This window comes from Trifolium pratense, linkage group LG7, assembly GCF_020283565.1.
Source record: "Trifolium pratense cultivar HEN17-A07 linkage group LG7, ARS_RC_1.1, whole genome shotgun sequence".
In the NCBI taxonomy this organism is placed as follows: domain Eukaryota; kingdom Viridiplantae; phylum Streptophyta; class Magnoliopsida; order Fabales; family Fabaceae; genus Trifolium; species Trifolium pratense.
In genome coordinates, this window is record NC_060065.1 from 51,349,852 (window position 1) to 51,474,597 (window position 124,746).

Genomic DNA, 124,746 nt, shown 5'->3' on the forward strand with positions numbered 1-124,746 from the left:
GATATTAAATACACTCGTATAATATATCATGAATGTGTTTTCAACCCTGCATTTCCTTACTTTACTCTCTGTGATATTGGATACATCAATATGGTATCTTAGAAAAAGAAAACTTGCATTAATCAAAATAAAAGTAGAAAAAAGCATGTATTGGTTTACGTTTATCAGCGGATAATAAATCTGTTTGTTATAGATTTTTTTAAAATACCGTAGATTTTTATAGTGTTAAATAATTTTGTGTAAAAAAATTTTACATAAAATATTATTTTAGGTATTTGATCATTTTAATGAAACTTTTTTTGGATATAAAAATTTCGAAAAATCATTTAATTTTGAAGCTATTTCAAATAAATTTTCATAAAAATCATTTTTGAAATACAACTTTTTTTAAAAATTGTGATTTTGACTATGTTTTGATCTTCAATAATGTGTGTATATGTTATAAAATGTCAAAATTAGTGTTTAAATTTAGAAAAAACAAATATAAAAAAACTTGTAATATATTTTGAAAAACGGTTTTAGAAAATCTATTTTCAAAAATAAAATAAAAATCTATTTTTTTAAATCTAAAACAAACAGGCTCTATGTATTGGATTTAGTACAAATCTATTAAACAATGGATTCATTTGCTTATAGTACTTAATTTTTTTTTCGTGCGCCTTAAATAAGTTTTGTCACGAGTGGGGCGCATGACATGTTGTGTTAAGGCGAATTTTGTGATTCTGGGTTCCACGCTTGAGGCGCATATAGTAATGTACTTTCTTCATTCGCGGGGTGCATGGTTCAGCACAGAGAAGCTCAAGATCTCCTCCCCACTAGCATCCACCATATTTTTCTCTTCCTCCTGCTCATCCACCTTAAGTTTAGGCACAATCTTTGGCACGACCTCAGGCTCAAGTAGAACGCGCTATTCAAGTTCATGTTGTCGTGCCCTTTCTCTTTCCCGCCGTGAAGACACGGTGGCGGATGGACCCCTATTTCCTCTAACACACTTCAAAGCAGCTCCATTACGGGGAAAACAAACATCATAACAATTTCACAACAAATATCAAAACACCATCAAAACAATTTCAACAACTTAAAAAAATTCATCATCAGTCAGATCCGTTACTTAGGTAACAAACCCAGTTCACTAGTTAAGTAGCATATTATACCAGTATGAAACAAAATGATAAAGAATAAATCAATTCATAGCAAATATGTACTAACCTCTTGTTTAATGTTGGTTTTGAGTAGATTTCAACCACAAATGACGGTTCAAACGTTGGATTTGAAGTTGGTTTTGCTGCGATTTGGGGCTTTGGAACTCGGTTTAGATAAATTGAAGTATTTTTGAAAACTAATAGAACGGGGGAGGGAAGGTGGAAGGGTGCGTCGGAATATTTAGGGGGTATCAAAAGAAGTTTTCTTCGTACTATTCACTAAAGTGAACTACTGGCCTTGTTAATAGTTTCAGAGAACTCATTGGGCTTCTCCAAGATACTGGGCTTAGTTCCAATGTTTCCAAAGTATTGTCATATAAGGATTTTCGACTAAAAAATGCTTTATTAAAAAAACACCTCCCCTCCTCATACGCGGTAAAAAGTAGAAGAAAATAAATTCATCTTTTTTTACCTCATCCACTCTTTTGGGTTTCATGTTTTATTTTATTTTTGTTTTTTTGTTAAGTAGCCTAACGGCAAGAATTCTTTCTACCTTTAAAATAAATATATAAAGTGATAGGGGTTGAACTTTAATCTTTATATATATAATGTGATATATTATTATCAATTGAGTTAAAATCCCATTCAAATGCATAATTAGAGGGTGGCTCAGGTGGGCTAAGAAACACCCCCATCCACCCACAAAAAAAATGTATTTTATAGGTGATTAATTGTTTTTTTTCTTCTTATTCATTGTTCTAGTTTTCTTACTACCCCTTTGTGTATTTAGTTCTTCCTCTTTATGTATTTTATTTTTTCTCTTATTATTTTTTGTTGTTTGATTTGATAACTGAATTTATATATAAAAATAGTGTTGGAGCATGGACTTTTGTTTGCAATTATACATAGAGTATGTAGCTTAATTTTTTGATGATCAACTTATGCTTATTAGAACATAAATTTATATATATATAGATCTTCGTATTTAATTTATATAGAGAGAATTCTATTGTCACCACTGCTCACGTGTACAAAATAACATTTATTTTCAAATAGAGAAATGTTACGATTGAAACACACAACTAAACAGAATGGGTAATTATAATTTATAAGATAAATAGGCCATATTGTTTTCTTAAAAGTACATATCATTTGGTAACCGCATAAATGTTGATATGTAGATATCTGAGTTCAAATCTAAAGCTCTCCTATTTTTTAGGTTCAAAGCAAGTCCAGCCGCTAAATTACTTTAAAAAGAAACTTCATTTCTTTAAATTCCTCCTCCGTTTGTTTTACGAGCGAATATGCTTATAAGTAATTGTTTTACGGGTCATAATCAGTAAAGTCCCGTATTTGGTGGAAAACATGCTAGTCATGGCATATAAATGGTTAGGATGTATTTATATGCACCGTCAGTGTAAAATTATCTTACACATGCATCCAATAATATACTGACACATGGTGACAACTCAGACTCCTTCCGATCATTTTGTTCAGTTTACAGACTCAGTAGGTGGTCTTCGAAAACCACGCTCTTTTATGCAGCTCATATGACTTGTTGTTGTGTGGGTTGTGTGGACCGAAACAACCACAGGTTGTTCAGAGGCTCAGCAAACTCCGTGCATCATATGTTGGACAAGTTCAAGACTTTCTCATATAGGTGGTTGAAAGAGACGGGTAGTACTTTAGCTTTAAGCTGTCATAGTTGGTGGTCCAGTCCTATGCTTTGTTTAGGCCTTGTATAGTTTTTTATTTGTTTTTGTATTTTGACTCTTTTGTAACATTACTTAGTCTTTCTTGGCGCCTCTTGTGCTGAGAAGACTTATATATATATATATATATATGGGGGCTGCTAATTTAGACCCAGTTGGGTCTAAATTAGCAAGGTGCACCTTTTGAGTTGGACAAAAATATCCATTTTTTTAATTTTTGAAACAATAAAGCAAAAGGGGCACTTCTGTAATTTTCCTCTATTTCACACGCACCCCCATTTCTTTTCCCACCCCCAGGACACGTGGCAAGCTGTAAGCCACAAAAAACAGGCGCGTGCAACACACGCGCGGGGGGAGTGAGAATTTTTTTTGCATTGCATGGGACACGTGTCACTTCCTGGTGGCTCGCCTATTTTTTTCCATTTTATACTTTAAACTCGATTATTTCGTCGTAAATTAATTTTTTATTTTTTAATTTTTATACCAAAATTCATAATTTTTTTTTCTCTACAAATAGAGACTTGGTTTGTTTGATTTGGACACCGAAAAAAAAACACAATTTTTCACTACTTTAAACTCGATTATTTCGTCGTAAATTAATTTTTTATTTTTTATTTTTTATACCAAAATTCATAATTTTTTTTTCTCTTCAAATAGAGACTTGGTTCGTTTGATTTGGACACAGAAACAAAAAACTCAATTTTTCACTACCTTAATCTTATCAAATAACTAATAATCAACTTACAGAAACCATTTTACCAGCAAAATGGTTTCAGTTTACAACTCTCTGAAACCATTCTACCAGATAAATGGTTTCAGAAGCAAACACAATTAAATAATTACTCACTGAAACCATTCTACCAGTAAAATGGTTTCAGAATACAACTATGTGCAACCATTCTACAAGGTAAATGGTTTCAGAAGCAAATAACTAATAATCTACTTACTGAAACCATTCTACCAGCAAAATGGTTTCAGATTACAACTCTCTGAAACCATTTATGGTTTCAGAAGCAAACACAATTAATAAATTACTCACTGAAACCATTCTACCAGTAAAATGGTTTCAGAATACAACTATGTGCAACCATTCTACAAGCTAAATGGTTTCAGAAGCAAATAACTAATAATCAACTTACTGAAACCATTCTACCAGCAAAATGGTTTCAGATTACAACTCTCTGAAACCATTGTACCAGATAAATGGTTTCAGAAGCAAACATTAGTTTTTAATTATCGTTTTATAAAATATACCAAAAGTTTTAGTTTCAGGTCTCCAAAAATTTCATAAAATATACCAAAAGTTCCAGAATATTATCTACTATTTTCCTGGTATAATGGTTTCAGTGGGTTGGTTGAGTTTAGAACACACACGTAACGTATTTAGTAAACAATAAAATGAGATTAAGGTAGTGAAAAATTGCGTTTTTTTTTTTCGGTGTCCAAATCGAACGAACCAAATCTCTATTTGTAGGAAAAAAAAAATTATGAATTTTGGTATAAAAAATAAAAAAAAAAAAATTAATTTACGACGAAATAATCGAGTTTAAAGTAGTGAAAAATTGCGTTTTTTTTTTCGGTGTCCAAATCAAACAAACCAAGTCTCTATTTGTAGAGAAAAAAAAATTATGAATTTTGGTATAAAAATTAAAAAATAAAAAATTAATTTACGACGAAATAATCGAGTTTAAAGCATAAAATGGAAAAAATCAGGCAGACCCAGTCATATGCCGACACGTGGCTGCCTTTTTCAAAAGTAAAATTTTCTCTCTCCAGCTTATAATCTAGTGTGGCGCAGACAGGATGGTAGGATGATCTGGGCTGTCTGATCAATCAGACAGCCTTAATGAGATCACATTTTGGCTGTCTGATGGAAATCAACGGTCTGTAACCATGATCCGTCCGTACGCGCGCGACACTGGATCCACGTCTATTAATTTTTAAGAAGGTGGGGGCGCGTGTCATTATTTTTTTTTTATGTAAAATTACAGAAATGCCCCTGTTGCTCTATTCTTTCAAAAATTAAAAGAATGGTATTTTGGTCCAATTGAAAAGGTGCACCTTGCTAACTTAGACCTAACTAGGGTCTAAGTTAGAAAACCCCTATATATATATATATATATATATATATATCATTTTGGCTTGTCCAAAAAAAAATATATATACTAACACATCATGTATGATATTTAAAAACACATGATATGTCACATTCATTAAATGATGTGGCAACACATCATTGGATGAATGTGTAAAGAATCTTTACACCGACGATGCCCAACAATTAAACTCTTTTATTAATAGCTTTTGTCGTAAACACTGGCATTTTCCTTGTTTTATATGCTAAATAATACATAATACTATTCCTCAAATATGTTGGGATTGATTGCAATGTAAGTCCCACATTGCTAATGAAGAAAAAGAAGGAGGTTAAAAAATAGCTATTGAAAGTCTCACATCGCTTAGAATTGTGAAGCAAGGAGGAAATCAAAGCTATATAATGGACCTAAGTTCTTTGTTTATAATTGCACCAGTCAGTATCACTTTAAGCTTATATCTGACTTTTTTGTTTTTCTCTTGTACTCTTGTATTAGAGGGTTGAGAGATGTAGTTAGGTATTTGCTTTGGAGAGTGTGGGTGTATTGGGGGCCAAGGGAAGGTTGAGGGTAGTCTATGTGTTATAACAATTTTCACATAGTGTTTATTCTCTGGTTGTCGGTTTTGACAACGACCGTGGTTTTTTCTCCGGTTTTGGAGTTTCCACGTTATATTCTTGTGTTGTTGATTGCGTTTCTTTTATTTTCTCTATGCCGATTTTTCCCAACAAAATATACCTTAATTAATCACTGTTTTCTTTCTATCCACAATCTTTCTCACTTTCTTTCTTTTTTTAATCATATTTCTCACTTTCTTCTCGCAATGATACACATTTTTAATGTCATTAAATTCAAAAGCTTTGTCCCAAAACCAGACAAAAATTCATAAACAAAGATATCTCTAATTACCAAACTCTGTACTTATATAATAACAAACCAAAAGTTTGTACTAAATTTAAATAGAAAATAACAAGCAAAAAGGTTCTTAGCCCTTAGGACTTCACAAGATACTAATCAAATACGAGCATTAACATCTAAGTAATCAAATACAAACATTAACATCTAAGTAATCGGTAGTCTATGATTAAGTGTCAAGTTATGATTGCATATATATATATTCCAAGAGCAATTGATGTTCGAACCATTATACTTATACCTTATTATGGGCTAGTACGTAATGATTATAATGACAAACCTTAAGGTATTAAGTACATAAACAAACTTCTAAATTGATATTCTATTATTAATAATTTACTACATTATAAAAATTGTTGTTCGACGATAACTATGTCTTACCAATGTCATTGTGCCAATGACAACTTGACACATAGATAGCATATGTTTTTGGTTACACCCTGTGCTAAGCTACACTTGATTAAATAATCGGAGCAGTTGATTATTGATTTTGATTACTAGTTGATTATTGATTAATTATATTAATATAATCCCTTGACAACCTCCACCCTGCATAGGTCAAAATGAGATAATCTTTTCTTTGGCAATTCCTAATTGTAATTAGCTGGAAGAGAACAATGGTGCTCCATAAATGGCCCAGTTCTTATGTTTGAGAGTGTCAGCCACTTAATTTTTATATGGGTCTTGCTAACATGTATCTTAAAGTACATGGTAAGGATCCCAAAAGTAGAATAGTTATATTGAAAAGAGAAAAAAAATTGACTTTTGAAAATTTGAATGCACGATTTTTTAGAATAATATTTTTATATTAAGTTTCTTATCATGTGCCCTTAGTGCACATTTTAGCATTTGCCTTTATATATCCTTTTCTTTTTTTTATGTAAATTAGGTATTCTTTACGTACAATTACAAAGATTAATTTTTCGAGTCTTATGAAATTCAAATGGGCTGTAAAACCTTTCTAAAAAATTTAATACTATTGTACGTTTAAATTAAAAATTAAAATCAAAACTTGATTAAATCAGAAAAGATTCGCGCTAAACACTCTTGAGTCACCTAATTTTTATATTACTAATCATAAATATTTCAATAACAAAGTATACGCCGAAATGTGAAGTAGATGGATAATTTTATATATTAATAATTTGTGATACATTAACATATGATGATATAACATAGATAGCATTTACCCCATTATATATATATATAATAATGTCAAGTTCTTGGTAAACACGGAATCTCTTGTTTTATTTTTCATTATGCGCCATGTTTTGAGCACTTTCATCCAATCCATAAACGAGTTGACTTGATTATTTTTTTTGTTCTGTTCCCACTATTGGGATGACTTTGCCTTTAGATTGAATTGAAAAGCATGAAAAAATTGTAGGATGTGACCTCCATCAAATATTTGATTCAAATTCCACTTTGTTTTCCCTTTTGTTGCCCTTCTAAGTTAAAGTCAATTTACATTGAACTCTTCTTCCCTAGGAACATAAGTATATCCATATATGTATAGTCATGAGAAATCTTATACTATAAGTCTATAATGATATAACGATCGACAAAAGAAGAGAGTTGAATAACTCAACTGATTTAAACTAACGAGTAAAAAGATCAGAGTTTAAATTCTGATGAAGAAGAAAAATACTAACCTTAGTTGTTTTAGAAAAAGATTGATAATAAAGGATATCAAAACGAGTCTTGTAATTCCTCGTATGGTAAAAGACTATAATTCTGAAAGGTATTTAATATGTTGTACCGTGAGTTCAAATCTTACTCCACTTCTTTGTATTTTGTCTTTCGTCAGTTTCATTTTTAATCAAATGAGTGATAAAAAAAATTATGGAAGGTATATGTTCAACGCGGTGGTATAGTATGCAATATAGTCCTTCGTTTGATTTAGAGTAGGTGTGATGTAGAAATCATTGAGGTTAATTTCAAGAAGTTTTGAGATTTATTTCTGAATGAGTGTGTACTACTGTGTACCATCTTCAGTCAATTATTTAGTTATTTTTATTTTTTGTACAAAAGAGGGCCAAAGTCGGAAGAAAAGAAAACTAAAGAACTAAGCAAATACTTTTAGACATGCAAATTAAGGAATCTAAAGAGATGATGTAGTTAATTAGTCAATCAGCACAACAATTATCTTTACTTTAAGTATGACGAACTTGAACACATCAATCTGAAACCAAACGATTGTACATGTGATCCACTAAAGTTTGTGATATCAATTGTCTGTAAACAAAATTCATTTAAAAATAAATTTATTTTAAAACAAATAAAAATAAAAGGCTTTAATGCAGTTTTGATCCCCCTATTTTGAAAAACCTGAACTTTTGATTCCTCTATTTTAAAACTCAGCACTTTTGATCCCCCTATTTTAGTTTTTTGTTAGTTTTAGTCCCCCACCTCAATTTGGTCAAACTTTTGCTAATGTGTCATGCTCACTGATGACGTGGCATTGTACATGTGGACAACTTGCTATGATGATGTCAGAAAAATTGGTGACATACAATATTTGACCTATAGAGATGCATGTTTTGCAATGGGATTCCTTAAAGATGATCGTGTTTACATCACTGCAATCAAAGAAGCAAAAGATTGGGGCTCGGGACACTATCTAAGAAAATTGTTTGTCCACATGTACAATGTCACGTCATCAGTGAGCATGACACATAAGCAAAAGTTTGACCAAATTGAGGTGGGGGACCAAAACTAACAAAAAACTAAAATAGGGGGATCAAAAGTGCTGAGTTTTAAAATATGGGATCAAAAGTTCAGGTTTTTCAAAATAGGGGGATCAAAACTGCATTAAAGCCAAAATAAAAATATGACATAATATTAAATTTTATTTAAGATGATCATAATATATCGGTATCCAATTAAACTCCGACGACATTAATTGTTCACCTAAAAAAAATCATTGGTGCGGCATCAAATGGAGCCGTCTTCACATATAGCACTATTCACATGTGAAAATTAATATCTCAACTCTAGATATTTATGTGAGCCCACTGTGTAGGAACTTGTGCCACGTGCCCAAGAAATGAAAATAATTAAGTTTGGTTTCCAGGAACTTGGTCCTTCATATTTCTCCTTTCAGGAACAATATTTTGTTTTATAGGAATCGCTATCAACGTTTGTTGTTCTTGACTGTGATCACTTTTATGAGTTATTCTTTTGAAACGAATTTAAATGATTAAATCCACATCACAGAGAGTAGTATATGTAAGAATAAGAATTCCACTAATAACATATACTCCAGATATATATATTTTATGTTAGCAAAGTCGAATATCTAAATTAAACAATATAAAATAAGTTGGTTTAAGTTAGATATTGATCATTAGGCATGTTTGGTTCGAGGTAGATGGAGGGGAGGGGAGGTGAATGAGTAATCTTGACAAAAAAATATTTTTTTTATTAAATTATTTTCTTAAAAAAAATGTTTTTTATTCTTGAAAAAAAAATTATATTAGTAAAGGGAATATTTGATTTTGTTTTTAAATTTTGTTTTTTTTCAGTGATTTAATAAATATTATTTACGGTTAATTTATACGTTAATTTCTTCTTCTTTTTAGCCAATCCTCTAATTTTTAAGTTGGTTTATACTGCTAATAGTGATTGACGTTGAACTTGGTAAGAAGACCTCAGTTCGATCCCCACAACTATGATCAAAGGAGGCTGAAATAATTTGATGACAGAACTGACCTACCCAAAAAAAAGGAAAGGAATTTGGTAATTCAAAATTCTACCTTAAATCAAGTAAAATATTACCAAAAATTATTTATATTAAAAATCGAGTTCAATTTTTTAATTACGGCTCATTTTATGAACAACTTATTAATCATTTGAGCTAATTTTAGGTCGTGCTTCAAGTAGTAATTTTGGGTTGATTAATTTTTTTTAATGACGAATTATTATATTAATTATTATGTTAATTTTTTACACCTGACTCGAATCATATACCTTCAACTTCTATAACTTTTATCTCAACCGTTTCAAGTAGTATTTTTGGGTTGGCTAATCATGTGTTTATCAATTCATGTGAAGAAGACTTTGACAAAAACGACAAAGTCTAAGAACAAAATGATGAAAGTTTAAGGTGGACCACCGACACGTGGCCATTTTCACCGACTTTGTTGTGCAAAAATAATGTTATGGTGTTGACTTTGATGTTTATCACATCGGAAAGTTGTTTTAATGTTTGAATTTGAAATCCTTAGCATTGTTACACCGAAAGTGAAAGTGAGAGGAAGCAAACGTGGATATTTTGCTTAACACAAACTTAATTCCACTTTTTCAATTGGTTCATTAGTCTTTGTTTACTCACCCATATGTTGTCTCTTACATTACCCGGTACGAATGAGTTGAATTATTTGTGGAGGTTGGATTTGATAGTAAAGAGTTAACTTATATACCGCAAGAGAGTGTACGGTACTCTGATTGTTTCAACCATACAAAATCAGTTTATAAGGTGTGACTAACTCTATTTTATAAATATATATTCAGATTATCTCGTCACTAATGTGTAACTTCTTAACAATCACAATATTTATATGTGATGACAGTCAATTATATGATATTTTTAGTAGTAATTTAGGATAATTTTAATAGTAATGAGTTACTTATTGTTTTCAATTTGTGAATTGAATTATTACTCATGAAATTAGATCGGTGAATTACTCATTGTTTTATATGAGACATTATTTACCTCATGACCAGAATTCTTAATAACAAATAAAAAAATAATAAACAAAAAAACGATTGTATAAATTTCACATGAATTCACTTATTAAATCTAACTTTACCACCGGTTTAATGCAAAATTTACAAAACATTGAGTATATTTCTTTGTTTCATTCATTCCGCGGTTTGGCCACCAAGGCATGTTGATTAGGAAGAACGCATTAAATAGGAGTACCCTGGTGGTGCAGTCATTGACAGTGATACTAAAAACTAGAGAAAATATCTATTTAGTCAAATGATCATGCCACCAATCCCTGCACAACACATCATGATATACAAGCAACAAAACAGTTAAATAACTGTTTTCCTTCCAACCTACTCACAAATGGAGCCATGTAATTGCGACATGTGTAAAGAGTACAGACAAATAACATGTATGTCTCTCTCAAAGTCAGTGACCGAAATGTTATCATAGACGGTTGCGGATCAAACAAAGGTGTAAAAGATATAGAAATGGATTAACGTATTTAGATTATGTGAAGTCTCTCAATCATGGTTTGTTGATCGTTGGATCTTGATCATACACTTAAAAATTTAAAGATTGGAACTTTACATTTTATAAAATTAAAAGTATAGAAATGGATTAACGTATTTAGATTATGTGAAGGCCCATTGTATTTTTTGATGTTTTTTCGTAAGAAATAGTTTGACCTTTTTAATTAAAAAATTATAAGTATAATACATTATGCATTTTAATCTAAAAGAACATAAATAATTAAACTTTTTTTTTGGACGGAAACATAAATAATTAAACTTAGTAATACAATATAATTTTTTGTCTTTAATACAGTATTTTTTTTTGGCCTTTAATACAATATAAATTTAAATATTAAATAATTATATATAAATTAAATTAAATCTAATTTTAAATACATATGTGTAAGCCTAATTTGGTAATTATACATCCAAACTCAATTTTGACTCAAACTATCCAAACAACATGAAACGTTAAGAATCACTTTTACATTGATGTATCCAAACATAAATCAATTTTCTTCAACTCACTTTTAATCAAAATCAATTCTATCAAACTCATGGTTAGAAACAAAATTTGATTTATTTATTTGAAATAAAAAAAAGAAAGGGATTGGTTTTGAAGCAAAGACAAAACCGTGTAGGTCCCATTCAGCCAGCCATTGATGAAACTTCTACACATTTTCTCCATCTTTGCTTCTTCATTCAGAAAAACCAAAAATAATAAAAAATTAAGACTTAACTTTTTAACTTTAAATCCTTTCCCTTTCAACTTCCTCATATATAAATCACTCTCTCAACACATTTTCATTTCTCACAAACAAAATCTCCCTGGCTTTCACCACACAATCAAAATTCTCAGCTCACAAATTCACACTGCAATTTTCAATCATCATCAAAGAATAGCATTGAAAATCCATTGGATTCTTATTCCGCTCGCTCTCTCCCTTTTGATTTTCTTCTTTTCATTTCAATTACATACAAACTTTTTTCTGAAATGGGTAGCTTTTTAAATTTAAGTGCTTATAATCTGATTCTGCTTTTTATTTGATTCAGATTTTAAGCTTTTTACAACAACCCAGAAGCAAAAATTTGATCTTTCTTTTATAATTTGATCAAATCTTCATCTGGGTCTTTAAATTGCTTCATCTTGATTTGAATACTTGAATCTCTCTTTTTTACATATACCCATTTCAAAAAAATCACTTTTTTTGTGCTTTTTTTCTTTGTTTTGTGCTTGAGAGAGCGAGCGGAGAAAGTAATGGCTGCAGCTAAGAACAGTGGAAAATTCAATAAAGATTTTGGTGATGAAACTCACAACAATCGTAACAAGGTTATACAAATTGGTGAAAGCCAAGTTAATTGGGAGATTGAAAAAGGAAAAAGTGTTGAATCAAGCTCTTCTCAAAGGTATCATTGGAAGCCCGTTTTTGATGAAGCTTCTATTTCACATAATAGACCTTTCAAGAAAAGTAAAAGCCCTGAACGTGAAAATCAAAATCAAAATCAATTTTCACCTTTTTCTGTTCCTTCTTCAGCTTCTTCTTCTTCTTCTTCTTCTTCATCTTCAAGACTTGTTTTTCCTTTTGCTTTTGATAATACTTCACAACAATTTGGTCCCAACAACAATTTACCTTTTTACCCTTATCCACCACCTACACAAAACCAAAACCAAAACCAGCAACAAATGATATCTTTTGGGTCACAATCACAACAACAACAACAGAACAATATTGTTTCATATCCACCAATTTTGTCTCAACAACAACAGCAGCAACATCATCAACAACTTCTTCAATATTGGAGTGATGCATTGAATCTAAGTCCAAGAGGAAGAATGTTGATGATGATGAACAATAACAATAGGTACTTGGGGCAATATGGTAATAATAATGGACCAATGTTTAGGCCTCAAGTTCAACCTATAAGTACTACAAAACTCTATAGAGGAGTTAGACAAAGACATTGGGGAAAATGGGTAGCTGAAATTCGTCTACCTCGAAATAGAACTCGTCTTTGGTTAGGGACATTTGATACCGCCGAAGATGCTGCTTTAGCCTATGATCGCGAGGCGTTCAAGTTAAGAGGAGAAAATGCAAGGCTCAATTTTCCTGAACTTTTTCTCAACAAAGATAAAGATAAAGATAAAGAAAAAGAAAAAGAAAAATCAGCACCTTCATCACCACCTCCAACATCAACAAATGCAGATTCATCTGTTACTTCTTCGACAAGTAACACCGTGACAAAGCAGCCTGAGCCTCCACCGATGCAGACACTTCCAATAGAAGAGTCTAATGAGAATGACTCCGGAATTGGATCAAGTGAAGCTACGGTGAGCGAAGGTGGAGAAGGCGTTTCGCAGTCACAAGAATTGGTTTGGAGTGAAATGTCAGCATGGTTTAATGCTATTCCGGCGGCTTGGGGTCCAGGCAGTCCTGTTTGGGATGATAATCTTTTTTCACAGTCACAAAATCCTTTTTCCAATCTTAACCAACATGAAGAATTCAATGATTTTGATCCTCAGATAGGGTCAGGTTCTTCTTCCATTAGGCCTTTCTTTTGGAATCATGATCAAACTTGAGTTTTCTTTTGTCCTTGATCAATTGTTGCTGATATTTTTACCAGACAACTTTTGAATCTTTGGATAATTTTCTTGACCATATTTGAAGTAATGGATTCATTTCCTTCAATTAGGCTCAATGCATTTTTGAGCCTTTTAGCTTCAAGGTCATACACCTTATAGTCTTGCCTTTTACTTAACCCTTTTGATTTATTTAGTTGGTATGTTAGTATAGGTAGCTTACTTAGCATGACTAGGGAAGAAGGAAACTTTTTTGTGATTTCCTTCCTTCTTGGTTCCATCTGTTATGAGCTATGTTTTTGAGCTTCAAGGATGGATTTATATATGTATTATTATTGTTGTATTACATAATTTGCAGTTTGTTCATTGTGAAGTTTGTTTGTGCATAATGCTTGATGCATCATTTTCTAGTTTGTGTAGTTGTTGAATTAAATATATTGACTCACAGCATATGTTATGGCATATTACTATCAGTCTTTGATTATGTTTCTACCTTTACATTTTGAGTTTAATTGTTGTGCACTGTCGGTGTAAAGATTCTTTACACATACATCCAATGATGCGTTGCCACATCATTTAATGAATGTAACACATCATGTGTTTTTAAATACCATACATGATGTGTCAGTATATTATTGGATGCATGTGTAAAATAACTTTACACTGACGGTGCATATAAATTAAATTCTTACATTTTTCATTGTTTTGTGCAATTAACATGTTTTGTCCAACCAAAGCGTTTTATAAATAAAATAAGAAAAGAAAATGAGATATTTATATAGCTTCTAATATAAGTCAAATGTTTAAATAGCGTAGCTATTCAGGGTTTTTTTGAGTTTAACGTTTATAATAAGTTGATCCTTTTCGTAATTACTAAATCAGTCATTTAACTTTAAAATAGATCACACCGTTATCCTTTTATTGATTATTAGTTACTGAGATGTTTATGTTGCCGTTATCATTCAACAATTATTATTGCTATCGGAAACATTTGATATTTTTTTTTTATAAGCATCGGAAACATTTGATTACTACCAGCAACTGCAAGAATGATGTTGCTAATACTCCTTTACAAAGCACCCACATCAAGTTTAATGAATGATCTACATTTTAAATTTTGTTCACAACCTTCAAGATACATATAGTTTCTCCCGGCTAAAGTCCATAAAAGTATTTTTCTAACGGCTATGTAAGCTTACAATGTCATGTTACTCAATAAATGACCACATGAGTATTTTTATACGAATGATCATTAAAAAAATAATATTGCAATGCGTTAAAAAGTTAAAAGGACTAGTTTAAAACTTAGAAAACTAAAAGGATCAATTTGTTACAAACGTTAAACTTAAAATACTCCTAATTATAACGTATGTGATACCATATATATTGTCTCTATCTCTTCTACTTTTTATCTTTTACATTTTACACATATTTCAAAAATAAATATGAATTACATTTGACAACAAATTTTTATCATACCAATATTTTTTTTCTTTAATTATAATAGTGACCAAAAATAATACTTTGATAAAAAAAATTACATAGATTAACTTTTAGCTCGCCTAATTTTCTCTTCCTCTTGGTTACAAACAAGATATAAGGACAAAAATTAACACAGCATTTCCGGTTTCCGCATTAACTAGAGCAACTAATTTTTTATGTTTAAATAATAATTAATTAAAGTGGGTTATATAGGTGGGCCCAATCACCGGCCCATGAGATTAAACAAACATTTCTTACTTGTGACGGCACGACAATGATAAGTTTTAACAACATTATTAATGATTTTAATCATGCTATCAAACATGATTCCAATGGTAAGCATGTTGAATGAAACATTAAAAAAATTGGTCACAAAATATCTGATAGAAGATGCTATGCTACCTAGTGACGTCCATAGTTAAGCTTTTTTCTTATGGTTTGTATAATCTATAAACCAAACCCTATCTTCCAATGTCACTTTGATGCAAGAGGCTACCATCATCAATCATTTTTCATTTAAAAGCCAAAGCAAATACGAAATTTGCATTGTACTATTCTTCTTTCAACCCATATCTTAAGTTTGTGATAAGAAAACGTTTTTTGTACCTTATACATTAATTAATCGAAGTACAATTTTTATGTAATAATATTGTTTTAATTTATTTTTTTCCATAGGTTTCTTTCGATTCAAGTAATCTTATTTGAGACATCGACACTAAATGTTTTTTTTCTCTTTTTTCTCTTTATTCAAGTAAATCTTATTTAACACTAATTATTTTAATTCAAGTAACCTCTTTTCTCTTTTTAATAAATTTGAGAGTTAGCTTATTTATGTGGTGAGTAAAAGATGCAAACATAGTTGGAGTGTCTTCATTTTTCTTGTTAGACTATCTCCTTATGCCTTTTAAAAAAAAGTAGAGTGTCCAAAATTTAAATATTGATTCTTGTGTATTATATATATATTGAAGTAGCAAAGTTTTTCACAAGAAAAAGGGGGATTGAATTGTGAACCTATTAAAATTTACCTTTTAAAAATGTAACTCAACAGAAAACGTTAGAATGATCTCAGAAGAATCTGGTTAGCAGTAAAACAAATTCAAAGTGAATTGTGTGCTTAGTGATTGCTCAAAATAAAAGATAAGGAAAGTGAGAATCAACACACAACAATTATACTGGTTCACCTCGAATAGTGTGGGTTACGTCCATTTCTCACGCTCCGTGAGTATCCACTATAATCTTGAGATACTAGTAATCTCAAATTAAAAACCTTCTTGATCTAAACCAAGATCAATAACCTTAAGCCCTACAAGCTTAATATCTACATCAGTCCTACAGACTAAAGGTGTCACTCAATCAATAGTTACGTATTGACTTGAGCCAATCTTTCTTTTACAAAGAGTTGTTCGGATCACAAGCTTACAAATAAAACTCAATCAAGTTGAGAAGCTTAAGACAGATGCACTTAGTTCACTCAATAGTATACTGATCCAAGTATGTGATTTAGAGAGCTAGGAGTGAGAGTAGAAGAGTTTGATGACTTGTACGAAAAAGACAAGTGTAGATATTGATAGTTGTATTAGAAACTCTTAAATCTTCAAAGCACCAAAGTATGCTATTTATAGATGTTGTATGCTCTGAGTTTCGTGGTCTACAAGTAAGTTGAAGTGGAGCCAAAGACTAGCCGTTAGTCTTTTAAAATTCCGATCAAATATTAATCAAATAATATTTGATGAGAGAGAAGATGCTTTCATAAGAATGTTCTCAAAATGATGACGTCATGAAGAGCGTGAGTTTGAGCATCTCAAAGCTGTATGAACTTGTTCTCTACGAACAAACACTATAGAAGCCTTGTAGGATAAAAAACAACACCTGGATATAGCTGGATCGAATTTTTAAAGAATATGCAGAAAGTTTGCTTGATTCTCGAACGTTCTCAGATCGTTCTCCATAAATTTACTGATACTTGACCTAGATCAAATAGAGAGGTGTGCTTTGCTTGTTTTGTTGCGTGGGCCTCAAGGCATCCATGAAGATCAGAAAAGATGATAGCTGGTCTTCTTATCCTTTTACTATTCAAGTGTACTTGAGAAAGTACAATTTATAGCTTATTTGTTGAATCAAGGACATAATAGAATATATTGATGAGTCCTTTTGGTACCATTTTCAAAGTTGTTGTCTAAATCTTATTGGTCCATAATATGTCTTCAAATAATTTCTGATGAGAGCGTGTGAGCTTGAGAAATAAATTGTCAAGACAAGTTCATGTTTATTCCTTAAACATGACCAAATATGAACCTTTCTTTTTGCTATCATTTAATCCTTGTCTTAAATGACTTATATCCTGTAGAGATTCTCTTCAATAAAGTCCTTTGCAAAAGTGCTTATTTGTCTCTTGTTCAGATGGTATCAATTAAGTGCTTATTGTTGAGATATAAACTTGCACGTGAAAAAAGTGCAGACTGGAGAATGTTCTCTGATCATTCTTATAAACTTGCAGTTTTCAACAATTTCAAGTAGAGTGATATATAATGAATGAGCTTTTATTCCTGTCTATATTGATCACTCAAGAGCACTTGTTAGATCACAAAAAGATCAGAATTCACTTAAAATATAATTAAGATGTTTATTATCTTTAAAATATCAAATTAGGATTTTGCCTCAATATATATGGGTCCGGTTACTGTGCATAAGCCAAAGCTTATGCACCGTCCATAAGCTACAGTAAACTGCTGAATACACCCCCATGTCCTTGCTTCATACACCCCCACTTTGTACCAATAGACAAAATCTTTCCGACAAAACATCTCCACTCCAACTCCGTCGTCGCTTCCAACTCCGCCGTTTGCGTTCGTACCAATTCTAAGGTCGATTTGATTTCGTTGTTTTGATTTCGTTCCTTCCTTGTTGAATTTATGAAGATTTGCTTAAGAAAATTGATGATATTGGTTAATTCTTGTTTGTTCTAGTTTCTGCTGCAAGCCTCACATAACGAGAATAAGAACTTTTGATTTTGAAAGCGGTGAGAGTAACTCAACAGGATCATCGAAGCTTTGGAAGTTACGTGATCCAAAATTAAGAAGTAACAGTGACGGAAAAGGTTCGTGTTTTTGAATCTAACTCTCGATACTCACTCATCATCACCGTCGCCAACAACAACGTCGCCGGAATCATCCTCACAATGGTAAAACCAAAAGAGGTTCGAGATATTTTCTTCCTCTAATTTCTTCTGTATTCAAGTATTTGCAGTGTGTTTTGATTTTGGGAATTAGGTTTGGAAAGGGTTTTTGCTGTTGTTGTTGTTCTTGAGGCTTTGGTTTTTGAAAATGATACTTGAAACCATTTCACTAGACTAATGGTTTCAGTGTAAAACATATTGAAACCATTGGTTAAGTAAATGGTTTCAATTTGTAATGATGTATTTATATCATATGGTGCTAGTGCTTCTTTTGGGCCTGATATATATAAGTGAAGCATATATAATAATTAAGATCCATTGGTTTTGGCATCAAATTAGTCCTTGTGTGATTAAGCATATTGAAACACGGTCAATAAGACGAAAACCAAAATAATCAATGCAATACTAGTTCAAAACAAAATATAAAATCATTCACTTTTTTATCAGAAGTGAATTTAGATACAAGGTTTTGATTGATAGTCACTGCATTGTACATGATTTGAACAAGTAATCCTTCACTTAGCTCACCAGCTAGTCCAACCGCAGTTTCAACATTTTCCTTTTCAGCGATAACCACCTCGCAGTCAAACAATCGATTGTTTATATCTTTTATTTCTGCTAAAAGATTCTGATTTTCCTGCTGAGTTAACAATGTGACAGTAAGATTAGTGTGAAACCATTCTTTGTTCCCGGAAATTGTTTAATGCGATGATTTTGACTTGTTCTTGTAACTGGTTTTTAGTTTCTAGGAGGCCTGTTTTGATTTGTAAATTGTAGTGTAAGTGCAAGGTCTATATTTTGCTCTATGGAGTCTTTGTATAAGTGTTGTTCTACTATTTTTGATGTTTAATGCGATGATTTTGGCTTGTTCTTGTAACTGGTTTTTAGTTTTTAGGAGGTCTGTTTTGATTTGTAAATTGTAGTGTAAGTGCAAGGTCTATATTTTGCTCTATGGAATCTTTGTATAAGTGTTGTTCTGCTATTTTTCAGTTTTGGTCTTCTGTGATATTGTGTTTTAGGCACTAAGGAATGAACCTTGTTTTTTTCCCCTTGCACTACCTCAGGTCATTTGGCAAGAAGCAGTCTGTAATGTTTCCATTGAACTTGTATGCCTTAATTAATAATTCTTTAGTACTATATTAGAGAAATGCATTGCAATAGCATTATTCTTGGTAAATAGTGTAAATACTTGATATGAAACCATTACTCTTGGTAAATGGTTTCAGTGTATAACTTGCTGAAACCATAAAATCATACTTATGGTTTCAATGTTTGTACTAAATGGTTGTACTAAATGGTTTCCTAATTATATTTTGGGAATTAGGTTTGATTATTTTGGAATTGTGGATTATTACTCATATGTACCATTGGATTATCCTGACTTTTTACAGATACCTGGTCTTGTAAACGTGGATTTTTGCTGATGTAAAAGCTGTGATGAAAGACTCTGGAACTGCAATGCTTGGAGTAGGTGTTTCCTCCGGTAAAAACCGTGCAGAAGAAGCTGCAGAACAAGCTACTTTGGCACCTTTAATAGGATCATCTATTCAGTCAGCTACAGAGATAATGTATAATATTACTGGAGGAAAAGACATAACTCTTCAGGAAGTGAACAGAGTATCTCAGGTATTTCATTTTATCAGCACTTGTTGAAAGAGCATATTTATAATTCATTTTGCACTAAGGTTCTGTTTGGATAACTTAATTGAACTTATTTACTAGTATAAGCACTTGTGAAGTTGTTTGAGAGAGCTTACGGAAACAACTTATAACATGGTCATAAAATATTTTCATAAAAACAGCTTGTAGCTTATACATAAGCACTTACATGATAAGTGCTTAATTAAGTTATTTATCCAAACAGGGTCTGAGTTTATATTGTGCATCTGTGTAAAATATATGTATCCTTTATCTAAAACGGGTAATCTTTACAGGTTGTGACAAGTTTAGTCGATCCTTCTGCCAATATTATATTTGGAGTTGTCGTTGATGATCGCTACAATGGTGAGATTCACTTGACTATCATTGCAACTGGCTTCTCACAGTCCTTCCAAAAGATGCTACTAACAGATCCAAGGGCTGCAAAGCTTCTTGACAGAATACCTGGGGGCCAAGAAAGCAATCAAACATCTACTCCCCTTAAAGCCTCAAACTTTTCATCAACAGTTGCATCTAAAGCACCCCCACGAAAACTCTTCTTTTAGCTTCTCGGTTCTTTTGAACCTTTTCATAGTAGTTTTGTATCTGTAAAAAATTTTAAGCTTGATTTAGGCATCAATCTGGTTATGGTCTTGTCCCTCGATTATTGAGAATGATTTTACAAACTCAAAAAAAAATTAGTTATTGGCTTGACTCTGTGATTCACAATGTCAGTGTAACGTTTGTAACATTTTTGTTAAAGGAATGAGGATGTATATAAGTTACTTTGCGTTGAGAAAGAAGTTTCTACTGGGGTGCAGGAGTGACATAACTAAACACTCATATTACTTGTAGTTTGGATAAAGATGAGCACTCATATTAACTGAATATTATTAGCCCATGATGGATTTGTACACTGAAACCATTACTCTTGTTAAATGGTTTCAGTAAGTTATACACTGAAATCATTATGCTTGATAAATGGTTTCAGTAAGTTATACACTGAAACCATTAGTCTTGTTAAATGGTTTTAGTTACATATACACTTTTGATAAAAGGTTCAGGAACTTCCATTAGTTGAAACCTACTTAAGGATGGTCTTCGAATCAACCCATTTGAAGGACGTGCATTTGAATTCAACACATCACCTCTCTTCCGAGGTTTGAGGTTCATGGGTTGATTCGAAGACAATTCTCCTCTCTTCGAATCTAATACCTTAATTGTATATACTTGCTTGATAGTCTTCTATGAGAAACCAAAATACTTGTCTAATGGTTTTGTAATAGAACATTATTATTGTTAAATGATTTTAAATAAAGATTATACACTGAAACCATTACTATTGTTAAATGGTTTCAACATGTTATACACTGAAACCATTAGTCTTGTTAAATGGTTTCAGTGTTGTGAACCCATTAATATTGACTATGAGAGTAAAATAGATTTTTCAAATCCTTAATATTGGCATTTATAAGTGAATGTAATAGAACATTATTATTGTTAAATGATTTTAAATAAAGATTATACACTGAAACCATTACTATTGTTAAATGGTTTCATCATGTTATACACCGAAAACATTAGTCTTGTTAAATGGTTTCAGTGTTGTTAACCCATTAATATTGATTATGAGGGTAACAAAAAAAATATATTGATGACAAACATTCTCCTCCTCCCTCCTTTAATAATTTTCTTTCAAACAAAATACGAAATTCCCCTATATCTTTCCTCTCATCTCTCAAAGTCACTCCCATTTTTTTCATCTTAAGTCTTAACTATAAAAAAAACCTAAATCTTTTTACCTTTCACACCAAAAGATAATTCATAAAGAATTAGACAAGTAAAAGAAACATGACACTAATTCTCGCAATTTTTGACTTGAAAAATTATACATTGCTTAGTCCATATCAATAGTAGTAGTTACTAGTATATTTATAATCCATTGACTAATGTTATACACTGAAACCATTAGTCTTATTAAATGGTTTCAATATGTTATACACTGAAACCATTAGTCTTGTTAAATGGTTTCAGTGTTGTGAACCCATTAATATTGACTATGAGAGTAAAATAGATTTTTTAAATCTTGAATATTCAAACCATTATTCACAACCTATAGTACACACTTATTCACAAATGCATTTCCATTTTCGCCTTAAACTATAGAACAAATGTGATCAATAACCAAGCACTACCATCACCCCTATCTTATTGAACCAGTATGATCTATACAGTTTGACTTGAGCTGAAGAAGAAAAACCAAGACTCTTCAACCGAACCTGCAATTTAACATGGGAGATGACCAAATTAGTAACTTATTAGCAACATAAAATAACATCCTTACTAGTTAGCTCATCATTTGTTCAAAAATTCCAGTCTGCTTCCAGTCTATTGTTTTATCTGCATCACCCTGCAATTATTGAATGCTTCAGTGAAAATAACTTGAGTGACAATCCTAACAAGCTGCATGATTAATTGAGCAAAACTGTTTGTGCAAGGGTTTCTATTCTAACAAGACATTCACAATTACATGTTGCTTACCCCTAATTAGTTCCTATTCAATGAAGGTAAAAAATAATCATACATGACTTGAGCAGAAAAAATAATTAGACAACAACAAAAAGCGTTGAGTGAAATATAACTTAAGCAGAAAAACTAATCTGGTAAAACAACAATGCATGCATACATGACTCTTACATTTCCCTGAACACACCATGTAATTCAATTTCAATAAGGGACAAAAGCTATAAAGACTTACAGGACCACCAAAAGCTGTGAAGCCAGCAAGCTGCAACTCATCCAGTATACCATCCCCACCAATCACATAAACCTGAACATTGAGTAGTAACATTAGCTAGTAATTTAGTTGGTAACATAAAAAATGAAACAAGTGGAGGCAATGGAGTAAGCAAAGCAAGAAAGAACCTTGTTTTGGGTAGGGAAATTGTTGACCTTCAAGTACATAGCAGCTGCAAAAGACGACGAGAATATCTCATCCTGTAAGTAAAAGAAAAAAGATAACTAGTAAGGAAATTCTTCCCTTATCAATGTTATTAATTACTAATATTACCAATTTATAACATTATCAGCACCATTCAGTCCAAACCTGTAGCATTAAGTAACATAAATATCAAATGCACTGAAACCATTACACTTCTAACAAAATAAATCACAATGTAACACAACCAAACATCAAATTGTGTATTAAATCTGAATATTAAAACAAATTATCCAAACAACTGACACATTGTTATGTCCTACTTCTTTCCATTGGGCAGTCATCAAATTGGAATGAAAAAGATGTACTAAATCAGATCAAGCATGTTTCTATGGCCAAATTCTGCATTAATAGAACATACATTGTTCACTACTAACTCATAAGCTTATCAAATGAAACCATATACAAATCAGGAAACCAAAAAACCATATAATTTACTCCCTTTATCTATTCCAAAAACTGCAATCATTTCACATACAGCTACTAGGAAGATTACAATTCATTAAACTAAAATATCAAATACATTCATATAATAATGCTATTGAAAGTGCTGCATTCCATTTATTAAACTTTAGATATTACAAGCAAAAACAAACATAACCCAACTGTATAAAGATAAAGTTGTGCTGTGTTTAAGAAGAAAACTTAGTTTTAGTTGAAACTGGTTCTGAACCATTGCACATACACGAACCGGTTTAAAATAATGTTCTAGTTGATCAATTGATCAAACCTGAACCACAAAGTGGGTTGGTTTTTTTGGTCCAGTTAACCATGCACAAACCAACACATTAGATTCCATTGATTCAAAACCAAGTAGTGTCATATTGCAGGAAATGTGGAAAGGCAAGAAACCAAACCCAATTCCTTGGATGCATGATGAAAATAAGATATTATCAGCAAGAGGTCCTAAGTAAAAACTAACCCAAGAATTTTTACATCAATCAACCAACCCAAGATTTACATATTCAACTACTCAATAAACTACATTTCTTATGGTCAAGCATCATGTTAAACAAAGGATGTACAAAAAAAGTAGACACTGATGTAATAATGTTTTTGAAGGTTTGTTTCAGAATCATCATGGTGAGTGATTCTGACTTCTCAGGATCTTATGGTATTGCTAAGATCTTATTTCAAAGAAAATCCAATGTTTTTTCACCATCATTCAGGAGATAGATCTAAATAGTAAACTAGGAAAGAATAAACATTATCAAAATAAAGAGAAAATATAACATTGAAACCATAAGTATGGTTTTATGGTTTCAGCAATTATTCAATTCCTAAATTATTCAATTCAACATAATCTTCTTCTGTCAATGTGAAATCAATGGTGATGAATGATGAAATCAAAATTCAATTTAGTTTAACCTAATTCTCAAAATCAGAATCAAAATCAATGGTGATGAATGATGAAACCTAATTCTCAAATCAAAACAACATCCAGTTCAGACAAAATCAAAATGAATATCAAAATCAGAAGAAGCTTACTCTAGTACTACAATGAACAGACGATGGAGAGAATGGAGAAGATGACGGAGAAGAAACTTTGAAACGGAGAAGACGATGGAGAAGAAGCTTTGAAACGGCGACGGAGAAGAAGCTTACTCTAGTACTACAATGAACAGACGATGGAGAGAACGGAGAAGACGACGGAGAAGAAGCTTTGAAACGGAGAAGACGATGGAGAAGAAGCTTTGAAACGGCGACGGCGTAGACGAGCGATTTCGCAGCTGTGTGATCTGAGTGTGATCGTGTGTGACAAGGCTCACAGTGTCACACATTCAGATCGTAACACGTGGCAAAACAATTCCATGATCAAATGGCTATAATTGACTTATGTACTGTGCATAAAAATACCCTTATGCATATTAACTTTTGCCAATATATATATATATATATATATATATATATATATGTAGAAAAGTGTAACATCTTGTGACATCAATTTTTGGATAATTGGAGAAGTATAATTCAATAATAATGTAGAAAATTGTAACATCTTGTGACATCAATTTTTGGATAATTGGAGAAACATAATTCTTTATTATTTATTATGAGATTGATATAATATAAAAAAAAATAGAGATGAGAATGATATAATATAATATAAGGAAGTGACGTGGAAACAAAAAAAATAGATATGAAAATGATATAATATAAGGAAGTGATGTGGCATTATTGTGTGATTTAATTGGATGTAAGTGGGTGATGTGGATTAGGGTTAAGATGGATAGTAGGAGAACTATCTAGGAATTATATATATATATATATATATATATATATATATATATATATATATATATATATATATATATATATAATACAATATTTATACCAACTGAATTAAACTCATGTGGGCACATTTTTTTTTGTTGGTCAAGATGTGGGCACACTTTATTCACTTTAAATGATTTAAATATATACTTATTTTTGCAAATTAAAATCTAGACCATAATTGAAGACAACTTTTTTTTGAAGGAATAATTGAAGACAACTAAAAAAATAACTATCAATCTTGATCAGATATTTTCATGTACTAATAATTCACCCTTTTTTTTAAAGCTAAAATCAGAGTGTAAAAAAGTTGTAATGTTTCACATGTTTTCATTCTCTTTAATTCCTAATGAACAATTTATGTTCATTTTATTTGTAATTTAATCCTATGTATCATGTTAATCCTATGTTAGTCCATATTATGTTCAAATATGTCAACATTTTATCCATTATAGACTAAAAAAAGGCAGAATTTTTTGTGGGGAAAAAACATGTAATTTTTTATATGAACGAAAATTAAAATTTACCAATTTTATAAGAATGAAAAAATATTTAACTCAAATTAAAACAAATGGCCCTTAATATAATGAGAAATACAAAAAGTCCCATATATGAATTGGGCTTGCTCCAGTTTTAGATGCATTCACCTCAAAATAAATGGGCTTTCACCTTATCCAACGATGCAAATATCCTACCATTGACCTCTATTATGTGGGATTGATATTTCCAGTAGTAAAAATACACAGTTTACATCAAGATAGTCTAATATATTTTAATTCAAATGACATGTGTCATGTTTTTATTTGGTGTGCCCAATTTTGATGTGTTGTAGTTGTGCCTAGAGAAGAGTTTCTCTAATAATTGAGATATAAAACTATGTGCATTTTTGTGGTGCTGGCTCCTAACAGCCTTAAAAAATGAAGTCCATATTAATAAAGTAATGAGAGGCGGAAAGCCAGTCTCCCGGAACCTTAGTCTGAGCATCTTGTTATCATATCTTCGAGACTTGCTGGTCTGCTCTGTTAGGAGAACAAGTCCTCCCCCAGCTCAACAACAAAAACAAACAGAGGAGCCAACGGGGGAGCAAAAAGGAATCTCAGTTATTCGGGACAGAATTTAACACAGTAATTGTTAATGCAATTATTCATATCAGTTGTTAATGTAAAAAGTGGTCAACGAAAGTTGATGAATTTGGTTTAATATTTAATCCAGATACTTTCACTTTTGTTGACCCCTTTTTGCTTATATTTTGGGACGGAGGGAATATTTATTTTACTACGACATTATGAGATTAATTTAACTTTTTTTGTTTGTTTGGGTTTTTTTTTTTTTAAAGTTTACACACGATTCTATATTTCTTTTTTATTTTATAAGAACACGATTCTATATTTCTACTTATATATTAAGAGAGGCACTTTATTTATTTTTTTTGTAATTTATACAGGGCCTACTTCTTTCTTTTTTTGTGATTTATACAAGAACTATATTTACATATATTAATACGGGATTTTATTTTATTTTTTGACGAATACAGGATCCTATTTTGTTTTCTGTTATAATTCATATATTAATACGGAATCTATTTTTTTGTTTTTTACAAATATGGGATCCTATTTTGTTTTATGTTATAGTTTTTCATTCTTTTTATTTAAGAATTATGAAAATTTTAATATTAAAATATTATCTTTTGTAGTCTCATTTTACTTTTACCCCTGCTTGGTACGGGTCCGGATACTAGTAAATAGTAAAGCGTATAATAGAAAAAATAACATTAAATATTTCATTAATAACGTAAAGCGACTATAACTTTATATTAATATTTTTTCTCGCCTTGTAATTTGGTAAGGAGGATGAAGCATTAAATAGCCTTGTAATTTGGTAAGGAGGATGAAGCATTAAATAGCATTTTCCTTTTACTAAACAGAATCTAAATATTCACTTCAATTTGCCTTCATATGAACATTTAGGAAATGAGCTAGGTGCTTCATTTGTTTTATACCTTTGTTTTTTTATTTTCCTTTTGCCATCAAAACTCCTTCACACACACACAAAAACACACTTCACCCTGCTTTCAAGATGGAAAACATCCAACACAGTAATGTAGAAGTGAAAGGACTAAAGCTGCATGTAGCTGAGATTGGAACTGGTATATCAAAAACCTTATATCATATTTTTTTTTTTCTTGATTGATTCATTAATCCAAAGTATTATAACACTATTTTTGTTTGCTCAGGTGATAAGGTAGTGGTTTTCTTACATGGATTCCCAGAAATATGGTATACATGGAGACACCAAATGATTGCTGTTGCAAATGCTGGTTACCGTGCTATTGCCTTTGATTTTAGAGGCTATGGACTTTCTGATCATCCAGCAGAACCAGAGAAAGCAAATTTAATGGACCTTGTTCATGAAGTCAAGGATCTTTTAGATTCACTAGGTATCAGCAAGGTAAGAATCAATATGTTCTATACAATAAAATTATATTTTGTACAATTTTAGGTTCAACTGGCCAATCGCGATATTGTTAGGTTAGATACCTTCGCCCAAATTTATATTTGGACTTGCAGTTGTGTGTGTGAGTTTCATTGGTGTTATTCACTTCGTCTAAGATAAAATAAAATTAAAAATGAAGGCTTGTGGTAGAGATTCTCTCCTGGGACATCTTATCCACCCATTTCTCATCCACCATTTCGTTTGAGTCACGATACTCTCCATTACTATAGTTTTAAATAGTTTTATAATATAGTATATTAAATAATTGGATCTACTAAATATTAGTATATTATTGCATTAATTATTATTCTCAAAATTTTAGTAATTGCAAAAATGAAGAGTATCTTGATTCATTTCGTTTAGCACATAAAATTTGTAATTATTAAAAAATAATCAAAGGTAGATATTACATTGGATGTAGGGGAGACAATTTGTTTCCCTTGAAGTGGCTCATTATGATGGAGAGAAAATGAAATATTAACTAGAAATTATGCATTTTTTGAAGTAAGTTTTTTGAAGACTCAGTATCCGGGCCTAATGACCGACTAATCCAACCCGAGGGACACAATCTTAGTGTCCACTAGCAAGTGGCCCATTTCAAGCCATAACTTTTTTGTTATGTATTGAGTATTGACTGATCTAACATAGAAATTGACATCGAAAGGATTCAAACTTATCTTGAGAGGAGCACATTTTCACAAATAATGAAAACCATTCTCTTGTATTTTTATTGTTTCTAAAAAATGCAGACAATTATTCATTTCGATAGTCTATTATCTTTTTATCAGAAAATAATATTAACAAAAATTTTAGAAAATATTTTCACAAACTAAACATGAGTTTTGTTGAGTTGAAAGTTTGTGTAATAGAAGGAAAAAAGTTTGAGGAAAGGATAGAGAACAATTAAGGTAAAAAACAAGTCTAATAGTTTTTGGTTGTGCAATTTCAATTGCTTTCTGTCTATCAGGCTTTCCTTATTGGTAAGGACTTTGGTGCCCTCCCAGCATATCTTGTAGCTGCTGTCTATCCTGAAAAAGTAGCTTCAGTCATTACTTTAGGTATTCCTTTCATGCTTCCTGGTCCTTCTGTTGTCCAGAACCATCTTCTTCCAAAAGGCTTCTACATTACTAGGTGGCAGGTGCAAATCCTCTGCCATAATCATTTTTAACTTTCTCTACACTCCTTCTGAACTTAAATATAAACAAAAAATACATGTATCTGGTTCACGTTTGAACCAGATACATGTACTTATTTTTGCTTATATTTAAGTTCGGAGTAGTCTATGACAATATTGAACGATTGTGTATTCACTAATTCAGGAACCTGGGAGGGCAGAAGCAGATTTTGGCCGATTTGATGTTAAGTCGGTTATAAGGAACATTTATATTCTGTTTTCGAAAAGTGAGATTCCAGTAGCAGGTGATGATCAAGAAATCATGGACTTGTTTAATCCATCTACTCCTCTCCCATCATGGTTCTCTGAGGAAGACTTGACAGTTTATGCATCACTATATGAAAAATCTGGCTTCAGATTTGCATTGCAGGTTCCATACAGGTAATCAAAAACTCACAATTCAACTTATATATTTAATAATAGTAATTGGAATATTCAATATTCGTACATTGCATTATGTTGGTGTTAGTGGAACTGAACTCGAATCACTTAGTTTGATCCATCAAATTACTAATAAAAGAGAAACTCGAATATATATATTTGTAATTTTGATTTCGATACATTTAGAGAGTGTAGAGATACCACCTCACACATTTATAGAGCAAAATGAATGTTTCCTCGTTCTCGTTTCCTTGTTTTTTGTATTAAGTCTATTTTTTCCAATGCCCTAAAGTAGAAATTGTCTCTAACCATACATGTATCATTTTAGAAAACATTGTTTATGATCCAAACAGGTCTGTGACAGTGGAAAGTGGTCTAACTGATCCTAAAATCAATGTTCCTGCACTACTGATAATGGGTGAGGAAGACTATTTCTTCAAGTTTCCTGGCATGGAAGACTACATCAGAAGTGGAGTGGTGAAAAATTTTGTGCCAGACTTGGAAACTATATATATTCCAGAAGGAAGCCATTTTGTTCATGAACAATTCCCAGAAAAAGTGAACAAGATCATCATTGAGTTCCTTGACAAACAAACTATCTGATTCTGATTGTGATTGTGATTGTGATAATGGAGTCTAAGAGTCTTATGCTTAATGTTGTACTTCTTCGGTTCTTAATTACTTGTCGCTTATCGATTTTGTAGAAAAATAATGTTTCTATTTCCTTGTCAATTTTAAAGTTCAATGTAACATTTATTAGTATTTTGTCAATAATGTCCGTAAGTATTTATTGCAGATAAAAAAAAAATGAAATGAGACAATAAATGATTAAGGGTATTATACGGAAAAGAGAAATAATAATGTTATAAAAGTAACAAAATTTATTGATCAACATGTATAAAAAGTAAAATAGCAACAAATAAATAGGAACGGACATTCAAATAAGTAATTTGAGCAAGAACTCAGTATGATTTTATTCTACAATGGCAAATATTAGTATAATTAATATTCCTTTGTATGTGAGGATTGTTCGGGTGAACCAGAGTTCGATTTCTGGTGGAAACAATTCTTGGTCAGACTTTTCTAACCTCGCGACCGAACTCTAGGTTACCAGAATCCCCTTCCTCGGAGACTAAAAGTATCATTTTTATTTTTCAGAGACTAAAATCAAAATTCTTTTAGACAAAAACCTTAATTAACCTTTTTTAAGCACATTATTAAATATACTTTATCCAAACATGCCTTAATCTCTCACCATTGACCTTTGTTTACAAAACAGCATCTAAATATTCACCTCAATTTGTCTTCATCTGAAAATTTAGGAAATGAGGTAGGTGCTTCATTTGTTTTATACTTTTGTTTATTATTCTCCTTTTGCAATCATAAGTTCATAACTCTCTCACAAACACACTTCACCCTGCATCCAAGATGGAGAACATCAAACACAGTCATGTAGAAGTGAAGGGACTAAAGCTCCATGTAGCTGAGATTGGAACTGGTATATTCAACACCCTCATCATATCAGAAACATTCTTAATTGATTCATTTCCAAAGTTTGACAATACTTTTGTTTGTGTATTTATGCAGGTGAAAAGACAGTTCTTTTCTTACATGGATTTCCAGAAATATGGTATACATGGAGATATCAATTGATTGCTGTTGCAAATGCCGGTTACCGCGCTATTGCCTATGATTCTAGAGGCTATGGACTTTCTGATCATCCAGCTGAACCAGAAAAAGCTACTTCATTGGACCTTGTTCATGAAGTCAAAGATCTTTTAGATTCATTAGGCATCAGCAAGGTAAGGATCATTTTATGAATTTTCCACCCGACTCATTTTGCGATAATTTTTACTGATGTGGCATCTTTCAATAGCGCTTATTCGGCCACACTTGATACCAATTAATATTCAGTGTGGCCAAATAAGCGATGCTACGTTATTAGTAGAAAAAAAAATTGAGATGAAAGGATAAAGAATAAGAACCTTTTGATTAAGATGAAAAACTTATCTAATAGTTTATGGATGTGCAATTTCAATTGCTTTTATCAGGTTTTCCTTATTGGTAAGGACTCTGGTGCCATCGTAGCAAATCTTGTACCTGTTGTCTATCCAGAAACAGTAGCTTCTCTCATTACTTTAGGCATTCCTTTCATGAATCCTGGTCCTTCTGCTATCCAAAACGATCTTCTCCCAAAAGGCTTCTACATTACTAGGTGGCAGGTGCAAATTCTATTCCAATCATTTTTATTTTTCTCGATACTTCTTCTGGACTTAAATATGAGCAAAAAAGTACATGTACTGAGTAAGTTCGGTCTGCATTTGAACCAGATACATGTACTTTTTTGCTTATATTTAGGTTTGGAATAGCTTATGACAAAGATGAACTATTGAGTATATTAATTCAGGAACCTGGGAGAGCAGAAGCAGATTTTGGCCGCTTTGATGTTAAGTCGGTTATAAGGAACATCTATATTCTCTTTTCGAAAAGTGAGGTGCCAGTAGCAAATGATGATCAAGAAATCATGGACTTGTTTAATCCTTCTACTCCCCTTCCACCATGGTTCTCTGAGGAAGACTTGACAGTTTATGCATCACTCTATGAAAAATCTGGCTTCAGATTTGCATTGCAGGTTCCATACAGGTAATCAAAATCTTACAATTCAATATTCACACATTCGTACATTATGTAACATTCGTACATTATGTAACGTAAATTTGAGTGGAACTGAACTCTTGTTACTTAAACAAAGCATCTGGTTTGAACCTTGTGAATAGAGAAACATAGTTGGACTTGGAGACTCCATCGAAAGTGGTTAGCCAGATTCCTCGCCAAACATTAGTCATCCTCGCAGATGTATTTGTAATTTCGATACATTTAAGTACTATAGTCATAGTGGCACGACCTCACGCATTTAGTGACCAAAATGACTGTTTACTAGTTGCGTAACTTTAGGGTGCATAGTTGTATCAATTTATAAAACATTGTTTATGATCCACGCAGATCTCTCACAGTGGAAAGTGGCCTAATCGATCCTAAAGTCAATGTTCCCGCACTGCTGATCATGGGCGAGGAAGACTATTGCTTCAAGTTTCCTGGCATGGAAGACTACATCAGAAGTGGGGTGGTGAAAAACTTTGTGCCAAACTTGGAAACTATATATATTCCAGAAGGAAGCCATTTTGTTCATGAACAATTCCCAGAGAAAGTGAACAAGCTCATCATTGAATTCCTTGACAAACAAACTATCTGAATGACAGATAATTCCCTTGTGCTTGTGTGGTTTGAGTGTGATTTCTATTCTGTGCATTGTACCTCCCATTCCAATAAGTGATTTGAGCAAGAACTCTGTAGGATTTTATTCTACAATCATAAACATTTTCTACAATGAGATTCCTTTTAATTTGGCAAATATTAGTTAATATTCTGTTGTAGGCGAGGACCACACTATCTTTCTCCTAATCACTTTACTCCGTAACTATCTGGATCCAATCATCGAACCAATCTTATATCTAACGGTCCACAATGAGATAAAAAGGATTACAATCATAATTTGAGGACTTTTTGAAGAATGAAATTTGATGATCTATCTATAAAAAACTCAATAATCATTGTTACAACAGAAACCATTGCCCAGTTTCTTTCTAATTTAATTTCTGCTGCAGTTTACTTTCACAAGTTTCAAAGAGAAATGCTAATAATACACACTTTTGAACAATAACTGGTGCTTAAAGTTAAAGTAAAATAAAGACACCTAGATTTCATCCCTAAGATAATTGCACAGTGAAATGGTTGCATTGAAAACTAACTAAAACAAACAAAAGTCTTAACTCATAGCTAATAAACTGCCAAATCAGTATACCGCGTTTGAATTGATGAGTTTACTTATAAAGTCATGTGGATGTAATTCATTCTATAGTCTATACATTTGTCAAACAAGTATATACTTTAGCATTTTTTAGCAACCACTCATTCCCTTATCATAACATTTATTAAACCTCACACATGTAACATCTTATATTTAATATTCAATAAACACAATTTGGCAACACTTTCTCTTTCAATCTCAGTCCTTTCCAAATGCCTCAACTTAAGCTACTTTTCATTCTTCTTCACACTGTAAACATAATTATATGTTGTGTTTCCACTACTGAATTTGTCTATAATACAAACTTCAACTCAACAAATATTAGCCTATATGGAAATGCAACCATTCAAAATTCCATTCTCACTCTCCTTAATGATACTTCCACTTCCTTCTCAATAGCTCGTGCTTTTTACCCTCACAAAGTACCTACAAAACCCCCAAACTCTTCCACACTTCTCCCCTTTGTTACTTCCTTCATTTTCGCGGTTTCTCCTACCAAACACTTTATCCCAGGACATGGCTTTGCCTTCATATTCACATCTTCAAGAGATCTAAATGGAACAACATCAACCGAGTATATCGGTTTACTCAATTTCAACAATGATGGTAACTCTAACAACCATGTTTTTGCAGTTGAATTTGATATTGTTAAAAACGAACAATTCAACGATACAAATGATAATCATGTTGGTATTGATGTAAACTCGCTTACATCTTTAACTTCACATGAGGCTGGCTACTGGGGTGGAAAATATGGCAATGAATTTAAGGTGCTGAAGATGAAAAGTGGAGAAAACTATCAAGTATGGATTGAGTTTAACCATTCTCGTCTAAACGTTACAATGGCTCGGGCAGGGCGAAAGAGGCCTCATGTGCCTCTTATCAGTATGAATCTTAACCTTTCTGGGGTTCTTATGGATGAAACTTATGTTGGATTCTGTGCAGCCAATGGGGTGAAAAAAGATAGTGTTAAGATTCTTGCTTGGAGCTATAGTAATAAGAATTTTTCAATTGGTGATGCTTTAGTTACACACAACTTGGCTTCATTTGTCCCTCAAAAAGGATGGTTTTCTGGAGGAAATGCTATAGCTGTAGAAATAACTAGTGTTGTGTGTGTATTAATTATCATTGGTTGTGCTGCGTTATTCATTCTCTATAGGGGAAATAAAGAAGAAGAGATTGAAGATTGGGAAATAGAGTATTGGCCACATAGGATTAGTTTCCAAGAGATTCATGCAGCAACAGGAGGGTTCTCTGAAGAGAATGTGGTTTATGTAACAGGGAACAAAAGTGTACATAAAGGGATGTTGCAAGGAGTTGAAGTCGCGGTCAAGAGAATCCCTCACCAAAGAGAAGGGATGAGAGAGTTTTTGGCTGAGGTTTCAAGCATAGGAAGATTGAAACACAGAAATTTAGTAGGATTTCGAGGTTGGTGCAAAGAAGACAAAGAAAACTTGATTCTAGTGTATGATTTCATGAACAATGGAAGTTTAGACAAATGGATATTTGAGTGCGAAGAAGGAAAGATGCTAACATGGGAAGAGAGGGTTAAAGTTTTGAAAAATGTAGCCGTGGGGATTCTATACATGCATGAAGATTGGGAAGTTACGGTCTTGCATAGGGACATCAAAGCAAGCAATGTTCTACTTGACAAGGACATGAATGCTAGATTGGGGGATTTTGGTTTGGCTCTTATGCATGAGCATCATGGAGAAGTGGCTAGTACAACAAAAATACTAGGGACATTAGGATACATTGCTCCGGAAGTGATTCAAATAGGAAGAGCGTCGACTATGTCTGATGTGTTTGGCTTTGGAATATTGGTCTTGGAAGTAATTTGCGGACGAAGACCTATTGAAGAACATAAGCCAGGGCTAATCGAATGGGTGGAGTCTCTAATGGTGCTCGATCAATTGCACAATGCTATTGATGAAAGGTTAAAGAAAAAAGGAGGATACCCTATTGAGGAAGCTGAGAGACTGCTACATTTGGGTTTGTTGTGTTCAAATTCAGACCCTAGTGTTAGACCAACAATGAGACAGATTGTGAAAATGTTGGAGGGAGATGTTGACATCATCGAATCTGATGAAGAAAATATGGAAACAAGTTTGCTTAGAAGAATAAAATCAGCTGCAATGTGGCCTAGAACTGAAAGTGGACTTCAAAACAAAGATCACCCTACTTTTGAAGAAGTTCTAATGTTCCGTTATAATTCTAAGTCGTCTACAAGTGGCTCAAGTTCCATTCCGCAAGGACCACAATCAGATTCAGATATCATTCGAGATGGTCAGTAATGTTGTAGATTTTAATTTATCCATAATGTCACACTAAGTGAAGAATATTCGAGGTCTTAAGCTCATTTGGAGTTGGTTTGTGTACATCACAAAAGCATGCAAGTTGCACTATCCCCTGAGTTAATTGATTTCTGCTATAAGTTTTTGACATATTTCATAAAATTTTGTATATTTAAAAGGCCAAAATTCTGTGCAAAATTGTATAATGTCATCAGAAGATGTATACTTTTGTAAACACCACTTTGATGCATTGATATATTTGTATGTGTCCATATGTTTGATTCTAAAGGAAAATATTTTTGAAATGACAATGGTAATTCAAATATGATGCATTTTGCAAGAGTTTAGATTAAAAAGTTTTGCGGTCTCCACTCTCCACAACATCATTGCAACCGCATTGGATGCATTTTCCAGCATTTTGTTGCAACAACCAGAGTTTAAAACAATGCTTATAAATGCTTATGTATAAGTTTTTCTATAACAAAAGATACAATCAAATCAAATTGTTTTCATATAATCTATAAACCGTTTTATAAGCTATCTAGGAGAGCTGATGGAAATAAGCTAAAAACAGCTTATGGACATGTCATAAGTTGGAGCACAAAATCTGTAACAGTAACAACTCGACTATTTCTTTCCCAATTTAAACCCTAAATTTCACAATTTCTAATTAAAAGAGATTGTGCATGGTAGTTCTAGAGCACAATTTATTGAAGGAAATTTGCAGCAATGGATTGAGTTTAATATGGGGAATACGAGTGGCACAAAAGCTTGATTTGGATTGGAGAAATAAGTAACACCACTATGATGACCAACTGATTTATGATTTATCCTGTTGACCCTAAGTTAAAGAGTTATGACCCGTTTGAATTTGACTTATTAAACTTATGAAAATAGGTTATACAAATAAATAATATTTTGTGTTAATTCATAATTTTCACCGACAAAAATTGTATTTTATAGTTATTTTATCATAAAGAGAAAAAAATTAACATAGTGGAGAAAGTACAATTTTATAATTATTAATATTTTTATTTATATATTATTCAAAATTATAAAAAGTTGATATTTAAAAAATATTTATCGAGACAAATCCAACATTTTATATCTTAATATTTGTCTTTATATATTAATAAAAAAATATAATTAAAATAGGTTATTTAAATAGTGCATATAATCAAATGTGACACTTAAATATTTAATTTTATTTTATAGAATTAATTAGTTGAATTGAAGACCAAGAAATTGTCAAATGCTTTGACAACAGCTGAGTGGTCAAAAATTAATTAATTAAAACCAAAGAAAAATTAATTAAAAGTCAACACATTACAATAAATAGGTTCCTTGTGCTTCTCACCTCAGTGAAGTTTCAAACCAAAGAAGAAGAAAAAACTTGACAAAGAATTGTTGTTTAATGGTGATCCACACTCCAAACTCTTTCTTTTTCTTTGTCATCTTAGTTTTAGTTTCTTCAAGTAAGTCTCTCTAACATTATGATGTTAGTCAGTAAACTATAAACTCTTTTTTTTTTTTTTTTTTTTTGACAAAACTATAAACTCTTTTAGCATCGACATTTCATATAGAAAACATGTTTCAATATTTGTTACCGACATAACCATGAGACATATAATTACATTCAATTGTTTGGTGTTAATATGTCCATGTCAATGTTGTATCTGGTGTACGTGTCTGCATTCATACATAGACCTATTAATGATAAATCTATTTTAATTAGTAGTTTTTTCTTTTTTACCACCTTCAATTTTTGCTAATTAATTTAATTTGTTGATTTACAGTGCAATTGATCATAGCAGAAGTTGACCAAGCTCAGAAATTGTGAATGATGACAATGACATTCTTTTTGATGATCACTATGATGACCCACCACTTACAAAAGATCGAATATGCTCAAAAATTGCAGGTAGATGTGGTCTTGATATCCCTAATTGTCTTGCACATTGTAAGAAATTCCACAAAAATGTATTTGCTGGAAATTGTGCTAACTTCAACCTATGCACATGTTATTTCAAAGGAGATTATGCTACTTGACCAAAAAAAGAAAAAAAGAAATATTAAAATTATTAGGTCGGACGTCATGACTGAGGTTCGAATCTCTATCTCTACACCTTACATATGTGTGAGTTGTTAATTGTTTGTCATTTCGTAGAGAGAAAAAAAAAGAAGTGGCTACATAAAATTAATGGTTACCGGTGGACGTTATGCTCGATGCTCAATGGTCATTACATAGAACTAGAAGTAACAAAATGGTGGCTACATAAATACTACCTATAAAGTCTTAAGCTGCCAAATTAGAATAACTATGAAGTCATGTCTAAGTACTTAATTTTTCATTGTTTCAAACACCAACGAAAACCACTCATTCCATACTCCTAGCATCTATTAATACAGTTCAATCATGTAACATATACAGTACTACTCAATCATATTAAATAAAACTCAATTTGGCAACATTCTTTAGTTTCTTCCAATGTCTCAACTTAAGCAACTTCTCATTCTTTTTCACACCATAACCATAATTATATGTTGCGTGTCCACTACTGAATTTGTCTATAATACAAACTTCAACTCAACAAATATTAGCCTATTTGGAAATGCAACCATTCAAAATTCCATTCTCACTCTCACTAATGGCACTTATTTCTCTATAGGTCGTGCTTTTTACCCTCAAAAAGTACTAACCAAACCACTCAACTCTTCCACACATCTCCCCTTTGCTACTTCCTTCATTTTCTCAGTTGCCCCCATCAAAAAAGTTCTCCCAGGACATGGCTTTGCCTTCATATTCACACCTTCAAGAGGTGTAAATGGCACAACATCAGCTCAGTATACCGGTCTCTTCAATTACACCAATGAAGGTAATCCTAACAACCATGTTCTTGGAGTTGAATTCGATATAGTTCAAAACCAAGAAGAATTCAATGATATAAATGACAACCATGTTGGTGTTGACATAAACTCACTTAGATCCTTAAGTTCTCATGATGCTGGCTTCTGGGGTGGAAAAGAAGACAATGAATTTAAGGTGTTGAAGATAAAAAGTGGAGAAAATTATCAAGTATGGATTGAATTTATTCATTCCCGGCTAAACGTTACAATGGCTCGGGCAGGACAAAGGAGGCCTCGTGTTCCTCTCATCAGTATAAATGTTAACCTTTCTGGGGTCCTTATGGATGAAACATATGTTGGATTCTGTGCAGCCACCGGGCGATTAATAGACAGTACTAAGATTCTTGCATGGAGCTTTAGTAATACAAATTTTTCAATTGGTGATGCTTTAGTGACTGACAACTTGCCTTCATTTGTTCCTCGCGTAAGGGATGGTTTTCTGGAGCGAAGGCGATAGCTGTAGGAGTCACCAGTGTTGTCTGTCTCTTAATCATCGGTTGTGGTTGTGTAGTGTTTTTTATTCTCTATAGGAGAAACAAGGCAGCGGAAGAAACTGAAGAGTGGGAACTAGAGTACTGGCCACATAGAATTAATTTCGAGGAGATTCATGCAGCAACAAGAGGGTTCTCTGAAGAGAATGTGGTTGTTGTAGGAGGGAACAAAAGTGTATATAAAGGTGTTTTGCAAGGATTTGAAGTTGCGGTCAAGAGAATCACTCAAGAAAGAGAAGGGATGCAAGAGTTTTTGGTAGAGGTTTCAAGCCTAGGAAGATTGAAACACAAAAATTTAGTAGGACTTATAGGTTGGTGCAAAAAAGAGAAGGGAAACTTGATTCTAGTTTATGACTTCATGAATAATGGAAGTTTAGACAAATGGATTTTTGAGTGTGAAGACGGAAAGATGCTCACATGGAAAGAAAGGATTCAAGTTTTGAAAAATGTATCCACGGGGATTCAATACCTGCACGAAGGTTGGGAAGTTAAGGTCTTGCATAGGGATATTAAAGCAACTAATGTTCTACTTGACAAGGACATGAATGCTAGATTGGGTGATTTTGGATTGGCTCTTATGCATGAGCATCAAGTTGATAAGTGCTAAAAAGTAGCAAATTTTCACATATATTTTAAGCACTTATTGACTTATTTTATAAAGTTATTTCAAGTAAAAACCCCAACTATTGTAAATATTAGTCTTTATGAGTAAATTAGTATTTTAGCTATTTTAACTCATTTTTCCTCACTTTTATAGATTTTGTGAATTTATTGAGTACTTGGAGACTAAGCAAGTTTATGATTGGACAGGAAAAATAAAGAGGCAACTTTTGTCCTTTGTTTAAACACACAAGAAGATTTTCTATTGGACCAAAATTAGCAAAGTACAGCACCGTTTCTTTTGACTCTTCACTAACTAAGTTATCTTGGTTAGAGCAGTATCACATGTAGTCTGAAAAGCATGATCAAACCGCCTTCCTTCTGCAAGTAGCTTACCATCCATAGTTACTTTTCAAGCCTATTTGAGCATTGCATCACCCATTGTGAAATTAATTCAATTCATTCCAAAACTCTCACACAACACGCCCAAACTAAAGAAACAGGGAGGACTGAAGCACGGAAGAAACAAGAGCAAGGCAAAGGTGGGATGCACGCCAACCGTTCGAGAAATCGACACCGGTGTTGTTATTTCATTTCTTTTCTTCTCACTTGTGTAAAGCTACCATGGTAATGAGTAGCTAAAGACACTTTTGTTGGGATTAGGTGTAAATTACTCTATTAGTATGTATTTCTATTGATCATGGTTTTATATATGGTTTTAGTTGTCTCTCAATATTGATGTTATCTTTGTTTTTATTGTTTTAATCTTTGATTTGAATTGTTATAGACATATACCTTTTGAATCTAAGAACTAGGATAATATCTATTGAACTCTAAATTCTAGAAATAGATTTAGGTTTAATATTCACTTAGAGTATCGAATCTTAATGCTATTGTATTGATTGACGATCCGAGACATCGGAGGTTAATAGATGCAATAGATATCTCGGCGTTATCTGAACACAGAAACGTTCGACGAGCTATACGTGATAATATTGATAGATGACTAAAACCTGTGTAACTGATTAGGGGAATATGCATGAATGAGTAATTGAAATCTAATCCCAACAATTTAATCTCTCTGTCAAATTAATCATCTTTACTACTTTCATGTATTCGCAACTTTCGTAATCAACCAATCTTTGAAATCCTTTACTTGAAATTATATTAATCGTTGAACGGCATCGATATCGCATCAGTCCCTGTGGAGACGATAAAAACATACTTACTTTTGTATTTTAACAAAATGGCGCCGTTGCCGGGGACTGGCGTTTAGATATTGGAGCATTTCAACAATTTGTATTCTTTTAAGTATTTGTATATATTTGTTTATATTGTATAGTTTTTCTTGCACTAATCCTTCTTTGTTAGACAAAGAAAGTTGTTTTTCTTGTTTGTTGAATCCTTTTTCAGATTCCCCATTAAAAGTTAAACCATGACTGATCGTGGTTATTATAACTTCTATACTCCGGGTGAGTATGAATCATATCAACAGTTTCCTCCTTATAGTTATGGGCAAACTTCAGAGGCTAGATTGGAGGAGACCATGATTAAATTCATGGAAATGCAGCAGCAACAAAACCAACAGTGGCAACAAATGAATGAACAAATGCAACAGATGCAAGACCAACACCGACAATATATGAAAAACAGTCTTGCACGGGCCAAAAATTTGGAAAATCAGCTTGTTCAGTTGGCTAAACTGTTAGCCAATAACAATAATCAAGGAGGAACATTTCAAACCAACACACAAACCACTCCTGACGAGAAAGATAATATTCTAAATGAGGAAAGTGAAGAGAGTGTGGAAGGTGTTGAAAACAATGAGGAGGAAAGAATGTTCGAAGGATGTGGTGTAAAGAAAATAGTGAAAGAAATAGATACACCGCATGAAGTTGAACTTCCTCAAGAATTGCCATGTACGGAGGAAGCTAACACTGTTGATAAGGAACAAGTGATGATGGTTGCGGAGGAAAATGAAGGATTATTTAGCAAGGAAGAATCATGTGAACAAAAGAAGGAGATGGAAAACAAGGCGAAGGTTGATAGAGTCATAGATGAAATTTGTGCCTTGTTTAATAAAAAAGAATTAGGGAGGATATGGACTCCGCAACATTTATATCTAAAATTCATGGAGTTCCTCCCTAACCGAAGGAAAAAGACGGATGATGTGCTTTCCGTCTCATTTTGGCCACCCTAACCAAAAAGGCGTCAAGCTAGTGACGTTAAAGAAGCGCTTGTTGGGAGGCAACCCAATTTTCTATCCTTACTATTTAATTCTGCAATTTATCATTTTAGAATATTTAGGCATGTTTTGAAAGGTTGCTAATGAGTCAAAACTGAACCATTTTATCAAATGAAAACATTCTGCAATTTCTGCCTGTTTTTCTGTGGAATTCGCTGAGCGAATCTTTTCTCGCTAAGCGAATTGTTCAAGATCATTTTTTTTTTTGTTACGATAAAACACTCTCATGCTTTGTTCATTAAAATTCCCAACCTCTCATCCCACAAATCTCTCTCTCTCTATGCGTTTTCAACCTCTGAACCCACACAACTCAAAGAAATTCTTCACTTTTCCATCATTCAAATCACTATAGCACACAAATTAATCACTTAATTTCTTTGGCACTCAAGTTTCAAAATTGAAAAGGGTCAATTTTTCCACATTCATTTTTGAATCAAGAAGAGGTACGAAATTTCTGTCTCAATCTTCCTTTAATTTTGAGTTTACAGGATCTCCTTTTCTGTTTCTAATGTTCAATTTTGCAAATTTCTTTGTTGAGTAGAAAAGGAATGAAATTTAGGGTATTGGATGTGAATTAGGGATTTATGAGACAATCACTAGATTCAAATAACCATAACAGTGAGTTGGTACTTATGAGTAATTAGGGGTTGTAGAATAGTGTTGAGTTAATCTCTCTTTGAATTAGAACTTCATGGATTTAATGTTGATTGAATTCGAATCAATTATGTGGAACATAATGATTTTGTTGATAAATTTGATTTTACTTGGTTCTGGACCTTCTTGTGCATTTTACTGTGATTTGATACTTGACTATCATGTTGGTGGCTATGAGCATGTTTCTATTGTTGGGATTGAAAAAGTCTTAAATCTTTGTGCATTCATAAGAATACTCTCATGCTTAAGATGTTGAATTGTTTTTAGTTCCAGTTCTGTTCAGTTACAATTGTTTCAGATATGACACTTAGAGAAAAACTCAAGAAGCTGCACAAATGGCATGGCCTATGGAAAGGCCATTTTACTCAGAGGAGGTGAGAAGCTGCTGTTGGTACTAAGGAAGTGAAGAAGATCCAGACAACTGACAAGAGAAAGATAGACCGAGAAAGCTCTCCAAAACTCTGTGAAGTTTATTTTAAATAGCTTTCGGTTAAATTTATGCTTTATCTTAATTTATATTTCTCTTGTGGTCTGAACAACATGTTGATGGTTGATTGAAAAAATGGTTCAAAATTTTGATTTTTGAATATCATGTGCATATGAATTGAAATGTCTAGGTTTGTGATTAATCAAATTCAAATGCATGATTAGAATAATTTTTCAATTGCTTTAGTTGAGGTCAAATATTTGTGATTATCTTTGAATGTTAGGATGAATTTGAACCAAGTAGCTTTATTCAATTTGATTTCATTTTGTTAAAATACAAAAGTAAGTATGTTTTTATCGTCTCCACAGGGACTGATGCGATATCGATGCCGTTCAACGATTAATATAATTTCAAGTAAAGGATTTCAAAGATTGGTTGATTACGAAAGTTGCGAATACATGAAAGTAGTAAAGATGATTAATTTGACAGAGAGATTAAATTGTTGGGATTAGATTTCAATTACTCATTCATGCATATTCCCCTAATCAGTTACACAGGTTTTAGTCATCTATCAATATTATCACGTATAGCTCGTCGAACGTTTCTGTGTTCAGATAACGCCGAGATATCTATTGCATCTATTAACCTCCGATGTCTCGGATCGTCAATCAATACAATAGCATTAAGATTCGATACTCTAAGTGAATATTAAACCTAAATCTATTTCTAGAATTTAGAGTTCAATAGATATTATCCTAGTTCTTAGATTCAAAAGGTATATGTCTATAACAATTCAAATCAAAGATTAAAACAATAAAAACAAAGATAACATCAATATTGAGAGACAACTAAAACCATATATAAAACCATGATCAATAGAAATACATACTAATAGAGTAATTTACACCTAATCCCAACAAAAGTGTCTTTAGCTACTCATTACCATGGTAGCTTTACACAAGTGAGAAGAAAAGAAATGAAATAACAACACCGGTGTCGATTTCTCGAACGGTTGGCGTGCATCCCACCTTTGCCTTGCTCTTGTTTCTTCCGTGCTTCAGTCCTCCCTGTTTCTTTAGTTTGGGCGTGTTGTGTGAGAGTTTTGGAATGAATTGAATTAATTTCACAATGGGTGATGCAATGCTTAAATAGGCTTGAAAAGTAACTATGGATGGTAAGCTACTTGCAGAAGGAAGGCGGTTTGATCATGCTTTTCAGACTACATGTGATACTGCTCTAACCAAGATAACTTAGTTAGTGAAGAGTCAAAAGAAACGGTGCTGTACTTTGCTAATTTTGGTCCAATAGAAAATCTTCTTGTGTGTTTAAACAAAGGACAAAAGTTGCCTCTTTATTTTTCCTGTCCAATCATAAACTTGCTTAGTCTCCAAGTACTCAATAAATTCACAAAATCTATAAAAGTGAGGGAAAATGAGTTAAAATAGCTAAAATACTAATTTACTCATAAAGACTAATATTTACAATAGTTGGGGTTTTTACTTGAAATAACTTTATAAAATAAGTCAATAAGTGCTTAAAATATATGTGAAAATTTGCTACTTTTTAGCACTTATCACATGGACAAGTCGCTAGCACAACGAAAGTACTAGGAACATTAGGATACATTGCTCCGGAAGTGATTCGGACAGGAAGAGCATCGACTATGTCTGATGTGTTTGGTTTTGGAATATTGGTGTTGGAAGTAATTTGCGGGCGAAGACCCATTGAAGAAGATAAACCAGGACTAATTGAATGGGTGGAATCCCAAATGGTGCTTGGCCAATTGCACAATGCTGTTGATGAAAGGTTGAAAGCTAAAGGAGGATACCCTATTGAAGAAGCAGAGAGATTGCTTCACTTAGGTTTATTGTGTTCAAATTCAGACCCTAGTGTTAGACCAATAATGAGGCAGGTTGTGAAAATGTTGGAGGGAGAAATGTACAACACTGAATCTGATGAAGAAAATATGGAGAAAGGTTTACTTGGAAGAATAAAATCAGCTGCAATGTGGACTAGAACTGAAAGTGGACTTCGATACAAAAATCACCCTACTTTTGAAGATATTAAAATGTTTAGTTATCACTCTGAGAGAACTACAAGTGGCTCAAGTTCCATTCCACAAGGATCACAATCAGAATCAGATTCAGATATCATTCGGGAAGGCTGGCAATGTTGTAGATTTTAGGTTATTCATTATGTTGCACTGAGTGAAGAATATTCGAGGTCTTAGCTTATTTTGAGTTGGTTTGTGTAAACTACCAAACCATATGGAAGTTGATTGATTTCTACTATAAGTTTGACATATTTCATAAAATGTTGTATATTTTTAAGGACAAAATTCTGTGCAAAATTGCATGAGGTCGTTATAGGATGTATGAAATGACAATGATAATGATAATTCAAATGTGAAGCATCTTGTTAGAGGAAATTAGGATGTTCTGCTATAGTTTTGATAAAACTAAGTTTATATGCATGCTTTGTAGTTCAAGCAATCTAAAACATCGTTACAGCATTAGTATTGAACATCATGTCAAAATAAAAGCCTTGTGAATTTCCACTCATTGTGAATTTCTGCATAATATTCACACCAGCAAAAAATTTCACTTGTAAAACCCATATGCCTAGCCTAAGCATTAAGAAAGGACTTAGGTTCTATTTGGACAAATAGTTTAGTGAAGCACTTGTAACATAAGCGCCTATAATTTAAAATTGCGGTCTGCAGCAATTGCAGCCCAAGTTTAAAGAATTTTGTGGTCTCCACAACAGTATCGCAATGGCAATTTAAACCGCATGAACCTCATTTTCCAGCATTTTGCCGAAATATAAAGGTTAGCACCACAAACGCCATTTAATACAATGTATTAGCTTACAAGTGCTTATTTATAAGCTATTTTTATGGAAAAAGATAAAATAAAGTCAATTGTTTTCATATAGGCAGTTTAATAAACTAAAAACAGCTTATGGACGACATTGCTGTACGTTGTTTTCATAAGTTCTCTCTATCAGTCTCACAAGTACGTATCAAAATAGTTAAATAGACCCTTAGTCAATCAATTTGTCACGTTGAAGCAATATTTTTTGTACCTTCTATATTGAACTGGCACTATATCAGATTTTCTCTTGGCAATTTCAGCGAATGCAGCTTCTGACATCTCAAAATGTTCATATGGAGAATTACACCATCCACCATAATCAGCTGAAAATCCATAATTCGGTGCACAAAAATCAGTAACAGTAACAACTACAGAAGGACTTCCAATCAAACACCATAAGATATGATCAACACATCTAATCTCATAGCTAGCCCCACAAGTACTACCTCTATTGAACAAAATGGTGCTTAATCCTGTACTATATTTTCCATAATCAACCTTGTGAATGTCTCCATAACAACAAGCTCCTCCTATAATCAATACTCAACTAACCACATTTTCAAAACTCAAAAGTGATTATATAGACGAACTTATGTTAAGATTAGAGAAAGAGAAATTAATACCTCTTATGAGAGAACTATCTTTATCTTTGATGTATGTTGCAGTTGCAGATTTCCATACTTCATCTTTGTAAGAAGCAACCTTGCATGCCAGTAGTAAAATCAGTTAGAGAAATGAAGATTGTAAAACACCCACCCATGTTAGACAAAAAGAAGAGTTTTTTCTTTGAATGGAAACAATAACACTAAAACAATGGAAAAACACAGCTATAAATGATGTTTATTCTATGAAGCAGGGACTCCGACACGGACGTCTGACATGACACGGACACGTCGATAATAGTGTTTATGCCAGTAATTTGGTCAACCATTGATATGGTTAAGGCATGACTCCAAGCTAATGGACAATCCATTATTTATTTTTTTCTTTTTCTAACATACAAGGTAATCTTCCTGCAAGGACAAATCAAAAATAGAAACAAACCATTACAAAACTGATACATTAAAAATCTAATACAAAACTTTCAATTCATTCAAGAAACAAACAAAAAACTGATACATTAAAAATCCAATACAAAACTTTCAGTTCATTCAAGAAACAAACCATTCAAAAACTAATAAAAAAATCTAATACAAGACTTTCAATTATTCAAAATCGTAAAATCTTGAAAATCAATAATATATTGAAAATACAAACTTTAAAACTCTAAACTCTAAAAACCTAGATCATGCCCAAGGCAGGAATCGAACCCAAAACCTAGATTAAGTTAAAAGAGACCGGTATCATCTCATACTTTAAGATAATTTTTTTTATTAATTTTAGAGAAAGAGAATGTCACAACAAATTAATGGTCACCTGTGGACCATATACTAGAGGCTCAATGGTCATTAATTAGATAGAAGTAATAGAAGGATTGCTACAAGCAAATCTAAAAACTCTTCTTAAGCTGCCAAATTAGAATATCGTATTTGAATTTATGGCTTGATCGACCTATAAAGTCATGTATACGTACTTCACTCTTCATTTTTCAAACAAGAAAACCTCAAAAATCTTTAGCATTTTTTACCAACCACTCATTCCAATATCCTTCTAGAAACTAACACTCATGTAACATACTATTCAATCTTATACTCAATATTCAATCTTATATTCAACATTGCATAAAACTCAATTTGGCAATAATTTCTATTTCATTCTTAATGTCTTTCCCAATGCTTCAACTTAAGCAACTTCTCATTCTTCTCCACACTGTAACCATAATTATATGTTGTGTTTCCACTACTGAATTTGTCTATAATACAAACTTCAACTCAACAAACATTGTGATATATGGAAATGCAACCATTCAAAATTCCATTCTCACTCTCACTAATGGCACTTATTTCTCTATAGGCCGTGCTTTTTACCCTAAAAAAGTATCAACCAAATCACCCAACTCTTCCACTCTTCTCCCCTTTGCTACTTCCTTCATTTTCTCAGTTGCCCCCATCAAAAAAGTTCTCCCAGGACATGGCTTTGCCTTCATATTCACACCTTCAAGAGGTCTAAATGGAACAATATCAAACGAATATATCGGTCTCTTCAATTTGACCAATGAAGGCAATCTTAACAACCATGTTTTTGGAGTTGAATTCGATATAGTTAGAAACGAAGAATTCAACGATACAAATGGTAATCATATTGGTATCGACGTAAACTCGCTAAAATCCTTATCTTCACATGAGGCTGGCTACTGGAGTGGAAAATATGACAATGAGTTTAAGGTGTTGAACATTAAAAGTGGTGAAAATTATCAAGTTTGGATTGAATTTATGCACTCTAAGATAAACGTTACTATGGCTCCGGCAGGACAAAATAGGCCTCAAGTTCCTCTCATCAGTATGAATGTTAACCTTACTGGGGTTCTTGTGGATGAAACATACGTTGGATTCAGTGCAGCCACAGGGCAAATAGTAGACAGTAGTAAGATTCTTGCTTGGAGCTTTAGTAATACAAATTTTTCAATAGGTGATGCTTTAGTGACACACAACTTGCCGACATTTATTCCTCATAAGGGATGGTTTTCTAGAGCAAAAGCTTTACTTTTAGTGGCCACCGGTGTTGTTTTTGTCTTAATAATCATCTGTTGCAGTAGTATAGTTGTTTTCATTCTATATAGGGGGGGAAAGGGAGAGGAAGAAATTGAAGCGTGGGAACTAGAGTATTGGCCACATAGAATTGGTTTCCAAGAGATTCATGCAGCAACAAGAGGATTCTCTGAAGAGAATGTGGTTGCTATAGGAGGGAACAAAAGTGTGTATAAAGGGATTTTGCAAGGAGTTGAAGTCGCGGTTAAGAGAATCCCTCAAGAAAGCAAAGGAATGAGAGAGTTTTTGGCAGAGGTTTCAAGCCTAGGAAGATTGAAACATAGAAGTTTAGTAGGATTTAGAGGTTGGTGCAAAGGAGAGAATGGAAACTTGATTCTCGTTTATGACTTCATGAATAATGGCAGTTTAGACAAATGGATCTTTGAGTGTGAAGAAGGAAAGATGATGGCATGGGAAGAGAGGATTCAAGTTTTGAAAAATGTAGCCGCAGGGATTCAATACCTGCACGAAGGTTGGGAAGTTAAGGTCTTGCATAGGGACATCAAAGCAAGCAATGTTCTACTTGACAAGGACATGAATGCCAGATTGGGGGATTTTGGATTGGCTCTTATGCATGAGCATCATGGACAAGTGGCTAGTACAACGAAAGTACTAGGGACATTAGGATACATTGCTCCAGAAGTTATTCGGACAGGAAGAGCGTCGACTATGTCTGATGTGTTTGGTTTTGGAATATTGGTGTTGGAAGTAATTTGCGGGCGAAGACCTATTGAAGAAAATAAACCAGGACTAGTTGAATGGGTGGAGTCCCTAATGGTTGTTGGACAATTGCACAATGCTATTGATGAAAGGTTGAAGGCTAAAGGAGGATACCCTGCTGAGGAAGCTGAGAGATTACTTCATTTGGGTTTGTTGTGTTCAAATTCAAACCCTAGTGTTAGACCAATAATGAGGCAGGTTGTGAAAATGTTGGAGGGAGAAATGTATAACACTGAATCTGATGAAGAAAATATGGAGAAAGGTTTACTTCGAAGAATAAAATCAGCTGCAATGTGGACTAGAACTGAAAGTGGACTTCGATACAAAAATCACCCTACTTTTGAAGATATTAAAATGTTTAGTTATAACTCTGAGAGAACTACAAGTAGCTCAAGTTCCATTCCACAAGGATCATAATCAGAATCGGATTCAGATATCATTCAGGAAGGCTGGCAATGTTGTAGATTTTAGGTTATTCATTATGTTGCACTGAGTGAAGAATATTCGAGGTCTTAGCTTATTATGAGTTGGATTGTGTAAACTACCAAACCATGGAAGTTAATTGTTTTCTACTTTAAGTTTTATATATTTCATAAAATGTTGTATATTTTTAAGGACAAAATTCTGTTCAAAATTGCATGAGGTCGTTATAGGATGTATGAAATGACAATGATAATGATAATTCAAATGTGAAGCATCTTGTTACAGGAAATTAGGATGTTCTGCTATAGTTTTGATAAAACTAAGTTTATATGCATACTTTGTAGTTCAAGCAATCTAAAACATCATTACAGCATTAGTATTGAACATCATGTCAAAATAAAGAAGTCTTAGGTTCTGTTTGGACAAATAGTTTAGTTAAGCACTTATAAGCGCTTATAATTTTAAATTGCAGTCTTCAGCAGCAATTGCATCCCTAGTTTAAAGAATTGTGTGGTCTCCCCAACGGTATCGTAGTGGCAAGTTAAACCACATCAACCTCATTTTCCAGCATTTTGTCGCAATATAAAAGGTTTTGCACCACAACCGCAACTTAATACATTGTATTAGCATATAAGTGCTTATTTATAAGCAATTTTTATAAGCAAAGATAAAATCAATTTAATTGTTTTCTTCATATAGGCTGTTTTATACGCTATCCATGAGAGCTTATAGAACTAAACTAAAAACAACTTATGGGCATATCGTAAGTTGTTTCTATAAGTTCTATTGAGCAGTCTCACAAATACTTTATATCAGTAGATAAACTCAAATTAAACAATCCAAACAGACCCTTAGTCAATCAATTTGATAAATTCTAATAACCTTGTTTAATTGGCCATCATGCTCCTCTTGATGCTACTGGAAGTGCTGAAGTTTCTGATGATCTCCAACATACGTCTAAGAAGTTTTGTTCATCCTCCTTATGAAATTGTCGGTACTTCTGTAACACCCCAATTTTCGTTAGTTATTTTCGTTAGTGATTTTGAACGATAAACGGTGAAGATATATATGTTGACAATTCTAGCAAGTGTACTAGTTGTATCAAATAGTAAAATTATCGAACACAAGGATTGTGATTAACCGATAACAACGCAAATTGAACAATTACTTATGTAAATATTAAAGACATAATTGGGGTGGTTTTGCTTTGTCAACCATGATTCATACAAAATTAAGCTTTAAATTGAAAATTTTACAAGTAAAAAGTAGGTCGGACCTTGATAACTCATTCATCCCTTAGTAAATTGGTAATCAAATTAATAACTCCATTTGTGTTATGATGGATTTACTACACGATGATGAATCTCAATCTATTGAATCTTCATCCTCTCCATTATTCATGGATCCCTAACTTCTTAGAATGATATATGGTTAATGGAGGCATTAATAAAGAGAGTTAATCAATTATTGCACAAACAATGTTAGTTCTAATTCCACTCCTATTCTCATAGTGATTTAAAATAGATTTTGTATTAATGTATGAATAGAAATATAGGTTCTCGTTTAAATAAAAAATAATCCTTGTATAAGTAAAATATAGATTCCATAAAAACTACCAAAAAGTTAAAACAAAATATAGAGCTAGAACCCATTCTTCACACCATTGTTAGAGTTTCCACAATCAAGATCAAGCACTTTGAAGAAAGGATGATTGATCTTTTTAACAACATTTATCCATGGAATCTTGCATGAAGATGATGGAATTTTCTCTGAATTCACCATGTAAATTGTTCATGTAATCTCTATTTAGTTGAATGAATTCATTTATCTTGAGTTATACAATGAATCCTTGAATGTAATGCAACAATCAACGAAAATTCATTTATTCATACTACAAGCTCTCTCTCCTCTTTGGAGTGGGCTACAATGACTTCTTGATACAAATAATTGCACACTAAAAATCAACTACCTAGACATACAAATACAAAGTACAAACCACTATATATATATAGCCTTATACACTCAACAGCTATCTTTCTCAATATATATACTAGGGAGAGAAAATATAACACACAATTCCACGTATAAATTGATTTTGGATGTCCATTTGTCGACTTACATTACACACGACTAAATCAACTTTAAATAATCTTTATTGCTGATTTCACCGTTGATTTGATATCTGACGATCAAAATCACTGACTTGATTTTGCCTTATCTTAGTAAAAAAGATGCTTATATTATCTACTTATATACTCCCTTTGGGAGTGAGTTTATTTAGTTAAGGAGAGAAATTTAAGCGAGAAGTATAAGTTGATTTTGGAGACCAATTAGATGGAATAACATCTTTAGCAGTAAGCCCTCTCCCAGTGGATGTACTTAGTCTAACAGAAAAAGGTCCTTTCAAAGGTCCTGCAATAATACACCAATTTGCACCCCATAGATGATTCATTTGTAGCCACTCACTTGACCCAGCCTGCATGTAAATTACCAAAAATATCCAAACACAATTAAAAAATAATAATTTTATTTTTAAAATTTGCATATAATTAAAAGGTTGATATTCTGATTCTGACCCACCTAACAAATATTATATGGAAGAAATTAATGTGTAACATAATTTTAGTTATAAGGTCCCATATGATCACATGCTAAGATTCATGAAAAGGAATTCAAACCATCAAGAAGAATATTGATTACCAATAGGCACCATTATATGAGGATAACATAACACTCTGGATTATATAGCATATGAGATAGATAAAAAGGATATTTGAAAAAGTGGGCACTGCACGTGATAACTAGAGACATAATCCACAACATTTGGAATTGTACACACTGGCCATGGCCATATGCTATAGTGTACTTTGTTAATATACAATAATTGACACTAAAAAAGTAAATGACCACGATGCTTTAGTGCACGTTTAGGCAATTCCTTATTCTTTTAGCCATAAAAAAGAAAATCTTACTTTGGTATAGTATATCATATCAAAAATCTTTTTCAGTGGCATCTATTTTCAGTGGCAGATCCGAAACCCTGACTATTTTTCGGACACCACATGTGAATGTATTTGTTTATTAGAACAAAATTTTAATTAATTATGATTGATTGATAATATTGGGAGGAGTTTAGATTTTTTTTAGGAATAAACATATGGTGAAAAATTATATGTAAATAATTAATTAATATCAACAAATTAAGAGAACAAAGGTGCATACTTCTTGTATGTGCATGGAGCCTATGTCACCATCTCCATCTTCAAACTCAACTAAAAGTGACAACCAATATGGTGTGGAGCCTTCATTAACTTGGAAAGCAATATTTTTGCCAGTGTATACACATGTTGTTCTGCAAAATACAATCATAAAGAACACAAAGGTGTTAGTAATAAAAATTCCCTTCCTTTTAAATCCACTTACTGAGCTAATGAGTAGCTTTAAGCTTTTAACATGCATGCCTTTTCATAAATTTATTTAATCCAAAGAAACTTTCAAGTAAAATAAAATACCTAAAGGGATTCTCTACAGACAACAAAACAAAACATTCAGGCAGTCATCATGTTTGACGCATGCATGTTGACCGCGTGAATGCAGGTTTTTCTTACGGCGCCATGAAATCTTTGTTACTAGTTAGTAAGAATTTAATTTGATATCATATGATGAGAATGTACCTTCGGTAAACAATTGGGATTTCACCTTTATTTCTAAGTTGACCATTCACGCCTTTAACAGCCATGTGACCAAAAGCAGCACCACTAAGGTCGAAGTGTGTTCTATCAGACGGGCAGCCAGGACATTCGTCCGTTATTATAACTGTCACTGCCCGCTTCGAGCATATGCTATGGTCCAAACACTTCACCTTATAACACTCCCCACACCCTTCTCCCTTCTTATACAACACTGGCCCCACTGCCCCTACTCTTGCCTTTAACGGCTTCACATCCACCAAACTACCATACCCACACGCCCCTCCTTAACAAAGCACAAATAATCATAAAACAAAATAAATTAACAACAATTAATAATGATGTTTCTGTTACATTATTTAGGCTCTGTTCGATAAATATAGCTGATAAATCGATAAATGAGCAGATGTCAAATAAATTTATAGTTGAAAAAGTAAAATAAGTTAACTGGTATCATATAAATTTTACGATTTAAATAACTAATAAATATGTAAGGCATTAAAAGAAATATTTTTAACTAATATTTAATATTTTTCCAATAAGATACCAAGAATGAAATTGAGAGCGAAAAAATTATACACTATATTTTTCAAATATTTGAAATTGTAGCTTGTAAAAAAAAAAACAAAGGCTATAAACTAGTAAAAAAGTTATAAGTTTGTGAATTATTTTTTATTAAATAGATCTTATTTGATTTTTTTTTTAAGACATGTCTTATTTGATCTTGTCAACTTATAAGACTACAAGTTTCTGTTTTTTATCCATTAAATATAATATTACAACACAATATATGGTGTATATAAATTACAGTAATCTACTATAAGCTCTAAATAAGTATTTCCTTCATCCGAAAATATAAGTAAAAGTTTGTCAACAAAAATGAATGTATTTAGTATAAATTTTTAACCAAATATATACATATAGTTTCTTTAACTCATATTTGCTTATATTTTAGGAATATATAAATAAAAAGTCATCATGAATTAGTTTAGTTGATAAGAACATTGTTATATGTAAAGGGTGGAGAGTGGAGACGGAGAGTTTGAACTCCACACAGTCGACAATCCACTTATTTAAGGGTGAAATTCTGATCACTAAACTACTCGAAAAAATGGAAAAAATAAAACATAATTTAAAGTCATATAACTCTAGCTACTGCCTCTACTATTGTTTAGAAGTTGTTACCTGTGCTACCGTCTCCTTCAGCTTCACCATACCAAGTAGCAGTTCCAGGGTACCAATGTGTATCAAGGTGGACACTATGCTGACTCAGTCCCTGCACAAGTATAAAGCTGCAGAGGCTTGAAAAAAACAAGGCGGAGACACGGTGGTGCTTCATTTTGAGTGAACACAAAATTAAACAACACGCCGCCGTAAATGTCAGCTCCGGCTTCCGGCAGAAAGCAGTTGGAATGGAAATGAAAAAACGGTTAATTGTGTCACCGACACTTTGCAGAGGTGGGAATTTTGGTTATGAGACCGTTAAAGGATTTTTGGTTATTTTATAGGCTAAAATTGCAATGCAAGAGGGTCCACTCCAACGAATATGTTTTTGACCTTATTATCCATTTTTAGGAGTATATTTACGTAAGGTGCCACTACGTTGGGTCCCACTGGCGGTTGAGGCGTTAATTCGCATGTGCGCTACGCAAATGTGTTTTTGTGTGAATAGTTATGCAGAACACATATGCAACAGAAAAATGGTTTTGTTCTTATTACAAAAAATAAAATTAAAGATTTTTTTTTTTCTCTTTTCATTTGATACCGTCAACCGTTGTTATAGTGTATGTTTGGTATTACGGTGACTATGTCAGAATTACAGTGATTCAACGTAATTTTATAGAAGCTATTAAGTGTAATTTTTGAAAAATTACGATAGGTTCCGATATATAATATGATACCAAGCATAGACATAGTTTTTGAGGAGACGGAAATGGTCAAACAAAACGAGGCAATAATGCTTTCATAAATATCTTGACAATTTTTGCAATTTTATATAGTGATAAATTTCAGTCATCTATTTAAGATTGATTCGTTCATACCATGCATGTTTTCAAAAAATAGTGCTAAACGATCTTTCTTGTTGTTCAATATCGGACGATTGATTGAAATTAAATAGAATGGCACGCGGTAATTACATGCAATCTTATATTATGACCGGTATGTGTAATGTAACTAATTAAAAATCACATAAACTTATCCATAAATCTTAGCTGACAGAAATATCAAAATTGTTAGGTTGCACACAATACTTTGTGTGTGAGTTTTCAAGGCCACTTAGGAAAATATTGTGACTTGAGTGGATAGATTGGATTGTATCTTGGCTTATTTGCTTGGAGAGATTGTGAATAATTTCTTTTAATTTCATTATTAAATATTAAGAATAAATAATTTGGTGCATTATTGGTTTTTTAGTCAATATGTGCATTATTGGTTTTATTGAATAAAATTAGACAAAAGCCAATTAGCCAATCAATGACGATAACAAAACATGCAGATTCTTTAAAAAAATGTCAATTAGGCAATACTAATTAGATGCTAATATTTTTTTTGACAACTTAATACGTACGGTCCACTATTTTTATTGTTCAAATTGCTAGAGTACTTATAATCGTGGATGCCATGTCTCTCTAGTTGAGAAATTTGGGAGCAGGTTTGAGAATGAATATAAGACCATTAATTAACTATGTAATGAATAATAATTGTGGTAATTTGTTTTTAGTTTATTTAATGTATCCATAATAGTGGACCGATAATTACAGTCACTTCCCATAATTTATGTTGCTTCTGTAAGTGTAGGTTAATTATTATGGTATATGTAATTATGATAAAGATTATGTTAATACGTGTCATTAGGGCACATGATAAGATTCTAAAAAAATAAAATTACATTTAATGTTAGAATAAAATTTAATGTTTAAGAAGTTAAATGCACAAGTTTCAATATTTGTTTATATTTTTATTTCCTTAACATGTGTTATTGGTGCACATGTTAATATTTTCCTAATCGATAATTAAGTGTAGTAGTAGTAGTTAAGATCATTGATATAAACTGTGGTAACAGTGTAACACACCTGCTTGTAACTAATATTGGGAGGAAGGAATTCATTTTTCTTGATTCGTGAAGGTAAAGCAATGGAAGAGGGAGTTCTGTTCGTTGGCACTAACCCAAAAATGATTGTGTTTGGATTTTTTTTGGGTATCTTTGAAATTTTTTAAGTAATTTATTCAACAATGAAGCTATGAGCTTGTGAAATAAAATATAAGTTGTTGATGAAATAACAGATACCAAATATATCTCTTTTAGTCATTCGAACTTATAACTTAATTATAAGCTTATAAATTAGTCTATGGATCATTTTAACATGTGTTCTAAGGATTTAATGACACATGATAAGATATCTAAATATAAAAAAAAAAAATTAGCATTTAATAAGTTTGAAAATTTAATGCTTAAAACATTAGTAGTAGTTTTTTTGTCTTGCTAAGAATAAAGTAGGCCTCACCATCACATTAATTGTGTTTATTATGCATCCTACTAAAGTGTGTAGCATTCATTCATTTCACATACTCCTAGTAAAGTGTATCACTCTTATTATGAAAATCATTTCGAAATCTAAGGTTATTAAAAAAAGTAATAATTGTTGTCCTGGGAGCTTGCACCAAGAGATTACAAACAGACTCCTGATACATCAACAAGAAAACTCTACCGAATATGAGATTTTCAATTCAACAAAGTAATTGTGGTTTTTTCTTTTTTGGTAGAAGTAATTGTGGTTTTATTGTGTTTTAGATATGAGATTTTCAGTTGACCAAAAAAAAAGAAAAAGATACTGAGGTTTTCAAATAATCTTTGTCGAATAATATGTTGAATAGATATCATACTCAGACAAACTTTTTTTATACACAAAAGTCATAAATTCACTTGCTTAAAAAGTTTAACTCTTACATTTATACGAATATATTATGGATCATGTTAAACAGTGCACTCAGTATACTTGTTAAACATATAAAAAATAGAAATAAAACATAAAGTTAATATTGATAAAAAATAACTTTTTACACTTTCAATGCATTGATTGCACGAGTTTCAAGACAAAATTTTCTTATTTATGTGTTTAACTAGTGCACCGGGTACATTATTTAACATTTTCCATATATTATTGGTTAAAATAAAAATATTTTGAAAGAATGCTCTCACAATTAATGTTTTTATACCATTTCATATGAGATTTTTGTCTTTCTAACACCAGAAGTTGTGGATATTATGAAAAGTTCAAACGATCACACATAATGATATGGTATCCCTAGATCAATGGAGTAGTTTTTCTAAATGATTAGTTTTGTCATACGAATTACGAATAGGTTTATGGATACTGTTTAGCATGACTCATATCTTAAATATATAATATATATATTTATTTTAAAAATTGTTTCTATAATAAATGAACAACAAAAGAACAATTTTTCTTTTGGAAGATACGAAAAACAAATCTTAGGTGGGTTTTATTTCTTTTGGTGACAAATCTTAAAACAATTTTTTGTGATTAATTTATCTAAAATCGGCAATTCTGGAAGCTAGTGCCGACTATACTACTAGCATACTCTTGCAGACATGTGCGAGATGTACGACGGCATCGGACCTCAAAATTTTGAGGTTTATAATATTACTTATATATTATTTATACCTATAAAATATCATATGTACACTAAAAGATTAATTTTTAGGCTCTAAAATAATATAGTATGAGTATCAATAGATTAGTTATCTATACTCGTAAATATAATTCTAGTCCATTTTAATCTTTGCATAAAATTTAATCTTAGATTAGGATGTTCCTTTTTTATGTTATATACTAAGATAATTATTTTGTATTTCTTGTTCCATTTAATTTAATGCAATTGGTTTAATATTGATAATTTATATGTTTATAAGAATAAGGATGATTTTTTTTATATATTATATGAAATTTAAATCGATAATTCTTTTTAAAAAATTATATTTTTTTATTAAGGGACCATTTTTATATTTTGCATAAAGTCTCCTAAAACTCGGAGATGTACCTGCTAGCAGACTAAGCAGGGTGATATTATTATGAAAAATGATCAAATATTAAACAAGTGATATAGATAGGACTTAATGAAAATAATATATACCATTGGCGGATCTATAATATCGTTATATTCTATTAATTTATTTGTTTTTTTTTTTACAATAGTAATTTATTTGTTTTGTTTGCTTAATTATTTATGATAGATGTTATGTATGTCTTAAAGACACGTGATAAATAACTTAATATAAAAATATTTTTTTAAAAGTTGTGTATTTAACTTTCCATATGTCAAATTGTTGTAGGATAGAAATTTGAAATCGGAGACCTCTCCTCATCTAGTTCTTTCATTACGCCAAGAAGAAGCAGAAAGAAGCTTGGAAGAGATATGGTCAATCTTTATCTTATGGGCAAGACTGCTAAAAAAATGCTCTTTAAAATCAAGGAAGAACGAATACGGAAACTAATGGGAAAGTCGAAATAGGAGAGCACTCATCACCATAAGAGGGAGGTCATTCAAAACCCACAGACTCCATTCCAGAACCGGTGAAAGTTCTCCATGCCAATCCCCTAGCTAACGTAAGGGGAAATCACATAATTTTCAATATAATAGTTGTACTTTTAAGTTTCTTAAAATGTATATTCTCTACACCCTATAAATACAATAACTTGTACCGACGTGTTTAAAAGTATGATGTTGAATTGATTATTGAACAATCTCAAACATATGCATTATGAAATTGCATAGATAATTTTTTATAAAATATATTTGTAACATGTTACTAAACTTTTGAGGTTAAATATATTTCAAATCCACTGTGAGAGAGTTTTCATTGACTCCCTGTATACGTCATAATCTTCATCCATGATGACTTAGATGGTATTTTAGAGAATGTTATTAAATAACGTTGAAATATCATCATCAAAGTTGCTGTGGTGTAGTGGTTATCACGTTAGTCTTACACACTAAAGGTCTCCAGTTCGATCCTGGGCAGCAACAAAACATTCAATTTGTTTGCATTTTTTCGTTGCGGTTCTTCTCAGGTAATTGTTTTTGCGGCGCTTCATCTTGCAATTAGTCATTCACTCAAAATCTTTTTTTCTTTGTGTGTGGTCACTACTAGTCTGAATTGTGACAGTTAATTAGTGAGAATCTTTGCATTAAAAATACATTTTAATTTTACATTATATTGATTCACAAGAGAACAATATATTGTCATATTTTATATGGTGAGTAGTCCAATGAGGTTCAGTCTAATGGAATATAAGCTAGATTTTTATAATTTGGTGAGTTATGGTTAGAATTTTGATAAAGAGATGTATCCATGTTTAATGTTGGTTAGAATTTTAACAAAGAGATGTATCCATGTTTAATGTATGATATGTTAACGAAACTGTAAATTACTGTTATAGTTTCACTAGGTTCAAAGCTAAATATAGAAAAGTCACAAGGAAATTTTACTATGGCGGTGATGGTGTATACAACTGTTTTCTCTAGCGATCGAAGAAGCAGTTCTAAATAAAATTTCTCAACATTCAATGTTGAACTTCTTTAACATTTTAGAGAAAAATACCACATGTTATTGGTGGAGCTTCTTTATGGCCGAAATAGGCCATCCATTGCATCATTTTTTATTTTTTTTATAGATGAAATCGTGAAACTATCCATATTTATTTAACTTAAAAAGTATTAAATTATATTATTGACACTTAAATTAATTTTAGATGTTAGTTTGTTCTATTAAAAAAAAGTTATTCTATTGTAGTTTTAAGTCATAAGTGTTAGACACTTTAATCATTTAGTCCATGAAAAAAAAAAGACACTTTAATCATTTTAAGTCATTTTGATTAGGGATGGCAATGAGTGTCCATGGATGCAGGTTTGATACTACCCAAACTCACACCCATATATTTGGGAGCCACCCAAATCCAAACTCAAATGTTGTTCGGGTGGGAAAATGAAACACGCACCTGCTGGGTTCGGGTTTTTTCATCCAAACCCGAAACCCGTAACAAGAACATGCATAATTGATTATCTGTTCAAATCCGACCCGAACTATATTTGATAAAATGCAAAATGTAGCATAATTTGGTAATATAGTTTGTAAATTTCTAAATAGTTTTTTTTTTACTAAACAATTCATCAAATGCTATCATCACTACGGCATGCACAAGTACAACATTTAAAAACTTAAAATGGAGCAAAATATATAGGAATAAATAGGTAATTTAATATATAAACGGGTGGGTGAATGAGTTTTGGGTGTGACTTTAATATTACTCAAACCCACACCCATATATTCGGGTGCCACCCGAACCCAAACTCAAATCCATCAACTCGGATTTCGCCCGTTGACTTAGGTTTGAGTTCGGATTCGGATGGGTCTATCGGGTTTGGGTTTTCCTGTCATCCCTAATTTTGGCCCGGTAAGTTACTATTATTATATTTTTTAGTCCTTTATAAATATTATAAACTTTAGTAACAAGTTACAACATAGACTTAAGAGATCAAAATTAAATAAAATAAAAAAAACTTGAAAACTAAAGTGTTTAATATTTGTAACTTAAGAGACAAAAATAAAATGAATTTTTTTTTAAGAGACTATAGTGAAAATTAAAAATAATTTAAAAGACTGCAAATATAATTTAGCTATTAAAAATTAAAACACATTCCATAAATTTTAAAATATTATGGTTTCATTTTCTTTTAAGCAATATTATGGTTTCATAACGTATCACATATATATGATAAATCTTTTGAAACTCCACCACCTTCTGATTGAAAAAAAAAAAAAAAGGTTCGCATCATTATAAAAAAAAAAAGAAAAAAAGACTTAAGAAAAATGAAAAAGAGAACGTGGAAAAGAGTTAGTTTTACTCAATTTGCCAAGTTTTGAAGCTTAGTAAAAACAAAGAAAATGGTTGGTGAAGAAGATACCTTTCAACGTCAGGAAAGGGATGTGTTAGTTGCCTTTCACGTCTTTGCTTCACAAAAACCCTTTACCTGACTTGTTAAACAAATTCACATGTTTCTATAAAAATAAAAAATAAAAAAATAAAAAATCACATTTAGTCAAAAAAAAATCACATGTTTCCAGTGACAAATCTTTAATTGTTATTTCTAATAAAATAATATTGGTTTCATTTCAATATTAATAAAAAAAAATATAAGAAAAAATGGAACAACTTTTTTAGTATTAATATTTGGTTCTCAGGAAAGAAAGTCCGATAATCTATAGTTCCTTGAGAGGTATGTAAAATCTGACAATTTTATTTTAAAATTTTACTTATATCACCGTCGAACTCTTAATTATCAAAAATTATATTCCCCTAAAAATAAAGGTTATACAAAAAACAAAATAAAATAAAAATCCATCTATTATGTTACGCTTGTTACGCCATTAGTTTTGAAGTGAAGCCATATCTTAGTCATTCAAAAAAAATGTCAGATTAAATTTTATTTCTTAGAACAATAAAAGAAAATTTTAGTCTCTAAGAAGAAACAAATAGAGACAATCTATCTCATCTCAAATTTAATTTCTTTGTGTATACTTTTTTAGCCAACGATGATTTGAGTTACAAAAAATACCACCACAAACCTGTAATGTTAGTTGAGTCCTTATATGCTCTATTAAAGTTGAGCTAACCTCAATCCCCTCAATGATGCTTCTAGCCTATCCTATGTAATTGACCATTTACATTGACATTTAGAGATCTTTTATATTGTTGAGACCATATTATCTCTTGTTAATTATTGGCAGAAATTAAGAGCACAATTATCGGTTGTGCCTTAACCTGCCAAAGAGCGGGTGTTGTCGGTGCATATCGATAATTGATATTTTTTCAGCGTTTTTAAACTTATAACGCTTCTCTATTTCAGAACGTTTCTTATGTGCCACATGTGCACATGTGATTTTTCTTTTTTCCTTCTACCAATTAAATCCTTGGTTTTTAAATTCAATGAGACCCATTTGAGAGTTTTTAGTGAGTTCTATGGATATTTAATAATTGTGGTTGAGTTGTTTAAATAATTGAAAAGTGTAAAATAATATAAAGAATTACTCTTTCCGTTCCAAAATATAAGTCACTTTGGTCAAATTACACAAATTAAGAAATGTAATTAATGTTGTATAGAAAAGAGAAATTATGAGTTAGTTTACAAAATTGTCTTTCATTAATGGTATAGGAAAGATAAATTGAAGAATTGAAAGTAGATAGAGTAATAAATAGTTAAGGGTATAATAGGAAAAATAACATTAAATACTTCATTGGTAAATGGTAATATAAAGTGACTTATAATTTGATACAAATTTTTTTCACTAAGTGACTTACATTTTGGTATGGAGGGAGTAAATCATACTCACTTAAAGAAGTCAAATGGGTTCAATGAATGTTGATGCTCTAAGGCCTTGTTTGCTTTGTGAAAACACCTTCTACTACTGTATTTCCATTTTCTTAAATTTGTGTTAATTATGTACTTACTAACAAAAAGATAATATACCCTTGAAGTCAATAACTATGTGTGTTTTTTTAAAACCAATAAAAATACCAAAAAGATGTTTTTGTTATTTTCATAAATGCATACTTTCGAGCTAGTATTTCATCTTATTTCCATCATAATTGCTCTTTTCAAGAGTCTTATATACTCTTATTAACAAGTTAAAATAAATACATTTAAGAAATGAAAATAGAAAATGTTTCTACAAACTAATTGGGGCCTAAATTGTTTGTTTTATTATTATTAATTAGGAACTATATTGTTCCTTTTATGGGGGGAACTAATTTTTTTTCTTTCTTTCTATTTCGCTTCCAATGATCACATCTTGTAGTTTTCCTTACACACACATAGAGATGTCGCCTTGAAGAGCTTTAAAGTACGTGTTGAGGTTCGTTGTCGAGCTTCTCAACGTGTGTGGATCTGAGTCTGACTCAACACGGATGGTGTCTCATTGCGCGGTGTGGCTGAATGTGGGGGTGTCTTTTGCGATTCTAGTGGAGTTTGGAAAGGATATCTTACTAAAAATGTTGGGAGTATTAGTGCATGTATGGCAAAGCTTTGAGGTATGTACAAATATTTGTGTTTAGCTCGAAAATAAGGTTTCATGAACATTGAGCTGCATGTTGGATTCTTTGGTGGTGGTGTGAAGCCTTGGTGGAGAGGTTGGTGGTGCTCATGGCCGAGTTTTTAGTAGTAAAATTCGTTGTTTATTTCACATAGATTGGAACGTCGAGTGTTTTATGTTTACTATGAAACGAACAAAGTTGATGATGTTATAGCTTCTTTCGAATGTTTGATTCAAAGTTTTTCCTTTTTTGATGAGCCTCCGACTGGTTTAAAGCAGTTTTATTTAGATGATGTCAAGAGAATCTCCGACCCATATGTGATATTTTTGTAATTTTCTTTCTTAGAGTACCTGGTCCCCTCTTATAATGGAAAAAGGAAGAAAACTAAAATGAATTTGTCCCTAGGATGGATCTAAAAACTTCAATTAATGGTGCAAAATCAAATACTATAAATGGTTATATAAATTAATAACGGTTTTCAAATACCGTTAACTATTTATTTTAGTTTGATTTATTGCACATGTAATCAACTGATATATTGCAATTAGCAACGAATTTTTTATTTTGTTTTCTAAATGAATATAATTTATATGCACCGTCGGTGTAAAGTTATTTTACACATGCGTCCAATAATATACCGACACATCATGTATGGTAATTAAAAACACATGATGTGTCACATTCATTAAATGATGTGGCAACACGTCATTGGATGTATGTGTAAAAAAAATTTACATCGACGGTGTACAACAATTAAACTCTTTCTAAATATTGTCATTTCACATAGCCTTTCAAATATAATGATACCAAAAAAGAAATGTATATTTTTTACCAACAAAAAAAAAAGAATTTGGTGGCGGAGAACTTCGATCACTATCTTGCGGGCTTTTGAAACTTCATTCAAGGTTCATCTAATATTTTGCTCGTTGAACTGTATGATATCTACAAGATCATCTTGCTTGCCAAATACAATGGTACTGAAGAACTTGTCTGTTACTCTAACTCTTTATACCCTGTTAATCTCCTCAAAGGTTTCGAGTGGGCGAGTCAAATATCATATTCATGTTGTGTTGACCCAAGACATAAATGAACTACTATCCCAAACCAATATTTCTCTTTATCATACACTTAAAGAGGAGAATAAATATGCAGATTTATTCGCTAAACTTTAACCCTCCATAAATGCCGACCTCTTAACTCATATTTCTCCTTCGGAAGATGTTTGTGGGCTTCTTCAAAAAGATGCAATGGAAACCTTATTTCTTTGTTAATAGTTTTCTATTTTTAGTTTGTTTATTCTTTCTTCCTTAAAAAAAAAAACCAAATATATATTTTTTATATATGATTTTTTCCAAAAAAAAAAAAGAAAAAAAGAAATACTAATAAACGTAAGGAAAACACAAGAGGAATATACACACAAAAATTCGAATCTACTCCTACCTATATCCTTATCCTAATAACTACCTAATTAATAATCACCGTTGATAATAAATAATCAAGGGTCACCAATTAATTCACATACTCCTCACGCATTGTTCACCATTCAGAAATAAAACACTGCAACAAATTAAAATTACTCACAATTTCAAAACACTCAAAATTTCTGAATCACTTTCTTTTTTCTCTCGCTCGCAAACACTTTTTTCTCATATCTTCCAATTTTCCATCTTAATTTTCCCTCACTTTCTCGGTTTTACAAACCCTAGCGCTTTTCTTCCTTACCGGCGACACATGGAGATGTCAATGGAAGATTTGCGCTCGTTTCAAATCCTTTCAATGATTCTTTCCGCCTTTTTCCGTTTCGCTCGATCTCCTCGAATACCGAAGAATTCTATACAAATTACGCCTACAAAACCTAATTTCATGCTTGCTTGTTAAGGTTTCTTCTTCAAATTTCTATTTATAGCTTTTCGTTTAATTTTCCCCCTTTTATGCTCGAAATTGAAAAAAAGTATTAGGATTGTTGAATCGTGATTTATTGCATTTGCCAAGTATTTGATGTTAGTGTGAATTTGTTTATCCATATTTTCGTGTATGGTATGCTTCTAAGGTTTGAAATTGGTGTATGATATATTTCTAGGGTTTGAAATCGTGATCTGGAAATAGGTTAGGAGATTATTGTTTTTAGAATTTCAGAGAAAAATCTTGTTCTATTTGATATTTTGGGGGAAAAATCGTGATTTTGAAGTTTGTGTGGTGTTGAATTTTGCATTTGGTATTTTTGGGGAAAAATTCAAAATGGGTGGAAAGTTGGAATTGGGGCATCCGAATGTTGGTGCTTGCTGCAATCCAAGAGAGAAAGGAGCGAGGATTATACTTCGACACATTAGAGCTCAAGGGCATCCCTACATTGAGTTACGCGAAAATGGAAAAAAATTCATATATTTCTGCGTTTTATGTCTTGCTCGATGCTACAGTGATAGTGTTGTGTTTGAACACTTGAATGGGAAGCTTCATAGGAAGAGACTGGCTTCTGCTAGAAGTACTATGATGAAGCCAAATCCATGGCCTTTCAGTGACGGTCTTATATTCTTTGATGCTTTGGCTGAAAATGATAAAGTACAGGAAACTGCAACTGCTGACCAAAATAGATTGTTGAAGCTAATTGAAAGTGGCGATGATAATAATAGTCGTGCTATTGTGCCGTTTGGTGAAGAGGCGCAGTCAAATGTTGAACCAATTGCGACGGATGATACACAGGCTGATGGTTCTATGTTGGTGATTCCATGTTTGAAGATTGCATCTGAAACTGTTGATGTAAAAGTTAAGAAAGTTGGCTGGGGAAAGATTTCTGCCAGGTTTGCTGAGAAGTATGGCTCCTCAAATGGGAAAGAAATTAGAAGGATTTGGTGTGAATGGTTGGGTAAAGAGAATAGTCAACAAGATGACATCGAGGTTCAAGAGCATGACTTTGCTGTTGTAATTTTCCCTTATAGTTATGATTTGGGTCGGGACAAAGTTCTCGAGGATACTAAGTCATTACTGCCATCTGGCTCCATGGTAGAACTGGAAAATGAGAGGGAATGTGGTCGAAAGAGAAAAGCACCATCGTCTGACATTGAAGATGATTGTGAATTTATCCGCAATCAATACATTGCATCTGCAGAAGAGTCCTCGCCTTTGAGGAATACCCCCACAACATCAACACTTGATCGATCTAACAGTCCACCTCTTCACACCAAGGTTGTTTCAAACAGGGCTACGAGGAAGGCAATCAGACGCCGAGAGCGCTTAGCAGCAGAGAAAGTATGTAACATCTGTCAACTAAACATGATTCCTGGTAAAGATGTAGCAACATTTTTTAATTTGAAGACTGGAAGAATAGCTTGCTGCAGTCGCAATCCAACTGGGGTACAATTATATCATTATGCTCTGATCTTGTTTTACTATATTTATTTGCAATTAGTAATAAAGCAAGCATGTGTATAAACATGAGATATTGAAAGTTGAAACTGCATTTTATTCACAATAAATGTATTCAAAACTTTGGAGAAGGGTTACATTCATTTTTCAATTATCAAAACAGAAAACTTATATTTCATCTATATGTAGGCTTTTCATGTGTTTCATACGGCCTGCGTCATACACTGGATACTCTTGTGTGAATATGAAATAATCACAAATCGTTTAGTTAATCAAAATGCTAGTCAAGAAGGGAAGAAAAAGATTGTAACAGGTTCTGGTAAAGAAGACAGGGACATAAAACATGTTTTCTGTCCAGAGTGTCAAGGTGCCGGTCTGGTCAGTGCAGATCAACTGGAGCATCCAAAATTCTGTTCACTATCCCAGGTTTGTTCATTACATGGAGAATCCTTTCTTAATCATTCATCTTATATAATCTCCATTCCCTTTTGGTTTTCTTTGAGCATTTATATCTTAATTTTAGGTGAATATTGCCTTGTGTTTAAAAAAAGTTTATTTGGAATAAATAATCTTTGTGCAGATGTTCAGATTGAAATTAAAGATAATTCTACAGCGCAAAGAATGGATCAAGAGTTCTGAAGATACGCCGAATTGCTCGATTGGATTTCACTTCCCTTCGGATTCTGAAGCAATAGCTGAGGTCTTTTACATTTCTACAATTGATTTTCATCTAAACTTAATGATGAGTTTTTGATCTTTTAACATACATTGTGATGGTTTTGGTTACAGGAAAAAGTGGAGCCAATAAAAATGTTGCAGTTCTATCGTGCTGATGGTGAATAAGAATTGTCCGAGTGTTACACAGCCTGTAGACTGCTGTATATCTGATTACATATGTTGGCTTTGCATTTTAACATCTGTGTAGTGTTTTAGGTAAATGTAGATTGAAAAAGACGAGTTATATAACCTCGCAGACAGTCTCAATATTTAACAATGTGTGGCCATGTTCTTATGGCATATGTGTACATGGTAAAGGAATATCAAATACTAGTATTGTTCTAGGGTTGCATTCTTGCTCCCTCACTTCTTATTTCTGCTCTATTTATTTCCCAATTATGTAGTTAATCATTGTTATCCTTATTCACACGTATGGATTCAATAGTAGAGTTTTTTTTTTTTTTGGTTTATAATAGTAGAGTTTTACATCTCATAGTTATCTCGATAGATTTCGATGGTTAAGACTCTGATGAGCGCTGAACCTTGTATGTCTAATAATGACGAGTTATGTATCTTCTCATAGTACCGTGGATGCGAACTTTCTACAAAAAGTCCATCCACCCATTATTTTACTCCTATCTCATTCCCTATGGACATAAAATTTCCTATTTGCACGAGTTTCTCACACAGGTCATGTTATCATTCAATGGTATATGGTATTGAGGTTAATGGTTACGTGAAATCTTTAATTCTAGCTTCTTTTTGTACTTTACGATTTATCTCTTGCATTGAAGATAAAAACTGAACACAATACATTTTGTTAACTAATAGGCTTTAGTGGTTAATGAAGCAAAAAGTCACATGGTGATTGAAAGTGGAGAGAGTTAATAGAGTTATTAGAGATAAACAGTGTTAAGGTGGTAGGGAGGTATCCGTCACATTTAGAGAAAAATGAGGTTGATGTTTCCTTAAAATCATGATCCTATTAGTAAGATCATTTTAATGAGTTTTTATATGGCTAAATCTTACAAATAAAAATTTAAATTCTTTCAAAAAATTATATTTTCTCATCCAAACACACTTTTAAGAGACTTTCTTCACCTTTAGTGATTTAACTATCATTCACCTGATCTGCTCAATTTAAAATATAAAATTATGTAACTTCCCTTTGTCATCCTTCTCCATTTACCAGATTTTGCTTTTAAAAATACTATGTTGATATTTTGCAAAGAAAAAAAAATAGTGTTGATGAGGGACGACGAAAGTGTTTGGAAGACTATAGATTGGAGATATGGTTAGAAGACAAAGCTGATGGCGGCGACAATCTCGAAGGTGTTCTGGGATTTTCTGCAAACACTGAAATGCCCAAATCAGTGGAAGTATGAGTGAATTTTTTTTCGTGACAAGACGAGAGTGGTAGAAATGAACAATGTCAATGCGTACCTTGTTAAGCAAAGAAATAACAATAACTAAGTCAATAAAATTGTACTTAATATTTTCTTTTTGTAATTAAAAGATATCTCCACACGCAACTACGAATATTAGTCCTCTCAAGATACAGAGATCCGTTAACAAATGTTTTCTCATACGCACTTATCAGGAATCAAACCTTAAACAAATAATTAAGAGACTCAAATATCCACCATTTATGCCAATGTGATGATCCTTAATCTTAATTTCAATCAAACTACAAATGACAGAGCCGGCAAGACTGAATATTTTTACAAGTGAATACATTGAGTTGTGAACATATGAGAGCTGCCAAGGAAACATGTGCCGGCCTGCAATATGAACATAATTAAGATTAGCTGGACAAAATCCCAGTTCTCTAATTAATCCAAAGCTTCATTATATAAACAACAATTCACTTGACATTTCCAAAAATTAAGGTGATTGACACGGTATAATTGCACAATAATTAAAATGGCATATTATTATTATTGGCACCAAATGAAAAAGTTGATATGCTTTTTAATGTTTGTATCTATGATTGCTCTTGTACAGACTTCATTGACACAAGGAAGGAAACTTTGTGACACAAAAGAGAGACTTGGTACTCTTGCATTGATGCTTCCAAAAGGCTTTGTGCCACCTTCAGGACCAAGTCCTAACATAGACATACATACCTGAAATTGCATTCAACTGCATGTCTATGTCCATTTTTCTTTCTTTTTTCAAGAAATAATTAGAATTTTGCCTTTTAAAATGAATAAGTGGATGTGTCAGGTTTCGACTTCAATCCTTACATATTACATGCAATGCAATGTCCTTGAGTTATGTTGTGTTTCTATTGTTGGCTTTTACACTTTTTGTTACATTTTATTTTGAAACTGTGAGACAAATTTCTTGTGTATTATCATCAAAAAGAAAAGGAAAAAAAAAACAAGAAGAAGAAGAAGATGAATCACTATTACAAATTAAATTTAGACATTCCAAAATACCATTTCATCGATCAAATAGTTTGAGCAGTAATATTCGAATCAATTGAGAGTACGCAAGTTCAATTCTCTCATGAACAAAATAACACGCAACATCTCTCAAAATTAGTTCAACTCTCGTGGTTTCGAACTATTTTTGACTTGAGGTAATTGCTCTAAATCTTTTAGAATTGAGTATTGGGCTTAACTCATTCTTACAAAATCGGCTTGTAAGGTGAGGGTTGCCTCTAGTTTATAAACACTTATTCAGGTCATCTCGCAATCGATGTGAGACTTCTTAATACACCTCATCACACCCATCACTATTGGGCTTGGTGCGTGGATATAAAAGATAGGTGGTCCGATAGCGAAAACCTGATAACATGTGGGCCAACGAATCGTGGAGAGGCTCTAATATCATCTTAGAAATGGGTGATGGACCTGACTCATCCTTACAAAACCGGCTTGTAAGGTGAGAATTGCCTCTAGTTTATAAACACTTATTCAGGTCATCTCGCAACCGATGAGGTCTTCTTAACAAAATCCTCTCCAACTCATCGGAAAATATTTTTTAGTAGTGTATTTTTGTCTGAATGAGCAATGTGGAGGAAGCACAATCACCGTATATTGTACTGTACAAATACAATTCTAACATGTTTTTGGGCCTCCAGCCCAGGTCTTCATCCCAAAAAAAAAACAGGAATATTTTTCTCCAATAAAAAAACAGAGAAAAATAAAATAAAATAAAGCATGTACTATATGAACTATGAAATGCAAATGAAAATCTTTCAGGTTTGATTCTTCTTGCTTGAAACATTGAACAAGAAAAAATGATGTTAATTCGCTCAATAAACAAAACCTTAAACACATATTCTGTTCCTAGGTTTCTTCAAATGTACACAACAAAAACCTCAATTGGTTTCTCAGCATTAGAAAATCGCATATTGAAGAATGGTGACCCTAGAACTTCAATGACTCCTATTCTGAACCAATGGGTTGAACAAGGTAAAGAAGTTACTCGACCTGTACTTCATCGTATCATCACTCGTCTCGCTAATTATCGTCGTTTTTCACATGCCCTTCAGGTAAAATCTTCAAAGTTTCAATCTTTATTGTGTTTTTAGTGAAATTGATTTAGAGCATGTAATCAATGTAGCTGTTTTGGATTGATGTTCATTTTGTTGGGAAATTATGTACAAAGGTCTTGTTTGGATAAATAACTTAATTTGCAGGTTATAGTATAAACACTTATGATATATAAGCGCTTATTATAAGCTATTTTTGCAATAAAAGATAATATAAAGTCAAATTGTTTTCATATGAGTTATAAATAAGTTGTTTTTAAAAACTATTCTAGAAAGCTTATGGAAATAAGCTGAAAATAGCTTATGAACATGTCATAAGTTGTTTTAGTAAGTTATACCAAATAGTCTTACAGGTGTTTATGTCAGTAGATAAGCTCAAATAAGTCAATCCAAACAAGCCCAAAAAAATCTCATTATATACTTAGAGCATTAGACTTCCAACTCCTTTAACCTTTAGCTCAAACTAGTTGAGCTACGCACCCCCTTGTGTGTTTAGTTGGTTGGTTTAGAATAACTCTTTCTCTGTATATAAGCTCCATTTCAAATTATTATTTATGTTTGGTTGAAGGGTTTTGGAGGATTTTAGAGGGGAGGGTTTTTGGAAGGCTAAGTCTATATTTTGGTTTTGATATTTTGAAAATATTGAAAGGATAACATAATATATGATCATTGATCATATAACATTTCAATCCAACTTAATTGATTTTTAGGCTTAAATGCACTTTTTGGCTCAGGGACAGAAAGAAAGGTAGAGAAAGAGATAAACTCACTAATTTGCTCAAATAACTTGTTAATTATTGCTTGAATACCAAAACATTAGGTGATGACCGATGAGCTCTATATATTCTACTCTTGTAGGGCTTTACATTACAAAGTAGAAAGATCTAGAGACATTTAATGCTAGTACTTGATCATAAGAAATATCTAGAGATAGTAAGGATACTCTATCCTTGAATGTGTGTGTTTGAAGGTTGCTTGCTATTCATTCATATGCAGATACTAATTTGATTGTGAAATCATAGTCAAGGACTGTATATGTCATTTCCATCGTTTAACCACTAATTTTAATCATGCTATATCTTCCATGGACTATTTACTTTTGATTGAATCATTTGCAAATTACTCTTTTAGGTATCAGAATGGATGAGCAATAACAGTAAAAATGATTTATCTCCCGGAGACATTGCTAAACGGCTCAACCTGATATCTAAAGTTCATGGTCTAGAACAAGCACAGAAATTTTTCAAAGGCATCCCTGAAGCTAAAATTGGATTCAAGATCTATGCTGCTCTTTTAAACTGTTATGCAGAACATAAATCTTTGGAGGAAGCAGAGGTCACCATGGAGAAAATTAAGAAGTTGCGTCCCGTGGACATGACAGTTTGTTATAATATGATGTTAAAACTATATGCTCAGAAAGGTAAACATGAAAAATTAGATAGGTTGATGCAAGAAATGCAAGAGAAGGACATTTGCAACGGCGCTACGTATACCATTAGGTTGAATGCTTATGTAAATTCTAGAGACATAGAAGGGATGGAGAAGCTACTAATGCAAATGGAAGCCGATCCTGTGGCAACTGTGGACTGGTATACATATGCTACAGCTGCAAATGGTTATATGAAAGTCGGCAATGTTGAGAAGGCCTCGGAAATGATGAAGAAATCGGAAAATTCAGTTAATGATCGGGCGAGAAAGACTGCGTATGAATCTCTTCTAACCATGCATGCTGCAATTGGAAACAAGGACGAGGTTTATCGACTCTGGAATAGGTGTAAAAATCTTAGAAATTCTTTCAACTCAAGTTACTTATGTATGCTAAGCTCATTAGTGAAACTCGATGACGTTGAAGGCGCGGAGAAGATTTTGCAAGAATGGGAATCTGGAAATCCAAGATTCGACATCAGAATTCCAAATATGATGATCACTGCTTACTGTAAATGGGGTCTGTTCGATAAGGCTGAGGCGTATATCAAGAGACTTTTAGATGATGGCAAGGAATTAGACGGAAGTACATGGGACCGTTTATCGTCTGCGTATCACACAGATAATGCTATGGAAAAAGCAGTTGAAACATTGAAGAAAGCGACGTTGGGAATTCGACGAGGTTGGAAGCCTAACCACGTGACTTTCGGAGCTTGTATCAAGTATCTGAAAGAAAAATTAGATGTGGAACAAGCTCTTGAGATTCTGAAATTATTTAAAGAAAATGGTCATATCTCAGCAACTACCTATGATAGACTAGTAAGTTATGTTCATGGTGAAATAGCTGATGCAGAAGCCATGGATCTTATCAAACAAAATTTCATGATTGAAAAGGTTCAACTTGATGATGAAGAAAATTAAATGTTTCAATGTAAAAGATATTTGCAAATGATGTGTTCAATTATTTTCAACTTTTGCCTTGGCTGTTAACTCTAGTTATTTGTTTTCCTCCTGTTTTAGAGACTTTGTTGCACCTTTCATTGTTATGTCTCTGATTTATTTGGCATCCTAATTTATTCACTCTCTTTTTTTCTAAAACAAGATGATCAATGTCACTAAAAATTATTGATAAAAAGAAGAAAAAACAACAAAATAAAATCATGGAGAACCAAAATCCATGTAAAAGAAAGACTTGATTAGGTTTTTTTGTCACTTATTTTAAATTTCATTTTATCAATATTTAGTGGAGGGAATAGGATAGAACGTCCCAGCATATGTTCTAGTTAGGTCTGACCAGACAGACTTTGTTTAAATAGATAGAGTTAGAGGCATTTTATAACCATATTTAGTTAAAAATGTCAACTTATATTATAGGCTACTATAAAAACCTATTAAATCTATCAACTTAAATATATATATAAATAAAGGTTTTTCTATCATTTACAAATTAAGTTCAAAATAGTAAATTTGTACAAGGAAGCCCATATAAATAATTATTATTATATTAAATTTTATACTTTGTAAATTCCCACATCCGAGAGAGTAAAAAATATTTATTTCTTACAGTACAAACTTGAATCTAAACTATCTTACTTTGATAGAATAGTAATGTAGTATCGTGCCAAATCGATCTTAGATGAACCACACCCAGGCAGGCACCGACAACCACAATGGTACAAAGAAATGTAGAAAAACGAAAATGAAAGCTTAAGAAACATAGAAAAAGCCAGAAAGAGGGATCCACTTGCTCATCAGATATTGGTTGAAATATCATAATCAAAAGTGGGGCTTACAAGTTGGAAAAAAGAATGCAAGCAAGCAATATACTACGTTAATAAATTCAAAATTGAGTAAGGATAGGCACAACAACCTATCCAATCCAAGTATCCACGTGGAAATTAATGCTATAATAATCCACAATTTATTTTGCTTGTAACTTGTGATCAACAACCTTATAAACAGAAGTTTGAAAAGGATGTCTTCACAACTTGTACACGCATTTGAACAAGTTGCTTAACAAGTTGTTAAAGAACTAAAAAGAAATTATTAAAATATAACTTTTGTATAGAAAAGATTTTTTTTTTATATATTTGATTTTTGAATGTATCATAAGAATACATATTAGCATTTTCTTTAAACAAAAGCTTCCTAATATCAGGGGCGATTCCACTGTCCAGCAAGCCTCTCTCAAAATTTTTGGTATTTTTAAGAATTAGTTTATAACAAATCAGAAATTTTTATGGATTAGTTCAAGGTAAAACTGATTTTTTGTTCAAAACTGAGATTTTTCAACGCAAAACTGAAATTTTTGTTCAAAACTTAGATTTTGCCTAAACCTTATAAATTGTTAGGCTATGCCACTGCCTAAAATACTGCTAGTGCAAAATGCTCAGTCACGCGCCAAGTAACACTCGTGCGGATGCTCAGTCACGCGCCAAGTAACACTTGCGCGGATACGATGCCACGTCTCCCTTATCATCTTTGTGGTGAGTGATGTAGGCTTTCAGAAGTTTTGTGATGGTCATAAGTTTAGGGGATGTCACTATTTAGGGAAACAAACAAAATTAGTCATCATAATTCCTCTCCACTCCCTCCACCTAACAACTCCCAAACAAACACTAAATGACCACGTTGGAATTTTACTTTATATGAATGAGTTTATAACAAGCTCAATGCCAAACATGAATTATACAATTGCAAACTAATAATGCAAACATGTATAGTTTAGTTTATAACAATCTGAAATCCAAAGTAAAACAGATGCAAATTTATTCAAACATCCATTTCAAATTACTCAAAGAGAGAAAGACTGGTAGTTATACCAACCTATCTCAGCAGTACCAAATATGCAACTTCTCTGATGATATATATGATACATCTAATCTAACTAAACCGGCATTCGGCATACAGCTTGTTCTATTCTATACAGGAATGTATTGCACAACAAATATGGAATAGCATTCAAAATAAGAGAAGACACAAAACTGTGCAACAAAAGAGGAAGAAACAGATTCTACCGAGCGACCTATCTGCTCGCATCAAATGCCTTCTCATCCTTGGATTACTAATTCCTGTAAGATTATACGAATTTGGGTATGTATATATGTTTGTCACTTGGTTACCAAAGATCCTTGCATATATCATCTCACCAAAGACACCATAAGTTGTATCCAATGGATTGGTCATTAAACCACTTGTGTTAAGCATTGGTGAAGTGTATCGTTGAGTATGGTTAAGATAATGAGGATGATAAACCTGAGAAGTATGTTGTGAAACAGATGCAGCATCAAGTGATCTTGGTAATGGACGAAGCGGTCTCGGTGGTATCACACTCCTTACTTGTTGAGCATTGCCTTTGGAAGGCGGTGTAGTTTGGCCGCGGCCATAGAGCGGAACAAGAGATGACTTTGAAATTTCTGATTTGCATACTGGACATTGTGGCTTCTCCTTTCGCTTATCTTCATTTTCGTCATTGAAATTAAGCCATTTGTAAATGCAGGGCCAGCAGTAGAGATGACCGCAAAGAGTGACAACCGGATCTTGCACACACTCAAGACATATGTTGCAGTCAAAGCCGCTAGAGCCTGAAATTGCTTCAGCACTCGCACATTTCCATATTTCCTGAGATGGTTTATCTTCCAAGGACTCAATTCGGTCCACACCCTCCTCAAAATACTGATTGAAGGCCATTTCCTTTTGTCTTACAATGTGTTCTTTGACTGTTAGTACCTGAATCTGAAAAGAAAAAGAGTAATGCAAAAATCATAAGTGACTAAAATCTAATTCATCCAACATTGTTGAAGTTTCATTAATATAATAAAATCTAAAAAAGTTTTACTAAAACCAGTCTAAAACTTAACAACCAAGAACTTCCTTGTAACTGTAAAATTACATTCAGATCAAGAAATTCATGTTACTTATAAATCTTAAACACCAAAACAAGACAATTAAAGTGATTGAGATAAACTAGAACCTTCTAGCAGTTTACATTAAGTGATTGAGAGAGCACAACAAATTTTGGTAGGTGAAATGTAGGTGAACAGCAACAGCTGGCTCAACTAACCAAATTTATAGTTGTTTTTAGCATAAATTAAATAGTACATGTAATGTGCTTCATATGTGCTACATTTTCTTCAAAATATACAAGTAATTTCACTTCTCATAGATAAGGGTCACCCACCAACAAAAATATCTAATCTCTTCATAGCAATTAGAAAATAAAGTACAGTTTTGAGCTCTTAAAAAAATATAAAACTAAGGATTTAAGATAATCTATGACATTTAAATAGAACACAATGAAAAATTATGTTTTGTATTCATTAATTCCACATTCACATGCCGTGCCATGGCCCTACCTACCTAACACTAACAGTTTCTTTATCATAATCAAGTAGGAAAGTAACAAAAGTAGATATAGCAAATTCCATATTATATTAATAACACACCAATAATTAAACTACATGTGAGAAATCACAAGAGAAATAAGTAAAAAAAAGTCACAATCATGCTAATTCTATCAGATAAGCTTAAAAAACAGTAAAACAATTTCAAACATTAAAACCATTGACTAAAACAATCTATGGGAATTTTTTATATGAATCTCAAAGTTAATCAAATCTCTCTCTCTCTCTAGATCACATGAGAGAGAGAGAGAGAGATAGAACAAGATTGATCATGTTGGCCTATACTGAAAATCAGACCAAAGTGTTTTTATAAGCTATTTCTCCAAAATAGCTTATAAAAACACTTTATACAAAACAAGCTAAATTTGTTTCAATTTTTGCTATAGAAATAGCTTATACATAAGTGCTTATCAATAAGCAACAAATTCAACACAAAATTGACCTATACTGAAATACAGACCAAAATGCAACCCAATGAAACAATTAAGCACCAAATCCAAAGGAACAAAAAAAACCCAGAAATTTTCAAGTTAAAAAATTTAATTTTGCAACTGAAATTCCATAATTTTGATTAAAACCTGGTCAAAAATCTAATTAGAAAAAAAAATAAAAAAGGGATTTTTTTTTTTTTCCTTTTAGACAAATAGTGAATACTAGGTTTAATTTTGGACATAAACCTCGGAAAACAAACCATGATTGAAAGAATCTGAGTTGCATAACATAGGATCGAAGGTTTTTGGTAGCAAAAAGTAAAGTAACAAATTAACCCATGATAGTGACAGTAAAAGAGAAATAGAGAGAAGGGTATTTTAGTACTTACAGAGATGAGAAATGGTGGCGTGTGTTGAAGGAAGAAGAGATAAGAGAGGTTTGTGAAAAATGAAAAAACGTTGGCAAAGGAACGGAATGAATGAAAGGAAGAAGATGAAGAGAATATATAAGAGAGAGAGAGAGAGAGGAGTCAAAAGAGTGTTGTTTTTTGTTTCTATTGAGTTTCCACTGTTTTATTTTTTTTTATTTTAAATTATATTTTAAGTGTTAATTTATAATTTTATTTGTCTTTTGTGATTAATGAAAATTTTTTATGATGAAGATTTGATTTGTTAAAGATTAAAATTATGCTTATATTTAATTATTGATTAGATAAAGAAGTAAGATAAGATCAAAAATTAAATAATTGGTTAAATTAGACAATCGGTACTTAATTTATTTATTAGTTTTATATTAATCATTTAATTAATTAACGTTATAAATTAATCTCCTAATTTTAATTTTGTTTATCATATTGGTTTTTTTCGTTAGTTTCTTTTCAAAATAAAATTAACTTTATTTTCTGTTTTCTGTTATATGTACGCTTAAATATTTTATTTATGATTAATATTGTTAGGTGCTAATGAATATGATTAAAAGTTTAAACATTTTTTTTCAGGCCGAGGATAAATATACTATCAACTTGTTAAAAAAGGAGTGTCTGAATGTAGAAAATAGTTATTGACAGATTTTTCTTTTCAATATATTACATATTTCAGTGTGTTACGTGGTCACTTTAGTGACTATGTTAATAAAGTTAACGTTTATTGAGAAAAACTAACAGAAAAAACCAATATAACAAACATAATTAAAGTTAAGAGATTAATTTATAATGTTAATTAGTTAAAAGACTAGCGTGAAACTAATAAATGAATTAATAAACTAATTCTTCAATTTAGTCTAAAGAATTTAAATGAAAGATATGTAATTGAAGATAACAAATTGTTGTTATGGTAAAAGGATTTGTTTACTTTTTTTTTATAAAGTCAAAGATTTGTTTACTTTTTAAGTAAGTCAAAATAATAATTTCTTTTAAAGTAAGTCAAAATAATATATTAGTAGTATAAAATAAAATAATTTTGCGACAAAAATAAAAATCATTCAACCATAAAAAGTGTCAAAAATGAATTAATAATACCATAAGTAAAAAATAAAAAAAGATTCGGTCAAAATAATATAATCAAAAAGGAGATATCTTAATTAAGATTGTCAAGGAATTATGTCATCTCAAAAGATAAATGTGCATTTTTTTTGAACTGTAAAAATAAATAACTTCTTATCAAGATAAATGCGGGTGTGTTTTTACTTTTTACCCTTTAGATGGTCCAAACGCAAGTTGGTCAAATCAGATGTAGACATGACTAAATTTATTTATAGCATAGTCTCCGCATGAGTCAACATGTATATTCCTTTAATCGAATACCCTTTGTCAGGATCAAGTAATTTTCAATCCCAATTATTCGCCAAAACGTCTTGCAATTAATGCATAATTTGAATCATTAATATTTTTAGTTTTCTTTCATGAAAAATTATAAAAAATTAATATTGTGAAAATATTCATTGAGACAAATCACACAAGATCTTATTTGTTAATATTTATTTTTATACGTTAGTAAAAAAATAAGGTCAAAATAAATGACAACAGCCAACAGAGACAATTCTTTTGGAACGGAGGAATATATATATATATCAAAGAACAACCCTATTTCACATTCTCTTCGTCCAACACATGAACACTCCTACGCCACCTCCACCCTACTAACTAAAAAAGCCTTCTAAATTTATCACAAAAATGATCCACTCCAACCATAGATCCAACCAAAAACTTGATATATAGCCCCATTCACATTATTATCAACTTCATTCGTAACCTCAAAAAAAAAAAAAACTTCATTCGTAATATATTAAATGAATATGTATGACTGTATGAGACTCGGGCTATTTTAAAGATCTAACCATTAAAATCGATTTACTTTTTAAAAAAAAAATCTAAACAATGGCGGTTTATATATTAAATACTAAATAAAAAGAAATCTAAAAAACTCTGTATTTAGTCCTATAATCGACTAATTCTAGGGGATTAATTTCACCGCTCATTTGCAGGAGTCCCATTTAAAGTCGAAGTTTTTTGCTCTGTATGAACTAACCTGTTGAAATTGGCACTAGATGGAAACAAACATAAGACTTTGAGAGGAACACACTTCAATGTCCCAAATCAATACCACTAGATCAACTCAAGTGATTTCATTTTGAAATGGCCAATATTAGTTCAGAATTTGCTCGATTAATATTTCCTTTGTCTGAAATTAAACTCGGGACCTTCAACTCCTTTTAACCCTTTTAAGCTATCAACCATAAAAAATTATGTACTATTTTAAATTCTTGTATTTCACGCCAACTTTAAAAACGACAATACTTTATGTTTTTTGTCAAATAATATAATTGTTAGAAATTCATCTTTTAAAGTGAATAAATGAAACATCATATTTATGGAGAACGACAATACTAACATAATATTATCATCTTTGTCAAAATAAAAATATTATCATCAAGATTAATATTCATATGTTTAAAGTTTGTAAAAATATTTAATATGCTGATACACAAATTTAAGATCAATTCATATGTTTCTTGCGTGTGTTTTACAAGGAGTCTCACATAATTTAAACATGTTTAATAATTACATCAATGCATGGCATTGATTTGGAGTAACTTTTTTAAGGTTCTTTTTTACCAAACAAATCCAAGCTTCCTCTTGGTTTGTTGTTGTCATTAAATTTTTTCTCGATATATATATATATATATCTGTAACCAAAAAAAATATATATATATCTAAAATAATTACACATTAATAAAAGATAAACGGAAAACAAAATATAAATTTGTCTACCATGGGAATCAAACTTGTATTCTTTATTTTCAATAAAGTATTTTTTTTATCAGTAGCCTCTCCTATTTTTTTATTTTATTTTTTAAAAATCAGTAGTCTCAATCCTAACGTGAATCACACTAGTTGTAGTTGCAACAAAAGAAAAAACAAGCTCCGGTTTGCCCACAGAATAAGCAATTTCTTTAAAAAAAAATTTTAAAAAATTCTTGAACAAAAAAAGAAAAAGAAAATAAATGCTCTTAATACATTTTTTTGACGGAAAATGCTCTTAATAAATAGATACCACGAAATGTGTGTATCCGATTTGCATATCTAGTCTACGCTACATAACACACGTGGACCACTAAGGAATGCTGTATACGTGGACATAGCATCACAACCATTGATTTTTTAAAAAAATGTTAGATGATCCTACTCTACCATTTGATAATTTAGAGATATTTATAGTAGTTATTCGTGATAATATATAAGCAAAAATCAATTCATTGAATACTTAGTTTATTTGTCCTATAATAATATAGATCAGATACATTAAATATGAAATGAACTTAGAAAGGGTGTGCAATGAACTTAAAAAACTGATTTTTGCTTATATATTGTCACGGAGGGTGTATGTTACAACAACTAATCTCTCATATTATAAGTTTGTATACACAAACAAACCCTAAACCTAATTTGTTTTCCCTCCACTTTTATATTGTAGTTTTTTATTAAAAAAATTTAGTTTTGTCTATGATTCGAACCCGCAACCTTTCATTACAATACAACACTTTTAACCAATGTGGCAAATAGACTAATTGTGATAAAAATTATGTTCACAAAGTGTTAAGCACCATCAATTTTTCATAGGAAACATTTCATACGACAATTAAGCACCATCAATTTTCATTGCAAAGTTTAAACAATTAAAAACCGATAATTATAAATCTAAAACAAATCATCAAATCTCTATTCTGATACGCTAACCCTAAACCTAATCCTTTTCCCGCTCATTTTCTCTCTCACTTTAACCCTAATTTAATTCAAATAAAATGTTAAAAAATAACTCAACAAGAATCAAACCATGACCTTTAAGATTTACTTGGTGAATTTGCCACTGAGCTACATGAATCAATCTGATATAATTTGGTAATCCACGTGTAATAAATATGAAATCAATGTTTAATTTTGTTTAAATAAAAATCAACCTTGTTTTTTTTTATACAACTCCAATTTTTTTATGTAATACACATTCATTTTCTTTTTATACAAATTTTTATTTTGTTTAAATAGAATTCAATTAATTTCTTTCCTCTAATTTTTTCTCCAGGTTTTTAGCTTAATTAATTTTCCATTGAATTTTTGCAATATTCAGTTCTAAATTAATTTAAATAAGATGCGTTATAGATTTGCATTTGAGTTATATCTCTTATATATTATAAGCTTGCTAACATAAGCTAACCCTAAACCTAATTTTTTTCCCTCTAATTTTCCCTGTCTTTTTATTGTGGCATTATATTTAATATTTTAAAAAAATATATAAATTTGTCTATGATAAAAATCGAATCTGCATTTGCTTACAACAAACCTTTCAACCACTAGAGTATGTGCTTTAATCGTGATAAAGGTTATGAATTCTAATATGCTAACCCTGTTTTTCAATAAATTTGAACGGCAAATCCCTTATCTCTTATATTATAAGCTTGCTAACATAAGCTAACCGTAAACCAATTATAAAAAAAATTGGGATATGACGAAATGTGTATATAATTTTTACACGTCCGATTACAAAAAAATATTTACTCAATTTTTTTAATTTTTTTTACAAAACATGTCTCATTTTTTTTCTTCGTTGTCACTATTCTTTTATGCAAAAAAAACCATATTCAATTTAAAATCACAATGTGAACTTTTAATATTTAATCAAAATTTAAAATAACGAGTAAAAACAATTTGTTAAACATGTTAAGATATATCTTTCGTCGCCGGTGTTTTCACATGGTCTTGCAAGTTCAAGAGTTACTTTGGTAAAAACAATTTGTTAAACATGTTATGATTATTGACAAATACAGTGAAGATGCAAATAAAATTTCTATTGTAGTTTATAAGAAAGTATTTCGTAATATATCATAATTTCTGTTGTATGAAAATTTATCCAAATTTATGGTTAATATTACTCCAAGTTTTCATATACCTTTTAATCAGACCCGTGCGTGCACGGGTCGAGAGTTCTAGTAAGAAGAAATCACATAACTAACTTGTAACCAATTTTTCCTCAAAAAAAAAAAAAACTTGTAACCAAATTTTTTTTCTGAGAAAGAAACCAATTTTTATTTTGAGTCCTGCTATTTGGTACGAAGCAGTTGGCAAACGAAACACAAGAATTGCACTATGGCCATGTGCTAAATAGTAGTGTTTACAGTTAATATTTGTTTTTGGCAGAAATCATGGGGGTAATGGTTTGAAATGAACGGTGGATATTGATTCTTGCCTTTCTTGTTTTGACTTTTTCGTATACATAAGCATTATTCTTTTATTTTACATAAATATAACTTGTTCTTATTAATTAATGAGTAAATATATCAAAATTATCAGAATAAATTAGAAAAAAAAAATCAAATTTTTAAATAAATGCTCGATATTTAATAGCGGTAAAAGACTAAAATGAACAATTACGATGCGACATGAGAAGAGAGAATTACTCATACACTAGCCAATATTAATTAATAAATTAAAAACATATATTATAGGTACATCATAAAAAATTATAATATTTTCACAATTACGGCTATTAAATTTCTCAACGCTTTATTCACTTAAGTAGGTAAATATATAGAATCATTGTAGCTTGGAGCCATGGAAAGATTGGTCAAATTAAACTTGGACCAATTTCTTTAAACATTAAAATGGAAGTAGTAACTAGTAAGGCAAGATGTATTCTCTCGTTGATGAGAAAGATAGATGAAGTTCTAAGCTAAATTTGGTATGGATGAATCATATGTGATAATATATGGTGGAATGATTTAATCTTAAGGTGAAAAAATTTGGTTCAAGTTGGACAAATCTTTCTATGAGTCCAAACTAGAATGACTCGGTAAATATATAATTTTCAATTGACAAAATATGCGTAGCTAGCACCCCAATCGAAAAGTCAAAAGTGCTCTAAATCAAAACAACTCAAAGTTATTTTTTCTTCACTTCCAGTTTATTTTCTTATCTTCTTCAAGACTCTCATAGGTATTGTATCTATTATCAAATCTCTATTTAAATATTTTTTGTGGGGAAGGGATAGGGAGACTTGAAAGATTCGTTGGATTCATTGAGATATGATGTGTCTTTAGCGATGTCAGGGGATCTTGGTGCTAAGAGAGTGAAAAAGTTTAATGTTGTTTTGTTAGGTAAATGATGTTGGAGGTTGATAACTGATAGAGGCGGACTTTGGCTTCAAGTTTTAGTTCATAAGTATGGAGAGAATAATGTTATAGTTGGTGCGGGTGGACGGAAGGTTTCAGGCTGGTGGAAGGACATTAATATTATTAAAAAAAAAGTCTTTTAGTGGGATTGACACGTGGTTCAACAATTTCACTTCTAGACATATGGGTAATGAGAAAGATTCTTTGTTTTGTGAGGACTCTTGGTTGGAAGAAGGGGTGTCGTTGCCAGACTATTTTCCTAGGATAATAAGTCTTTTTATGGATTGGGGGTGTCAGAGGGGTGTAGGAGGGTAGAGTTGGAGGCGTCCTCTATTTGTGTGGAAAAATGAGATGTTGAAAGAGTGTTGTGGTGTGTTTCATAATATTGTTTTTTAGTCAAATGCGATTGATAAGTGACATTGAAGATTTTTACACTAAGATATTTTTACCGTTAAGGGTGCTTATCAATCTTTAATGTGTGCTTAGAAGGTATTGAAGCCTTTGTAAAAAAAAAAAAAGGTGTTGGAGCCAATGTTGAATTCTACTACGTTGGTTTGGAATAAAGCGGTGCCGATAAAGGTATCAGTGTTTGCTTGGCGTTTCATGCAGAATCGGATTCCTACTAGTGTGATAACTTTAAAAGGAGTATTTTGAATATTGATGCTCAACATTGATTTTGCTTTCACATCTTTTCTTTGCTTGTGGTGCTCTCCAATGGTTAAAGATGCAGAGTGCTTTTTATAATAATCAGATTGTTGATGCTAATCATCTTAGAATTAAATTTCAAATCCTTATAATAAACAATTATATGTAAAATTTGAGGCATATAGTCACATTCCTAAAGAATTTATCTTCACGAATACAACAAACTCTTCTTAGTATCATATCTAACATAATAGAACAACAAAAATATAATCTCAGAAATCAGAATTATTACAAGGATAAAAATAAAAAATTAAAAGACGAAAAATAAGAAAATAAGATTTTCATAAAGTCTAGACTCGGACACGGAACAGACACCAACATGAAGAAATCGCTAATGTAAAAAACATAGGATACATATACAACTATATATATTAATAAATTTATTAAGAGTGAAAAGGATAATTTAAGTGGTTTGGTACAACAGAATTTTGATAATTGAATTGTGGGGATGTATGAATATCACAGTATATTGTAATGGAGCAATATTTTTAAGCAAGAGAGTAAAGCATATGACTAACAGTATATTGCATCACACAAGAAGCTCAAATCCAATCTTAAAATCATTCAGCAGGGGTATCTCCTTTGAATCATTATGACTAACAATGACAAAATCAAACAAACTTAATAAAATAAAATCACTAATTAAGAACCATAGTATCTAATCATTTCCACATCAAAAATGTCTGTAGGTAACATGGATTTGATTTCCAAAAAACTTGGACTCTGGACTCTCTTATAGAGAACATGCAGCCCATGCTCAAGGCGACCATGTGCTTGTCTCTGAGATAACATCATTTGTTCCATCATATTCTCCAACCTCTCCAATCTATCCTGCTGAGGATCTCTCACAGGTATATCCCAACGAGGAACCTCTGGCGCTTTTTCTCGACGAGGTCCTTGTGGTTTTGACACATCAGCCAAGCATGAAGGAGGACCAAGTTGTCCTGGTGGTAGTGGTACAACAAATCCCTTCTTTGGAAGAAAGGATTTGTCTTTAGAAGAAGTTGATATTGTTTGGCTACGACCTGCATATAGTGGAACAAGGGATTGTTTTGAAATTTTTGCATTGCATACTGGACATTGTAGTGGTGATTTCCTATCATTTTGGGTAGTAAACCATTTGTCAATACATGGCCTACAATAGAGATGACCACAAAGAGTTACCACTGGTTCTTGCACATTCTCTAAGCATATGTTGCAGTCAAAGCCATTAGAACCATTTCTACTAGAACCAGAAGGTGCACGGTTCAACATTTTCAGTGATGATGCTATAACAAGATAAGATTAGCCGATTATATATTCTTATAATATACAAATAACCAACAATAATAAATTAAATTAAACTACATTTGATAAGAACATTTGGCGCCCACAGTGTAGCTGCGGTGAAGCAATTTTCTGCCCCCATAATAGGCTGAAACATGGTCAAAACCCCACCATCAGAAAATGGAACCCTCACAACGATAAGCCTCGATGTTTATGTAACCATAACGAAATCTTACAAACTCAAGATGCAATACGACCCCAAAGATGAGCCAGTAGCAACGACTTGCTACTGCATATGAGTTTGTAAGGTTTCTTTATGGTGACGTAAAGCCACCAGGGAGACTTAAATCACCACGAGGGTTCCATTTTCTTACATTGGGTTTTGACTATCGTTTCAACTTATGATGTGGCCGGGAAATTGCTTTAGTGTGGCTCCACGATGGTAGGGATGACAGGAAAACCCAAACCCGATATACCCACCCGAATCCAAACCCAAGTCAACGGGCGAAACCCGAGTTGACTAGGTTTGGGTGGCACCCAAATATATGGGTGTGGGTTTGGGTAGTATCAAACTCACACCCAAAATACATTCACCCACCCGTTTATATATTAAATTAACTATTTTGTGCGGTTTTTTTTTTGGCTTAGACAAGCAAAATAAAATTATTGAAAAATGAGGAAGAATAAGAAGTCAAAATCATGCAAATCGGCATCTCTCAAAGCGGGAGGCAACTTGGCTACAGTAATGATATATGATTAAATAAACACCCATTAGCCTAACATGATAGTGGTACGTATAGGTATTTGAATACTTACATATATAGATGAGAATTGAGAAGTGATGGTGATGTGCAGGGAACAACTTATATGTTGAAGGCTGCAACTGCAAGCAAGCAAGCAAAGTGAAAAAACCCTTAATTGGCAGCGCTTGTTAAATACTAGCAGCTGTGAATGTGATATGTATTAGAAAAACAGAATTACAAAATCTTTTTATTTTAAATCTTTTTATTGTATTTTTTTTTTTACTAAACTTCTTAGTATAAAAGTTTGTTTTTTTTTTAAAAAAAAATTGGTACATAACATATTAAATTTATTGGAAAGAGAAAGTGTGTGCAAAAAAAAATATTGTTGAATTAAAATAAGGGTATAATTGGAAAATAAGGTGCAAAAATACACTTTTTTAATTACTTGTTTTTTTTCTTCTAAAACGTCAAATAATTTGAAACGGATGGAGTATTTATTAAGCGAAAGTTTAGATGAGTTTGGTTCAATTGTGATTAAAGTTAAAAATCCTAATATGTTAACCTAATGTTAAATGCATTTATAATATTCTCTTATCTCTTATATTCTAAGCTTATTCCGATAAGTTAACCCTAAACCTAATCATTTTCCCTCTCTTTTTATTGCAGTTTCTATATTAAAAAAAATTATTTTGTCTACAGTGGGAATCGAACCCGCATCCTTTGCTTACAATAAAGTTTTTCAACCACTAGAGCATGTGCTTCAATTGTGACCACAATGGGTAGAATCAAACCCGCATCCTTTGTTTACAATATAGTTTTTTAAAATACCTTTTAATACTACAATTTTTTTGTTACATATTAGGCTAATTAGACCCGTGCACCGCACGGGTCGAAGTTCTAGTTTATTTTTGGTGTTAAACGCTGGGCTCCAAGAAATGAGTCCGATAACTTGGGGTTCAGCCGCAAATTAAATAAGTAAAGTTTGATAAAAAAATATTTTAATAGAATTCGAATTTAGATTCTACTGAACGATCCGTAATATGGAAATTTCATTAATCACTTCAATTCAATATTTTATTTAAACATTTATCTTTATTCAACTCTTATACGAGCATTTATCTTTATTCGATTCTTGTACTTTTTTTAGTGTTTTAGGTTTTGCTCGTGTGCAGAATTGGGAGTAGTGACACAAATCTAGTTACGTGGCTTATCTTTAGTAAAAAGTTAGTTTATAGGTAATATGTAAATCTTGATTTATTTGTATTGGTTTGTAAATATTCCAATTTTTTTAAGGTATAATTTACTCTATTTTTTTTATAAAAGAATACCTTATTGAATAATGGGCGTATAAATATGGTCATGTACTTTTTTAAGAAGGCAAATGAAATATAAGAAAATGAGTTAGGATCCGTTGACACCAGGTGTCAAATATTAATTTGACACCAAATCTCAACCGTTTATCTTTATATTTATTTTTTAATCTAAAGGCCACAATTGTTTGTTAAATTAGCTCATGTGAGCCTTTCTCTCCCACAACTAACTGCCTTTATTTTAGTCAAAAAAACTGGCCTTTATTTTTTGCTCAAATTTGCATCAACGTCGTCTTCAAGCTTTTGTATAGTTTGTTCCGTCATCATCAAAATTAATGAACGCGGGAACACACAGAGAATCACAGAGAATTATGTGCATATATGATATGATAAATAATACGACGCAAGCAATGGAACGAACAAGTATTTTTCTAACCCATGTACTTAAGAATTGATATACAACAAGCATGGTTTTTGATTTGTTAGAAAAAGGGTTTTACTTTTAATTTGTTCATGGCCAGAACCTCCTTTCCCAAATTTCACTTTTAGTAATTGTGTACCTCATACTCTCCTATGACCTTGTAAATCGATATTGAAAAAAGATAGAGACACCATGATAATTCCTATAGGGTGTCGCTGGGGATTGAAATTAAAAGATTGTTGGTTGATCCACCGCGGAGCAGGGATGTAAAACTGGAATTGTATTTAGCAACCATCAAATAAAAACCTAAAACACGTGAGTCTAAGGAGAGTCCACACAAGTTATCATGTTGCATAAATATTAGCCGCTTGATAAAAAATTTAGACGGATAAGATTTGGTGTCAAATTTTAGATTGACACCTGGTGTCAACGGATCCTAACTCTAAGAAAATAGAAAATATAAGAACTGAGTTTAGCTACTTTCCTATTATCCAATTCTGTCTTAAATAAGTAATGAAATTATACCACCACATATTCAAATCGAACATAAAATATTTTTTTCTAGCCTTCAACAATCACCATGTTTACAACATGTTACGTGTTACGTAATTATAAAACAGTTTAATTATATTGTGAGCTGAGTTTTAGTTCAGTTAATAAGAAAATCACATTTTATATATATATATATATATATGAGGTGTAGTTTGAACTTCAAATACTCTATTTGTTTATGGTGGAATTTTAACCACGACAAATAACTTAAAGAAAAAAAAATATTTACACTTACATCTAATAATGAGATATCATCAATTTTACAATGTCACATAATCGGTTTGATAATAACCAAATAGTAAATTCTCTTTGGATTTAGGGTAAAAATTCTTTATATTGACAATGCATATTTTCTTTTGGTTCAGTAATTTATTGTTTTGATTTTGACTCAAATAGTCTGGTCTTTTTAACGGTGATTTTAAAGTTATTTATACATACATAACATAAAAAACTAATAATTTGTTACCTTTCATGTAACTTTTTTTTTTTGGGTTATAATAGAGGCAAAGAAGATTGAACATAGGACCTCCTGCATACTATCAAAACCTCTCACCACTAGACCAAATCTAGTTAGTTACTTACTATTTATTTTCTTTATCTTCTAAATAATACTTTTTTGTTTGTAAATTAAGTATTCTAGTGTGGAAGTGCAAATACTAATAAAAGATACACTTATAGGTGTATATACAATTTCAATATAATCAATGATCAATATATAGTACTATAGCGAGTACATTTTCAAGTGCCAAAATGTTGGTTTGCAAAAGAATAAAATAATGATAGAATGAAAATAAAGAGAGTAAAGTAATTAAAATCATGTTTTATTCAACGAATCTAAATTTTATTTTATTTTTTTTGCTTATAATAAAAAAAAATTGTACTAATTCAATACACATGTGATATTCAATGCAATTTCCAAAAATCAAGCCTATATGGGCCAAATTTTAAGAAAAAGTGCAACCCATTCTCTGATATTAATTTGTTCTTGCTGAGGTTGTTCTGAAACATTTGGAGTACTATGAAATGATCTAGGACCAGATGGTCTTGGTGGTACAACACTCCCATCTCGTTGAACCTCACCTTGAGCAGTTGATGATGTATGGCCACGACCATATAATGGAACAACAGTTGATTCTGAAATTTCTGCTTTGCAAACTGGACATTCTGGCTTCTCATTATGTTCCCATGATGTGCTATTAATCCATTTGTATATACATGACCAACAATAGAGATGACCACAAAAAGTTACCACTGGATCTTTCACTTGCTCCAAGCATATGTCGCAATCAAGATCATTAGAACAGTTTTTGTCAGAATTTGCTTTAGCATTGGCACCGGCCCAGTTCGACATATTCAGGATTCCAATATCAATACCTTATTATAGGATACACAGACTTAATTATAAATAAAAAACGAATCATACAAGTCTTGGTTTTAAATTGCTGTCCGCCCAAGTGCATCGCACCGCAAATTATTATTAGTTTATGCATGATAATCATGATAGGGAGAGAAGGGGTTCTTTCCATAGAGACAAAAAAAAAAAACTTGGAATATCATGTATAAACTCATATGAACATTGTAAGCGATGTTATTACATGTTATTATTCTAAACAACATAAGAAAAAGAGAAACATTTAATTTTTGTCTAATATGAAAGTGGTAGAGAGAGAGAGATAGAAATTTGAATACTTACATTGGTTATTAAGAAGTGCTGAAGTGAAGTCGTGTATAATTTGAAGTGGGTGCAAATTGAAAGAATATGGAATATATTTATCGATGGCAAGCAAATATCAACAGCAAGCCGTAAAAGCGTAGGCAAGGATTCTTGTATGAAAAGTAAAACAGCCCAATGCTGACGTCAGCCCTACTCCTATCAATTAGTTGATAATGATAATGAATTAATGATGTATACAATTGGATCTAGACTGTGTAAATACGGCCACAGTTGATTAAATATCTTAGATTGTAAATTATTAAAATTAATTATAATCAATCTCAATTGTGGATTGTACATCGAATGGTTAATATGAATAACTGCGTGTATCAAATTTAAGTTCACATATATTTAGGGGTATATTCAATTGAGATTTGAATAGATTTTAAAAGTTTTTTTTTTTATAAAAAAATCTTGTGGTATTAAATCAAGATTTTAATAATATATAAACAAATCAAGAATTTTTTTTTTTTTTTTTGAATCAGCAAGAACGTGGAAATTATTTCTATTTGTTTGGAGAAATTTGGTGCTACCTCGGGCCAAAAGCTTAGCCTTGATAAAAGCATAATCTTCTTCGCTTGCTCATAATATTCATTGTATATTTGGGTCTAAACTAGTGAGACTTTATTCTAATCAAGTTGATTCTATATTGAATTACTATCTAGTCTCTAGTATACTTTAAAAATATTAATACTATGAATAAAATTTAATAAAATAAATTATATTTCTAAAATATTCATAAAATTATGACTTATATATTTAAAAGGACGGACGAATTTGGTGGTTTATTCAATACTCTTTGATAATTATTATCAAAATAAAATTATTTTTAATCTATATTATAAATTGAATACATCACAAACATTCTATATATTGAAAAGCTAATTTTTTTTTCTTATAATAAAGACACAAGGAAACAAAGTAATTATATTATATCTAGTTATTTATTTTTCGCACCCGCTGAATCTCACACGCACCCCGTGAATCTCACACGCACCCCATTAATACTTAGAATGCAAGTGTGTAAATAACAAAAATTTAGGGGAAAAAAGTAGTTTGCATCCTAGAAAGCGAACCGTATAAAAATTAAATTCTTTTTGTCCTCTTCACCCCTCTCTCATCTCCCATAAAATAATTTTCATTGAAACACAGTTTGCAAGTTATAGTGTGAACACTTCATTTACCCCCCAAAAAATGAAACAATGTATGAGCGAGTGATTAAAAAAAAGTGATTTCAATTTATACAATTATACGGTGTGTGTGTGTGTCTATGATTGATCTCTTTCTAGAATGCAAACCGAACTGAGTTCGCTTTCTAGGATGCAAACTACAAACTCAGTTCGCATTCTAGAATGCGAACTTTTTTTTTCATGATTTTTTTTTTCATCTAGAGGATATAGACATTGAGTTTGAATTAAAAATATTGTCACTCGCTATTTAAAATACAAAAAATACTCGCATCCTAAAAAACGAGAGGTTAGATTTGGTAAAAAAAAATTTTTTTTTTTTTTGGTACAAAGATTTGGTAATTTTAGCGGCACGAAAAGTAACTCTTATATCTAAGAAATGTTGCTCATATTCTACGGGCTTACAACATCTGAAAACTGGGCCAGTGCAAAGACAAAAAAAAAAAAAAAAAAAAACAGATTATCGAAGGAACAATGGCTACTACGTTGTTGTCATCAAATCCTTGGACAAGAAGAGTCTTTTTCCTATTCCCAAGAAACAAAACCCAAATCCTCACAACACACCATTGTTGCAATCCAACGACGGAAATGAACAACAACGACGCTGCTGTTGTCTCCTTACAAGAATGGCAAGGTTGGGGCACCACTTCACCAGTCCCAGCTATGGTTACTCAAATCGCTGAGGATTTGAAGCTTCTAGAGAAAGATTTTGATTCTCAGATGAAGTTTGGTCGCGCCGGTGGAAAGTTACAAGTGGGTTTTCTCTCTTTCTCTCTAATCTAGTAATGTTGATGATGTTGTTGTTGTTGTTGTTTTGTGTGTGTGAGATTTGATGTGATTGATTTGATGGATTTTTAGGGGAATATTGGACAACAAGAAGATAAGAAACACCGTGCAACTTATAAGGCTTTACCTGATTCTGAAGAAAAGCTTAAATTTTTTTCAGCTAGACAAATAGCTTGTCGTGTAATTGGTAGCAAGGGTTACCTTTGTCAAAAGGTTTAATTTTCTTTGGTTTTTACATTAATGATGATGTTGTCTATAGAGCACAAACATATACAGACACCGACACCGAACATGACACCGTTGATACGTAGAAACTTGTTGTAATAATAAGAAAATGAAAGACATAAAGCATTCAGGAAAAGTTTCGCATTTGTAATAGATAGCTCATTTAAGTTTTTTAAGGTAATAGGTATTTAAGTTTTTTAGATAACAAATAGGTCTTTTAAGTTTCTAATTTATTGCAATGCTACCCTTCCAGCCTGTGTTACATAAGTGCTAACATAACCGTTAACTTGCACTGAAAGCTGTATTTGGAAGCCAAAACGCAGTGTTCACTACGGTCTCACTAAGTTACTTCAGTGTTTTTGTAACAGAAAGTAACTTTAATGGTAACGGTGCAATAAATTAGAAACTTAAATAACCTATTTGTTACCTAAAATAATTAAAGGACCTATTTGTTACAAACGCAAAACTTAAAAAGACCTCTGAATGCATTTGGCCTTAAAATGATTACATGTAGTTACATGTGTCAGTGTTGTGTTGGTGTCTGTTACGTCTTTGATCTGAAGTGTCGGTACTATATAGCTTGTTGTTGCTAAATAATGGTTGTCCTGGTGATGGTGCTTATTACATTTTTTTCATTTTAATCTTGCTTTCATTTTTATTTTTGTAGTGTTGGCTTCCTATGGAAGAAGATTGCATGTGTTCACAAATCACATCCTGCTTGCTCTTTCCTGGAATAAGGTTTTGGCTGTATATGCATCCCAAGGTTTAGATATATAATATATATGATAATACGATACAATCACTTGTGGATTAGGATTAGGTTATGGTGTTCTATTTTTTGTGTTTTGTCTATTTTTCATACAATATATTTACTTTTTAGTCTTCATATGCAGGACTTTTTACGACAGAACAACACCGGAAAGCTTTTGTGGCAAATTTTTGGTGTTGATGCTGCAACTTTGTGCCTTTTTGGTATTCCTGAACACGAACAAATCATGTGGAATTCTCTTAAACTGGCAGGTCTCTCAATTTATAACAATATTTTCAGTCACTACTATACTATGGTTTCTGTTTATTGAAGTAGTCTCTTTTTCAGTCACTACTATACTATGGTATGGTTTCTGTTTATTGAAGAAGTCTCTGATTTCAATTTTGGAATTCTTAAGCTTGCATACTTTCAACTATTTCGATAACTTCTACCGTCTATGTTTCATGTAAAATATAATATTTTATCATCTAAACCAAATATGGGTTGGAAAAAGTGTACATATTCCTTCAATTCTATTATTTTCAAGATCATCATAGTATACTTAAATTGAACTCCTTTTATCAATTTAGATGTATTGTATACTTTAATTTAGTACACTATCCTTGTTAAGTTGTATCTACCAGTTCTCGGTGACTATATTTTTATATCTTCTAAGTTGTATACTTTAATTTATTACTTATGTTGTGGATTTTACCTTAACTCAGGAAGAAGCAATGTGTGGTGCCTTTATCCAAATAAGAATGCCGTTTTGGAGTCAGTTGAAAATGCATTTGGTCAGGAACCAGATGCAAATAATGAAGTAACATCAGAAAAGGTTTAGTTTATCATTATATTGAACACTGTATTTCCTATTGTTGATATACAAATAATAGTAGTGATCATGTCTGTAGCGGAGAGTTGGGTGTGTGAATGTACCTTGAAGCAATCTACATTATTTGAGCCTTGTCAATTACTTTCCATTTTCATGTATTTAATGTCAGTCGTTAAATGTTAAATTGCCTGTTGTTGTTTGTCCTATGGAGTTAAGGCCCTGTTTGGATAAAAATTAACAAAGAACTTATAGCATAAGTGATTATGTATAAACTATTACTATAACAAAATATAAAATAAAGTCAAACTGTTCTCATATAAGCTGTTTGCATAAGCTTATCTCAAGAGCTTGTATAAATAAGTTAAAAACAACTTATGGACAGTTCATAAGTTGTTTTCATAAGGTCTTCCAAACAGTCTCACAAGTGCTTATGTCAGAATAAGCTCAGATAAGTCAATCCTAACAGACCCTATGTTTTCTAAATGAGATGAAATTAAATAGCACTACTGATATGCTAGCTGCTTTATGTGTTTTGCTGCAGCAATCAATACTAGAATTTTGACTACTTTTAAGAAGTTATTAAATCATATGATCTAAACTTGTTTTTGGATTTACCGGTTGAAGTTTGACTAGGTAACCTGGTAACTCTAAACTGAAAAATAAGGAGTAAACACTGAAAATGACTTTGTATTAACTGAAAACAGATGATATGTCCTCTTAGGGAACTAGGGAATTACACAAAACGAAAAGGAAATGTAGAGCTTTAAATAACAGTTACAAATTTGAATGAATTAACACACACACACACATTTATTATTACCTGTGAACCAAACTGCATTTATTATTGCTTCTTTTAACATTTTCATAAATAGATTTTGCTATCTTCAATTTGGTGATATCATGTAAGTAATAGTTTTTTCCTTAATTATAAAGCAGTTAAAAGTAGATACAACTCAGCATTTTATTTTAATTGATGGGACGTGGAGCAATTCAGCAGCAATGTTTAGGCGCCTTCAGGTAACTTTTGGGTGGATTTTCTTCTGCATTTTCTTCAGTTGTTGATCCTCAAAAAATTAACCTACTATATGATTGGTGATTAGGTGCCAAGGTAGAATAAAATTTATTGAACTGCATATTTTTATGAATAGGTTCTAGTTCCAACTCCTCTTACAAATGTAAGTTTACTTAACACAGGAATAATGTTCGAAACATCTAGCTTAGGATCTAAATACAATTTGATACTATATACACAATACATATTTAACATTCTAACTTAGAAATAAAGCAAATCACGATAGCAAAATTTAAATATTCGCAACTTATAAATTAAACCATGGTTTCATCCAAGTTGGGTTCATTCATCTTATGGGAAAGATGGACTCGTTGTAAGCTTGGAAAGATAAGTTTGTTCATATTTTTCTGGTCTGTAAGTTCGACTATATTGGGAGCTTGAGAATACAACGCCGTTCTTCTCTTTTATTGACGGGTTCATATGGGATGTTAAATGCACATCTTTGTAGTTGAACAGCTATGCGGTTGATCATTTGTGCACTATGGAGTTTTGACATTTAGCTGTTGCATTTGAGGTTTTTTGGAAAAATACTGAACCATTCATTTAGGCATATCTGGGGGAAATGACCATTATGCTGTAGACTGGTTATGTTGTCCCCCAACTCGTGTGTAAGTGTGTTTCTATGTGAATCTGTACAAGTCTATGCGAATGCGAGTGTACTGAAATTTACACCAAAACAATTTTGTATGCAAATTAACTTGATTTTATGCCAAGAGTCATAAACTCACATGATTCTATGAGTTAACTTGAGAATTTGACAATACGGTTAATTGCAAAGAAGTCTCAATAATAAGAGATGGAGGGAGTATTAAGTAGAGGAATGCCCTATAGATTATAATCGTTGTACTTCACTTCTAGTAGATGAAGGCATTAAACAGTAACACAACAATTTTTATTCCCAATTGATCCATTAGACCATTATGTTTGAACTCTGGAGATATTTTTTGCATGAATTTTTCTACAAAGTATGAATTAATTATCCACAAATGTTTCCATTATTATACACAAACTGTTGCCAATTGCTGTTGATTAAATAAATAAACAGTACTAACAGAAGCTTGCACAGTTTGTGATTAGATAATTGTGATTCTGCTGAGAAATGTGAAATTTTGTTTGCAACAGGATCATGCAAAGTCAATTTGGGGAGACGAGGACCTTTCTTGTATATCCCTAAATCCCGGTACTTCTGCCATGCATAAACTTAGGTGAGAAAGAAAGTGAACTTATGATTATCTGTTGCTGCTTTTCGCCTTCTCGATCTTATCTTAGTCATAGGATATTCTGATGTGTGTTTTTTGACGGATATTCTGATGTGTGTTGATATGAAGTCTAATACGCATTTATGGTATTTCAAGGGCAGGCCCCAACCATCTTGGGATCGTACATGTACAGCAGCAGCCGCCGCTGGCCTGCTCTTGGAGCTTCAACTTCTCCCAAGGTTTAGCTCCATTGGATTGGATAAACAGTCAGAAGCAATAGAACATGCTCTAACAATCCTATTAGATGCCCTCACAAAGAGACGACTTCGAATGGGAAGGTCCATTACACGAAAAGTAAGGCCAAATAAGGAAGTTATCAACCCTAATGAGATATAGTGGCTGCGGTTATTGCAGACTAGAACATACTTCATGTTTACTTTTTACGAAGGTTTCAAGTGTCAAAGTTCAGTTGAAACAATGACTTATACATTCTTCCTTTCATTTACGACGTGATTGATGTTATATCCTCCTACACAATCTTCTTAATAGTCACTTAGTACTTTATTTAGGGAAGAGAGTAATACTAATTGAAAAGGAAAATGGATATAATATGTTCTAGCTTGTGTAAGAGGATATTAGAGAACAGTGTATAATTTTTCTTGCAACTTTTTGATAGTAGTAAATACACTTCTAATTTTTCTTGCAACTTTTTGATAGTAGTAAATACACTTATAATGTAATTTAGTACTCCATAGAGTTTTGGAGTACATCAGGTATTTTTTCATAGATTTGGATTCACGGTAGTACAAAAAAATACGCACTGATTATTCTTGACTATTGATTTGAGATTGTTTGGCTCATAGTACACCTTTACCGAATAATGTTTTACATTGATTTGAGATCGGATAACCAAGATTATTAATTGTGTCACGGAATTAGTATGTCGAATCTGGATCCCTCTTCCACATAGGTACCCTTGCTCCGAGTACTGTCCACTTATGGACTTTTGTTTTACATGTGTTTTTGTATGGCTCATAGCCATCCGGGCTAGGTGATAAGCGAATAAGGCATCCCATAAGCTAGCTAAGACGGCTTCGTCATGGCTTAGTCCCTCCAGTATGGCCCGAATGACTCGTACTACATCAGGTAGAGTCGAAACCTCAACCATATTCTGCCTCTGCCAGAGTCACAAGCATCCATGCTTTCTTAAAGTTTAATAGTTTTATCTAACTATTCTAGTCACCTAAAATTTATTCAATTTCAACCATTTTGTGTGAAAGGATCTTGCCTCATTATTACTTCGTAGGACACATTTGTCCAATGGCCAGCCACATCTCATGGCTAATGTTAGAGCACATCATCTGCTTCTAGTACTACTCAACTCAACAGCTTTGAGGCCATATGTTTGTCACTTAGCCTCTGTTTGGGAGTTAGGGAAAGGAGGGAAGGAAAACATATGAAATCTATTATTTCTTTTGTATGAAAATATTTATATTTATGAATGTTATTTTTTGAAATCTACTAGTTCTCTCCCATTTTGTCAGTAGTCTCACATTTGATGAGATGACACCTAGATACGACTTTATAAGTGGAATAGTACTTATGTTACTAGTCATTTTTGTAAGATGAGTTATAACCTATAGTATTAGAGTATATTGTTGATTCAAGTCACCCAACATTTATTTTCACACACCAAGTTTTAAGTCTAATACTATTAAGAGGATGTATTAGAAAAACCTAAGTTTCACATATTTGATAAAGCTTCAAATAAGTTTATAAAAAGCGACACCTCTCAAATTTTAAGCTAATATTATAAATTTATAAGGGTTAAGTTAGAGTAAACCCAAATTTTAAGAGGGTATTAGAGTCGATTTAAGATAACTTGAATTCAGTATTGATCGTGTGAGTGTGTTAAAAGTTTCATTTTTTCTTACTGGTTAAAAGTTTCATATTAGATAAGATAAAAGTCTGAAAATAAGTTGGAAACAATTCGTTAATTTTGTAATAATAACTTGAATCCAATATAAAAAATTTAATACTCTTTCTCTCTAAACTTTTAAATAAATTCTTAAAATACAATTATCGTGAGCATAACTCAGTTGGTAGAGACATTACATGTAAAATGCATGACTGAGGTTCGAACTCTACTACTCTCACTATTTCACCTTAAAAAATAAAATTTTAGCCATTAAACTATTTGACAAAAAAAGTCTAACGATACAATACACCTAACTAGCTTTTTTTTTTTTTTTAACAAAAACACTTATATACATCCTACTTATCTCCACACGCCTCACATTACATATATGCATTTCTTTGTTAATCATAAAAATACAAATCAAACCTTGTCAATATCATACTACAAATCAAACCTTGTTAATACCACACATGATTTTCTATATGAGAAATATCTCTTTAAATTTCTAAGCAATATACTTTCAAGCAACTTCTATCATGAGTTAGCATTTTTCTTATTGTATATTTAATTAGCAAATTATTGGTTTGAGAATCACATCAATCTTTATAGATAATGATGATGATATGTGATGTGGGTTCCGCTTTGACAATTGTTCATATATCATACCACCGACTCGTAATGTAACAACTAAATTAACAGTGGACTTGGCACGTTCAATGGTATATCACTCATGTTTATCTTCTATCATTTTTTACCAAAAACATCATACTAAATTTCCTCCAATATCATAGGTGTGAAGAAGAAAGTCATAGCTACAAATATTTTAATAATTGACTAAAGCTCAATAAATATATAAATAAATAAAAAGATTGACCAGAGAAAATAATATAGTTATGAAAAATCAAGAAGAAACAAACAATTTAGTACAATTTAATAAGCTTTGGGAATTTTCATAATCAAACTTTTCGGTTAATGTCAGAGATGATTGCAGATGTTGCACCAATATTTTATGTATGGCAAAGAAGAAAGTGTATAAAATTCAAAAACTAAAATAAAATAAAAACAATAAAAAATCGATATGTTCTAAAAGAAATTTCTGAGATTACAACATAACAGTATATGAGAGGATTGCAGGGAGTGCAGTTTAATCGTCTACCATCCAATTTTTTTATTTGAATAAACAGTAAACAACAAAAAAAAATGGAAGGCTGAGATCGGAAATGAGAGGATCTCCTCTCACAGTATAGAGAGCAGATCCTCTTATGTCCAAATTGGATTACTGGGGATGCAGTTTAATCCTCCACCATCCAATTTTTTTTATGTATTTAAAAGAATTTGATCTGCTGACAAGTGTTACTCATAAGTTGAATTATATAACTTTCTAACAACTTTAGTATATTGCATCATTTTTTAACTGTTGTGTATATCTGTATACCTAACTATTTTGTCTATATATAAATATAAATATTAATATTGATACTTGACTGTTCAATTGGCCATTTGTTCTAGGAATGACCTCTCATTCCCTCTACTTCAAAGTAGTTGGTGTTTAAGGTTTTGGATAAGGATTACAAAAAGTTTTGTAGACTATTAACTTATCCAAAATATAAGGTCATTCGAGTATACTACTCTGTCGAACCATTTGTTCTTAATAATAGATAAAATTTATTAACTACATGAATTGAATTATTTGTGCCATGAGTATATTATCACTCTCAAACAATTAGTATTATATCTTTTGGTACAACTCAACTAATATTATGTTTCAAAAACAATAGAATCTATTTAAAGTAGCAAATAACTAAAAACTTCTTGAAAATGATAATAATTGTTTGAAAACTAGAAATAGGAAATTCCCTAATTTTCTACCAAAAAAATAAAGAAAAAGAAATTTCCTAATTTGAGTGTTTTGTTGAAAACTAGAACACATGTAGTTTTTTAAAAATGAATTAGACTAAATATAAAAATATATTATTGAGTGTAGTAGAGTGTATTGAAAAAGAAAATCTCATATGCGTTATTTCTGGGCCAGGATCAAACTTTTCTTTTGAGTATGATTGGGTCCTACAGTGTAGAACCTGGTGAACTAAAATAAGTTTATAATTAATGGTATCTCGCACATTAAGATGATACTAGAGTCGATTCAATATTTGTTGGGTCACTCGAGTTATGATGTAAATGTTTGTCTTAGGCATGCAAAGGTAAAATAGTCTCACATTCGATGAGATAAAGTTTCGCTATGAAAGTATTTGTTTGGGACAATCTTCACCTCAAAAATTGATTTTGTAAAGATGACTTGGACACAATATAAAATCTAATACTCCCAAACAAATTATATCAGAGCTCTGATTCGACTTGTTAGGCGAGCTGAATAGATCGTAATATTGGATCGTTGTATCGAAAATTTTCATGAGTGTAGTTAGAAGACGTGTTTCATTGGTAATAATGGCGACACAGTTGTAGGTGCAGAAAACTCACACTTGATATAAAGATTGTTGTATTCAAGTGTGAATGGTTAGTCATACATCAACTACAAATGAGTTGAATACTAAATATTAGTAATATACGAGATCTGATTCATATATCTAATATTATAGTTTTGTATAGATATGTGGTGTTAAAATCTCTTTCAATCCAATTTTTTTTATTCTCAACACTTATTAATGTTGAAATTTTTAATCACTTAATTTTAATGGTCCAACAACTTAAATTGATATGGAGCTAAATTATTGATACAACTACTTTTGCCCAACAAATTATTGAGCTATGTCCAAAAATAAATAAAATTATTGAGTCAACCATGCCATCTTCTTCATGTAGACCTACTTAAAGTGGTTGTTTAGTTTCATAGCCAGAAAAATTATTTATATTTTTTTTTAAGGAAGAAAAATTATTTATATTTGTCTGCCGATTATTCTTTGTCCAAATTTTAACCTACTCACTTGTTTCATTATGTAAGGAAATATCACATGACATGTTTGATTGTGTGATGTGATATCGGCCTTTTCTGGAGGGTTACAGTTGAAAATTGGAAGCATCGATCCTTTGCATCCTTTATATGTTAAGAATCACAAATAGAAAGAAGAAAAAATGAATGACTATTGAAAGCTTAATAGTGATATTTAGTAAGAAACATGCTTGCTTAATAATATTGAAATAGGCTAAGAATGTCTACATTCATCCATGTATAAATATAAGCTCGTTTTAAAAGAAATTTTCGTTTTCATAAGTCATTTTCAAAATTATTATATGCATAAATTAATTTTTACAATATTATCTTTAATTTCTTTTCTTTTTTTACATAAATTATCTTCTTTTTCTGACGAAAACATAAATTATCTTTAATCATCTAAAAATCGGTTGATACATTCATTAATTATTTTTATGCACGAGAAAAAAAAGTAGTATGTCTGTCCACAAGTCCTAACTCAATTGGTAAAAAAATGTCAAAATTGTTAGGTTAGATAGCACGATCGAGGTTCGAACTCCGACTCTCTCACTCGTGTGTGTGAGTTTATGACGATTTTGTCTATGTACCCAAAAAAAAGTATATATGTCTCAATATGGGAAAAATAATTTGAAAATTTAATATAAAAATTAGATTGCATAATTTGTTAATTCTTGTGATTTTTTGGATAAACATTTCTTGTGACTTTTTTTTTTGGTTTACAATGTTGTCATGATGATCGAACCTAGAACCTTATGCATATTGTCCAAATCTTTCACCACTATCCAAATATTTATAAGTGAGGTTCTAGGCTCGAGACACAATAATATATTTGAAGAGGGTAAGTTGGTATTCAAGAGACGGAAACTATGTCAAGAAGGTGGAACTAGGAATGAATAAGAACAGGTATCCACGTCGAGCCATCCTGACGGACGAGCAGCATCAATTGAATCGGCAAACACAAAGATGAAGACAGAGACGAGCTAACATGTAAAGTAGTGGAATGGAAAAAATTATGTTCTAGATTTAACTAGCAATAATGTCTTTGACGGATATAAATATAAATAGTACTTTTATAAGGACTATTTGAATCGGTTTTCTTTATCTTGAACCAAAACATTATATTTTCACTTTAAATTTATTTTAGAAAAAGAAACAAAAAACAATTGAAATTTCCTTGAAAAAGGGAAGAGTAATCTTCTCGTGTTAGTACAACTATTAAATTGCAAAAGTTATGAAAGTGTGTGGGAAATTCCCACGCCAAGTGAAACAGAAAACTGAAAAAGTGTAACACAAAGTACACAACACAACAATGCAATTGAATGCATGAAATTTTCAAAAGTTTGAAACATAAACTTTCGGTGACTTCACGGATCACGCATTTGTGGAGATATATAGCTTGCTTAAACTCCAACCTCATGTGATAAGGTCAAGTTGTGTACTTGGTCTATAAAGCCTAGTGGTAAATGATGTCAATTCCAAAATTTAATTATATACTATACTTTTTGCTAGTGGAGAATTTGCATTTAGCATTACTTGGAAGAAGGTGCTAAGCTATGACTTGAAAAGGATTTGGTCATGGGTTCTATTCATCCACTAAATGGCTTGGTGCCTATTGATAAATCTTGAAAGCTATGAATCTATGCTTAATGAGTCAAGAATTTATGCTTTTTGAGAAAATGAAAATAAAAATATCAAAAAATTAGGAATGTAAGCACAAAACTGATCCAACTTTTCTCATGTGTAATTATCTTGGTACAGTGGTGTTTGACACGGAGGACCATGGTTCGATCCATGCCACTGCGATCGAAAAGGGGCTGAAATCACTTGATGTCAGAACTGACCCCCCGAACCAGATTAGACGGTCCAGTGGGCCGGATACTAATGGTGAAAAAAATAATTGTCTTAAAAAAATGTTATTGATATAAAACAGCAACTTTGAATGACATTAAATTGTGTTAGGTTCAAGTGTGAAACGTAGATAGTTAAAATTCACATTCATTATGAATGAGTTAAATATTGAATATATAGAAGAATGACTCATACTAATACTTTAATATTATGAATGAAAATTTGGTGTCCTTTTCTCTTATAGTCGTGGAGTATTCACACATAATTGTTCTCTGCACTATTTCGAAATCTCCAACAAATTATTACCTGAAACAACATAGATCAAATTTGATCGATTTGATTCATCGGCCATTCGATTGAATCATCAAAGTTCATAAGCAATAAGAGAATCAGGATATGATCTTGATTTTTGCAAGTCACTAAATTTGGTATAGTGATGAAGAGTTTAAATAGTATGTTAAAGATCTAGGGTTGGATCATCACCTGTATCGTAAACCAACATAACAAATGATCTTGATTTTTGCATTACTTTACTTGTAGTTTACTCCTTACTCTGCACTTCTTTTTTCATGTAACAACCATATAACCTAACATCATTGTTTAAAAGCTCATACCGCACCAATAAGACTCAATTCGGGACAGCAATCCTCAATCAAATAGGGGCTTTCTAGTCTTTCACAAAAACATATAAAAAATTCAAAATTCCTTTCGTGAAATAAAGCAAAACAATAGAAATTTCGTAAATTGGGTTGATTCTTATTTGATTCATGAATTATTTTTCAGCATCAGATTCAGAAATTTGTCACACACCAAAGAATATACTAGACAATTTAGCTGCTTGCCCAACACGCACAGTAGCAAAATAGTACTAAAAAATTGTTTCATCATCACACACAACAAAATTTACTTGGTAGAGAATATTCCATTCCATATAGGAGTATTATACCAAGCAACCATCACCATCATTATTGTAAAACAAACAATCGATTGCAAAAGCAATATTGTACACTACCTTGATTACTTTAATTTCATGTACCAATTATCTAATCAAACATTTACATGAGATTTCACCATCAAATTCTAAATTATGAAAATAAAAGAGAATTAAAATAGCATAGAATTTACTTCTAGTTAACTTTCTTTTATCTTCGATATCAAACCATTCAAAGACCGATTAATCTGAAAGACATTAATCCTATTGTTTATTAGCAAAAACCCATTTAAAATTGAAAATTTTAATTTGTATGAACTACCCCAAACACTAAATGCCACCAAGAGAATTCTTTTATCTTCAATTGACCCTATTTATTTTTAGTAATTGATTATAATAAGGTTAGTACATTCACATGTTGAAGCATACTAAACTATGATAAAATTGACAACCAATCATAGTACAAAGCTAGCAGCAATCGACAGCCAAGCAATTATGTACTTTCTTTGGACCTACAACTGGACGGTGCACCACTTTATTAAAAATATAGGGGGAGGTTCAAACCGTGAATTCCTGTATTCAGTGTGTGTAAATTTTGCAAACAATAGCTGATTATAGTAATTGGCGCTTTGAATTTGGTAGAAATGTCTACAGATCCCCGCAATTATGATCGGAAGAAGACTAAAACGACTTAATAATGTCATAACTGACCCCAAACTAGATTAAATTGGTGATGAAAGAAAAAAAAATTGTAACTAATTTTAAAAAAATTGACACAAATAGTCTAATCTAATTTTCTTTAGAAAGAAAATATAAGGGAAACATTAAATAAATGATAAATGAATAAAAATATTTTAGCACAAATCATTCAAAAATAATTTTGGTACATAATCATTCAAAACTTTATACTTTAATTTTTCATTACCCATAAATAGGTCACAAAAAAGAAAAGCACCAAATAATTTCGTAACATTACAAATTATCTTTTTTTCAATATTTCTCCTATTAATTCATGAATTTAATTTATATGCACCGTCGGTGTAAAGTTATTTTGCACATGCGTCCAATAAAAAATCGACACATCATGTATGGTCATTAAAAACACATGATTTGTCACATTCATTAAATGACGTGGCAACGCGTCATTGAATGTATGTGTAAAAATAATTTACACCGACGGTGCACAACGATTAAACTCTTAATTCATTCTAAAAAAACTAAAAAGAAATATTTCCAACAAGTGAAATCTTCTTCTCTAAACCAAACAGAGGCCAACAAGATGAAGAAACAGATTCATTGAAATTCAGCGAAAATTCGAAAACCCCTTTCATCTATGAGCAGTTATAAGCGTTTCAATGAACCGCAAACCATCAAATCTCGGCGCAAATTTCTCCGACGAAGAATTCTCATTGCGATTTATTTTCTCAGAAGTACTTTCCTGAAAAACACAAATTACAAACAACAAAATCAAAAACCATTCAAGAAATATCAGATCCAGGGTTTAAAGATAAAGAACAAAAGAAAAAGTAGTAAAGTAAGTACCTGATGATGGTGAGAGTTGTTTGCGGAAGATGAAACGGTGACAGCGGTGGCTGATGCGGCGGCGATTGTAGCGGCGAAGAGGCCGGACTTCTTCATAGTTTGTGTGGTTGAGAAAAGAGATGAAGATTGGAGTTTGAGTTTTGAAGAAAAATCTAGAAAGTGAATTTGTGGAGAGAGAGAGAGAGAGAGAGATAATCTTTTTTTTTTGTTTGCGGAAGTTTGAATGAAGAGGGTTTGAGTATTTGACGGCATATATATAGGGGAGAAGATAGGTTTAATAAAAAAAGTGAATATTAATTTATGCGGCAAAAATACATTGATTTTTTTTTCTTTTCATTATTTTATGAAATTACTTTTTTTTTTATAATATTTTATGAAATTACTAATTTGGCTACCTAAATATTTACGTCACCACCACCACTTAACTTTTAGCACAAACCATTCAAAATATTTTTTATGTTTCTCTAATTTTGCAAAAATTAAACTTTTATTTCTCCAACGATTTTCAGATATCTCAAAGGTACTTTGGAAATTGGCTTACTATTCCCTATTGGTACAAACAGTGCAGGGAGTACTTTGATAGGGTATTCTGATAGTGATTGGTGTGGAGACATAACTGATAGGAGGAGCACATCAGGGTATGTTTTCAAGTTCAATAATGCTGCAATCTCTTGGTGTACAAAGAAACAAACTGTGACTGCTCTCTCATCTTGTGAAGCTGAGTATATAGCAGGCACCTTTGCAGCATGTCAAGCAAATTGGTTGAATTCAGTGATGATAGAAATCAAGTGTGAACCAGTGAAGCCTCTAATTCTAAGGATTGATAACAAGTCTGCTATAAGTCTTGCTAAAAATCCAATTTCACATGGCAGGAGCAAGCACATTGCTACCAGATTTCATTTCATTAGGGAACAAGTGACAAATGGAATGATTGAAGTGCAGTATTGTCCAACTGAAGTACAGCTTGTAGATGGTTTTACAAAGGCTGTGAAGCTTGACAGGTTTGAGTTTTTGAGGAGGAGCTTAGGACTGGTTGTTTGCAATTCAAGCATGAATTAAGGAGGAGTGTTAAGAAAGTGGTTAATTCATCTTGAAAATGAGTTTGTTTAGGTGTTGTTAGAGTTAGTTACAACCAACTTGTTAGTTAAAGTTTGTTAGTAACTAACTAGGTAGTTAGGGAATTAGTTTAGGCCTAAGGGATGAGCTTGCTTGTTACACAAGCCACCCCATATAAAGTGCAACTAGTGCATTATATTGTATTCAATTTTTGTGGCCCATTAAGGAAGAATAAACTCTCTATTTCCCTAAGTCTTTCATGTTCAGTTGTTAATCAATTTCATCAAGAAACTTGTTCATCTTGTATATAGCAGTTTCTGCAAAACTGCTAGTGTGCCCAAGGTCAAGCCTGCGTGCCTGCTGAGCTTGCCTGCAATCCATCCTCTGAAGCGCATCAGAGTCAGAGGCAACACAACCTCTGAACCTTGCATCCTCTGAACCAAGCAAATTCTTGCTTCTGCTGCGCCAACACTATAGAGCATAATAAATTAGGATTGGGGTGAAAGTTTTCCGTCTTTATCTTCCCTATATACAAAACGATATAGTGTGTTGTTCCTTAACTTCTTAAAAGTATTTGATTCAAGGACCTTCCATTGACAAATATTATGGCTCACGACTAATTTATTGACACACATATGATATTTTATGAACAATGACAATATCTTATTATTATTATTATTATTATTATTATTATTATTATTATTATTATTATTATTATTATTATTATGGTGTTTCATAAGTTTGAGCTCTCAAAATGTTGACACATCATGCATGGGACATAACACATGCTAAGATAAATGTTATTTATGACGAATCTCGTCCGTCAAAAGAGACCCGGGCACCACATGCCAAAGAAGTAACTTTAGCCTATTTACAGGACCTGCCTAATAAATCTAGAGACCTAAAGCAAGATTTAAAATGAGGCCTTCTAAAACTAACAACGACAAAACTTAAGGTATTTTTAAGCATAATTAATTAGATCTTATAATATTAAATGATACAAAAATAAATATGAAATACACTTATGAGATTGTTTATTTTATTTTTGTAAATGAATTAGTAGTAAAATTTATATCATGTGCCCTAAAATAATTAAAACTAATGAAATTATACTTATTAATTTAATCGATAGTATAAATTTCAGGTCTAAAAAATATGAAGCTCAAGGTGACTGCCTCACTTGCTCCTCTTTGGGTCGGCCTTGCCTCTTTGGATCCCCCGACGCTAAATTTGCTTAAAGATTTCCGGAAAAGGAGGAAGATGAGTCTAAAAAAACTAATATAAGCAAATTTTGTTGAAAACTATCATAAGTAGAGCAAAATTAAGCTACTTCCTCCGGTCATATTTAAAAGCAAATTTAACTTTTTTGGTACATTGAAAAATAGACGTATGTGGTCTATAATATAGGTCACATACATTCATTCTTCAATATACTAAAAAAGTTAAATATCGGAGAGAGTAGTTCATTAGATAAAGAGGAAGAAAGGATAGAAGTAGCTAAGATATCATTACATATTTTAAGACATAACCACTAACATAACAATTCAAAGTTCCAGTCACCTAGAGGTGCAAACATATTAGCTAGTTTATTCACGATCAATTAACTTATTCAATATTAATCGGTATAACTATTAATATTATCAAATATTATAAATTTAATTTGATATAAATTCATTCGCAATCTTCTAACTTATCAACTATCTATGGCTAATCTTTTACTAAAATAACAATGATGATCTCCTGGAGGATGATATGGTAAAAGACATAAGAATAATTTAGAGGTTAAGGTTACGCGGCTCATCGACGTTCATAGTTACTCCAACATGATTGGACGATATTTTCAAGGAAAATCCAATTAGTAATCGACGCGTGTATGGTATATGTTATATGAACGAGGCATCACAGTTGTCACAGCTTAATTTAATAATTTTGAGGTGTTGTTGTTGCATCTTCCTTCATTGTGTGGTAGAGTGCCTTTGTGATTGACCGGTACATCCCAAAATATAAGTAAAAATGAGTTAAAGAATTTTGATGTATTTGGTTAAAAATTTGGACTAAATACATTCATTTTTGTTAATCAACTTTTGCTTATATTTTGAGACGGAGGGAGTACTGGGGATGACAATTTGACCAATACTTAGTGGGCACCTGCAAAAAATACTCATAACAGGTAGAGTAAAAATCCGCATTTTGGGTACGGGGACGGGTATAAGCAATTACCCACAAAAATAAACGGGTATGAATGCGGGTATAAGTACCTTAGTACCCACCCAACCCCATACTCACGTAATATATATTTATTTATTTTATATATATTATTATATAATAACATATGTTTATCGGTTTAAAAAAATATAAAACTATTACATATTTTTAATAAAATGTTTATTTATAACTTAATACAAACACAATATGAATATCCCAACAAAGAAATGAACTTTATCGTGATATTAATCAAATTTTTGTTTATAAATTTCATGAGTCAACATTAAAGTCTTTAAAAAAATTAATTAATTATATTTATGAGTTTAATTGACATGCACTGACGGTGTAAAATAGTTTTACACAATTGTCCAATAAATAATCATTATTTTGTCATGTCATGTCAAGAAAATGGGGTGATGTGGCGGAAAACATGGTTGATATTGGTGACAGTGTAAAATTATTTTACATCGTCGGTGCATATCAATGAAATCCATATTAAAATGATATTATAAAATGGATCGATTTATTTTTAGTAAAAATGCGGGTAACGAGTACGGGTATGGGTACTTAGGTACTCATAGGATATGAGGACGAGTACAAAGGTTGTTACCCACACAGATATAGTGATGGGTATAAGTATTTTTTCAAATTGCGGGTATGTGGATGGGTACTATAGTACCCTACCCATACATTACCCATTGTCATCCCTAAGTGGTACGTACCATAGAGAATAGAGAAATTTGTACATTTACCATATCATCCTTAAACAATTTGGGTAAAAAGTTGACAATCACTTACTTTGAAAAAAATAGCGGTTGGCTGATAATCTAGCTTATAGCTTATGGCTGATAGCTTATAGCTGATGATTAATGGATGATAAGCTAATTAAAATGCTTGGTAAAATTAGTGGTTCAACTAGCTAATAGATGTAAATAACATAAAAAGACATTCTTAATGCATAATAAAAGTTAGAGTGAATTACAGTTTTCGCTCCCTTTAAAGTAATAAAATTTAGTAATTTAAATTTATTAATTTAGTATATTTTTTATATATTATTTATAAATTATTTTTTATTTGTTGAAACTTTATTAAAATATAAATGGACATGAATGGTTCGTTTAATTATGCCTTTCTATGTATTAGTATTAGGCTTGTTTTGATTTTTTTGTTTTGAAAACTGATTTGATCTATTTTGGGTTTTATTTATTTAATAATTGTAAAATAGTACTAGATTTTTTTCATGGGATTAGTGTCTACAGCATGTTAACAAAGTCTATCAATTCGTCAAAAAACAAAGTCTGTCAAAAAAAAAAAAAAAAAGAGCATGTTAACACAACATGTTAAGTGTTAACGTTGTTAGTATTTTTTTAGTTAACAAACGTTGTCAGTATGTTGTTCTCCTCTTTTCCATCTGGTACGAAATAACAAATAATAGTGAATTTTAATTAAAATAATAAGGGTAAAACTGGAAGAAAATATGATAAGTTATAAGCTATAAGCTCATAAGCTAGCTACTTGAAATAGTGTTTTATAAGTTAGTAAAATAAGTTATAGGCTCGTAATGAAAAAATCGTTATCAAATATGTCTTTTAACTTATAAGCTATAAGTCAGTTTTGGTGTCATGCCAAACAAACCCTAATTTTTTTTTTCTCTTTTACATATTATTAATATTATGAACAAATATTTATCTTTAAAATTCATTGACTTTTAAAATTCATTGAATACGTTTTGTCAAAAAAAATAAGAATTCATTGAATATGTCTTTATTATTTTTAATTGTGTTTTATTATTGACGGGTCAACTCGTTATCCGTTAACCCATCAAAAGGTAAATATTTCATCATATCTATTTAAGTTGACCAATTTCGCTTCATTTTAAATGGGTTGTTGAGTCAAAGCGAAATAAGTTTTTCCTGGATGAATTTATCACCCTTAAATAAAGAAAATGAGAAAAACTAAACTAAAAGAATATGAAAGAATCCAAATCATATTTTACTACTACCCTGGCTGCGGCTAAGCAATTTTTTTTCTTACCAAATGGCTAAACATATTAATTGTCAACTATTCAACGTTTGTTGTTTAGTAAAAAAACGTTTGTTAAAAAATGTCACATATTCTAATCAACCCATTGACTTTTCCCGCCACTAGCTCAAATATGGTCTCCACTCTCCTAAAAATGTTCAGTAAATCAAGAAAATTGATCCCCTCAAATATGTCCATTTTCCCATTAAAAAATAAAAGGAAAAAGCCAATTTCAAAGCTCTTGTTCAATCATCTAATTTTTTTTTTAACCCTCTACAGAGAGAAAAAAAAGTTTGATAATCTAAAGTTCAGTCATGAGGTAAGTAAACTTTAGTAAAAAAAATAAGTAAAATTTGATTAAAAATTGTATCCACCGTCCACCGGAGATCGAACTCAGATTTTTTGGGAGATCTTATTAACCATTTGAGGCCAATGTGTTAGTTTACGATCATCTAATTTTATCAAAGAGGAAGCTCCCCCAATCAGCCAATAAAAAATAATTGATATTTGCTTTAACATTTATTAGATTAATTAATACAACAAATAAAATTTCCAAAACATTTTATTTTTCCATTTATGAATAAACCATTTTCCTTACTTGGAACAATCCATGTTATCAGAGATAGGAAAACTAAGAGTGGTGTTACACATAAGAGGAAGATCTTGTATTCTAGAAGTGTCCAATGATATTGTTGTCCCCTTCACCATGACTTGAATACACCAACAAATGAACATGGGACTGGTCCTATGTTGGACTAATATGTTTAGTTTGTCTATGTGTTGACAACATCTTCTCAAGGGTCTACCAAAATTGTAAATTGCATTTGAATCCCCCACCAAGAATCCCAAACAATTTGTGAAGTATTCAAATATACGTTCACAAGCATAGAAATTGGCTATAGGGTATAATTCTTTTGCATGTGCATTGTTGGATACAAAAACTAGAGACATTGCTAGTAGTGGTACTATGATGCACACAATGTGAATATTAGCCATTGTGTAAGTAAGATGAGGTTAATGCTTAGATTAGATGCATCTCTTTAATCTTTATGCTTTATTTATAACCAGCAGACCACAATTATGTTCCTTAAATTCATCAAAAACTTTGAATAATACACTTTCCTTCAACGAAAGCAACCTAAATAGTAGTGATAATATTAATAAGTCTATTGTCGTTTATTTTTTTAATAAGCAAGAAATTTGTATTGAAATGAGTACGAGGAATACTCAAACTCTTAACAAAAAAAGATTATATATTCCATGAATACAAACAAGGGGACAATTGTTACCCGTTTGTCTTTCATTTCAAAAAAATAAATAAAAGATCAATTGCAGAGTTAATCCTAACTTTTTTATCAATATATTTTGGAGTTGAGTAAAACTAAACTGAAATTCATTAAGATAGACCCAAATTAGAATTTATGTTAATTTTACTTCAATTAAATTCTATAAGATAATTTATTTATTTTTTGAACAAGAGCATTACTCATGAGTCATGATAGTATAACTAAGGATCTATTTGAAAAAGTTAAAGAGATGAGGGAAGATTATGGCTTTGTGTAAAAGGAATGAGGAAAATACAATGAAGGATAAGTTTTTTTTTTTTTTGGGTACACAATGAAAAAGGATAAGTATTATTTAAGAAAAGGATTTATTTTGCTTGCAGATTTTGATGAACCAACTAACTAAAATGCCTCCCATAATTTTGTGGACGTTGTTGTGTTGTTGTGGGCATAAAAAGGGGACAGAGAAATCACAAACTTGGGCCACACGGCACAGGTATGTGCCAAAGATGGTGGGGGTGGGAGCATAATAATAAGGAAAGGGACAATTAAGTCTTTAATTTGTATCACACATGGCATAGGCATGTGCCAAATGTATGTAGATCTATCTACCTCATCAATATTCAAGAGATTTTGCCATATTGGATCACAAATTGTATCAAATAATTCAACATTCATACCCAATTTGGCATTGCCTTTTGATTTGATAATTGACATTCTTTGCAAAATAGTGAATGATTTCAAGTTTCAACGGTATTTTCATAATTGGACTTGGTTTAATCCGTTGAACCTCTCGGTATGTCTATGTTTTCATTCAACTGTTGTCCCATCAATTTTAATTTGCGGAGTTGCTTTTTGAACTTCCATGGGCCAACTTTTGATTTGAGATTGGAACTCAATTTTAATTTGCGGAGTTGCTTTTTGAACTTCCATGGGCCAACTTTTGATTTGAGATCGGAAGTTAGAGTTCAGCGGCATCTTTTTTATTTGGGTTTGATGGTTCTCTTTGGTGGTATAGAGGCTGATGAATGTCCTTCTAAAAATGTTATTAGAACTGAACCTCTACTAAGTGGTGTCTGTTTTTAGTTTTTTTTTTTTTGTTATTCCCGTTGGATTTTTGTTTTGGTTTACAATGAGTGAGAATTGAACCTATGACCTATAACATACTATTCAGACCCCTACCAAATCTAGTGGCTTATTCCGGTTGGATATTTTGATCTTATAATTTATTTTAAAGTTATTTAAAATATTATTTTATATATAATTATAAAAGAATTAATATTATTAATTGTTTTGTCAAACATGTTTTAATTACTTGTTAAAAGGCAGTTATATTACTTATACCAAATAAGTCCTAATTATTAGGCTTGATGGTTTGGAATGTAACTGAATAATATGAATGAAAGAGATTTTTGGAACCGAGTATATTCTAGTTCTCAACATATGGACGAGGTGAAAAAAGAAAGAGCGGTTCTTACTTCTTCCTTATGTGTTCAAACCCCACTATTAAATTGATAAAATAATTTTTCTTCTTTCAAGTATAATTGAGTTATCTTCTTGGATTACATCATTAGTGTTTAGTTATTTCTTGTTAGTTCTGTCACCTCAGATATGATTCATATCCGGGAAGAACATGTTGAATCATGGAGATTTGCGCTTATGAAAAGGATAAATCTTTAAGGACAGTGCGATCAGCACACCCCAGGTTTATGTCATGTTGCAGTTAGTGTTACTTCATTCGCAGTTGCCCATATCAATTGCTACAATTATAAAGACAAGTTTCTATGATATATATTCTTATTTTCATGTTATTTTTTATTTGATTACTTACATAAATATGTGGTTTATTATTGTGATTAGGTCCAACTTTTTTTAACAATTCCGCTTATATATATATATATATATGGGGGCTGCTAATTTAGACCCAGTTGGGTCTAAATTAGCAAGGTGCACCTTTTGAGTTGGACAAAAATATCCATTTTTTTAATTTTTGAAACAATAAAGCAAAAGGGGCACTTCTGTAATTTTCCTCTATTTCACACGCACCCCCATTTCTTTTCCCACCCCCAGGACACGTGGCAAGCTGTAAGCCACAAAAAACAGGCGCGTGCAACACACGCGCGGGGGGAGTGAGAATTTTTTTTGCATTGCATGGGACACGTGTCACTTCCTGGTGGCTCTCCTATTTTTTTCCATTTTATACTTTAAACTCGATTATTTCGTCGTAAATTAATTTTTTATTTTTTAATTTTTATACCAAAATTCATAATTTTTTTTTCTCTACAAATAGAGACTTGGTTTGTTTGATTTGGACACCGAAAAAAAAACACAATTTTTCACTACTTTAAACTCGATTATTTCGTCGTAAATTAATTTTTTATTTTTTATTTTTTATACCAAAATTCATAATTTTTTTTTCTCTTCAAATAGAGACTTGGTTCGTTTGATTTGGACACAGAAACAAAAAACTCAATTTTTCACTACCTTAATCTCATCAAATAACTAATAATCAACTTACTGAAACCATTTTACCAGCAAAATGGTTTCAGTTTACAACTCTCTGAAACCATTCTACCAGATAAATGGTTTCAGAAGCAAACACAATTAAATAATTACTCACTGAAACCATTCTACCAGTAAAATGGTTTCAGAATACAACTATGTGCAACCATTCTACAAGGTAAATGGTTTCATAAGCAAATAACTAATAATCTACTTACTGAAACCATTCTACCAGCAAAATGGTTTCAGATTACAACTCTCTGAAACCATTGTACCAGATAAATGGTTTCAGAAGCAAACACAATTAATAAATTACTCACTGAAACCATTCTACCAGTAAAATGGTTTCAGAATACAACTATGTGCAACCATTCTACAAGCTAAATGGTTTCAGAAGCAAATAACTAATAATCAACTCACTGAAACCATTCTACCAGCAAAATGGTTTCAGATTACAACTCTCTGAAACCATTGTACCAGATAAATGGTTTCAGAAGCAAACACAATTAATAAATTACTCACTGAAACCATTCTACCAGTAAAATGGTTTCAGAATACAACTATGTGCAACCATTCTACAAGCTAAATGGTTTCAGAAGCAAATAACTAGTAATCAACTTACTGAAACCATTCTACCAGCAAAATGGTTTCAGATTACAACTCTCTGAAACCATTCTACCATATAAATGGTTTAAGAAGGATTTCGGTGTCCAAATCAAACGAACCAAGTCTCTATTTGTAGGAAAAAAAAAATTATGAATTTTGGTATAAAAAATAAAAAATAAAAAATTAATTTACGACGAAATAATCGAGTTTAAAGTAGTGAAAAATCGCGTTTTTTTTTCGGTGTCCAAATCAAACGAACCAAGTCTCTATTTGTAGAGAAAAAAAAATTATGAATTTTGGTATAAAAAATAAAAAATAAAAAATTAATTTACGACGAAATAATCGAGTTTAAAGTAGTGAAAAATCGCATTTTTTTTTCGGTGTCCAAATCAAACGAACCAAGTCTCTATTTGTAGAGAAAAAAAAATTATGAATTTTGGTATAAAAATTAAAAAATAAAAAATTAATTTACGACGAAATAATCGAGTTTAAAGCATAAAATGGAAAAAATCACGCAGACCCAGTCATATGCTGACACGTGGCTGCCTTTTTCAAAAGTAAAATTTTCTCTCTCCAGCTTATAATCTAGTGTGGCGCAGACAGGAAGGTAGGATGATCTGGGCTGTCTGATCAATCAGACAGCCTTAATGAGATCACATCTTGGCTGTCTGATGGAAATCAACGGTCTGTAACCATGGTCCTTCCGTACGCGCGCGACACTGGATCCACGTCTATTAATTTTTAAGAAGGTGGGGGCGCGTGTCATTAATTTTTTTTTTATGTAAAATTACAGAAATGCCCCTGTTGCTCTATTCTTTCAAAAATTAAAAGAATGGTATTTTGGTCCAATTGAAAAGGTGCACCTTGCTAACTTAGACCTAACTAGGGTCTAAGTTAGAAAACCCCATTATATATATATATATATATATATATATATATATATATATATGACTTCTTTGTTTTGTAGTTCCGTTTTTTTTTATCTCGGTTCGTTCCTCTTGTGTAGAGACATGTGATTATTAATAACATATTTGCGTTAAGAAAAGAACAAAATTGAATCATGTCTATTTCTTTTTATTGTTGATTTCAACCGATTCATTTTTTTGTTTTTAAAATTTATTTATCTGCAATAAGTTATTCAATCCAATCGTAGTTCAACTTCAAATATTGAATTAATTGAATCATGGTCAGAAATTTAGCATTTTAGGTCCAATTTTTAACGCACAAGTAATATTTATCTTTTTCTTCTATTACTTCCTTCACCCTCAATTATTTGTTTTGGAGTTACTTTTCAAAGAAGAACGTGACAATAACACCTTAACAAGTAACAACTGTATTATGGGTTATTATAGTCCTAAATGTGTAAGTCCTATTGTTGGTTGGTATACCGAGTTTAGGGTGCAAGCAATGAAACGGTCAAGCTGGAAAGAAATATCGTATTATGTAATTTAACATGGCTAATTTGTCCACTTAAAATAAGAAACTAATGGTTCATGTGAGTTTAACTCAATTGATAAGGACATCGTACCGATATATGAATATAAAAATTTTAAATGAATATTTTTTTTTGTCAAGTAACATAGTGGCTAGAAAATTCACTTTAAAGGTAAATAAGTGGAGTGTCCGGGGTTCGAACCCAAGCTCCTGCACATATAATGCGATGTTCCTACCAACTAACTTAAGCTTACGGGGACAAAATGAAGAAAATTCTAATCCTAATTTGACTCGTTTCGTATATATTTCTTAGAAATTGAGTTAAATCAAATTCAACCCTCATAGTAAAAGTAATGTTAAATTAAATGTTACGTCTCGACATCCAACTATGAGTGGAGAAAAAAGTCAGTCAAATTACTCATTCTTACATTAGGCTTATAAAAAAAACTCATTCTTACATTAAGATTAGAATAGTACAGTATAGTTTTATTGTATAGTTAAACTCGAGTCAAAAAGTATTCTTTTATTGTATTTTTGTTAAAAAATTATGTTTAAATAACATTTTCCATTTTATTATTACTCATTCTTACAATATAACATATATATAGTATATGCGGACTAGACAATGTACACTCTAATATATCATATTTAATTTTTCATATAGGGCCTAATCTTTTTTTTTCCTGCTAAAAAAAATATAAGGTCTAATCTATTTTTTTTATATGAAATTAAACTTCAGTTTATCCCAATAACCAAAATATAGGGGTCATTTTAACACAAAAAATTCAAATTTTAAGCATAAAATCATGAATTTAATAACATTTTCATATTGTTTTGGATTGAAAACGTTTAAATTTGATATACCTAAACCTTGAATATGAAAATATAATAACAACGTAGATGTATCAATGAGCTCTAACACATGTCAATATTTACATTTGAAGAACCAATAATAGTTTAGAAGACTGAAAGTAATTTATGGTAATTAATGGTAATTACATCAATACATTAATATTTCACTCTTCGGCCACGTCACAACAACACAAAAACAAACTCTCCTAATGCAACACATCCATACTATAATCTTTCTCCATTGCTTTGTCATCTTCATATAGTCATCTTCATAGCCATCCTTTTGTTAACCACTTCCTTCCCATTGTCCGGACTCTTGATCCAAGATGGGAGTCTCGTTCAGCCATCTTGATGACTTCATCCACAGTCTGAACTAATCAAGATGGGTGAACCAGACTTCCATCTCTGGATCAAGAGTCCAGACTGTGGATAAAGTCATCAAGATGGCTGAACCAGACTCCCATCTTAGATCAAGAGTCCGGACTCTTGATCCAAGATGAGAGTCTGGTTCAGCCATCTTGATGACTTCATCCACAGTCTGGACTCTTGATCCAGAGATGGGAGTCTGGTTCACCCATCTTGACTAGTTCATCACTCTTGATCCAGAGATGGGAGTCTGGTTCACCCATCTTGATTAGTTCATCCACAAGATGAGAGTCTGGTTCAGCCATCTTGATGACTTCATCCACAGTCCGGACTCTTGATCTAGAGATGGGAGTCTGGTTCACCCATCTTGATTAGTTCATCACTCTTGATCCAGAGATGAGAGTCTGGTTCACCCATCTTGATTAGTTCATCCACAAGATGAGAGTCTGGTTCAGCCATCTTGATGACTTCATCCACAGTCCGGACTCTTGATCCAGAGATGAGAGTCTGGTTCACCCATCTTGATTAGTTCATCACTCTTGATCCAGAGATGGGAGTCTGGTTCACCCATCTTGATTAGTTCATCCACAATCATCAGTTCCTCCGGAGTTTGAAAGAAATCTGCCTTAACATTATAAGAATTAGTATTTGTAGAAACAATATGAATATCATGCCTATTAATTTGAAAGGATATCAAGAATACAAAAGTAAAAAAGTAAATTATATAATAGGAGATTTAATTCTTGAAACTCACCGATCTCAAAGGATAACAAGATGTACCATGTGAATGAATTTAACCTTTTCTCTATGCATCCATATCTAATCAAAGAAATTACGGTTGATGGAAATTTGTGTTGGACAACACAAAAAACAACGATAGAACAAATCATAATGACCAAATTGATGATTTTCATTTGATCAAGCATAAAATGATTCTCATTGAACTGGGTTTTATTTCCTTGCAAGTGGATCTAATTAATATGGAGATAAAACAACACAATATTAAACAAAATTAAAAAAGCCAACAAAAGAGTAGATCCAATCAATTAAATAGTAAGAAGAATGACATGAGTGATAAATAAACATTAAAGGTCAAATGTACCTCTCTACATAGATGCAAATAACAAACATTGAGAAAGAGATCTTGATATCTATCAATATAGTTTGGGGGAATCGGCGCAGTATCTTGCATGTCTTGTAAAATTGAATAAAACCACTCATTTATAAAGACTTCGGTAAATTAGGGTTTTGCGTTTGCAATGGAAGAGCCTCTTGTGGATTGGATTGGGCCGGTCCACTAATTCCATAAAGAAAATTATTTTTTTCTATTGGTGCGTTACAAAATTACTCTCATTTATATTAAAATTAATAAATTATATTTTTGAACCCTAAACTTTTTTTTTTTTACATTTTCATTTGTTCTTTTAAGTTTTTTTAAATTTTTTAATTTCATTTTAATCTCTTAAGGTATAAGTGTTAGACACTTTGGTCCTTAATATTTTGTATCATTTTGGTCCCTTAAATTACAATTGTTTGATATTTTAGTTCCTTAAGTTACACAGATAAGCACTTTGGTATCTTATGTTTCAAAATAGACACTGATATAAAGGACAAAAATGTCAAATACTTGTAACTTGAGGGACTAAATATTAAATTTTGAAATTTAAGGGACAAACCAAGTGTTAGGCCTGAGGCATAATACAAAATTCAAATTTTTTTAGTCCTACCAAAAGAAAGAATATATATTTACGGGCCATCAGTGTTTTAGTCTATATTGTGAGGAATTTTTCTCCTCCCCCCACATACCCCCAAAACTCTTTTCTCCTCCATAAAATGACTTTTTTTGTCCTTGGTAAAAATTTTCTTAGTGTATTGTTTTGCCTTTGGAAATAACATTTTACACTAAAAAAAGTTTAGAAAATATTTTCCAAACTATTTATGCATGGGTAAAAAAATATTTTCGAAGAAGAAAAAAGTCTTTGGGGGGAGGGGGGATTCTATTGTGAGATCCTCGTATACTATGTAAATTGTAATGACATGAGTTATTATGCATAAGGAATAAATTTATGCGTGCATAAACAAATCTCCACCATCAAATTGAATCCAACAAATTTCCAAACGCACCATTTCTCACCCCCAAATCAACAACAACAACCTCTGAACGTCATCAGATTGCTTTGTAGTTAGTTTTAAACTAAAATCATGTCAAAATCATTTTTGTTGTGGAATGATTTCACATTAGATGTACTTAATCATGTCAAAACCATTTTTAATGTGGAATGATTTCAGAGGATTGTAATCCAAAACCATTTTGTTGTGGAATGATTTTGGGTGTTATTTATGCATGGTGCATATAAGGAATTCGCTTATGCACCATAACCGCTCTCGTCTAATATGTCTTTTCTTTTGTCCCACGGACAATAGATATATGTTAGCATTTTCTTCGGTTATATGAATGTGGTTTCACTAGTTAGGAACCCGTGCAACGCACGGGCGATGACGATTGTATTATCTGATTAAATACAACATTTAGATAATTGGTTGTTAACATGATACAACCATATAATAATAATATAATTGTTGTTATACTTAGAACATAAACCAACAAACAAACAACTTTCACTTTTAAAACGTACAATTTCTTCTATATAAAGTTGTTTCCATAGATTGAGATAACTTGAAATTCCTTCCCTTCAGCATCCATATGGGACACTTCCCGTGTTTTGTGTCAATAAACTTTCACTTTTAAAACCTACCATTTATTCTATACAAAATTGTTTCCATAGATTGAGATAACTTGAAATTCATTCTCTTCAGCATCCATATGGGACACTCCCCGTGTTTTGTGTGAATAAACTTTCACTTTTAAAACCTACCATTTATTCTAGTTAGGAACCGTGCAACGCACGGGTGAGGGCGATTGTATTATCTGATTAAATACAACACATAGACAATTGGTTGTTAACATAACACAACTATATAATAAGGACATATAATAATAATATAATTGTTGTTATACTTAAAACATAAACCAACAAACAAACAACTTCCACTTTTAAAACCTATAATTTCTTCTATACAAAATTGTTTTCACAGATTGGAATAACTTGAAATTCCTTCCCTTCAGCATCCATATGAGACACTCCCCCGTGTTTTGTGTCAATAAATTTTCACTTTTAAAACCTACAATTTCTTCTATACAAAATTGTTTCCATAGATTGAGATAACTTGAAATTCATTTCTTCAGCATCCATATGAGACACTCCCTGTGTTTTGTGTAAATAAACTTTCACTTTTAAAACCTACAATTTTTTCTATACAAAATTGTTTCCATAGATTGGGATAACTTGAAATTCCTTCTCTTCAGCATCCATATGGGACACTCCCCGTGTTTTGTGTCAATAAACTTTCACTTTTAAAACCTACAATTTCTTCTATATAAAATTATTTCCATAGATTGCGATAACTTGATATTCCTTCCCTTCACATCCATATGGGACACTCCCCGTGTTTTGTGTCAATAAACTGTCACTTTTAAAACCTACAATTTCTTCTATAAAAAATTGTTTCCATAGATTGAGATAAGTTGAAATTCATTCCCTTTAGCATTCATATGGGACACGCCCCGTGTTTTGTGTCAATATACTTCCACTTTTAAAACCTACAATTTCTTCTATACAAAATTATTTCCATAGATTGGGATAACTTGAAATTCCTTCCATTCAGCATTCCAATGAGACACTTCCCGTGTTTTGTGTCAATAAATTTTCACTTTGAAAACCTACAATTTATTCTATATAAAATTGTTTCCATAGAATGGGATAACTTGAAATTCAATCCCTATATAATATTGACATTTCACGGGGAGTGCCAAAAGGGAGCGTGTTGTAAGAATTGAGCAATAAAGAGTGACAAAAATTTTAACTATTAATGGTCTTTCCTTTTGTTTTCTTCATTTCAAATCAAGGTGCTTATTACCTACTACTCTTTGTTCATTTTCAAAGTGAATGTTTACACTATGCCAAATAAATTTTTTCAAAATAGAAATATGCTAACTTTTACATATAACTGGATATATAACTAATCCATTAATTTTAGAAAAAAATAATTAAAAATGAAGACAAAACTATGCTTCACTTACCTTATTTTCTTAGTATTTTTATATTGGTAGACTTATAAGTTATATCTATATCCATTAAAAGATAATATACTTGTTATCCTACACTACACTACAGAAAAGAAAAGAAAAACGTCAGTACTTCTATGTCTTTCTCACATATTAACATGTTCTTTTGGTGAGAATGTAGTATGAGAGGCAGTAATTCTCAAGTATTTTGTGCAGAAATTAAGCTTAGATAATAGACATGGAAATGTAATTCTTTAAATATTCTTCAATGTACTTGTTAAGAAATACTACAACTAAGGTTACATACTATTAATGAACAATATTTTAAGGGTATTATATTTATTACAAATTTAAGGGTATTACTACAACTAACATACGTACATGTAGGAATGAAGTGATTCTATTCAATATTTAAGGGTATTATATTTATTATAAATTGTATCTATCCTAGTTGCACGCAGGCTTTAGCTAATCTTCTTGCTCCTTCCTTTCTAATCTTTTCCGTATGATATGCTCTGTAATATTTGGTCAAAAACTGCAGAAAAAGGCAATCATCAAAATAACTCTAATGCCAAAACATCGTACTACTTATGTTAGTTCAGACACAAACTCGACATTAAAACATGGTTAAACAACCAAAACAAAATGATATTGCAAACTGGAAATGAGCAGATTTAAGCCTTTTTTTTTACTTAGAGCATATAGGATTTGAAATCATATGTTATCATCAAAATATATGCAGATCAAATAGTCAATTAACAAATGAAAGTTGTGAAAATAAAGGAACAAAACATTGTCTACAAACTTTAGAGAATGAACATAGTGGAAAAAGATTAGTATAAATTCCTAAACATAAATTCTTATTCAAAACATGCTACATAGAACTGGACCAAAGTATACCTTAAAATCAATTTGCATTCTTAACTTATTTCTTTATGAACATTTCTCAACAACAAATGGCTAGTCATATTTAAAACAAAAATAAAGGCTGCAATTTTAAGTTACAAAAGGCTCATGAAAGCCTAATGTAGCAAAATAGAAATATATCATTGCATTATCTGATCTGATACAATATAAATGAGTACAGTATGAGTAGAAATGCATTGAGAGTCTAATGTGTTATTCTTTTATAATATTGTACATGAAGTTTGGAGAATGCAAATCCTTGACAACAAAGTAGTTACTTTATTTTTATAAATAATGAAGTGAAAGAAAATAGAAAGAAATAAGGGTTACCTCTGAAAATGATAGTGATGTCATTCTAAGAATCTCAACTTGTTTCTCATTTAAGGTTCGATCTCCATAGAATTCTCTGCCAGGTATAAAACAAAATCAGTTATGTGTGCACAAAACCAGATTTGAAGTGGCTGTAAATGAAGTGATATTAACTTCAACGTCTAATGAGGAGTTTTCAAATACAATCAAGCTATGCACCTCACTAACTCGCTATAGTAAGAAATTCAAAGAATGACAATAATTCCTTCTATGTAAATAAAAATAAAAATACGAAACTGAAAGCGATCCACTTATAGTGTGACAAAAGGACCACAAACAAAATATTGAAGAGAAAAATGAAATGTAGCAAATGGAGGAGAATGATTTATGTGATAAAGGCACCAACATCGATTAAATATATTCCTTTAGTTAGTGTGACTTATAGTGTGATAAATATATTCCTTTATTTAGGTAAAAGATTCTACCCCACTTGTAAATTCCATTACTCATTAACCTCCGAATTAATTGAAGAACCATTCCAAAGATTCAATTAACAGATAAGTCATACAGAGAAATCAATGAGTTTTCTTGAACCATGTGAATTCAAATGTTCATCTTTGTGACTGTTTGAGGTTAACATAAATTGACAAAGCCAAAAAAAGTTCAACTTACCTAAATGTGACCACTCAAACTCCATCATCTCTCACTTCTGCAGTTGTTGCTTATATTTGTAGCAGCGGTGTAGCAAAGCCTTTTTCCACAACCAAAAGTCTCTTCTCAAGTAAAATGAAAAACCTTTAAATAATTTCGGTTAGCAGAACCTGCAAAAGGAACCGTAATCAAGTTTATGAAAGACATGGTTCAAATCTTATTATAAGATACACTGGTGCAAATCATACCATATATATACAAATCATTTTAACGGACAAAGTACTCTCAATAATAAATCATGTTATGATCACTCAAGGCATGAAATTAAACCACAACCTCCAAAACAAAGTTGATGCATATTAGTTCCTTTTCATAGTTCCTTTTCAATAAGATGCTATATATCAACAAAGGCTAATTTTGAAATTATCAACTTATGTGTTTATGGTTAAAAAATAATAGGAAGGTTTGTTCATGCAAATGAAGCACTAGCTAAAATTTCCTACTAATAAGACATATCTTAATAGATTAAATCAAACTAACAGTCACTATTCCTAGTTGGTTAATGGCTGATGTCTATGCACATGTGGAAAAGGGGAAAGAAACCAAACCTCTTCATTATTGTGTCACTGCAAAAGAAAAAAAAAATCAGAATTTTTTTAACCTGGTTGCAATTAAAAAATAAATAAAAGGCTTAATAATGTCA

The 124,746-nt window shown here is 31.7% G+C and overlaps 13 protein-coding genes, 2 long non-coding RNA genes, 1 other non-coding gene and 2 pseudogenes across 21 annotated transcripts; 12 read left to right on the plus strand and 6 right to left on the minus strand.

Moving 5' to 3' along the window:
* Positions 1-11,798: 11,798 nt before the first annotated feature.
* On the plus strand, positions 11,799-14,128 carry LOC123894685 (ethylene-responsive transcription factor ERF053-like). Its single transcript, XM_045944741.1, has one exon. It carries the CDS (start codon positions 12,347-12,349, stop codon positions 13,664-13,666), a length of 1,320 nt encoding a protein of 439 aa, XP_045800697.1. The 5' UTR covers positions 11,799-12,346; the 3' UTR covers positions 13,667-14,128.
* Positions 14,129-18,326: 4,198 nt separating this feature from the next.
* Positions 18,327-20,752, plus strand: LOC123896593 (annotated as a pseudogene).
* Positions 20,753-21,813: 1,061 nt separating this feature from the next.
* LOC123894686 lies at positions 21,814-24,792 on the minus strand. 2 transcript variants are annotated; one of them, XR_006803892.1, is made up of 5 exons: positions 24,448-24,792; positions 23,032-23,067; positions 22,887-22,958; positions 22,720-22,791; positions 21,814-22,371 (listed from the first exon to the last, which is right to left on the minus strand). It is a non-coding gene; the product is annotated as an uncharacterized LOC123894686 (long non-coding RNA). The 2 variants fall into 2 exon arrangements; XR_006803891.1 differs by lacking the exon at positions 23,032-23,067 and having other exon boundaries at positions 24,448-24,785.
* Positions 24,793-27,066: 2,274 nt separating this feature from the next.
* Positions 27,067-30,052, plus strand: LOC123894688 (bifunctional epoxide hydrolase 2-like). Its single transcript, XM_045944743.1, has 5 exons — positions 27,067-27,379; positions 27,467-27,681; positions 28,694-28,864; positions 29,046-29,281; positions 29,635-30,052. Exons 1-5 carry the CDS (start codon positions 27,310-27,312, stop codon positions 29,882-29,884), a joined length of 942 nt encoding a protein of 313 aa, XP_045800699.1. The 5' UTR covers positions 27,067-27,309; the 3' UTR covers positions 29,885-30,052.
* Positions 30,053-30,539: 487 nt separating this feature from the next.
* On the plus strand, positions 30,540-34,871 carry LOC123894689 (bifunctional epoxide hydrolase 2-like). The gene is made up of 5 exons (XM_045944744.1): positions 30,540-30,779; positions 30,869-31,083; positions 31,333-31,503; positions 31,689-31,924; positions 32,285-34,871. Exons 1-5 carry the CDS (start codon positions 30,710-30,712, stop codon positions 32,532-32,534), a joined length of 942 nt encoding a protein of 313 aa, XP_045800700.1. The 5' UTR covers positions 30,540-30,709; the 3' UTR covers positions 32,535-34,871.
* On the plus strand, positions 33,362-35,593 carry LOC123894687 (probable L-type lectin-domain containing receptor kinase VII.2). Its single transcript, XM_045944742.1, has one exon. The coding sequence runs from the start codon at positions 33,362-33,364 to the stop codon at positions 35,441-35,443; it is 2,082 nt and encodes a 693-aa protein (XP_045800698.1). The 3' UTR covers positions 35,444-35,593.
* Positions 35,594-37,931: 2,338 nt separating this feature from the next.
* Positions 37,932-45,041, plus strand: LOC123894691 (annotated as a pseudogene).
* LOC123894690 (transcription factor SPT20 homolog) lies at positions 40,274-43,857 on the plus strand. 3 transcript variants are annotated; one of them, XM_045944745.1, is made up of 2 exons: positions 40,274-42,129; positions 42,614-43,857. In XM_045944745.1, exon 1 carries the CDS (start codon positions 40,877-40,879, stop codon positions 41,639-41,641), a length of 765 nt encoding a protein of 254 aa, XP_045800701.1. In that variant the 5' UTR covers positions 40,274-40,876; the 3' UTR covers positions 41,642-42,129; positions 42,614-43,857. The 3 variants fall into 3 exon arrangements, with proteins under 3 accessions (XP_045800701.1, XP_045800702.1, XP_045800703.1); XM_045944746.1 differs by having other exon boundaries at positions 42,639-43,857; XM_045944747.1 differs by having other exon boundaries at positions 40,274-41,227; positions 41,270-43,857.
* Positions 45,042-45,503: 462 nt separating the features above from the next.
* On the minus strand, positions 45,504-46,420 carry LOC123894692. Its single transcript, XR_006803893.1, has 3 exons — positions 46,264-46,420; positions 46,087-46,170; positions 45,504-45,963 (listed from the first exon to the last, which is right to left on the minus strand). It is a non-coding gene; the product is annotated as an uncharacterized LOC123894692 (long non-coding RNA).
* Positions 46,421-47,381: 961 nt separating this feature from the next.
* Positions 47,382-49,729, plus strand: LOC123894693 (probable L-type lectin-domain containing receptor kinase VII.2). The gene has a single exon (XM_045944748.1). The coding sequence runs from the start codon at positions 47,401-47,403 to the stop codon at positions 49,462-49,464; it is 2,064 nt and encodes a 687-aa protein (XP_045800704.1). The 5' UTR covers positions 47,382-47,400; the 3' UTR covers positions 49,465-49,729.
* Positions 49,730-51,326: 1,597 nt separating this feature from the next.
* Positions 51,327-54,628, minus strand: LOC123894694 (expansin-B3-like). The gene is made up of 4 exons (XM_045944749.1): positions 54,345-54,628; positions 53,145-53,445; positions 52,693-52,822; positions 51,327-51,946 (listed from the first exon to the last, which is right to left on the minus strand). The coding sequence occupies exons 1-4, from the start codon at positions 54,496-54,498 to the stop codon at positions 51,752-51,754; spliced, it is 780 nt and encodes a 259-aa protein (XP_045800705.1). The 5' UTR covers positions 54,499-54,628; the 3' UTR covers positions 51,327-51,751.
* Positions 54,629-59,137: 4,509 nt separating this feature from the next.
* TRNAV-UAC lies at positions 59,138-59,210 on the plus strand. Its single transcript has one exon. It is a non-coding gene; the product is annotated as a tRNA-Val (tRNA).
* Positions 59,211-64,794: 5,584 nt separating this feature from the next.
* On the plus strand, positions 64,795-67,727 carry LOC123894695. The gene is made up of 4 exons (XM_045944750.1): positions 64,795-66,625; positions 66,827-67,063; positions 67,218-67,337; positions 67,427-67,727. The coding sequence occupies exons 1-4, from the start codon at positions 65,513-65,515 to the stop codon at positions 67,478-67,480; spliced, it is 1,524 nt and encodes a 507-aa protein (XP_045800706.1). The 5' UTR covers positions 64,795-65,512; the 3' UTR covers positions 67,481-67,727.
* A 2,800-nt stretch (positions 67,728-70,527) lies between these two features.
* LOC123894697 (pentatricopeptide repeat-containing protein At2g20710, mitochondrial-like) lies at positions 70,528-73,276 on the plus strand. The gene is made up of 2 exons (XM_045944751.1): positions 70,528-70,856; positions 71,988-73,276. The coding sequence occupies exons 1-2, from the start codon at positions 70,602-70,604 to the stop codon at positions 73,200-73,202; spliced, it is 1,470 nt and encodes a 489-aa protein (XP_045800707.1). The 5' UTR covers positions 70,528-70,601; the 3' UTR covers positions 73,203-73,276.
* Positions 73,277-75,048: 1,772 nt separating this feature from the next.
* On the minus strand, positions 75,049-77,636 carry LOC123894698 (E3 ubiquitin-protein ligase RMA1H1-like). 2 transcript variants are annotated; one of them, XM_045944752.1, is made up of 2 exons: positions 77,505-77,636; positions 75,049-76,016 (listed from the first exon to the last, which is right to left on the minus strand). In XM_045944752.1, the coding sequence occupies exon 2, from the start codon at positions 75,969-75,971 to the stop codon at positions 75,243-75,245; it is 729 nt and encodes a 242-aa protein (XP_045800708.1). In that variant the 5' UTR covers positions 75,972-76,016; positions 77,505-77,636; the 3' UTR covers positions 75,049-75,242. The 2 variants fall into 2 exon arrangements, with proteins under 2 accessions (XP_045800708.1, XP_045800709.1); XM_045944753.1 differs by lacking the exon at positions 77,505-77,636 and adding an exon at positions 76,255-76,969.
* A 12,065-nt stretch (positions 77,637-89,701) lies between these two features.
* LOC123896594 (E3 ubiquitin-protein ligase RMA1H1-like) lies at positions 89,702-90,124 on the minus strand. Its single transcript, XM_045946964.1, has one exon. The coding sequence runs from the start codon at positions 90,122-90,124 to the stop codon at positions 89,702-89,704; it is 423 nt and encodes a 140-aa protein (XP_045802920.1).
* A 1,947-nt stretch (positions 90,125-92,071) lies between these two features.
* On the plus strand, positions 92,072-97,320 carry LOC123894699. Of its 2 annotated transcripts, XM_045944754.1 has the most exons (9): positions 92,111-92,427; positions 92,533-92,673; positions 93,353-93,448; positions 93,579-93,705; positions 94,159-94,268; positions 95,199-95,282; positions 96,460-96,542; positions 96,698-96,931; positions 96,992-97,320. In XM_045944754.1, coding segments are annotated over exons 1-9 (1,155 nt in total). In that variant the 5' UTR covers positions 92,111-92,148; the 3' UTR covers positions 96,993-97,320. The 2 variants fall into 2 exon arrangements, with proteins under 2 accessions (XP_045800711.1, XP_045800710.1); XM_045944755.1 differs by having other exon boundaries at positions 92,072-92,427; positions 95,202-95,282; positions 96,698-97,320.
* A 7,734-nt stretch (positions 97,321-105,054) lies between these two features.
* On the minus strand, positions 105,055-105,960 carry LOC123894701. Its single transcript, XM_045944756.1, has 2 exons — positions 105,726-105,960; positions 105,055-105,621 (listed from the first exon to the last, which is right to left on the minus strand). The coding sequence occupies exons 1-2, from the start codon at positions 105,819-105,821 to the stop codon at positions 105,511-105,513; spliced, it is 207 nt and encodes a 68-aa protein (XP_045800712.1). The 5' UTR covers positions 105,822-105,960; the 3' UTR covers positions 105,055-105,510.
* Positions 105,961-124,746: the final 18,786 nt, after the last annotated feature.

What these genes read in the sequence shown, in the direction of transcription:
- LOC123894701 (XM_045944756.1), bottom strand. Translation starts at nt 105,821, where the DNA reads ATGAAGAAGTCCGGCCTCTTCGCCGCTACAATCGCCGCCGCATCAGCC. An exon ending in ACAACTCTCACCATCATCAG is followed by an intron (nt 105,622 to 105,725) that starts GTACTTACTTTA and finishes TGTGTTTTTCAG; the next exon opens with GAAAGTACTTCTGAGAAAAT.
- LOC123894697 (XM_045944751.1), top strand. Translation starts at nt 70,602, where the DNA reads ATGATGTTAATTCGCTCAATAAACAAAACCTTAAACACATATTCTGTT. An exon ending in GTTTTTCACATGCCCTTCAG is followed by an intron (nt 70,857 to 71,987) that starts GTAAAATCTTCA and finishes TTACTCTTTTAG; the next exon opens with GTATCAGAATGGATGAGCAA.
- LOC123894688 (XM_045944743.1), top strand. Translation starts at nt 27,310, where the DNA reads ATGGAAAACATCCAACACAGTAATGTAGAAGTGAAAGGACTAAAGCTG. An exon ending in TGTAGCTGAGATTGGAACTG is followed by an intron (nt 27,380 to 27,466) that starts GTATATCAAAAA and finishes TTGTTTGCTCAG; the next exon opens with GTGATAAGGTAGTGGTTTTC. An exon ending in TCTACATTACTAGGTGGCAG is followed by an intron (nt 28,865 to 29,045) that starts GTGCAAATCCTC and finishes TCACTAATTCAG; the next exon opens with GAACCTGGGAGGGCAGAAGC.
- LOC123894689 (XM_045944744.1), top strand. Translation starts at nt 30,710, where the DNA reads ATGGAGAACATCAAACACAGTCATGTAGAAGTGAAGGGACTAAAGCTC. An exon ending in TGTAGCTGAGATTGGAACTG is followed by an intron (nt 30,780 to 30,868) that starts GTATATTCAACA and finishes GTATTTATGCAG; the next exon opens with GTGAAAAGACAGTTCTTTTC. An exon ending in GCATTGCAGGTTCCATACAG is followed by an intron (nt 31,925 to 32,284) that starts GTAATCAAAATC and finishes TGATCCACGCAG; the next exon opens with ATCTCTCACAGTGGAAAGTG.
- LOC123894685 (XM_045944741.1), top strand. Translation starts at nt 12,347, where the DNA reads ATGGCTGCAGCTAAGAACAGTGGAAAATTCAATAAAGATTTTGGTGAT.
- LOC123896594 (XM_045946964.1), bottom strand. Translation starts at nt 90,124, where the DNA reads ATGTCGAACTGGGCCGGTGCCAATGCTAAAGCAAATTCTGACAAAAAC.
- LOC123894699 (XM_045944754.1), top strand. Translation starts at nt 92,149, where the DNA reads ATGGCTACTACGTTGTTGTCATCAAATCCTTGGACAAGAAGAGTCTTT. An exon ending in GGCTGTATATGCATCCCAAG is followed by an intron (nt 93,449 to 93,578) that starts GTTTAGATATAT and finishes CTTCATATGCAG; the next exon opens with GACTTTTTACGACAGAACAA. An exon ending in ATGAAGTAACATCAGAAAAG is followed by an intron (nt 94,269 to 95,198) that starts GTTTAGTTTATC and finishes TTAATTATAAAG; the next exon opens with CAGTTAAAAGTAGATACAAC.
- LOC123894694 (XM_045944749.1), bottom strand. Translation starts at nt 54,498, where the DNA reads ATGAAGCACCACCGTGTCTCCGCCTTGTTTTTTTCAAGCCTCTGCAGC. An exon ending in ATCCCAATTGTTTACCGAAG is followed by an intron (nt 52,823 to 53,144) that starts GTACATTCTCAT and finishes TGTATTTTGCAG; the next exon opens with AACAACATGTGTATACACTG. An exon ending in GCTCCATGCACATACAAGAA is followed by an intron (nt 51,947 to 52,692) that starts GTATGCACCTTT and finishes ATTTACATGCAG; the next exon opens with GCTGGGTCAAGTGAGTGGCT.
- LOC123894693 (XM_045944748.1), top strand. Translation starts at nt 47,401, where the DNA reads ATGTCTTTCCCAATGCTTCAACTTAAGCAACTTCTCATTCTTCTCCAC.
- LOC123894698 (XM_045944752.1), bottom strand. Translation starts at nt 75,971, where the DNA reads ATGGCCTTCAATCAGTATTTTGAGGAGGGTGTGGACCGAATTGAGTCC.
- LOC123894687 (XM_045944742.1), top strand. Translation starts at nt 33,362, where the DNA reads ATGCCTCAACTTAAGCTACTTTTCATTCTTCTTCACACTGTAAACATA.
- LOC123894690 (XM_045944745.1), top strand. Translation starts at nt 40,877, where the DNA reads ATGACTGATCGTGGTTATTATAACTTCTATACTCCGGGTGAGTATGAA.
- LOC123894695 (XM_045944750.1), top strand. Translation starts at nt 65,513, where the DNA reads ATGGGTGGAAAGTTGGAATTGGGGCATCCGAATGTTGGTGCTTGCTGC. An exon ending in AATTCTGTTCACTATCCCAG is followed by an intron (nt 67,064 to 67,217) that starts GTTTGTTCATTA and finishes ATCTTTGTGCAG; the next exon opens with ATGTTCAGATTGAAATTAAA. An exon ending in ATTCTGAAGCAATAGCTGAG is followed by an intron (nt 67,338 to 67,426) that starts GTCTTTTACATT and finishes TTTTGGTTACAG; the next exon opens with GAAAAAGTGGAGCCAATAAA.